Genomic DNA, 144,179 nt, shown 5'->3' with positions numbered 1-144,179 from the left:
CCAGATACTGAAGAACATGATTGTATGGCCCTTATGGCCCAGGAAACAGTGGGGTTCGCACATGTGAAAGATACCCCACTCCAAAATCCAGACCTGATACTCTTTGTGGATGGTTCACGGTATTGTGTGCAAGTTTCTTTCTTCACAGGCTATGCAGTCACCACAGAACATACCGTACTTGAAACAGCATCCTTACCGGCCTCACGCTCCGCACAAGAAGCAGAACTAAAAGCACTTGCCCAAGCCTGCCATCAGGCCACAGGTAAAACAGCAAATATCTACACTGACTCTCGGTATGCATTTGGGATTGCACACGATTATGGCCCCATATGGAGGGCAAGACAGTTTTTGACTTCAGCAGGTACCCCAGTTAAGAATGCGGATTTTGTAAAGTATTTGATGGAGTCTTTATTATTACCAACTGAGGTAGCAGTAATAAAGATAAAAGCTCACACTACGGCCAACACACCAGAAGCAAGGGGAAATGCCCTGGCAGACGAAGCGGCAAAGCAAGCAGCACAGAAGCTACCCGTGTTAGCAGCCGTATGTCAGATAAAAGATCCAGAGGAAACAAGACCAGCTGTAAGCCCGGAACTACTGCAAAAACTTCAAGGACAAGCAACAAAAGAAGAAAAAGACAAGTGGACGGCCCAAGGAGCAACGCTACGAAAAGATGGCCTCTGGCAATTGCAGAATAAACTGTGCCTGCCTAAGACAATGTTCCCAATGATAGCCCAAATAACACATTGAGCGACTCACCAATCAAAAACGGCAATGATGGACTTGGTAAACAAGGTGTGGTATGCCCCAGGGTTTAGTGTGATGGCCAGCAGTTTTACACAATGATGCATGATCTGTGCAACACATAATATTGGAAGAACTGTAAAAGTACCACAGAAGCACACACCCAGACCTATATATCCGTTCCGGAGACTGCAGATAGACTATATTCAACTACCCAAAGTTGGTACCTATGAGTATGTGCTTGTTTGTATTGATCTCTTTTCAGGATGGCCAGAAGCTTTTCCAGTCACCAAAGCTACAGCAGTAGCCACAGCCAAGAAGCTGATAAATGAAGAAGTCTGCAGATATGGAGTGCCGGAAGTAATTGAGAGCGACAGAGGAACACACTTTACGGGTGAAATCATGAACAATATTTTATCTTCATTAGGTATAAACCAAGCACTCCACACACCATACCATCCGCAAAGTAGTGGTAAGGTTGAGAGATTAAACGGGACTCTCAAATTGAAAATCCAAAAAGCTATGGTAGAAACCGGGAAACCATGGACCGAGTGTCTACCATTAGCCTTGTTCTCAGTAAGATACACGCCCACAAAAAGAACAGGTCTCAGCCCGTATGAGATCTTATTTGGGTCGGCTCCCAGACTAGGATGTTATTTTCCACAGGTGCTCCAGATGCAGTATGGTAGGTTAACTGACTATGTATCAACCCTGAACAAACAATTGACCAAGGTGCATGCACAAGTATTTTCTTCCATTCCAGAGCCAGAATCGGTTGCCGGCGCGCATAAGCTAGAACCAGGAGATTGGGTCGTTGTCAAAAGACACGTGAGGAAGAGCCTTGAGCCACGGTTTGATGGTCCTTTTCAAGTTTTGCTCGTTACAAGCACCTCAGTAAAGCTAGAAGGAAAACCCAGTTGGATACATGCCAGCCACTGTAAAAAGGTCCTGATACTATCAGAAGAATCTCAAGAAGCGTCAAAGACGAAGGACTGAGAAGTCAAGATGAAGCTTTTCTCGGTTGTTGCGATAATTACTGTTTTTATGATGTTACACAATGTATGGACAGCAACCCCTGTTTTAAAAATACAAGGGGAAGGCCAGGGAAAAATGTTCACAATGAGTTGGAACAATGCTACAAGGACACGGAAACAAGGCAATTTTACATGTCAAGAAAATACCAGGTGTTTGATTGCCAATTGGACAACCACAGCAGGAACTTTTAAGTCAGGACCAATGGGAAGGAGTGGGTACTTACACCTAGAATATGGGGAACAGCCAAATGTCACGATTACCCAGGCGTCAAGTAAATTGCTTATTTGTTGCATTAACACTGACAAACATTTTGTGCAGAAATATTTGGAAAAGAAAACGATACAACGAAGAGACTACTATAATGAAAGTGTAAAAGGATGTGATAAGGTAAATGAAACTGTATTTGTTACACGAGGTATGAATAGAATACTCTGTACCAATGCATCAGAAATAAGTAACAGAACGATTTATGTATTATCAATTGAAATTTTGCATGATGAACATAAGCCACACATAACCGAACAAAGTTTAGAAAGAATACCACATACATGTAAGAATGCTGTTACTCAAGAACAAAGGAAGAATATACATTTCAATATCTCCTTCCCTAAACACCCAGATTGTCACACTAGAATAAAGAGAGAATGGTATGACACAATGTTAGATGGGGTAGGAACGGGACTGGGAGTATTGAATGGTATACAGTTAGAAACAGTCATGAATAAACTTGGTTCCGTAGGAGATGACACAGCAACAGCCTTACGCGTAGGAGCTACATGGTTGCCTACGAGTTTTGCTAGCCAAGAGAGTGGTCTCAAAATAGATCAGCTGTTTTTAAATGTTTTTAACAAATCTATGCTAGTGCAATATAGAACCATGGAGAATATCTCAGCGTTTGTAAATTGGACTGTATGTACTCTCAAAACAATATGGCAAAGAGAACAGATGGATGATTTTAAATCAAAATTATTTAGCACACATGTAAGACTGGACAGATATTCTACCGGTAGAAAAAGTGGATAATACTTGGTTATTGTTGCAACCCGAACATACTGAATGCACTCCCACTTGGTGTGCTGGTAGACTAATAGCTTTCAAGGTAAAAAGCCCTACATTGTTATGCAAATTTATAGTTATGCCTATGGTGATGATAGACCCAGTTATGTTTGAAGGACAGGACTGGATGCCAGAGATAAAGGGAACTCACATAAGTTCACAAAACACGACTGTTGACATTGACCTATGCCAATTGACGGAACAGGGGTATGTGTGTAACCAGCAATCAGGAATATATGAACCCTGTTTGATGCAGCACCAAGATAATGTTTGTTCACTCACAGTTATCCCTGCTTCACAATTGAGAATATATATAGAAGTAGGCCCCTTGCATGTATGTCTCATAACGGATGACCTAAAGACACTTAAACAATTTAATGTCACCAGTCCATTCTCAGGGTGTTTGTATAATGTGACTCATTTGAATTGGGGTAATGATACGGTAGTCTTCTTGCCCACCCTAGGAGAAATTATGTCTACAATATGGGTTCCTGAACCACTACATTATAGCAATTTTAGTTTACCGTTAGAAGAACTAAGAAGGGTATTACAAAAATCACAAGATGTCCAGAAATTAATAAAAGAACACAATGTAACCTTAAATAAAGTAAAAGTATTGGCCACTATAGCTTCAGGAAAAATAGTGCATTTATCCTCAGCCATAAAGGATGTTAGTGCCCACCACTGGTATGATATTTTCACAGGATTTTCCCCTACAGCCACTACAATATTACACGTATTGTTTCAACCTTTAATCTGTATGATGATATTATTTGTACTACTTACATGTTTCAATTGTTATGCTTTTTGTAAGATAAGAAATGCTTTTTCTCGAAGACCTATACACTATGAGCAGAGACGGATGTTGTGAGTTTAAGAGATAAGATGGTTAAAATCACAAAAGGGGGAATTTGTGAGAGATAAATGGTTAATGCTCTTATGACTATACAGAATAATGGGTATTTTAGAAAGGTTAAGAGAATAAATAGTTTGCAGATGCTCTGCCGTCCCTTGAAATTGCAAACAGATGGAGGTCAGTCGCTTGACCAACCACCTAAGCATAAAGGAAACCTAAGGGAATACCTGGTGCTCCACCAATGAGCTTTTATGGGAAAGGAAGATGTAAGGCTTGAACATACAGATGACTCATATGTTATGGAATGTTCTTTGTTCGTCTGATGCTATAAGTATGAGCACTGTAGTTCAATAAATTGGAAGTATTACTTTGAGAACTTGGTCTCAGTGTGTCTTTACTTCTCCGAGCTCGCACCCCCCCCCCACCTGATTTGAACCTGCATAGATGATCAAGGCGTAAAGTGACCCCATTGCGATCACACACATAATATAGAAAAACTTGCTGAATTGTTTGGTAATGTAACGGCATGTATGTTTGATGCTTTAAATATATATTGTACAGTTGATCCTAGTACCCAGCCAGCATATAATAGTCCTAGACTATCTCACTGCTGCACAAGGTGGAATGTGCCAGGTAATTGTTCAGACCTGCGGCCACTATATAGACCCACACGACAACGTGCAGGTAAGAGCAGAGATCCAAATAGTAGGTGAAATGAGAAGAAAGTGGATCCAGGAACACCAAGACAAAGAGGATTCATGTCGCAGCCCAGTTGCTTATAGTCTTGTTGAAGCTATATCTCGTTTTTAATTTGGCTATGTGGACATAGTAAATTACCTTCATGTGTATCAAATGTTGTGAAAACAGTCACCCACAGACAAGGACTCACGACCTATGAGTCCGTACAAGATGGGACAAAGGGTTTCTGAATTTGATACAATACAAAGAGAGTGACACTGCACATCTGGCAGGTGCTATCCCAGGGGAAATGGAGTGAAGTTGGTAGGGGAAGTCTCCCTGCACTGGTTCGGCATCAAACCCGGCTTGTGTAAAAGTACCCCTGTCTAGCCTATGACGATTGAAGCATAAATATATAAAGAAAGAAAAGTGGGGTTTACGGGAGTAATTAATAATTGTTTGTTTTAGTATATCATTCAGTAAGAAAATCCGTAGTATAGAGAGTTAATAATTATTTGAAAACAAAAGTCAAACCTTGAAAGTCTTAGTGAATAGTTGCTTTGGGTCAGTCAATTATAGACTGGAGTTTTTATGGCCTTAAAGATAAGGTCTTCATGTTTTATTGAAACTAAGAGTCTTATCTAATTCCACTTTCTCAAAGCAACTATTCCAGGTGCGAAATGAATGAGGAAGCTCAAGAGCATTTCCTGAGTCCATATATAGATATGCTTCCGTAGTTTCTTTATGCAAGTAATATATTCGTATACTATTACGTGACCTTTTAATGTGATTGGTTAAGCTATTTTTATAACTGGGCTGGAACTAAATCATCTATGAATGCTATTGGTTAATAAACTTGTATTGGTTTTTTGTTTATAAATAACCGTCACATGGCCTAAATCCTTAGAGATAATGCAACATGCGTGATACTGATGAACTTCCATGTCTGTGTGATCTCTCCGATGCATCATTATCATGATTTGGACTATGAGGCAGGATTCTTAGGCTGGATTCACACGAACGTGTATTGCGTCCGTGCGGGCGGCGTGGTTTTCACGCGCCACGCATAGACCAATACAAGTCTATGGGGCAGTACAGACAGTCCGTGCTTTTTGCGCAGCGTTTGTCCGCTGCGCAAAAAGCGCGACACGGTCAATATCTCCGCGTATTTTGCGCATCACGCACCCATTGAAGTCAATTAATGCATGAAAACCATGCAGGTCGCACGGAAGCACTTCCGTGCGAACTGCCTGTTTCGCGCACCAGCTGTCAAAAGGATGAATGTAAACAGAAAAGCACCACGTGCTTTTCTGTTTACAAACATCCGAATGGAGTGTCATAATGATGGCGGCTGCGCGAAAAGCACGCAGCCGCGCATCATATGATGCTGCCTCACGGAGCAGGTAAGTGGCTTTTGCGCAGGCAAAAGGCTGCGTGTTTTGCGTGCGCAAAAACACCACGCACGTCTGAATCAGCCCTTAGAGTGCCTTTAGCACTCCCAAAACCCAGGCTACTCTGACAGCCTGCAGGGGCATAGCTAGGGGGGCTGGCGGGTAATATGTCCCAAGTAAAGTAGGAGGGGGACGCGCCAGAACGGCCAAATTCTCTGTGTCACTGTCAGTTCCTAAAAGTTACTTGTGCGCAGCCATGTGGCTGATTTACAAATCAATGACTTGTCAGTGTTCCAGTCGGCTGCGGCATCAGTTGATTTCTTAAAGGGAATGTGTCGCTAGAAAAATTTTTTTTTTTTTAGTTAAACAGTTATTATATACATGATTAGACATTGTTCTAATTTTTTTTATTTTTTCACAAGTCAGGAAATATTATAAATTTGATTCTAATTTATAACATTTCCCTGTGCTGGTCACTAGAGGGAGCAATTCCCAAAATTGCAGCATTGGCATGTGGTAAAGCATCCACATTGCTTTATGCTGCAAAATTTGAGAAGACACACTCGCTCTAGCTTCCTCAAACAATCCCCCCTCCTTTATCCTGGCTAGTACCGGGAGAAAGGAGGGGATTGAATGTTCAAACCTCCTACACTGTGTGCCGCCATTTTTTGAGCGAACACACAGTGTAGTAAGCTTACATACAGTAGTAATCACACACTAAAACACGTACATACACAGAAATAGCTTACCTGCTCCTGCCGCCGCCGCTGCCGCCGCTCCCTCCGCTCCTAGTCCTTGCTTCTAATCACATGTCCGGAAGCCGCGACCGGAAGTAGTCATCTTACTGTCCGGCCGCGGCTTCCGATGCACAAAAAATGGCGCCGGATGTCGCTCGGCCGAAGACCTTCCATTTGGACATGCGCCGTTCCCACACAGACGGCGTACACCATAGTGAATGGAACGGCTCCCGTTTGCATTCTCTATGGGGATGTATGTGCCGTATCCCATCACTGTATGTGTCGTTAATCGACACATACAGAGATGAAAAAAAAAATGGCAGCCCCCATAGTCAAGAAAAAGTTCGAAAAAAAAAAAAGTAAAACAAACACACAAATAAATAAAATTTCTTTTAATAAAACACTAAAAGCAAATTAATATAACATTATTTTTTTTCGCGACTGAGGTGGCAGACTGCACACGCATACATGTATTGAAACAGCCAGGTCCCGGCCAAGGTTTGCCCTTCAGAGTTTTCCTGCTCTAAGTCCCACCCCATTCGTTCTGTAGCCTCTGCAAACTTTCAGATTTAGTGACGCCATGTATGGCCTCTTGCCTGCTCGGTGCTGGGTGATGCGGCTGCCTCCTTACTCCTCTTCCTCTGGACCTCCTTCCAGCCTATTGTCCCTGACCGTGTAAGCTAGTTACAGTTATGTAAAGCACCATGTTATAATGTTTGTGTCTGTATATATATATATATATATATATATATATATATATATATATATATATATATATAAGTAGAAATCTTGCAGCACTCCAAAATGTGAAAAATAGTGGTTTATTCAGCCAACAAACAGCGACGTTTCTGTCCAACAATAGGACCTTTTATCAAGCATGGTGACATACTGAGTAATAACAGTTTATATAGAGCAAAAAAGCATTTACATAATTGATCTCATTAAAATACAAATAAAGTGCATAGTGCAAAAAATACTAAGTATTATGTGTATGTATGGTAACAAATACAATCAAAACATTGATACATAAAGTGCAAGTGCATATACAGTGAAGGAAATAAGTATTTGATCCCTTGCTGATTTTGTAAGTTTGCCCACTGTCAAAGACATGAACAGTCTAGAATTTTTAGGCTAGGTTAATTTTACCAGTGAGAGATAGATTATATGAAAAAAATAAAATTTAAATCACAAAGTCAAAATTATATATTTATTTGCATTGTACACAGAGAAATAAGTATTTGATCCCTTTGGCAAACAAGACTTAAAGAGGCTCTGTCACCAGATTTTGCAACCCCTATCTGCTATTGCAGCAGATAGGCGCTGCAATGTAGATTACAGTAACGTTTTTATTTTAAAAAAACGAGCATTTTTGGCCAAGTTATGACCATTTTTGTAGTTATGCAAATGAGGCTTGCAAAAGTCCAAGTGGGTGTGTTTAAAAGTAAAAGTCCAAGTGGGTGTGTATTATGTGCGTACATTGGGGCGTTTTTAATACTTTCACTAGCTGGGCGCTCTGATGAGAAGTAACATCCTCTTCTCTTCAGAACGCCCAGCTTGTGACAGTGCAGATCTGTGACGTCACTCACAGGTCCTGCATCGTGACGGCCACATCGGCACCAGAGGCTACAGTTGATTCTGCAGCAGCATCAGCGTTTGCAGGTAAGTCGATCTTACCTGCAAACGCTGATGCTGCTGCAGAATCAACTGTAGCCTCTGCTGCCGATGTGGCCGTCACGATGCAGGACCTGTGAGTGACGTCACAGATCTGCACTGTCACAAGCTGGGCGTTCTGAAGAGAAGAGGATGTTACTTCTCTTCACAGCGCCCAGCTAGTAAAAGTATTAAAAACGCCCCGATGTACGCACCTAATACACACCCACTTGGACTTTTACTTTTAAACACACCCACTTGGACTTTTGCAAGCCTCATTTGCATAATTACAAAAATGGTCATAACGTGGCCAAAAATGCTCGTTTTTTAAAAATAAAAACGTTACTGTAATCTACATTGCAGCGCCTATCTGCTGCAATAGCAGATAGGGGTTGCAAAATCTGGTGACAGAGCCTCTTTAATACTTGGTGGCAAAACCCTTGTTGGCAAGCACAGCAGTCAGACGTTTTTTTGTAGTTGATGATGAGGTTTCCACACATGTTAGATGGAATTTTGGCCCACTCCTCTTTGCAGATCATCTGTAAATCATTAAGATTTTGAGACTGTCGCTTGGCAGCTCAGATCTTCAGCTCCCTCCATAAGTTTTCGATGGGATTAAGGTCTGGAGACTGGCTAGGCCACTCCATGACCTTAATGTGCTTCTTTTTGAGCCACTTCTTTGTTGCCTTGGCTGTATGTTTCGGGTCATTGTCGTGCTGGAAGACTCAGCCACGAGCCATTTCTAATGTCCTGGTGGAGGGAAGGAGGTTGTCACTCAGGATTTGACGGTACATGGCTCCATCCATTCTCCCATTGATGCGGTGAAGTAGTCCTGTGCCCTTAGCAGAGAAACACCCCCAAAACATAATGTTTCCACCTCCATGCTTGACAGTGGGGACAGTGTTCTTTGGGTCATAGGCAGCATTTCTCTTCCTCCAAACACGGCGAGTTGAGTTAATGTCAAAGAGCTCAATTTTAGTCTCATCTGACCACAGCGCCTTCTCCCAATGACTCTCAGAATCATCCAGATGTTAATTTGCAAACTTCAGACGGGCCTGTACATGTGCCTTCTTGAGCAGGGGGACCTTGCGGGCACTGCAGGATTTTAATCCATTACGGCGTAATGTGTTACCAATGGTTTTCTTGGTGACTGTGGTCCCAGCTGCCTTGAGATCATTAACAAGTTCCCCCGTGTAGTTTTCGGCTGAGCTCTTACCTTCCTCAGGATCAAGGATACCCCACGAGGTGAGATTTTGCATGGAGCCCCAGATCGATGCCGAAGACATTTTGTATGTCTTCCATTTTCTTACTATTGCACCAACGGTTGTCTCCAACTCACCCAGCGTCTTACTTATGGTTTTGTAGCCCATTCCAGCCTTGTGCAGGTCTATGATCTTGTCCCTGACATCCTTAGAAAGCTCTTTGGTCTTGCCCATGTTGTAGAGGTTAGAGTCAGACTGATTAATCGAGTCTGTGGACAGGAGTCTTTTATACAGGTGACCATTTAAGACAGCTGTCTTTAATGCAGGCACCAAGTTGATTTGGAGCGTGTAACTGGTCTGGAGGAGGCTGAACTCTTAATGGTTGGTAGGGGATCAAATACTTATTTCTCTGTGCACAATGCAAATAAATATATATAATTTTGACAATGTGATTTTCTTTTTTTTTTTAATATAATCTATCTCTCACTGGTAAAATTAACCTAGCCTAAAAATTCTAGACTGTTCATGTCTTTGACAGTGGGCAAACTTACAAAATCAGCAAGGGATCAAATACTTATTTGCTTCACTGTACATATATAATAAATAACAATACCGCATAACAAATATGCAACATTACGTGATTATAACATAATCATATATACAACAGTTGTGTCAGAACTAATCATGCTAATTCCACTCACCAATCAGAGCTTCAGGACCTTCTTAATGCAAATCGCACACAGGTTATGTATATACCAGCAATCATTCCACAAAACGTATTCAAAATATGTGGGTGTGTATATGTGTTGCCGACATCCGGTTAAGAAACCGGAAGTCTTGTGTCGCTTTGCAACAGGATGCTTCAAGAGCGTAATGACGACAACGTATTCTCCGCCCCGAGTACCTCACTCGCAGAGCGTCCACCGTTGTCAGGCAACCACCAATCACTGGGCTCTGTCTCATTAAAGGGGTAAGTATTGTAACGCAATTGTTGATGGTATAGTGTATAGTCCCAACCAGGAGAAAGATCAAAACTTAATCTGAACAATGCTCGTAGGGATAATCAGTGTTGATATAGCGATATCACTAGCAATTCACATATGTTGACGGATAAAGAGCACCTAGAGGTTCACACGCGGGTATACCAGATCCCTGGCCACACTTCCGTGGTCAAAAGGGTTCCAGTCCCCAGGATCTATAGGATTCATCCAATCACATTTTCATGTATATGGGGAGTCCAGAAGATCGCGCACGTGTAACGGACCTATATTAATCGATGCAATGCCAAATCCACAAAAAGGATATTTATATTAATAAAATATTTGTGCCTGGGTAATCAACCCAATATCACCTACTGATTATCACCATTATTATTATTTGTATTTTTGCTCTATATAAACTGTTATTACTCAGTATGTCACCATGCTTGATAAAGGTCCTATTGTTGGACAGAAACGTCGCTGTTTGTTGGCTGAATAAACCACTATTTTTCACATTTTGGAGTGCTGCAAGATTTTTACTTCTATATACTGCTTTGTCCTTGGATCTGGACAACTTGCTTGGCACCTATACATTTGTTTCTAGTGAGTGCTGCTGCTTTCTGCTGTTATATATATATATATATATATATATATTCACTACCGTTCAAAAGTTTAGGGTCACTTAGAAATTTCCTTATTTTTGAAAGAAAAGCACAGTTTTTTTCAATGAAGATAACATTAAATTAATCAGAAATACACTCTATACATTGTTAATGTGCTAAATGACTATTCTAGCTGAAAACGTCCGGTTTTTAATGCAATATCTACATAGGTGTATAGAGGCCCATTTCCAGCAACCATCACTCCAGTGTTCTAATGGTACATTGTGTTTGCTAACTGTGTTAGAAGGCTAATGGATGATTAGAAAACACTTGAAAACCCTTGTGCAATTATGTTAGCACCGCTGTAAACAGTTTTGCTGTTTAGAGGAGCTATACAACTGACCTTCCTTTGAGCTAGTTGAGAATCTGGAGCATTACATTTGTGGGTTCGATTAAACTCTCAAAATGGCTAGAAAAAGAGAGCTTTCATGTGAAACTCGACAGTCTATTCTTGTTCTTAGAAATGAAGTCTATTCCATGCGAGAAATTGCCAAGAAACTGAAGATTTCCTACAACGGTGTGTACTACTCCCTTTAGAGGACAGCACAAACAGGCTCTAACCAGAGTAGAAAGAGAAGTGGGAGGCCCCGCTGCACAACTGAGCAACAAGACAAGTACATTAGAGTCTTTAGTTTGAGAAATAGACGCCTCACAGGTCCTCAACTGGCAGCTTCATTAAATAGTACCCGCAAAACGCCAGTGTCAATGTCTACAGTGAAGAGGCGACTCCGGGATGCTGGCCTTCAGGGCAGAGTGGCAAAGAAAAAGCCATATCTGAGGCTGGCTAATAAAAGGAAAAGATTAATATGGGCAAAAGCACACATACATTGGACAGAGGAAGATTGGAAAAAAGTGTTATGGACAGACGAATCGAAGTTTAAGGTGTTTGGATCACACAGAAGAACATTTGTGAGACGCAGAACAACTGAAAAGATGCTGTAAGAGTGCCTGACGCCATCTGTCAAGCATGGTGGAGGTAATGTGATGGTCTGGGGTTGCTTTGGTGCTGGTAAAGTGGGAGATTTGTACAAGGTAAAATGGATTTTGAATAAGGAAGGCTATCACTCCATTTTGCAACGCCATGCCATACTCTGTGGACAGCGCTTGATTGGAGTCAATTTCATCCTACAACAGGACAATGACCCAAAGCACACCTCCAAATTATGCAAGAACTATTTAGGGAAGAAGCAGGCAGCTGGTATACTATCTGTAATGGAGTGGCCAGCGCAGTCACCAGATCTCAACCCCATAGAGTTGTTGTGGGAGCAACTTGACCGTATGGTACGCAAGAAGTGCCTATCAAGCCAATCCAACTTGTGGGTGGGGCTTCTGGAAGCATGGGGTGAAATTTCTCCCGATTACCTCAGCAAATTAACAGCTAGAATGCCAAAGGTCTGCAATGCTGTAATTGCTATAAATGGAGCATTCTTTGACGAAAGCAAAGTTTGAAGGAGAAAATTATTATTTCAAATAAATATCATTATTTCTAACCTTGTCAATGTCTTGACTATATTTTCTAGTCATTTTGCAACTCATTTGATAAATATAAGTGTGAGTTTTCATGGAAAACACAAAATTGTCTGGGTGACCCCAAACTTTTGAACGGTAGTGTATATAGATTTATTTTTTCTTTTTTAAGAGCTATACCCACCGCAGAGAGTGATGGCAAATCTTAGGGTATTCTATTACTTTAGAAAAAACAGATAACAGATCCAGCGACGTACGGTGAGTAAAAGGAAATCCTGGTTTCCACTTTATTGAACAGTCCAATAGAAATATAACACACCGGAGGGAGAGCGCAATGTGGGTGGTCTATAAGGCAAGTAATAGAAGCCTACGCGTTTTGAATACAGAAAGTATTCTTAATCATTGCTGATAACGATGTGTGAATACGAGCCCTTCCCAGTAAATATACCGGAGAGAAGAATATGGGGCGGTGTGAAAACGTAACCAACGCCCATAGCTGAAATTAATGCAGCTGAAAGCTTTTAGCCTATGTTAACCTGAAATGACAGACAAAACTAATAAATATCTTCTCGATAAGTGTAAATAAACACTAGTGGGCTAAAAAAAACAACAAAGTATTGAATCTTGGCCATATGATTTATATAGCTGACCATAAAAACAGGAAAACGGAGGAAATGTACATCTATTGAGTTGATACATTGTCAAAATCCGGTGTTAAAAATTGAGAAGAGCCCGCAAAACACATCTGATGATTACATAAAAGAAACATTTTATTAGCAAACAAAAGGGCACAATGATGAAGCCATATAAAACATGTGACAAAAATGAATGTGAATAGTTAGTTATGTTAAAAGAAATGTTGGTGGTAACCGATAAAGAGTATCAGGCAATATCTAACATGAGAAACTGACAAAGAAAAAATGATCGACTTGAGGCACGTGAAGTACAAAAAATATATATACAATCTTTATTGAATAGAGACATGAGACAAGTAAAAAGATGGAAATAAGGATAAGTCACACAATAAAAAAGGACGTCACATCAATCATAAATCAGATGTGCTAATTTGGTCAACATGTTGGAAACAATAAGGTATTATGGCAGCGAATAAATAAATAGCAGCATACCTGGCTAAAACACATATATGCATATATTTCGTACAGTAGTGGCGATTTAAGTAAAAAAGAAAATGTATAAACAACGCCAACAGGATACAATAGTATAGAGCAGTTTAGGTGTGCAAAAGCTGGTTTTGAAGTGTAATCAAAGAGTTATAGGCAAAGTTTTGTGCAAGCTGCTGAAGATGGCAAGTATTTGTTCAACATACCAGTAGACATTGTGATGCAAAGATGGGACGTCTACACCCGACGCGCGTTTCGGCACCTGCCTTCGTCCCCGGACGAAGGCAGGTGCCGAAACGCGCGTCGGGTGTAGACGTCCCATCTTTGCATCACAATGTCTACTGGTATGTTGAACAAATACTTGCCATCTTCAGCAGCTTGCACAAAACTTTGCCTATAACTCTTTGATTACACTTCAAAACCAGCTTTTGCACACCTAAACTGCTCTATACTATTGTATCCTGTTGGCGTTGTTTATACATTTTCTTTTTTACTTAAATCGCCACTACTGTACGAAATATATGCATATATGTGTTTTAGCCAGGTATGCTGCTATTTATTTATTCGCTGCCATAATACCTTATTGTTTCCAACATGTTGACCAAATTAGCACATCTGATTTATGATTGATGTGACGTCCTTTTTTATTGTGTGACTTATCCTTATTTCCATCTTTTTACTTGTCTCATGTCTCTATTCAATAAAGATTGTATATATATTTTTTGTACTTCACGTGCCTCAAGTCGATCATTTTTTCTTTGTCAGTTTCTCATGCTAAATCTTTTGATCGACGCACCAAGTGTATCTTGGTCAATACTTAGGATATGATAACGTGCCGCTCACATAACTAGCAACAGTGCTTTACAGTGTAAATGTTGATGCTTCGAGCACTATTATCATCATCATATTCTGTCTGTTGGTATTCTTTTGGTCAATATCTAACATGGCAGTTAAAAAGACAAAAAAGAAGAAAATCTTGTCTTCGACTATAAGGGTATGTTCACACGCTAGCTGGCTTTTACGGCTGAAATGACAGACTGTTTTCAGGAGAAAACAGCTGCCTCGTTTCAGCCGTAAAAGCTCCTCCTCGTATTATGCGAGGCTTCTGTGACGCTCGTAAAACTTGAGCTGCTCTTCATTGAGTTCAATGAAGAACGGCTCAAATTACGTTGCAAAGAAGTGCCCTGCACTTCTTTGCCGAGGCAATCAATTTACGCGTCGTCGTTTGACAGTTGTCAAACGACGACGCGTAAATTACAGGTCGTCTGCACAGTACGTCGGCAAACCCATTCAAATGAATGGCCAGATGTTTGCCAACGTATTGTAGCCCTATTTTCAGGCGTAAAACGAGGCATAATACGCCTCGTTTACGCCTGAAAATAGGTTGTGTGAACCCAGCATTAAATGGCATAGATGAACTACCTATGTGTGCGTGTATATATAGAGAGCGTATATAGCTAGCTATGAAAACCTTTCAAAATATAAACTTTAACAATATGTGCATTATTTTGCAACCACAATAGAAGTTAAAGGTCTACACAGAACCGCAGCAAAAATGGCAACAAGTGTGAATAGACACATAACAGGCAGAAAAAATAAATAGAAATGGGACTATGCAACTGCTATTTCTGTGTTCATTTTCGCATGTTCTACAAGCTGGCACAAAATATAATAATTCACAACACAATCAATGTCGAGAAATTAAACATACAATATCAGGGTCTGGGAGCACGTATGTTAATGGTATGCGACTGCACATAACTGAAGAAGCACAATATATTCACTGAGAGTAATTTTTGATGGAAATATATTAGTAATGGTGACCAATTACCCAAGTGTAATAAAACAGGTATAACATTAATAATGGAACATTAGCTCCTTTTTGAGGTTCAAACCTAGAGGAAATCTAGTATTAAGATTAAAGATCCAAAAGGCTTCCCGTGTTAGCAGCCTGTGTTTTAAGTCGCCTCCCCTGTTAGGCTGGGTTCACATGACCTATTTTCAGACGTAAACGAGGCGTATTATGCCTCGTTTTACGTCTGAAAATAGGGCTACAATACGTCGACAAACATCTGCCCATTCATCTGAATGGGTTTGCCGACGTACTGTGCAGACAACCTGTCATTTACGCGTCGTCGTTTGACAGCTGTCAAACGACGACGCGTAAAAATACAGCCTTGTCAAAAGAAGTGCAGGACACTTCTTTCAGACGTAATTTGAGCCGTACTTCATTGAACTCAATGAAGCACAGCTCAAAATTTACGGCTGTCAGAGAAATGCGAGGAGGAGGTATTACGGCTGAAACGAGGCAGTTATTTTCTCCTGAAAACAGTCTGTCATTTCAGCCGTAAAAGCATCTCACCGTCTGCACATACCCTTACAATTCCTGATTTTCTCGATGGCATATGTTTGAAAAGAATTAATGTTTCTATTGTGACATGATATGAAATGTCTGCTGGCATTCAAAATATTTACTATAGCTGGATTTCTAATATAACTGAGATGTTCCAGTATCCTGATCTTGAGTTTTCTGGTAGTACATCCGACATACTTAAGATTGCAGCTAGTACATTCTATTATGTAAATAACATGGTGGCTGTCGCAGTTGATATGTGTTTTTATTGGGAAATCAATTTCCCCACTAGAGTTGGAAAATTTCTTTGTGGTTCTGGTAACCGTGCACACCTTGCAGGGATGCGACCCACATTTGTAAAAGCCTGTGTGATGAAGACAGGTTGGAGTGGTATGTAATGACAAAGACAGTTCTACTTCAAAGCCTTGTTTACTACTGCAATTCCTTTTCACCCTTGTGAGTTCGCCCACCGGTATTGACGAGATGGTATGTTTTGGATGACAACTGCTGGCATGGAGAATGGTGTTACCAGATATGGGTTTATGAAAAGTGTTAGTACAAATGATTTCCCCAACTGTACCCGACAACGTTAAATCCAAAAAATGAATGGAACTAAAATGGAAAGAATGAGTAAACTGCAAATTGAAAACATTGGAGTTAATGTAGGTCATGAAATCCGGTATGGCAGATACATCACCCTCCCAAATAAACAGGAGATCATCAATGTATCTGCCATACCAATGGATATAGTCAGCAAACTGATTGTGAGATGAAAATAAGTACACACCTCCCAGCATGCCATGACCAAGTTGGCCAGAGACGGAGAGAACTTGGCCCCCATGGAAACTCCTTTATTTTGGAGAAAAAATTTACCCTCATATTGGAAGTAATTGTGAGTCATCATGAAGTACAATACTTCTGTCACATATGACTGTAATGTGGGGTGATATGGGCTGTATTTTGCAAGATGGTATTCGAGGGCTTGGATGGCTATATGGTGGGAAATGTAGGTGTATAAAGACACCACGTCACAACTCAACCACATAAAATTATGATTCCAAGTTTTATCTTTAAAAATATAAAGAACATCTTTCGTGTCCCTGAGATGACCAGGAACCCTTTGGACAAGGGGCTGGAGAAGATGATCAAGCCATTCTGATAATCTCTCCGTTAATGACCCTATGCCTGAAACAATGGGACGCATTGGTGGAGGGAGAATCCCTTTATGTGTCTTGGGTAAAGCATATAATAACGGGATAATCGGATTTTATTTTTTTTAATTAAAATTTTTATTTTCTTCAAGTTATACAAAACCATACAACAAATAAGAGCACGCAGGCTCAAACATATTAAACAGCTTGTCTATGCGGATTCGAGGCCTCCTCCCTTTCCATAAGAAGTGACCAAAAGCCGACTGTAGTCTTGAGACATCTGTATGCTTCAAAAGAAGTAGCAGGGTTTGTAAAGGGTACAATAGCTTAGAGAAGCTCATCATCTTAAGAAGGTGATTCCTACCCAATAGAGAGAGTGGTAAACCATGCCACCTTTTCAAATCATGTAAGATCTTCGTAAATAAGGGGAGATAGTTCAAACGATAAAGGGAGTTGGCTGTGCGCCCAATATGTATACCCAGGTATTTGATGGATCGTTTGGCGACTGGAATATTGTGTAGCTGAGTGGGTAACCCCCCCCCCCCCCCCGTGGGTCTGTGGTGCCCAGAAACAGAGCCTCACATTTTGACACATTCATTTTGAATCCCGAAAAAACGCCAAAATCCGATATGACATCCAGTACTTTAGGCAGTACAGTACTTTAGGCAGCTCTGTATCCGGGTGAGCCATAAATAAGAGGATATCATCCGCAAAAAGAGCCAGTCTCAGAGTCGCCCCCCCCGATCGAAATACCCTGAAAGGTCCGGTCTGTATCCAGGGACCGGGCCAAGGGCTCTAAGGCCAGATCAAATAGTAAAGGGGACAACGGACATCCCTGTCTCGTCCCCTTTAGCAAAGGAAATGACGGGGAGATAAATCCAGGCGTATGTACACTAGCTTTAGGTTGTGTGTAGAGAACTCTCAGAAATCGTCTAAAAGCCCCCTGAAAACCCATGGCATCCAGCACCTGACCCAACCACCCCCATCTCAAATTGTCAAATGCTTTTTCTGCATCTAGGGTGATCAGAGCAGGCGGTTCTCCCCCTCGGCCATCTCCAACCTTATCCATTGCCAATAGAACTCTTCGGATGTTTGTCACGGCTGAACGGCCTTTTACGAAACCCACCTGCGATGGGCCTATCAGTGAGGGCAATATCAAAGCCAAACGGTTGGCCATGAGCTTAGCCAATATCTTGAGGTCCTGATCAATCAGCGAAATCGGCCGATAAGAGGAGGGACAATCAAGATCTCAACCGTCTTTAGGTATTAGCTTGATGTAGGCTAAGTTAGTTCGGAAAGCCCGATCCTGTCCTGACAATACGTTGTTAAACAGGCTAGTCAAGATTGGCGCCACTTGCGTCCCCAGAACCTTATAAAATTCCCCTGGGTATCCATCAGGCCCAGGAGACATGCCCGAGGGCAAGGCCATAATTACACTCCGCACCTCCTCCACGGTTATCGGCAAGTTGAGCGCGCGTAATTGTTCCTCAGAGATTTGAGGTAAAGAGAGGTTTTGCAAAAAGGTCTCGCCCTCGGGCAGTTCCCCCGGGTCGTCCCGGTACAGCGAAGCATAATAATTTCCTAGTAATGTGTTAATGGACTTTGGGTCTTCTGTAACATTGCCTCCCGGGGATCTCAGGCGTTGGATACAGTGGAAAGGTCTCTTTCCCCTAGCCAGGTTTGCTAACAATTTCCCAGGTTTATCTCCAAAACGTCTATAAATTACTTCCTGCTGGGTCCTAATAAAATCCTCCCGACGCTCAGCCCATATATCAAAGTCTCCCCTGGCTGATATCCATAAGGTTTTAGAAAGTGGGGTCTGCTTTACTAAAAAATCGGTATATGCCCGTCGCAACGCTGCACTTGTCTTCTCGTATTGTAACCGTGCCACTTTTTTAAGTTTACTAACATGCGCTATAATGCGTCCCCTCAAAACTGCTTTTGCCGTGTTCCAAAATAGCTGAGGATCGGATACATGCTGCTCATTCGTAGCCCCATATTTAAGCCACCAACCTCTCAGAAGCGTCAGAAAACGTTCATCCTTGGCTAAAAAGGATGGAAAGCGCCACAGATAAGCGTCTCCCTTGGGATGAGTATCAAGCAGGTCTATTAAGACAGGTGCGTGATCTGAAATAACTAAGTCTGTAATTGAGACCTCTTTGACCTTGGGAATTAATGCACGACTAAGTAATACATAGTCAATACGCGACCAAGAAGAGTGGGGGTGAGAAAAATGAGTATATTCCCGGTCACCAGGATGAACATGTCTCCAACCATCAATAAGAGATGCAACCGACAAAAGACCCGCCAAATAAGAGCCCGCGACAGGGGTCGTCAGATCTGTAGCTAGTCTGGACGATCTATCTTCCTGCTGCGACACTACCCCATTGAAGTCCCCTCCCACCACTATTTCCGGAGATGAATCAAGGAGTAAGGTGGCACGGAACTTATCATAAAAGGGTTTCTGTGAGCTATTCGGAACATACACATTATATAACCTCATCGTACCCTGAGGACTGTGGAGTTGGAGGTGTATCATCCTGCCCTCGTCTTCTGTAACTACGTCAGTGACCGTATGAGGAAATGCCCTACGAATCAGTACCAAAACACCTTCTTTCCGCTCCACTGCAGGGGACCCATACACCTCCCCGACCCATAATTTGAGCATACGCGGGAAATCTTCTTTAAGGAGATGGGTCTCCTGCAGTAGGGCGACATCTACCTGAAGTCTTTTCAAATGGCGCAAGACCATCATACGTTTGGCTGGGGACCTAAGCCCTTTAATATTCCAAGTTACGATTTTCATGTCACAGGTGTATTATAACTGGATAGGTCATTAATACGCGGGCGCCAATCCCTATTGAGGGGCCAAGATGGTGACAGCTAAAAGATATTTCCCGAGTGAGTAACTGCAGTCTAAAAGTGCAACAGTAGGTTCCAATGGGAACTAATGCAGTAAAAGGCACATTAAACAAAGTGCAACAGTGCATAGGAACAAGTAACAAGTATATCCAACAATATATGTCTAGGACTCCCATTATTCTGGTACTTAACGTTACACATCTACTCCCCTCCCTGTTGTACAGTTAAGAACAAGGGGAAACAACCTCAGAAGATAAACCCCAAGACACGACTTTTTGGGAGACCAGACTCATACCCTTCCCTCCCGCAGCAGTGTAACCCATATTGACAATTAGCTAGGTATACTCAAGTAAGTCCCAATGTTACGACACAAAACCATCTCGCTCAGGTACAGTCCTCAGTCTGGCAGTCGCGATCCACTTTGACGCCCTTTTCTTCGGTCAAAGAAGGAGAGCTTTGCGTCGACTGGGCCGACAAGGGTGGCCTGCGTCTAGGTGAGGAGATGGATGTCCCCGCATCCGAGATCACCGATGTAGTAGGTGAAGATTCAGAAGCTAGGAATCGGTCCGCTGCTGCCGGATCTCTGAACGTCTGGAAAGTTCCATCTGGGTGTTTAATGCGAAGAATAGCAGGATACAGGAGTTGAAATCGAATGTTCTTCCGAAACAGCAAGGAACACGTGGCACTGAAAGCTCGTCGTTGTCTTGTCACATCTGCTGAATAATCTCCGAAGAGGAGTATACGTGCCCCTTGAAAGGTAAGTGGTTCCTTTCGGGTACGGTAAGCATGAAGGATGTCTTCTTTATCCACAAAATCCAAATATCGCATTATGACTTGTCGAGGCCGCTCAGTATTGCCAGCATTATGGTCAGAGGCAGGCCTGTGAGCTCGTTCCACCCGTCTGAGCCCTGATAAGCCCAGGGCCTGTGGTAAATCACACTCACACAGCTTTCTAAGAGCCTTAACTGGTATGGACTCCGGCAAACCGACCAGTCTCAAGTTGTTCCGGTGGGACCGATTTTCAAGGTCTTCTATGCGGTCGTAAAGCTGTTTAACGGTCTGATGCAGATTACTTGTCTGGGACACCACCGCAATCAACTCGTCCTCAGCATTAGAAATCCTCTGTTCAGCTTCGTTTATGCGGCCCTCATGCTGGTTAATGCTCTCTTGTAAGCGGTTTAAGGTGGATTGCACAGTCGATACCAGAGTGCTGGACAAATCCGGAGCTATAAGGTCAGCCACTGCTTCAGCCAATAATTTGTAATCCAGAGTTTCTTGCAAGGTAGGAAGTTGCATGGGAGGAGGCTGAATCGGCAAGTCAGCGCTGTCCCGTCTCTCCTCTAACGGCGCCATCTTGGGCGGCTGTTGCTCTATAGCGTCGTCCCCCATGTTTTCCAAATCCGGTTTTCTGTTGCTTCTCAGCAAGTAACGCTCCATATAGGTAACGCCAGTCGTTTAGATGTTAGGTCTTCTCCACCCCAGTGTATCTTGAGGAGAGATTTGTAAGAGCAGACAGCTTTTTTAGGTCTGGAGGAGCGGGAGCGCTGTTACACGCGTCATCACATACCAGCGCTGGAACCGGAAGTCTGACACAGTCTCATATTTGGAATGAGAATTCTGGTTGTTTATAACTTTAAGCCTGCCCTCCAGCCACTCCCATAATCGGATTTTTAACAGAAAGATAATTATGCTGTTTTTGTGAGAGTGTGCCAATATTCATGCCCTTATCAAGCAAGTTTGAAAGGAGACCTTGATATGCAGAATTCGGATTATGATCTAATTTAATGTATGTCTCTGTATCCGATAATAATTCCCCCACTTGGCTAGTATACATGTCACAGTTCATTACCGTTACGCTCCCACCTTTGTCCGCCATACGGATCACCAAATTTTTATTATCCTTAAGTGATTTTACCGCGTTATTTTGATGAGATGTAAGATTATATTGCGTGTTATTTTTGCTACTACGATCAGCAATGGTATGTAACTCCGTCTCGATGATGGATTGGAACCTGTCCATGGAATCTGTCCTGGACTGGATAGGGTAATTTATTTTTACTTTTTTAAGAGATATACCCACCGCAGAGAGTGATGGCAAACCTTAGGGTATTCTATTACTTTCTAGACGGTGGGGGTCTACCTGCCGGGAACCTCTGCAGATCCTGATAGTGAAGGTGCCACGGCACTTCCACTTCTTTAACCCTGCATCCCCTTCACAGTTTTTCCCAGCACAGTGACACTCGTGGCCACACACTGTGCAGGGAGCAGCAGTAGCACTCCGTTCAAGTAAATGGGACTGTGCTGCACAGCAGATGGCTGGAAGTCTCGATGTGCAGGGAAAATATTATAATCCCGGCTCAAGGTGAAAATTGGGGGTGGAGGGCATCGAATGAAGTTATGTTTCAGATTGAGCGTTCCCAAACTGTATAATTGCCCGGGGAAAGGAATGCCTAGCTACGCCTCTGCGGCCTGTTTAAAAAGAATTAAAAATACATTCTTCAGGGAGGGGAGGGGGGTTGAGAACCATTGGATACCTCTTTCCTCCTCGTTTGTGTGCCACTGTGACTAAGACCTAAAGGTGGAGGCAGGCATAAGTTAAATGTTCAGCTGGCAGCTATATGCCGTTATAAACATACATGCTCGGATCGACCAAGTATGCATGTTTATTTAAAGGGAGCTTGTCACGTAGAAAATTCAGTCCATTTTGCAGGCAGCATGTTATAGAGCAGGTGTAGCTGAGCAGATTGATATATAAAAACTAAGTATAATTTATTGATCTAAAGCTCTGCTCTTTTTATGTTTAGGAGTCTAGTGGGTAGTCGTGACTGACAGCTATCTCTGTGTGCACTCATAAAGGTAAGATTGTCTATCATTGAGTAGAACCGCACACTGGAATGAGCAGAGTTTTAGATCAATAAATTACATGTTCTACTGAATCTTTTCCCACAAAACTTTAGGGTATATCAATCTGCTCAGCTCCTCTTGCTCAGTAATGTGCTGCGTACAGAGTGGACTCCATTTTCAATGTGACAGGTTCCCTTTAAATAGGAACGGGGGGGGGGGGGACGACAAATGTCTGAAACCCCTGGTGCCACTTATCTTCTAAGAAAAAAAATAATTGGGTCTGTTCAAATTCAAACTTCTTTGCTGGTTGACCATCATATTGACACAATAGATTCAGCTTTGATTTCAGAGCGAAATTCGACTTATTGTGTGAAACACTCAATCCACGACAACAGCATGGGACTATTGCATCAGACAGACCTTAAGTGCATGATGCAAAAGGAACTCATTGTGGTTTAGTGTTCCGTATTTTTTGCACAAAGCACTTTCATCTAGATATTTTTATATTCAGTAGGCTAATGTGTATTTACAAGTTTGCTTCCAAAAATGCAAAATATTGTCGAGGAAAGATTTAATGTTGTAATGTTTTGAACTTAATTCAAATGAATTAAAATACAGATATTGTGAGACACGTGGTCTTGAAGATGTATGTACCCCTACTGTTCCCTACTCCCACATATGGTTTATTGGTTTGCAGTAATTAATATTAGCAGATATATTATTTTCTGTTTTATTGGATAAAGAATTATAGTTGTTGTTTTTACATATGCATAGGAAGTGCTCTTGTGCTGTCTAAGTGTAATTTTTGAAAATGTATGAGGTTTTAAAAGTATATGGTTGCAAGGTATCTAAAAAAAACATGCTGTTTTGCCAGGAGAAAGTCACTTTTGTTTTAGGCTATTGTGTATTAAAAGGGGTCAAACTAGTGCCCTCAGATAGAGTGTCCGCCCTTATTATGTTGAGATATGTTGTATTGAACCCTGCTACATTACTTTCGCAGAGTCCAAAAAGGAGGGAGTAGCGATGAGACTGATCAGGTACAATTTCATTTTGTGTGGAGTTAATGAATTTGGTTCCAGGAGATCTACAAAATGTGTATGATAGTAACCTACATTTTGAGGTTTTTCTGTGTAGATCCTTCCAGAATGGTAAATATGGCACTGGGTATACTGTGCTGTAGTCTCCACTCCATATAAGGTATTGTGTAAGAGACCATCCCCCTCCATCAAATTTACACAGGAGGCGAGGTGACGTCACTCAGAGATGAGTCTTTACAGATTTAGTTGGGAAGGAGGTGAAATTTTATGCCAGATTTTTAGTAAAAATATTTTTATTGTGGTATTAATCAGGTATCTATAGGATCTGATGGGGGTGGGATTCTCAAGTGTTCTGGATTATCAGATGAGTGTGGAGAAGTGTATAACATTTGTTTTTATTTTTGAGAATGAAGACGCCACCCCTTTGAAATGTTCTATCTATATGTGACATGGGTTTTTAATGTAAATTTGTAATGTAGAAATACTTCAGACAGTATGTACAAGACAGGATACGAGGCACAAGGTAAATTACCCAGAAACCACTCTCACCTTTGTTGTGGCATGAATGAATATATATATATATATATATATATATATATATATATATATATATATATATATATATATATATATGCATAATGTATTCGGGACCATAAGGAGTAAAAAGTTATAAAGAAAAACATGTATTACAATATATTCTGAGAAAGGTAATGGAATAGATTTGCAGACATTCTGTAGATAGTAGAAATTGGGGCCCGTACAAGGACTTACCAGACACTAAGGAGTCTGTTTATAGGATGTTTGAGTTCTGGGCATACAGCCAAGATAGATAAGGACCAGACACCAGATTAAAAACTAGATGTAAGAGATAAGAACAATGTACATAGAGACATAAATCACGAGGGAAGAAACCACAAGAATGTAAATGATTCATGTGTGTCTGCACGTAGTTATGTGATATTTTTACTATATAAACTCTGTGTCTCTGCAAATAAAGTCAGAAGGATTTTTACTTTGAGAAACGTCTCAGTGTATCTGTTGCTTCTCCGAGCTCGCACCCCCCCCACCTGATTTGAACCTGCATGGAGATCAAGGCGTAAAGTGACCTCATTGCGATCACACCTTCTTGTTCATCTCAAGGAGCGGAGCTGGAAGTGCTCGCTGAGGCTGTAACCTGGCAGAAGGTAAGACGGCCGACATTTACACTGACTCTAGGTACGCTTTTGGTATCGCTCACGATTATGGGCCAATTGGTAGTAGGAACTTTATTGGATCATCGGGTAAGCCAATTGAGAGCGTAAGAGATGAAAGATCTGGGAAATAGAGTATGTGCAGCCAGGTGTCAGTAAATTGGCTTGTCCATGGATACAATAATGGCACCACTAGGTTTGTAGCAGCCAGCATGATGTGCGCACGGCATGACATAGGTAAAACAGCAAAGGTACCTGCGAAAAGTGCAGCCCGGCCAGATTACCCGTCCCAGCGACTGCAGAACATACAACTACCTGAGGTAGAAGTGTATGACAAGGTGCTCGTATGTGTAAACCTGTTCTCAGGGAGGCCTGAAGCCCAGCCAGTATCTTCCCCACTGCGGACGTTGTATGTAGTGACAAGGGAACAGTGCTTATTCCAAGTATTGAACTGGTGTTTGTACAGTGATAAGATGTCAGCAGCTCACTAGACGTTATTCCAAAGTTAATTTGTTTAATAACGATATTCAAGAAGTGTTGTAGGAATATTAAATACTGAGGTTAAGTTTTATGTAAAGTTCTGGACCAGCTTCAGCATTGGACTATTGGAGGCGTCAGTATTATGTTTGTGTAAATGATAACTTCTTAGTGCAAGTAGATTCCCACTTGAAAATATTTTTGTTGTGAAAGGAAAATTTATTTTAGAGCAGAGAATTCTGTGCAGTATATATATATATATATATATATATATATATATATATATAAAATTAAAAAAAAGAAGAATCAGTTTGTATGTATCAGTTTCACTTACTGCCCAGTGTGAACGTTTAACATAAATATGTAATTGTTAATGTTTTTCTTCAATTGAATTATCTGATTAAGATCAATTAATGATTATGCGATGAAAAGATTATTCTCCACAGGAAGAGTCCAACTGGGAGCGGAAGGCTTGAGAACCAGATTCTAACAGAATGTCGACGGATAAAGGAAGGTAAACCGGTAGCACCCAAGGCACTCTTGATGGCACTTGTATTGATGGTGTATGACCTCACATATGCCCCAAGACTGCAAGGATTGATTTGGTAAGATCTAATTGGTATGTCCCAGGTTTTTACAGCTGTTGCTGCTAAATTCTGTTAGAGCTGTTTGATTTGCCTACAGAACTGTCCTGGCAGACCGGTGCCAACCTTATCATACCCGCCTCCCACAAAGAGAAGAGACCTGGAGAGGCCTTCCCAGGTAGAACAAACCAGAGTAGGAAAAAATTGGTTTGAGACACTTGTCAGATAAAACGTATGGTATCTGTGAATATTTCTGTGAGTTGGAGCTGTTAAAGGTAATCAGCTGAGAATAAGGTATAAATCCTGCTGAAAAGAGTAACACCAAGTGTAAATGCAATGTACCCAGTAAATACATATTTTCTAGGTGCACTGTCCAGTGGAACAGAGAAGTTTTTCTTACATAAAGGTGTTTGTTTGATGTACTTTAAGGGCATGACATTGTTATTGTATGTACATATGTGATGTTATCACCAGATCAAGCATTTATTTTAACAATTGACAAGGGTTGGGGGTCCCCAGCAAGTGCCAGTAAACATGAACTACAAGACTTTTAATATGATGAACTCCATCACTGAGATGCGGCAGGCGCAGCCGTAGCCAATACAACACGCCTGTCCTGAACTGTCGGCATTGTCACAATTCTAAGCAGCCGCCCAGACAAGTAACTTACCAGAGGAAGAGGATAGATGCGGAGGGTTTGTTGTAGTCACAATAAAACTCCACTAATCCGTCTACGTGGGATCTCACATCAGGCTCGCAGCATGAGGTGCTATGTACAGCCCGGGTGACGTAAACTAAAAGAGACGGTGTCTGACAGATGAGAAGGACCAAACCAAGTCCTGATGACATCACAAAGATCAAAGTAAAGACCTGAGTGAATCAGTCAGCAGTAGCAGAAGACAGAAGAAGAGGACGATGATGTACAGGACTTGCAATGAACTGATCGGACCCAAAAACTGAGGATGATGGCATGAGATTGGTGATAGCATTATATTATTAGTTGAGGCCCTATTGTTTATATTGTCTGAGGTTTAACCCCTTAATGACCAGCCTATTTTAGACCTTAATGACCAAGCCATTTTTTACGTTTTTCCATCGTCGCATTCCAAGAGCTATAACTCTTTTATTTTTGCGTCGACATAGCTGTATAAGGTCTTGTTTTTTGCGGGACAAGTTGTACTTTTTAATAGCACCATTTTGGGGGACATATTTATTGATTAACTTTAAGTAACTTTTTTTTTGGGGGGGAATAGAAAAAAACCTGAAATTTCGTCACACTTTTTCGCATCTTAAATCAACGGCGTTTACCGTGTGATATAAATAACACAATAACTTTATTCAGCGGGGTTGTTACGATTGCAACGATACCAAATTTGTATAGTTTTTGTATGTTTTACTACTTTTACACAGTAAAAACGCTTTTTTTTCAAAATTATTTGTTTTTGTATCTCCATATTTGAAGAGCCGTAACGTTTTCATTTGACACTCCCTGCTCTGTTTACTTTATCCTGATGCAGCGCCGTGAAAAGGCGTATGCATCAGAATAAAGCCCATTAGTGGCCGCCGTTAAAAGGCGTATTGGCGGTCACTAACGGGTTATAATTATAATGTGTGTAAACATGCCACGGTATTGTGAATAACAACCTGAGGACTTTTATGTGGAGGTGTGAGGTGAAGGTCACTGGTTGTTGTCACTCATAAGTAAGAAGTACATGGCAGCAATGAGAGCCCGGAGGTTATGTGACCTGGGTGTATTTAGGTTTGAGAAAGATGCTGCCCACGACCTGTTTTATCTGCAGGGGTAAAAGTCCCATTAGGACAGTAAGTGACAGTGCGACAATTATGACCAATACAAGTGCCGTGGAGGAGAAGTTTGGACTATTGCCAATATTAGTAGGTTTAACAGTAAAAAATGCTCATAATATAGAGAAAGTGGCCGACAGATTGGACACTGTTACAGATTATATGTTTGATGTTTTGAATGCTGCCCAAGGAGGGATGTGCATGTGCCAAGTAGTTGATGCAGCCTGTTTCCATTATATAGACCCTACTGGCATTATGCAGGACAAGTTAGACAGAGATAAAGCTGAGAAAATAAAGGAAGAGTGCAGGAAAGTAAATTCTAAAGAATATTGGACCGTGGAGTGGCCGGATTGGTTGTCATGGCTCAATCCCTCTAACTGGATTAAGGGTATTTGGGATGGGTAAAGGGTCTGCTCCAGAGAGTCCTGCAGGTTTATTATGTATTGCATTATATTTGCTTCTGAGGCTCATATTTTGAGGCCTGACAAAACTTTGGCAATGCTTCGCAGCAAAGGCTAAAATGATTACCCCCCCCCCCATTCTGGATCTTTTGGTTAAGTGTACCCTATGAGTGAAACAATTATGGGAAGGAATTTTGTTGACATGCCCAGGGGATGAGGTGAAACGGTTAGGTAAGTCCTCAAGGGGGGATATGCCCTCCTTTAAGTACCTGGCGTGGATTCAAAATATCCTCATATAAACAAAAGGAGGGAAATGTGAAAGTGATTAGAATATGTTTAAAAGATAACATTTTGCATGGACTCCATTTTGTATGGTAGGCGTCCATTTTGGATCGTTGGAATCCATCTTTTGGCCTGAAGGAGCCATCTTGAGATTAATAAGTAAAAAGTAAATGTCAGCAGATGTCTTGAAGCAATTCTATGTTATGTGTTCTTGAATTGAATGTTTTATTACTCTTGTAAGGAGCAGATCAAATAGCCATGGCCGAATGGACAATGACATTGTTTACCAGAGGGAGGGGATTCAGCCCTGGAAGAAGCGCTCTGTTTAATTAATTTAAACTTATCTGCAGTCTCCATTCTCTAGTGAGATAAGAAGTAGAGACAAATTAACTTGTGTATCTGAAATGTGTGTCTTCCCATGGGACAAGGTTCAGGCCACCTGGGGCTTGGAGGGTGAAGAATTATTATAATGCATTGATATAATTCTTATTGGCTGAATCAGAGTCATTATCATATTGTAGATGATTGGCTGAAACCAAAGCCTACACCTTTGCTGTCATTATACTTATATACTTGTTTTGATCAATAAAGAGCAGAGAAGGATTTTGAGCATACAAGCATGGTCTCTTGTGTCATCTTTTCTCTCAGATATATATATCTATTACCTATGATTTGGAAGCTGGATAAATTACTGGAGGGCGGGTATCGGTTGACATACCCATTACAAATTTCAGTCTAATATATTTTGGCCCATTGCGTTAACACCTGCATATTAAAAACTAAAACCAAATTAAATGGGTCATTGCTACATGTGACTTTCTGCAGCTGCAAGACTTGTGCCCACTAAATCTTAGGCCTTATTCACACGAGAGTGTCTGATTTGTATCTGCAAACAAAGGGCAGTTTTTTATGCAAATGACTGTCCGTTTTGCGTCAGTGTGGTTTCCGTGTGTCATCTGTTTTTCAGTACTTCCTGGTTTAAGTTTTCTTTTTTCTCTGCATTTATTTTAGCAACTAATGCGTGAAAAACGGAACACACACGGACGTGAAATAATACGTTCCTGTGCATAAGACTTTAAGCCTCATGCACACGAAAGTGTTTTTGCGGCCGCAATTCACCCGCAAATCTGCGGGTGAATTGCGGTCTAATTCATTTCCGTTGGCCCACGCACACAGCCGTGGTTTCCATGGTCCTTGCATTGCCCGGGAGCCTGGACCGCAAAAAGATAGGACATGTCCTATATGGGGCGCATTTTGCAGTCCGGGCTCGTTAAAATGAATGTACACGGCCATGTGCACAGCCCGTGATTTGCGGGCGGCCCGTGGATGACACTTGGCAGCCGTCTGAGCCGCAAAGCACAAGCCGAGCACACCACTACGGTCGTGTGCATGAGGCCTTACTCATTTATTATTCATTTGTATAGTGTGCAGCATTGTTATACTGTATTTGCATGAAATGCTACGGCTACAAACACCATTTTTGTGGGATACTGTGATTCAGCTATTACAATACAGATTGATGCATGGAGTTAAAAGAAGTGCCACAGAACATTTTTCCACTACACACTACTACTGCAAATGTAGTTGTTTTCTAAGGCCAGAATCAAGCAGGGAGGAGTAAAGAACCTTGGAAAGGTGGCTTTCTAATTTTTGCATTATAATTTGAGGCAAATATATGTTTTAAAATGAATCCTCTGTAAGACTGTAATTGGAATTAGATTTATGTTTTTTCTTTTGAATACAGCAGCTTTGTGGTGTAAAAATATCTGAGACATATTATTTTAATTTTTTTGTTACTAAGCAAAAATCTATGCAGAAACAAACCTTTTTCTACCTGTTTTTATGATTGTCAGAAAACGTCCTATTGACTTCTGGGCATGCTTTGTGACATGTGCAAAGGTCACTGTGCAGGTAGATGGAGGAGGTGAGCCGTATTGTCCATGGTGTGATTCTGTGTTAACTGCTTCCAGCTTTATAATAAAGGTGCTACCTTTCATTGTAAGGGTATGTTCACACGCAGTGTTTTCAGACGTAATATGGGCATTTTACCCCTCGGATTACGCCTGAAAAGACGGCTCCATTACGCCTACAAACACCTGCACATTGCTTGTAATGGGATTTACGGGGGTCCTGTCCCCACGAGGCTTAATTTTATGTGTCACTGTCAAAATACGGCACGTAAAAAGACGCCCGCGAAAAAGAAGTGCATGTCACTTCTTGGGACGTTTTTGGAGGATTTTTTCATTAACTCCATTGAAAAACAGCTCCAAAAACGGCCGTAAAATACGCCACGAAAAATGTGAGTTACTACAAAAACATTTGAAAATCAGGAGCTGTTTTCACCTGAAAACAGCTCCGTATTTTCAGACGTTTTTGGTCACTGCGTGTGAACATACCCTTATTCTGTCGGTGATGATAATGAGAAGACTACTGATCCTGCCCTTGCATACACAGCACAAGTCTGAAGTGTTTGGCTTAGTAGCCAATGTGAAAACTGACATATATCATGGCTTGTTTTTTATATAGATGTTGACATCTATTTTTTTTTTTTAATATACTGTATTTTTTGGATGCTGTTTCCGTAGCTACTATTCAGTTATATGGGAGTTACGGAAACTGCATAGCTCAGCGAGTTACGCTGTTTCCGTAACTCGACCATGTTACCGGGAAGCGGCCGGACTATAAAACGCAGCTTTTAGCAAGAATAAATCTTGCTAAAAAGTCCTTGCGTCCTATAGTTGGCAGTCAAGGGACCCGGCAGCGCCGGAACCCCTGACCGCCCCTTACTTAACCCCTTCCCGACCCGTGATGTCTCGGCACATCATGGAGCAGGGAGGGGATGATGTATGGAGCGGGCTCACACGCTGAGCCCGCTCCATACACTGCAGGTGTCAGTTTCTGACACGCTGCTCTAACGGCCAGGAACAGTGACTGGTGCTGTTCCTGGCCGTTTAACTAGTTAAATGCCGCAGTCAATAGCGACCGCAGCATTTATAGAGGTTTTCCCATGAAGGACATTTATGACATATCCACAGGATATGTCATAAATGTCAGATAGATGCGGGTCCCACCTCTGCGACCCGCATCTATCTCTAGAACAGGGCCCCCTAAACCCCGTTCTATCTTACCCGGCTCCGCTGTCCTCCGGCCACTTCCTGGTTACATGGTCTAGTTACGGAAACAGCATATCTCCCTGATCTATGCAGTTTCCGTAACTCCCATAGAACTGAATAGTAGTTACGGAAACAGCGTAGCATGCTACGCTGCTTCTGTAACTGCTATTCCCTACTATGGGAGTTACGGAAACAGCGTTTTTATTTAAATATAAATGTATAGCATTTAAAAAGCACATAATTCCATATTACTACAAAAACTTTTTAACTATTTTAAGACGCAGTATACTGTGAAAGTACCCTTTAGCATAGTAATGGTAATTTTATTATCACATGATTTAACTGTACACTACCGTTCAAAAGTTTAGGGTCACTTAGAAATTTCCTTATTTTTGAAAGAAAAGCACAGTTTTTTTCAATGAAGATAACATAAAATTAACCAGAAATACACTCTATACATTGTTAATGTGGTAAATGACTATTCTAGCTGCAAACGTCTGGTTTTTAATGCAATATCTACATAGGTGTATAGAGGCCCATTTCCAGCAACTATCACTCCAGTGTTCTAATGGTACGTTGTGTTTGCTAACTGTGTTAGAAGGCTAATGGATGATTAGAAAACACTTGAAAACCCTTGTGCAATTATGTTAGCACCGCTGTAAACAGTTTTGCTGTTTAGAGGAGCTAGAAAACTGACCTTCCTTTGAGCTAGTTGAGAATCTGGAGCATTACATTTGTGGGTTCGATTAAACTCTCCAAATGGCTAAACCGAACAATGACCCCAAATATACCAATGGTCCTAGTGACTGATAAATTAAGCCAGAAAAAGAAACAAGTCACGACCAGATAATTAGAAAAATTACAAACAATCTTTATTAAAGTCAATTAGACACAAAAAAAGCAAATAGATGCAACTATACACAATAAAATAACATGAGCCCTCGTAAAAGGATGGAATCAGAACATGAAAGCAGCATGGCCCCCCAGACGGTAAACCGGTCGAAGGATCAACCAGAGAGCTAAAGTGCATGAATCAATGAAATTTTAAGCAGGTGCTAGGTATGGTACGTTTGCACAGACAGATAAATATACATGAATAAATGCAAGTGCAGTCCGATAAATGTATAACATAAAAACGGCAGTATACCTACATCTACAAAGTACAAGGATGGCCGGGAGATCAGGACCGGGGGGGGGGGACGCTGCTGGACCCGACGCGCGTTTCGCTGATGCTTCGTCGGGTCGGGCTATATATATATATATATATATATATATATATAAATATACACAGAAAAACAATTTTATAGAGTTCACTTTACTTTATGTATCGAGGGGATCTGTGTCAGGTGAGTCTTTGAATCTTGAGAATCGAACAATTTCTCTCTGTAATAAAAAATTAGAGTAAAAATATATAACTCATATTTTAACAATATTTCACAAAATATAATCATATAGAAAATATGCACATGATGTCAATTCAACTCCAACACTAACATGGAGAAAAAACCCCAGAGCCAGATCTACAGTCCCCTAGCCAATACCTTTCAATTTGAAATCTACATTTAGACCATATGGCCGTAGTGTATTCAATTTAAATATCCACTGTAACTCTCGTCTCTTTAACTGAGCTACCCTATCACCACCTCGTCTAGATCCATATATCCATATATATTTATATATATATATATATATATATATATATAAAAGCAGTAACATCGAGGAGATTATACAGCAATAATGAGCCGTGTAGCTAAGAATCCAGCACTGGGGTAAGATATAACTCTTACCAGCAGCCTGTGTCTCTTCTCTGCTATTGTTCCTCCTCCCCTCTCCATAGACTTCTATGGGCAGCATGTCTTTGTCTCTCCCCGCTCCCTCCTCCTGCTTTCCCTCCCCTTTCCATAGACTTCTATGGGCAGCATCTGTGTCTCTCTCTCTCTGCTACTTTTCCCTCCTGCTCCCCCTCTCCATCGACTTCTACGGGCAAACTATCAAGAGACACACCCCCACTTTCTGCATTCCGTCTCCTCTGCTCTGTAGAAAGAGACAGATTTCACTTGACAACAGCGAGTGGATGGCAGATTACAGGAAGGGAGATACCTAGTGGCAGTAACTTCACGCACAATTTCCATGGATAAAACAGTACACCTCATATATAATTTTAATTTATGTACTGATAAAATTTAGCTACTAGATTAGCATAAATTTTTTAAAAAAATTGTGTCCATTTAAGTAAACCCGTTAGAGAGGTTTTATGTCAATAAAGCCTAATCAACGTATAGTAAGGCTCTGTTCACATCTACATCGAAGGCTACATTAGGGACCTCTGTCACAGATTCTGGAAATGCGTGAAAAATAGAGCAGCATGCTGCATTACTTTGTCTGGCACAATTACAGACACCATGACAGAAACCAGACAGAACCCATTAAAGTTAATGGGTCTGTCGGGTGCTGTTGGTTTCCGTCATGCAACAGAGCCGGCGGCTCCAGTTTTTCATTGTTTTATTCCTATGTGGAGCAGAACAACCCTGAGTGCAGATGTGAACAGAGCCTAAAAAGTTATGCAAGTTTCTAATAAAAACACAATAATCTGATAGAGCACTTCACTGATTGACAGCTCATACAAGAATTTCCCATTGCCTGCCTGCCACTCAGGAATACAAACAATTATAATCAACTACTAAGTACTTGGAGCTATTAAATAGAATATTACTAGAAATCCCACATAACTTTTAACAGTCACAAAAGCAATGGGGTGATCGGTTTATTTCCCCACTCCATCAGGGCCGATTCTAGCTCTTCTGCTGCCTGCGGTGAAAATTGAAATGACCCCCCCCCCCAGACCTTGATTGACATCTCCCTGGCTGTTCTACATCACTAGCAGCCTCACAAAAAAAAATATCATACCACCCATTATCTTGCTGCAGATAATACAGTGACTACAGTACTGATTAGAGGCAGAATAAACATTTACATTAAGTAACTCATAGGTGGTCCAGACCTCTATGAAGACTTCTCCCGACCATGGCCCTTTTCTGCTCAGATTTCTTCAGCTTCTCACTTTTCAAACATCTCTGCACCTATAAATGAAGATTAAATTATCATGGTGCCACACACAATGCCCCTAAAGATAATAGCGCCATACACCGCACCTGTAATTCTACACCCACATACACCCACACACTAATTCATACACCCACACACTGTGTCCCTGATTATAATACCACCAAACCCTTTGTCACACACACACACATACACACACACACACACACACACACACACACACCCACACACACACAGTGCCCCCTGTAGACAGTGCCCCCTATAGAGCCCCCTTTAGACAGTGCCCCACATAGAGCCCCCTGTAGACAGTGCCCCACATAGAGCCCCCTGTAGACAGGGCCCAACATAGAGCCACCTGTAGACAGTGCCCCACATACATAGTGCACCCTATAGAGCTTCCTGTAGATACTGCCCCCATAGAGCCCCTGTAGATAGTGCCCCGTGTACATAGTGCCCTACAAAGATCCCCCCGGTAGATAGTGCCCCACATACAGCCCCCTGTAGATAGTGTTCAAACAGCAGTTTATGGCCATATTCAGGGTATTGCCAAACTCGGAAAAAATAGCTTTTCAAATGTTGGGGTGCTTTATTTTCTTTATTCCTTGGGTAAATGAAAAATGTTGAGCTAAAACTATATCTTATTGAAAAAAATTAATCATTCATATTCAGAGCCCAATTCTAATCAAATATGTGAAACACCTGTGGGATCAAAATGCTTACTGCACCTATAGATTAATTCCTTGGCCGTGAAGTTCCAAAAATTGGGTCTTTTTCAGGGTGTTTCTTATGTTTTGGCACCTCAAGGCCTCTGCAAACCTATAGTGGTACCTGTAAAACATCGTAATAAAATGGAGGAACCAAGATCCACAAGGTGCTCCTTCATTTCTGAAGCCTGTGTTTCAGTCAGGGATCACAATAGGGCCAGATGTGGGATATATTTCTAAAAAGTGCAGAATATAAGTAATAAATATTGAGTTGCATTTCTCTGTCAGGGCCTGTTCACATCAGCGCAGGGAACTAGCGCAGGGCAGAGACAACTCAAGAGATAGGAACATTTAGGCTATGTGAAGCTCTGGGTCTCTCTCTCTTTACCTGCCATCCCTGGCCAAACAGCACTTACATCAGGAACAGGCTAAGTAATATTATACGTGGGCTTAAGGTGCTTTTACACCAGCAAAGTTTGACTGGTGCAATGAGCGCCGATCAATGAGACGGCTAGTTTGCTCCTTTCACAAGGAGCCAGTATGGGGATGAGCGAGTATGAAGATGAGCGCTCGTTACTCCGATCACTTTTCCCAGTACATTTGTATCATGTCGGCAGCGCATCTCCCTATTTACACAGGGAGATGTGCTGCCAACAACAATAATAGTTTACACATTTAAAACGATACAATCAGCTAATGAACAAGCGTTTGCTCGGGAACGATAATTGGCCAGTGTAAAAGGGCCTTTACTGTGTATGTGTATAAATATAAGAGCTATAACATTATATGTGTACATATAGATACACATGTACACGTATAACAACTTGATATGTGTACATATAGATATGATAGGAATATATTCTGTGTTTGAGGATTAGTAGATGATAAATGCTATTTATGCATGAATCTCCATATGGACATGTACTAATGATCCGGTGCTGGTTGTGGCTTTGGTTAGTTCCAGGAGACCATGTAGTGTTGGGATCTGGAAATATATTATATATGCATACACATTAGCATGGTGTCCAGGGAAGGCAAGTATAGGATGCGGCTGTGTGTGGTTGTGCTCTTTATGTAATTTGTTGCACCTTGATGTAATGTATATTGCTAGTCACTTCTGTGTTATAAGTAAGTGTTTTTATATATGGCGTTAACCTTCTTAATGTTGCCAGTCCTTAGGTAGAATCTGGCTGGTTTGGGAAAGAAGTTTCTGGGAAGAAAAGATCTTTCCCTAGCAGCAACAAGTAGACACCACTAATAGGGGTAGCATGGATCGCAGGATAACCATGAGTGGCAAAGCAGGACATGTGACTATTGAAAAGTTAAGCAAATGTAGCACGTTAAACCCTGTAATACCTAACACATATAAATCTGCTGAGACTTTATGGGAATCACTGTTAGAAGAGGCTGATTTCTATGATGATGATAAGGTTTTTTTTTATACGGGTTTATATATCGAAATAACTGGCTTTAATGAAAAAGCTACATCTGATGTGACAATTGCTGATCTAAAGCGCGAGCTAGCTAAAAGGGATGAAACAGGTAGAAGTTAACCGCAAACTGCAAGATGGCCATGTGCTACAGGATAAGGCTCCTAGCCAAATATTTGTGTAGCCAATTGCACCCCAATTTCGAAAGTGGGGGAATGTAAGGTGCTTCGAATGCCTACAAATTGACCATATCAAACAATTATGTCCACAAAGGGTTCACAAGTATCATGTCAGCTTGGATAATAATGGTTTCACAATTAAATCTAATTATGTACGGTGGCATGTACTCCAAAACAGACACATGGATTGCATAAAATAGGACTTCAAAAAAATACACTGGTACAGCAGATGCCATTATTGGGAATATGGTACAATAGATTTGTTGTTGGGGATCCCTAGAGATCTGGCCTTAATATGTAACCTTTAGAGATACTGCATATAATACCCAGAATGTAATATCAATGTAAACCTACATAACCCTGTGTGTTTAGTGATAAGTCATGATCACCAAGAATCAGGGAGGGATTTGGTTTACTGTTACAGAACACCTTTGTAGCATTGTCTTCAGAATGTAAATGTACTACAGTCCTTTTGTTTGTTTAGTGAATGCGGGTTTTCTACACAACAGATGAATATTAGAATAGTTGCATAGGCTTTTATGGCTTATTTCCCTTCTTACTTTAAAGGCCATTGCCTGAGGTCATGAATCTATTCACAGGCATGCTCCTCAGGGGGTAAGGCCATGCAGCTTTCCTGGAGTTGATGATATTGCCTTACAGGTATGGTGACTCTTGATTTACCAGGTAGAATAGCATTGGCAATGTGCATATGAACTTTGTGAGTTCTATATTTGACTAACTGCACTTTATTAGCCAAGATACTATCATCTTTTTTTCTTTTACAGACAATAGGTTTAAGAAGGAACTACTAGCCTAAGTAGTTAAGGCCCATTTATTTGCGGCCATGGACTACAGTTATATCCTGAAAACACTTACTTTAGACAAGGATTTGGTGTTTTCTGTGAAAGGTGTGATCCTGAATACCAAAGTTGGGCTTGTTTAAATTTTCAAGTATTTTTTGTCTTAGTATGTTGTCTTCTGTTGGCATCTAATGGAAATAGTGATAATATGGTGGTTCTTAAACTTGTGTAGTGCACAGAATCCTAAACACTATAATTTTCTGTCGAATTGGGCAGTTTAGTTTATGCTGGCATTGCTTCATAACACCCACAGTGCATTGAAGAATTCCCTGGTAACATGTTGGACAGGTATCTAGATAGTTCCTAAAAGACTGGCTGTATGATGTCGAATACACTTCTAGCAGCAGAACTACATGTGATATAGTACAGGCTGTGTTCTTAACAGGTTCCCGACCGCTGGCTGTATTTATACGGCCAGCGGTCAGGGTCTCTGAAGTCCGCCGTATAGACTAATTACGGCGGCACTTCAGAGACTGCGCACGCGCGATCGCGTGCACACCGCTCTATGCCCTGGCTGTTGCTAACAACCATGGGCACTGGGCAGAATGTCAGGGGCCAATCTTTTGGCCCCTGAACATGTGATCACTGTGACAACCAATCACAGCGATCACATGCATTTGTACGTATAAAACAGTGTGCACGCAATCGCGTGCACACAGCCGTGTGCCCACGCTGTTACCAACAGCTCTGGGCACTGGGCAGAGTATCAGGGACCAATCTGATGGTCCCTGAACATGTGGTCGCTGTGAAAACCTATCACAGCGACCACATTTGTTTTATTTTGACTTTTCTGGCAGCAAATCTCCTGCCTCTTTTCTTCTCCTCAAACATTGTTTCAGTTTGAGGAGAAGAAGAGACTCGAGAGAATTGCTGCCAGAAGAATACAGTGAAAAAAAAATACAGTTACACTATAAAACATTCTCTGTATAGATAGATTTCTATCTATCTATACAATCTATCTATCCATCTATCTTTTTTTCTATCTACCTTTCTTTTATTCTATTAGAATAGGCAGGTAGGGAGTATATAATTATATATATATCCACATATATATAATATATATAGCAATAGCGGTTTATTTTTTTGTTAGCGGTAGTGTAGATATATATACCAGTTAGTTTGCGTGTTTTATAAAAAAAAAATGTTTAGTTAGTGTTAGTGACGTTATGGCGAGGAAGTTGTTTAGCGCCGAGGAGGCATACGCCATGCTGTGGTCTGAGTCGGAGACCGCATCAGAGATGGCGTCAGAGATGGAACCTGTTTTGGGCAGTGACGATGATAGCGTCACTTCAGGTTCATCTTCAGGGGACGTTGTCCCTGATGCAGTTGAAACTGCAGAACATGAAAGCGCAGGGCCAAGTAGCGCTGTAGCACGGGACAGCCTGGTCCCTCCAATCCAGGCTCTTGTATGGGCACCTGCCCCATCTTTTGGGCCTAGAATCCACGGATTTACTGCCACTCCTGGCATAACCGTGGACAATACAAATTTTGTCCAAATGGATTACTTCCATTTATTTATAACGGACGACATCCTAAATCTGATTGTCCACGAAACAAATTTATATGCCACTCAATATATAAGGCAGAAACCTTCATCCACCCATGCCAGAGATTGGACGTCCACCAATTTGCAGGAATTAAAAACATTTTTGGGGCTCACCCTAAATATGGGTATTGTCAAAAAGCCCTCCATTAGGTCTTACTGGTCAACAAGACCCGCCCAAGCCACCCCAGTATATTCTGCAGTAATGCCCAGGTCTCATTATGAGACAATAATGAGGTTCCTCCACTTCAACTACAACGCACAGGCCCCCCCCAAGTACCGATGCAAACCGGGATCGGTTGTTCAAAATTAGACCACTGATAAATTCCCTGAATAATTTATTTCTGCAACTCTACACCCCTGAGCAGAATGTAAGCGTGGACGAATCCCTCCTCAACTTTCATGGAAGACTTAGCTTTCGCCAATATCTACCTTCCAAAAGGGCAAGATATGGCGTTAAGCTTTACAAATTGTGTGAAAGCGGGTCAGGATATACCACCGCCTTCAGGATTTTTGAAGGGCGGGACTGCTCAATAAATGTTCCTGGATGCCCCCCTGATCTTTCCACCAGCAGTAAGATCGTGTGGGAGATAATGCAGCCTCTGCTTCATAAGGGGTACCACCTGTACTGCGACAATTTTTATTCCAGTGTGCCCCTGTTTAGGCATTTGCATGCTGCAAGGACTGGGGCATGTGGTACCATGCGCAAAAACCGAATTGCTTTTCCACAGCAATTAGTGGGGAAGCGCATGGTAAAGGGGGACTCATGTGCTTATGCATCCGAGGAATTGCTGGCGGTCAAGTTCAGGGATCGCAAAGACATGTATGTGCTAAACACGATTCATACCGCAGGAACAGTGGCAGTGAGGGAAAGAGGGGCAACATCGGACAAGCACAAACCAGTGAGTGTGTCCGAATATAACAAGTACATGGGGGGGGGGGAGTGGATTTAAGCGACCAGGTTTTACAGCCCTATTTAGTAAAGCGAAAAGCAAAAACCTGGTACAAAAAAGTGGCCATTTATTTGTTACAGGTGGCCATCCACAATTCATTTGTGCTCTACAAAAAAAACAGAGGCAAAGACACATACCTGGATTTCCAGGAGAAAATTATTGAAGGCCTCATATTTGATGTTCAGGACACCCGAGAATGCCCCCAGTCTGAGGATGTCACGCGACTAACTGAAAGACACTTCATCAGTCGGATTCCGCCAACACCAACCAGAAGCAACCCCCAGAAAAAGTGCCGCGTCTGCAGAAAAGACGGGCACCGCAAAGATTCCCGATATTTCTGTCCCTCATGTCCCTCGCAACCAGGCCTGTGCATTGAGCCATGTTTTAAAAAAATACCACACTGTTCTGCATTATTAGATTTGAGTTAATTCATTGAAAATATATTTGCCCTACATTACGTTTTTATTTTTCCCCTGATTTTACTCCAAGGGTGAGGGAGGGAATGGGTGGGGGGTGGATGTCATGTTTGATGTTTTCTAAAGTTCATCTGCTGGAGAGCTCCATTTGCATAAACCTGCAATTTCTTATTTTAGAAAAACCCAAAAAATAAATTCCTATTATACACCTAGATTAATATTTTGGGATTTCTGCTTCAAGAACAGATATTTTGGAAGTGTTATAGAAACTCTGTTGAGGTTTGTAAAACCAGCTTTGAAAAAAAGCGATTTGTGAAATAAGCCTCTTCTATCGTCCGCCCTCCTACATCTCTATGTGATAACAAGGCCCACATATTTGGTATCCCCATGCACGGGAGAAGTGGAAGAATGTGAAAGGAGATTAATTTTGTCCGTGGTCTATACTGTGTGTGAAAAATGCTGGCATAAACTGACGCATTTGCTAAAAAATTGCTAATTTTATTTTGATCCATCTTATTCAAGAAACTTTCAGAAGAAAACTGGACTGTCTAAAAATATGATAAACCCCTTGAAGAAAACCTTGTGGGGTCTACTTGCGTGAATGAAGTCATTTATGGGGTGTTTCTAATCTTTCAACAGCATTAGGCCCCCCAGAAAACCGTATGCTTCTATAAAATCAAATGCAAAATTCCTGGACCAAAAAGCCTCCTTTTATGCCAAGCCCTGGCACATGCCTGCACAGTGAATAAGGCACACATATTTGGTATCCCCATGCACAGGAGAAGTGGCAGAATGTGAAAGGAGATGAATTTTGGCCGTGGTCTATAATGTGTGTGAAAAATGCTAGCATAAACCGACGCATTTGCTAAAAAAAAAGCTGATTTTATTTTGTTCCATCTTATTCAAGAAACTTTCAGAAGAAAACTGGACTTGCTAAAAATATGATAAACCCCTAGAAGGAAACCTTGTGGGGTCTACTTGTGTGAATGAAGTCATTTATGGGGTGTTTCTAATGTTTCAGCAGCATTACGCCCCCAAGAAAACAGTATGCGGCTATAAAATCAAATGCAAAATTCCTGGACCGAAAAGGCCAAAAAGCCTCCTTTTATGCCAAGCCCTGGCACATGCCCGGACAGTGAATAAGGCACACATATTTGGTATCCCCATGCATGGGAGAAGTGGAAGAATGTGAAAGGAGATTAATTTTGTCCGTGGTCCATACTATGTGTGAAAAATGCTAGCCTAAACTGACGCAATTGCTAAATTCTTGCATTTTTTTCCAATTTTGCCCACTTTAGAGAAAAAAATAAAAATGATATATATTGACAAATGCCACTAAAACAAAGGCCAAGCTGTCCTTTAAAAAGAGTGTAAAATTCAAAGATGAACTTTATTCACCTGCAGAGTTATAGTCATCTAAAGAAGCGCATAGCAAAATTGTGACATTTGCTCTGGTCATTTAGCTGTAAAACAGCCTAGTCCTTAACCGGTTAAAGATGGTGCTGTTGGGTCCGTATATGTCTTTTCCAAGGTCTATTGCTTATTCATCTTGGCTCAGAGTGCCACTATGAGGGCCTGTCATAGCTCTTCTCCTGTGTCTCTTACTTAGGTACACCCTATATATAGGCTGTTGGTCAAGCTGACAATTGCCAACCAAGTGTGTTACCGGTCACACGAAATCTAGCGGCTAGCTACCACTAGGACCCATAGAGTTGTACAATGCGATTTGGTCACAAGCCTACAAAGTACGTGGCACAGCCAATAGTCCATGGGGCTTAGATCTCGCTATCGGGGAGTATGTAAGGGAGTGAGTAGCCCTACCGTGAACCACAGAGACACATTGAAGGAACAACGACCATCTGGCAGGACTTTGTTGCAGCTGGTCCAAGGGGGAACTACAAAGGAGTCATGATCCCAAGACTCTGTTCAGACCGTACCTACTGAGTGTGCCAAGTGTTGTAGTCTGTTATTGATACTGTACACAGGGGTAGACTCGCATATCTTCTGATAAATTCTACTCATGTAACTGACAGATAAACGGAGACAACAATGCCAGGTGAAGCAAAGCATGCACAATATGCAGCGATGAAATGTCTTAAACCTTGTGTTTGTTATTAACTAAAGTTATTGAGTTTAACTCCTCCGAGGAGCATACTGTTCTCTTAATATAATTTCAGGTAGAGAAATGCACAAATCAACAATGAATGCCCTTGACGGTAAAAGTGACCAAACATCTGCCCAGACAACCCATTTCTTATGGAATCCAAGTCCAAGATGGGAGGAAAAACCAGAACCATTCATGCCCAAGAAGATCAACCCACAGATTAGCCAAAGATACTAAATGAAAGATCTTATAATATGTATTATGTGTTTGTAAGGCTGTGTTCATATCAGCGTTCCCCTTCCGTTGAGGGGTTCCATCAGAGCTTTCCATCAGGTTAACCCCTCAACGGAAAGTCAAACGGAATCGACTTACCTGCAAACGCTGATGCTGCTGCAGAATCAACTGTAGCCTCTGGTGCCGATGTGGCCGTCACGATGCAGGACCTGTGAGTGACGTCACAGATCTGCACTGTCAGAAGCTGGGCGTTCTGAAGAGAAGAGGATGTTACTTCTCTTCAGAGCGCCCAGCTAGTGAAAGTATTAAAAACGCCCCGATGTACGCACATAATACACGCCCACTTGGACTTTTACTTTTAAACACACCCACTTGGACTTTTGCAAGCCTCATTTGCATAATTACAAAAATGGTCATAACTTGGCCAAAAATGCTCGTTTTTTAAAAATAAAAACGTTACTGTAATCTACATTGCAGCGCCTATCTGCTGCAATAGCAGATAGGGGTTGCAAAATCTGGTGACAGAGCCTCTTTAATACCTCTGGCTACCCGGATCGATATGCGGATTCAAGAGTGCACTTTGGGACTCCATTGGGAGAGGAGACCCTGTCGACTGGCACCGAAATTTCAAAGGCCGCTAATACCCTATCCTACTACATCTTCGGAGGAGCCTATGCAGGTAGATAGACTCTGATTGTCCGACCAGGAACGGCAATGCAGACGATCGACTGGATTGTGTCTGTACTGTGGCCTCAAGGGACATTTCGTGCGCCAATGCCCTCAAAAGGCGGGATATTCCAGAGTAGTATAGAGCTATATAAGTCGTCAAGCTAGTTTGACAGGTGCCCCGCCCTTTAGGGTCGGGGCTATATGTTAGCCACGCCCCCAAATTTTGAGCTTTGCTATTAGGTGGCTCGCCAGCCCACGCCCTTCCGGTCCGGCTGAAACATTGACCCGCCTCTTCCGGATCCGTCGTACACCCCCTTCCGGTTCCAGTATTCTTCCCCGCCCCTCCCGGAACCGCATCATATGACGTACACGTAGAAGGATTGTGATTGGTGCTCGCTGTAACAATGATATGATTGGTGCATACGGCATTGTGGGCGTGTTCATGCCCTTAGAATGAATGTGATTGGTGCGCGCTGAAGCCATGATGTGATTGGTGCGTACTGAGTTGTGGACGTTACACAGTCCAAAGAGCAAAACAAATACTCGTAGTGACCGTCCCGGGTGTTAAATTCAGTTTTCCATTTGTCACCCTTGCGTATACGAATAAAGTTATGGGCTTCACGTAGATCAAACGTAGCAAACACCTTAGCTCCATTAATCCTGTCGAAGAGCTCAGAGATAAGCGGCAAGGGGTACTTATTTTTTACCGTGACTTGGTTCAATCCACAGTAGTTGATGCACGGTTGGAGTGACCCATCCTTTTTCTCCACAAAGAAAACCCAGCTGCGGCTGGTGAAGTAGACTTCCTGATGAAACCCCTCACCAGGTTCTCCTTAACATACTCCGACATGGCTTGGGTTTCAGGCAAGGAAAGCGGGTAGACTCGTCCACGAGAAAGAGAGGCTCCAGGAAGTAAATCTATAGGGCAGTCAGTCATAGGGACGATGAGGAGGAAGGACCTCTGCCTCCTTCTTACTGAAGACATCTGCATAGCTTGCATATTGTGGAGAAAGAACATGACGAACTGGAGGCAGGCAGCGGTGCAGACATCGGGATCCCCACTGGAGGACCTCTCCGGAGTTCCAATCTAGGATGGTAATCCCGGTAGGATGGGGTTTATAGCTTTGGACAAGAAATACAAAGCATTCAGCTCAGAATGAAGGACTCCGATCTGTAGCCTCAGTGGTTTGGTGATAGACAGAATAGGGTCAGGCAGAGGTTATCCATCTACAGAGGCGACCCCCAAGGGTTTCTCCAGAGGAACTATGGTCAAAGGCAGGCGATCAACTATTTCCTGCTGGATAAAATTTGCAGCTGCTCCAGATTTCAAATAAGAAGGCACACAGTGCGAACCTTCATTGGTGACAATTGACACAGGAATAGGCAATTTGAGAGAGAATTTAGTGGTTGAGAGTGATTCACCTAGGTTAGTCTCTCCAATCAAATCTAGGTGCTGGAGCTATATAAGTCGTCAAACCAATTTTGACAGGTGCCCACGCCCCCAACCATTGATCTTTGCTATTAGGTGGCTCCCCAGACCACACCCTTCCGCTTCTGGCTGAAATATTAACCCGCCCCTTCCGGACCCGTCGTACACCCCCTTCCGGTTCCGGTATTCTTCCCCGCCCCTTCCGAAACCGCATCATATGAAGCACACGTAGAAGGATTGTGATTGGTGCTCACTGTAACAATGATATGATTGGTGCATATGGCATTGTGGGCGTGTTCATGCCCGTAGAATGAATGAGATTGTTGCGCACTGAAGCCATGATGGGATTGGTGCGTACTGAGTTGTGGGCGTATTCATTGAACAGAAACATGCCATGACATGCCTGGAACGCGTTCGAACATGTTTTCTGCGGTTTTCTGGAACTATAAGTATACCTGTACGCATGACAGGGTTACATTTAGAATAATGATTGTGATTGGTGCTCGCTGTAACAAAGGCATGACCGGGGTTATATTTGAACACATTATTCACAAATTATTTGAATAAAAGCTCAATTTGTTATTTTTGTATAAACACATAAAATTGCTGGGTATATTTATTGTAAAAAAAAATACAAACCTGTAAAAGTATTACTTGGGGTGGGATTCGAACCTACGCCGGCTTATACGCCGATTGAATTTTTAAAGAGGCTCTGTCACCACATTATAAGTGGCCTATCTTGTACATAATATGATCGGTGCTGTAATGTAGATTACACCAGTGTTTTTTATTTAGAAAAACTATCATTTTTGACTGAGTTATGACCTACACTACCGATCAAAAGTTTAGGGTCACTTAGAAATTTCCTTATTTTTGAAATAAAAGCACAGTTTTTTTCAATGAAGATAACATTAAATTAATCAGAAATATACTCTATACATTGCTAATGTGGTAAATGACTATTCTAGCTGCAAACGTCTGGTTTTTAATGCAATATCTACATAGGTGTATAGAGGCCCATTTCCAGCAACCATCACTCCAATGTTCTAATGGTACATTGTGTTTGCTAACTGTGTTAGAAGGCTAATGGATGATTAGAAAACACTTGAAAACCCTTATGCAATTATGTTAGCACCGCTGTAAACAGTTTTGCTGTTTAGAGGAGCTATAAAACTGACCTTCCTTTGAGCTAGTTGAGAATCTGGAGCATTACATTTGTGGGTTCGATTAAACTCTCCAAATGGCTAGAAAAAGAGAGCTTTCATGTGAAACTCGACAGTCTATTCTTGTTCTTAGAAATGAAGACTATTCCATGCCAGAATTTGCCAAGAAACTGAAGATTTCCTACAACGGTGTGTACTACTCCCTTTAGAGGACAGCACAAACAGGCTCTAACCAGAGTAGAAAGAGAAGTGGGAAGCCCCGCTGCACAACTGAGCAACAAGACAAGTACATTAGAGTCTCTAGTTTGAGAAATAGACGCCTCACAGGTCCTCAACTGGCAGCTTCATTAAATAGTACCCGCAAAACGCCAGTGTCAACGTCTACAGTGAAGAGGCGACTCCGGGATGCTGGCCTTCAGGGCAGAATGGCAAAGAAAAAGCCATATCTGAGACTGGCTAATAAAAGGAAAAGATTAATATGGGCAAAAGCACACATACATTGGACAGAGGAAGATTGGAAAAAAGTGTTATGGACAGACGAATCGAAGTTTGAGGTGTTTGGATCAAACAGAAGAACATTTGTGAGACGCAGAACAACTGAAAAGATGCTGGAAGAGTGCCTGACGCCATCTGTCAAGCATGGTGGAGGAAATGTGATGATCTGGGGTTGCTTTGGTGGTGGTAAAGTGGGAGATTTGTACAAGGTAAAAGGGATTTTCAATAAGGAAGGCTATCACTCCATTTTGCAACGCCATGCCATACCCTGTGGACAACGCTTGATTGGAGCCAATTTCATCCTACAACAGGACAATGACCCAAAGCACACCTCCAAATTATGCAAGAACTATTTAGGGAAGAAGCAGGCAGCTGGTATTCTATCTGTAATAGAGTGGCCAGCGCAGTCACCAGATCTCAACCCCATAGAGCTGTTGTGGGAGCAGCTTGACCGTATGGTACGCAAGAAGTGCCCATCAAGCCAATCCAACTTGTGGGAGGGGCTTCTGGAAGCATGGGGTGAAATTTCTCCCGATTACCTCAGCAAATTAACAGCTAGAATGCCAAAGGTCTGCAATGCTGTAATTGCTGCAAATGAAGCATTCTTTGACGAAAGCAAAGTTTGAAGGAGAAATTATTATTTGAAATAAAAATCATTATTTCTAACCTTGTCAATGTCTTGACTATATTTTCTAGTCATTTTGCAACTCATTTGATAAATATAAGTGTGAGTTTTCATGGAAAACACAAAATTGTCTGGGTGACCTCAAACTTTTGAATGGTAGTGTATATTAGCTTTATGCTAATTACTTTCTTAATGGACAACAGGGCGTGTTTTACTTTTTGACCAAATGGGCGTTGTACAGAGGAGTGTATGACGCTGACCAATCAGCGTCATACACTTCTCCCCATTCATTTACACAGCACATAGTAATCTTACTAGATGACTATGTGCAGCCACTTACTCACACATTAACGTTACTCAAGTGTCCTGACAATGAATAGGCATCACCTCCAGCCAGGACGTGATGTCTATTCAGAATCCTGACACTTCGGTAAAGTTTGTGTGAGATAACAGCAAGGCAAGCGTAATCCCGTTTTAAATCACAGTTTACGGCGTAATCTAGCGAGATTACGCTTGCCTTGCTGTAAATCTCACACAAACGTTACCGAAGTGTCAGGATTCTGAAAAGACATCACGTCCTGGCTCGAGGTGATGCCTATTCATTGTCAGGACACTTGAGTAATGTTAATGTGTGTGTATGTGGCTGCACATAGTGATCTACTAAGATTACTATGTGCTGTGTAAATGAATGGAGAGAAGTGTATGACGCTGATTGGTCTTCGTCATACTCTTTTCTCCGCAACGCCCACTTGGTCAAAAAGTAAAACACGCCCAGTTGTCCCTTAAGAAAGTCATTAGCATAAAGCTAAAATAGGTCATAACGGCGTCAAAAATTATCGTTTTTCTAAATTAAAAAAACACTGCTGTAATCTACATTACCTCACCGATCACATTATGTACAAGATAGTGCACTTATAATGTGGTGACAGAGCCTCTTTAGGTTCAACGCCTTAAACCACTCGGCCACCCTGGTATAGGGTGGGTAATATGGAAAAAGAATAATATGAAGAATTGTATTAAGGAGATGATTGAGATGGAATTTTAGTTCAGGCGTAGCTAACATTGCAAAGCAATGTACATTTGACGTAGTCAACCATTAACCCCTTCCCGCCGGATCACGTATATAAACGTCATTAAAATCGGTGTCTTACCGCATTTTGACGTTACTGTACGTCATGGAGATGAAGCTGGCTCAGGAGCTGAGCCAGCGACATCACCACCGGGTGACAGCTGTATGTTACAGCTGGCACCCTAAGGTATCGGCCAGGACCGGAGCTAGCCTCCGATCCGACCGATTAACCCCTCACATGCTGCGTTCAATAGAGATCGCAGCATGTGAGGAGTTTATAGCCACCGGCACCCCAGCAACGTGATCGCTGGGTTGCCGGTGGCTGCAAAGGCGATCGGAGGGCTAATGCTTACCTCCCGATCAGCCTGTAACGGAATCCTCCTATGCCCCGTCGTCGGCGTGGCCCAGGAGGCTTCCGGTACCATCGGCAAGATGGCGCCGGCTCAGCTTCCGGCTCAGAAGCTGAGCCGGCGTCATCAGCAGTGGGTGTCCGCTGTATGTTACAGCGGACACCCCGATCTATCGCCAGGAACCGGAGCTAGCTCCGATTCCTGGCATTAACCCCTTCGATGTAGCGATCCATTGTGATCGCTGCATCCTAGAGGTTTGTAGAAAATCGGCAGCCTTGCCATGCGATGGCAAGGCTGGCGACTGCTACCATGGCAACAGGAGCCCTAACAATGGACTCCTGTCTGCCATTACGTAAGCTGATTAGGCCCCGCCCAGAGGCGGAGCCTGATCGGCTTGCTGTCAGTGAACAACTGACAGTTCCAATACATTGCACTACATAGGTAGTGCAATGTATTAGAACATCAAACAAACAGTTGGACAGTCAAGTCCCCTAGTGGGACTAAAGAAAAGTGTAAAAAAAAGTGTAAAAAAAGTAAAAATAAAAGTTGGAAAACATACAATAAAAGTTTCAAATAATAACACAAAACACAATCGCCCTTTTTCCCTTATCAAGTCATTTATTATTGAAAAAAATAATAAAGCCATACATATTTGGTATTGCAGCGACCGTAACGACCTGAACTATAAAAATATTATATTATTTATCCAGCGCAGTGAACGCCGTAAAAAAAAAACCTCAAAAACACTGCCATAATTACTGTTTTTTTGGTCACTGTCTTCCAAAAATTGAAATAAAAAGTGATCAAAAAGTCGCATGTATCCAAAAATGGTACCGATAAAATCTATACCTCGTCTCGCAAAAAACAAGCCCTCACACAGCTCCATCGATGAAAAAATGTAAAAGTTATGGCTCTCACAACTTGGCGACAGGAAAAATACATTCTCTTTCCAAAAGTAATTTTATTGTGCAAAAAGTTATAAAAAAGTTCTATAAATTTGGTATCGCCGGAATCGTACTGATCCGCAGAATAAAGGTAACATGTAGTTTATAACGTACGGTGAACGGTGTATATAAAAAAAAAAGTGGCACAAGCTGGTCACGACATATTTGACACTGAATTGGCATATCTAGGGAAACATTTTAATTTGTACATTCCGCAGCGCAATCATTTATGGAAAAGACACGTGGGGTGAAAATGCTCACTACACCTCTTAATAAATGCCTTGAGGGGTGCAGTTTCCAAAATGGGGTCACTTCTCAGGGGTTTCTTTAATTATTTCACATCAAAGCCTCTGCAATTGTGAACCAATACTTTATAAGTCGCCAAATTAGGCCTCAATTTTACATGGTACTCTTTCACTCCTGAGCCCTGTCGAATGTCCAGGCAAAAGATTAGGGCCACATGTAGGGTGATTCTAAAACAGGGAAACACCGCATAATAATTGAGAGCTGTCTTGTTATGGTGGCACAAGCCGGGCACCACATATTGGCGTATCTAAGGAAAAATTCCCATTTTCATTCTCCCACATCGTGTGCACACGAATTTCTGCAAAACACCTGTGGGGTTAACATGCTCACTACACCCCTAGGTGAATACCTTGAGGGTGTTGTTTCCAAAATGGGGTCACTTCTGGGGGGGATCCACTGTTTTGGTCCCACAGGGACTTTGCAAATGCAACATAGCGACCAGAAACCAAATGCAGCAAAATCTGTACTCCAAAAGCAAATGGCGCTCCTTCCCTTCTGAGCCCTGCCGTGTGCCCAAACAGCATTTTACGACCACGTGTGGGGTATTGCCGTACTCCAGAGAAGTTGCTTTACAAGCGTTGGGGTTCTTTTTTTCCTTTATTTGTTGAGAAAATTAAAAATTTGGAGCTAAAGCTACGTCTTATTGAAGAAAAAGGATTTTTTTTATTTTCACTGCCCAATTCTAATAAAATCTATGAAACACCTGTGGGGGCAAAATGCTCACTACACCCCTAGATGGATTAATCAAGGGGTGTAGTTTTCTCAATGGAGTCACTTTTTTGGCGTTTTCACTGTTTTGGTACCTCAGGGGCTTTGCAAATGCGACATGGCCTGCGCAAACCATTCCTGCTAAATTTGAGCTCCAAAAGCCAAATGGCGCTCTTTCCCTTCTAAGCTCCGCCGTGTGTCCAAACAACCGTTTATAACCACATGTGGGGTATTGTTTTACTCGGGAGAAATTGCTTTACAAATGTTGTGGTGCTTTTTCTCCTTTAGTCCTCGTGGAAATTAGAAAAAATTAGCTAAACCTACATAATCTTTGAAAGAATGATGATTTTTATTTTCACGGCCTACTTCCAATAATTTCTGCAAAAAACCTGCGGGGTCAAAATGCTCACTATACCCCTAGATAATTTACTCAAGGGGTGTAGTTTCCAAAATGGGGTCACTTTTGTGGATTTCCACTGTTTTGGCACCGAAAGAGCCCTTGAAACCTGACATGGTGCCTAAAATATTTTCTAATAAAAAGGAGGCCCAAAATCCACTAGGTGCTCCTTTGCTTCGGAGGCCGGTGGTTCAGTCCATTACCGAACTAGGGCCACATGTGGGATATTTCTAAAAACTGCAGAATCTGGGCAATAAATATTGAGTTGCGTTTTTCTGGTAAAACCTTCTGTGTTACAAAAAAAATAGAATAAAAATGAATTTCTGCAAAAAAAAAAATGAAATTTGAAAATTTCACCTCTACGTTGCTTTAATTCCTGTGAAACGTTTAAAGGGTTAAGAAACTTTCTAAATGCTGTTTTGAATACTTTGAGGGGTGAAGATTTTAAAATGGGGTGACTTTTTGGCGGTTTCTAATATATAAGGCCCTAAAAGCCGCTTCACAACTGAACTGGCCCCTGTAAAAATAGCCTTTTGAAATTTTCTTGAAAATGTGAGAAATTGCTGCTAAAGTTCTAAGCCTTGTGACGTCATAGAAAAATAAAAGGACGTTCAAAAAACGATGCCAATCTAAAGTAGACATATGGGGGATGTTAATTAGCAACAATTTTGTGTGGTATAACTGCCTGTCTTACAAGCAGATACATTTACATTTAGAAAAATGCTAATTTTTGCAATTTTTCACCAAATTTTGGTGTTTTTCACTGGTAAATATTGAATTTATCGACCACATTTTTCCACGATCATAAAGTCCAATGTGTCACGAGAAAACAATCTCAGAATTGCTTTGATAGGTAAAAGCGTTCCGGAGTTATTACCACATAAAGTGAAATATGTCAGATTTGAAAAAATGGGTCTGGTCCTGAAGGCCAAAATGAGCTTGGTCCTGAAGGGGTTAAGGTAATGTCAAAACCAAATAAAAAGCAGACGTATATTTCAACAGACATTAGTTTATTTTATAAAAACAAAGGCGTACTACAGTTGAAAAGGTAGCGTTATAAATATATGTCAGGCAAATAATGACACTTTTATAAAGGAAAAACAAATTTTAAAAAGCACAGACAGCTGTTAAACAGCCTAATACAATCACACACATTCCATAACAACCATATGAGGATGTTCATACATCTGTTACAGATAACAGGCTACTTCATGCACAAGCATTATAAAAACAGGACATCAGGATATTGAAGATTAACCCCTTCAGGACTGAGCCTGTTTTGGCCTTCAGGACGAAGCCGATTTTTCAAATCTGACGTGTCACTTTATGTGGTAATAACTCTGGAATGCTTTTACATATCAAAGTGATTCTGAGCTTGTTTTCTCGTGACATATTGTACTTTATGTTAGTTAAAAAATTTGGTCAATAAATTCAATATTTATTTGTAAAAAAAAAAACAAGATTTCGAGAACATTTTTCTAGGACGTTACAAGGCTCAGAACTTTAGCAGCAATTTCTCATATTTTTTTTTTTTTTTCAAAAGGCTATGTTTTCAGGGACCAGTTCAGTTCTGAAGTGGCTTTGAGGGCCTTATATATTAGAAAGTCCCCATAAATCACCCCAGTGTGAAAACTGCACCCCTCAAAGTATTCAAAACAGCATTCAGAAAGTGTTTTAACCCTTTAGGCGTTTCATAGGAATTAAAGCAATGTAGAGGTCAAATTTACAATTTTCATTTTTTTGGGCCAAAATTCTATTATAATAAAAAAAATTCTGTAGCATAGAAGGTTTTACCCGAGAAAGGCACCTCAATATTTATTGCTCAGATTCTGCAGTTTTTAGAAATATCCCACTAGTGTACTAATAAACTGAAACACAGGCCTCAGAAGCAAAGGAGCACCTAGAGGATTTTGGGGCCTCCTTTTTTTAGAATATATTTTAGGCACCATGTCATGTTTGAAGAGGTCTTGTGGTGCCAAAACAGTAAAGACCCCAAAAAGTGCCCCTATTTTGGAAACTACACCCCCTCAATGAATTTATCTAGGGGTATAGTTAGCATTTTGAACCCACAGTTTTTTGCTAAATTTATTTGAATTAGTATGTGAAGATGAAAATCTACTTTTTTCTCAGAAAAAATGTAGAAATGTTAAATTTTTACATGGAATAAAGGAGAAAAAGCACCCCAACATATGTAAAGCAATTTCTCCCGATTATAGCAATACCCCATATGTGGTAATAAACTGCTGTATGGACCCACAGCAGGGCTCAGAAGAGAAGGATCTTCATTTGGATTTCTGATTTTGCTGGAATAGTTTTCAGTGCCGTGTCGCAGTGCAATGCACTAGAGGGACAAAAATAATGGAAACCCCCCCAAAAGTGACCCCATTTTGGAAACTACACCCCTCAAGGAATTTTTGTAGGGGTAAAGTTAGCATTTTGCCCCCATAGTTGTTTTGCTGAATTCATTGGAATTAGTTTGTAAAGGTAAAAATCTACCTTTTTTCGGAAGAACATAGCCATTTTAAATTTTTACAAAGAATAAAGGAAAAAAAGCAACAAAACCTTTGTAAAACAATTTCTCCCAATTACGGAAATATGCCATATGTGGTAATAAACTGCTGTTTGGACCCACAGCAGGGCTTAGAAGGGAAGGAGCGCTATTTGGCTTTTGGAGCTCAAATTTAGCTGAAATGGTTTTTGGGTGCCATGTCGAATTTGCAAAGCCCCTGAGAGGCCAAAACAGTGGAAACCCCCCAAAAGTGACCCCATTTAGGAAACTACACCACTTAAAGGGAACCTAACACCAGCATTTCACGTATTAAACCAGCACTACCTGGTGGAAGTGGGTGAAAAATAATTTCTATATAACCTATAATTGTCTTCTTAGTCGGCTCTGTAGCTTTAATATTCAGTTTTTTAGTGTTCCCACTCTGTATGCTAATGATCAGAAAAGAGTCATATCTTCATTTGAAAAGAGTCAAATCTTCATTTGAAAAGAGTCATATCTTCATTCATCAAGTCTTTCCGAGTTTACCCCGCCTCCTTACATTTGAGTGACAGTTTCTCGCCTTCCCCCAGGACACACAATCCCGTGCTTGTGCATTGATGTCCTATTCTGGTGTGTGCACACAAAGGGACACCGGATTAGTACGATAAAAAGTGTGAAATATTTGCAGACCGTTATTTACCGTCGGAGGAGGAGTTTAGGAGAGGGGATAATGGCAATGAACTTTTGAAAGCAGCGGCCAGTGAAGGATAATTAAAGTTCCATAGGTGAAATGCTGGTGACAGGTTCCCTTTAAGGAATCTATCTAGGGGTATAGTAAGCATTTAGACCCCACAGGTCTTTAGCAGAATTTATTAGAATTAGGCTGTGAAAATGAATATCAACATTATTTCTACTAAAATGTTGAATTTTTTAAATTTCACAAAGGATAAAGGAGGAAAAAGCCACCCAACATTTGTAAAGCAATTTCTCCCCGGCTATACCCCACATGTGGTCATAAATGTTTTTTTCGTTAGAAAGTAATTAACCCTTTCCCTACTGAAGCATTTTTTGCGAGGCTTATTTTTTGTGGGACGAGCTGTAATTTTTATTGGTACAATTTTTTGGTACATACAGTTTGAGCACTTTTTATAAAAATTTTTGGTAGAGCCAAGGTGACCAAAAAAATAGCGATTTTACAGTTTTGCATTATTTCTTTTTCACGGCTTTTAGCGAGTTAAATAATGGAATATTGTAAAAGTTCTGACTTTTACGGACGCAGTGATACAAATTTTGTGTATTTTATTACATTACTTTAGAGAAAAAAATGTGAAAAGTTTTTTGGGGACTTTAAATATTTATAAAAAAATTTTCACTACTAATGACAATTTAATTTGATGTTACACATTTTATTAGTCCCCCTAGGGAACTTGAACCAGCAATCAGTAGATCGCTGGTACAATACACTGCAATACTAATGTACTGCAGTATATTGTCATTTTTAAAGGCTCCTGTAACAGTGCGAACTCTGTTCCTGTCCGTTAGTCCTAGGTGTCAGCTCTAATACACAGCTGACACCCGCAGCGTATGGCACGGGCTCAGGGCGTGAGCCCGCTCCATACATCACCCCCCCCCCACACCACGACATGCTATGTCGTGGTGCGCGAAGGGGTTAATGCGCAGCGAATGGTGCAAAGTGAAAATTTCAATTTTCCACTGATATGCCATTTTAGTGCACAATATGTTATGCCCTGTTTGTGCCACTGAAGAAAAATACCTCATAAAATATTAACCGGGTTCTCCCGTGTATGGCGATGCCAGATCTGTGGGCGTAAACGGCTGTTTGGGCACACTGCAGGGCTCAGAAGGGAGGGAGTGGAATTTGGCCTTTGGAGCGCAGATTTAGCTTGGTAGTTGTTCTGTTTGCCGTTTTGCTGGTATTTCAGTTTATAATGTGAGTATGTAAGCTGTGCGGAGTACATCAGGGTCATAATAAGAGGGGATAATAATGGGGTAAATAAATAATAATCCGCAGATATGTGGCAAGTGTCACACTGATAAATGGTGAATAATCTTATCCGCTTTTGGAATGCTCTGCACATTTTGCATCGCCATAGTCTGGGAGCCAGAACTTCTTTATTTATTCTTCACCGAAGCTGTGTGAGGGCTTATTTGTTGCGGGTCAATCTGTAGTTTTCATTGGTACCATTTTGGGGTACGTGTGATTTTTTTTGATCAGTTTTTATTCATTTTTAGGCAAGCTAGATGACCAAGTGTAACGTCCATGGCCGCGGGCCGTCGGGTTTACTCACCCCCCGACGCCCGCGGCCATGGATCCGTGAGCGCTGGTCCCTGTCTCCTTCCTAGGAGACGCCAGCGCTCACTTCCGCTCTGTCCTACTGTGTCCCGTAGGGTGTGCGCGCGCACGGCCTTAAAGGGCCAGCGCGCGCACAAAAGGATCGTCATCATCATCAACTGCCCGGATTTCCTGGTCTATAAGAAGGCCACCTGCCGCACCAGCCTCCAGCCGTGCTGAAGCCACAGCCACCGTCCGGACTATTTCAGGTACCCAAGCGTTACTGTCTGGCATTGACTTTCGCATAGACTGTGACCTGGTCAGCTGCCTCCCCGCTACAGCGGAGCGGCCTAGTGGGTCCACATACCCTGTGTCCGTGACAGTACGCTCAGGCCATGGAACCCACTGGCCAGCCCAAGACCGCAGTCCAGAAGATACAGACAGAGATGCATGACCAACGCACACGTCAGGATCAACTCCTTGAGGCGGTGAAATCTATCCTGGGCCGCCTGGATCTACTCGCTGTTCCACCTCCGGTTCTTCCTCCTGAGGCTGTTGCTGTGACACTGTCCATTGCTCCTCCTGTTTGTTCCGGATCCACAGTTCCTCTGCCTCTTCCTCCTCGCTACGATGGTGACCCCAGAGCATGTAGAGGATTTCTCAATCAATGCACGGTGCATTTTAGGCTACGGCCTCATCTCTTCCCCTCCGAGGAGGCCAAAGTGGCGTTTATTATCTCCCTCCTCGCTGGCAAGGCCCTCGCATGGGCGAACCCAATCTTGGAGCAACAAGGACCTGTATCCGCGGACCTAGCCTTGTTCCTGCAGTCCTTTCGTGCCGTGTTCGAGGAGTCGGGTCGAACATCCTCTGCCGCAGCCACTCTGTTGACCCTCAAGCAAGAAGGCTCCACAGTAGGGGAGTATGCTATCTCCTTCCGTACCCTAGCAGCCGAGCTGGCACGGAACAATGAGGCACTGGTGGCGACCTTCTGGCAGGGACTGTCCTCTCACATCAAGGACGAATTGGCAGCCCGCGACCTTCCTTCTACCTTGGATGCCCTCATCCTGTTAGCCACCCGGGTTGATATGAGAATCCGGGAGCGCTCTCAAGAGGTTCGACAGGAGAATCGGGTCCACAGACCAGCACCATCAGTCCAGAGACCACTATTGTCCACTCCTAGTGCGCTACCTGAGGAACCCATGCAGGTAGACAGAGTCCGGTTATCCGAACAGGAGAAGCAGCGCAGGCGCTCCTCTGGACTTTGTATGTATTGTGGCCATAAGGGTCATTTTGTGCGCCAATGCCCACAGAAACCGGGAAGCTCCAGTACCTAGGGTTGATTGGAGAGGCAACTCTAGGTGGAACGTCTCCAAACGTTAAAACCTCTTCCAGATTATCGATTCCTGTGGTTATCGTCACCGGAGAGACATCACATCCTTCCTCCGCCTATCTTGACTCTGGAGCGGCTGCTAATTTCATCCAGCAGGATCTAGTGGATCATTTTCGTCTACTCACAGTCCGTCTGGAGAGACCCCTGGCTGTTGCCTCTGTGAATGGTCTACCATTGCCTTATCCGATCATGCTCATCACAGAGCCGTTGACACTACGGGTCGGAGCTCTTCACTCAGAAAGGATCACCTTCCTGGTACTACCCAAGGCTATCAATCCTATCCTGCTGTGTCTGCCATGGCTTCGTCTACACGCCCCGACCCTTGACTGGAATTCTGGAGAGGTTCTTCAATGGGGTTCCAGATGCCATAGCCATTGCCTGTCACAAGTTCGTCCTGTTGTGCCCCCTCTGCCTCAGTCACTTTCCGGTCTACCATCTCAGTATGCCAGTTTTGCGGATGTCTTTTGCAAACGAGAGGCTGAGACGTTGCCTCCACATCGGAATTATGACTGTCCCATTGAACTGGTTCCCAATGCTTCTCTTCCCCGTGGACGAGTATATCCTCTCTCCTTGCCAGAGACTTTATCGATGTCAGCCTATATCAAGGAGAACTTGGAGAGGGGTTTTATTCGAAAATATTCCTCCTCGGCCGGGGCAGGCTTCTTCTACTTTAAAAAGAGAGATGGATCTCTTCGACCCTGCTTTGACTACCGTGGTCTCAATCAGATCACGGTCAAGAACAAATACCCGTTGCCACTTATTTCCGAGCTCTTTGATCGCATACGAGGAGCCAAAAATTTTTCTAAACTAGATCTGCGGGGGGCTTATAATCTAATCCGGATTCCCCCGGGGTGATGAATGGAAGACGGCATTTAACACCCGCGATGGGCACTACAAATACCTAGTGATGCCCTTCGAACCGTGTAACGCTCCCGCAGTATTTCAGGAGTTCGTTAATGATATCTTCCGAGATCTCCTCTATATGTGCGTTGTAGTTTATCTCGATGATATTTGAATTTTCTCCCCAGATCTGATGACCCATCGGAGGCATGTTCGTCAAGTTCTTCTGCGACTAAGAGAGGATCAACCAGATCATGAAGAATTATCTCCGCCACTTCATCTCTTCACAGTACGATAACTGGGTACAACTTCTACAATGGGCCGAGTTTTCATATAACAACCACACAAGTGAGTCCATCACTTCCACTCCGTTTCACATCGTGTACAGTCAACATTCCAGAGTCCCTCTTCCTGTGTCTACTTCATCTCAGGTACCCGCTGCTGACTCTGCATATGGGGACTTCCTGCAAATCTGGCAACAGACCCGGTCCTCTATTTTGCTGGCAGTAGATCGCATGAAGCGAAAGGCAGATACTAAGAGAAGAGAGCCGCCTCAGTATCTTCCGGGGACTAAAGTCTGGCTGTCCTCTCGGAACATTCGCTTGAAGGTACCCTCATACAAGTTTGCTCCCAGGTTCCTTGGTCCTTTCGAGATTCTGCAACAGATCAACCCTGTCTCCTATAAGCTGCGGCTGCCTCCTACCCTCAGAATCCCTAACTCCTTCCATGTGTCCCTCCTGAAACCAGTGGTCCTGAATCGCTACAGCAAGACTTCTAGTTCCACAGTTGCTCCCAGCAGTCCTTCTGATGTATTAGAGGTAAAGGAGATCCTGGACCGCAAGAAGGTAGGAGGAAGGACTTTCTATTTGGTGGACTGGATAGGGTTTGGTCCTGAGGAGAGGTCCTGGGAGCCAGAAGAGAACCTCAGTGCTCCTGCTCTCATTAAAAAGTTCCTCTCTTGCTCTGGTCCCAAGAAGAGGGGGCGTAAGAGGGGGGATCCTGTAACGTCCATGGCCGCGGACCGTCGGGTTTACTCACCCCCCGACGCCCACGGCCATGGATCCGTGAGCGCTGGTCCCTGTCACCTTCCTAGGAGATGCCAGCGCTCACTTCCGCTCCGTCCTGCTGTGTCCCGTAGGGTGCCTTAAACGGCCAGCGCGCGCGCAAAATAATCGTCATCATCATCAACTGCCCGGATTTCCTGGTCTATAAGAAGGCCCCAGGCCTTCTGATCCTTGCCTGAGCGTTGTTAGTCTATCCCAGTCTGTCTCGCAAATGGTCCCTTAGTATTTCCCCGTTCCAGCTGTTACCCGTGCCCTGTTACCCGTTCCTGTATTCCGTATTGTTCCAGTTCCTGTGCCTACCACCGTTGGAGTCGTGTCTTCTGCCACATCCAGTGTCGTTTGCCACGTCCAGTGTCTTCTGCCACGTCCAGTGTCTTCTGCCACGTCCAGTGCCTTCTGCCACGTGCAGTGTCTTCTGCTTCATCGTATACTGCCCGCCACGTCTGGCACCACCTGCCGCACCAGCCTTCATCCGTGCTGAAGCCACAGCCACCGTCCGGACTATTTCAGGTACCCAAGCGTTACTGTCTGCCATTGACTTTCGCATAGACTGTGACCTGGTCAGCTGCCTCCCCGCTATGGCGGAGCGGCCTAGTGGGTCCACATACCCTGTGTCCGTGACACCAAGAACCAACAATTCTGACAATGTTTTTTATCCTTTTTTTTTTACAGCGTTCACCCTGGGCTATAAATGACCATTTTACTTTATTCTGCGGGTTGGTACGATTACGACGATACCATTTGTATATAGTTTTTTTTATGTTTTGCAGCGTTTGCGCAATAAAATCACTTATTTATAAAATAATTAATTTTTTGTGTCCCCATATTCTTAGAGCCAGAAATTTTTTATTTTTAAGTCAATAAAGCTGTCTAAGGGCTTGTTTTTTGCAGGAAGGGTTGTAGTATTTATTGGTACCATTTTGGAGTACTTGCGACTTTTTGATCACTTTTTATTGTATATTTTGGGAGGAGTGGTGACCAAAAAATAGTGATTCTAGCGTTGTTTTACTTATTTTTTTGGGTCTATCACCGTGCAGGAAAAATAATATTATAGTTTTATAGTTGGGGTTGTTACGAACGCGGTGATACTAAATATGTGTACTTTTTTTAAAGTGTTCATTTTCTTCCTATAATAAAAGACTTATTATAGGAAAAAAAAAATGTGGGTTTATGTAACTTAGAACTTTTATTTTTTAACTTTTTTTAAAACATTTTTATTATCTTTTTTTACTTTTTTTTTACTTTTCCCACTAGGGGACACTTAGACTTGCAGCTCTGATCGCTGCTAGAATACATTACACTACCTATGTAGTGGAATGTGTTCTAAGGGTATGTTCACACGGCAGCCTCGGTTACGGCTGAAATTACGAAGCTGTTTTCAGGAGAAAACAGCTCCGGAATTTCAGACGTAATGGCATGTGCAGGCGCTTTTCGCTGTGTCCATTCCGGACGTAATTGGAGCTGTTTTTCCATGGAATCAATGGAAAACGACTCCAATTACGTCTCAAGAAGTGACAGGCACTTCTTTGACGCGGGCGTCTTTTTCACGCGCCGTCATTTAACAGTGGCGCGTAAAAACAATGACCGTCGGCACAGAACATCGTAAGACCCATTCAAATGAATGGGCAGATGTTTGCTGACGCTTTGGAGCCGCATTTTCGGACGTAATTCGAGGCTAAAACGCCCGAATTACATCCGTAAATTGGGTGTGTGAACCCAGCCTAACTGTCATTGTGACGTGACAGTCACTCTGACAGGAAGCCCATGAGAACCAGCCTCCGGCTGGTCCTCATAGGCTTCTGTACTTGGCAGCCCGGAGGCCATTGTCTGGCCTCCGGTTACCGTGACAAGGATCGCCAGCCCCCGCAAATGCATGTAGGGGCTGCCGATTTGCTCTAAACCTCTTCAATCCTGCGATCGCAATCGACTGCCGCATCGAAGGGGTTAATTGCCGATTTCAGTGGCGACGGGGCGCTGATCGGCAACGGGGAGTGCAGGGCAGACACCCTGCACAGTTAACCGCCGCTGCGGTGTAGCGCCATGTGGCAGTTTACTATTAAAGCGCAGACGTAACTGCACGCTCAGGTGCGCAAAGTTACTTCTCATCTGGACGTGCATGTACGACAAGGTGCGGGAAGGGGTTAAAGGTCAGCAGCCAGCTATTACAGTTGACCGGTTACTTCAGTCACATGTATTATAAAACCAGTACATCAGGATATTGAGGTTTAAAGGTCAGCAGCCATCTGTTACAGATAGCAGGATACTTTATTTAAATTTCTAAAGCCCGCACATTATGATATTACAGGTCAATCACCAGACATCGTTTCAAATAAGCAAATCTGTGACAGCCGCTGAAGCTCAAATTAGCATGGCAAAGGTGGTCAATACGAATCACGATGAATTACTACATAAAATTTATTATGATACTAAGCATGTTGGTGGTTTTGGAGGGGTTAAAAATGTATACCAAGAGGTGAAAAAATACGGCTTAAAGAGGCTCTGTCACCAGATTTTGCAACCCCTATCTGCTATTGCAGCAGATAGGCGCTGCAATGTAGATTACAGTAACGTTTTTATTTCTTAAAAACGAGCATTTTTGGCCAAGTTATGACCATTTTTGTATTTATGCAAATGAGGCTTGCAAAAGTCCAAGTGGGCATGTTTAAAGTAAAAGTCCAAGTGGGCGTGTATTATGTGCGTACATCGGGGCGTTTTTACTACTTTTACTAGCTGGGCGTTCTGACGAGAAGTATCATCCACTTCTCTTCAGAACGCCCAGCTTCTGGCAGTGCAGACTCAGCCGTGTTCTCGAGAGATCACGCTGTGACGTCACTCACTTCCTGCCCAAGGTCCTGCATCGTGTCGGCCACATCGGCACCAGAGGCTACAGTTGATTCTGCAGCAGCATCAGCGTTTGCAGGTAAGTAGCTACATCGACTTACCTGCAAACGCCGATGCTGCTGCAGAATCAACTGTAGCCTCTGGTGCCGATATGTCCTCGCTCGTCCGACACGATGCAGGACCTGTGAGTGACGACACAGCGTGATCTCTCGAGAACACGGCTGTGTCTGCACTGCCAGAAGCTGGGCGTTCTGAAGAGAACTGGATGATACTTCTCGTCAGAACGCCCAGCTAGTAAAAGTAGTAAAAACGCCCCGATGTACGCACATAATACACGCCCACTTGGACTTTTACTTTAAACACGCCCACTTGGACTTTTGCAAGCCTCATTTGCATAAATACAAAAATGTTCATAACTTGGCCAAAAATGCTTGTTTTTAAAAAATAAAAATGTTACTGTAATCTACATTGCAGCGCCTATCTGCTGCAATAGCAGATAGGGGTTGCAAAATCTGGTGACAGAGCCTCTTTAAGATTCAAAAATGTCAAAAAATGGTTAGTGGCTCAAGATGCCTATTCACTTCATAAGGGATTAAGGCATCATGTTAAAAGAAATATGATTTGTGTACCTAGTGTAGACGCTCAGTGGCAGGCCGATCTCGATCAATGATTGATGTTGCCAAGTTCAACGAAGGCAGAAAATATATTCTCACAGTTATCGATGTATTTTCGAAATATGCCTGGGCGACCGTTTTACAGGCGAAAACAGGCACAAGTGTCGCAGGTGCCTTTCAGACCATTTTACTTGATGGACGTATGCCCCAAAAATTGCAAACCGCTAGAGGCAAAGAGTTTTTGAATACAAATGTAAAAAAAGTACTACAGATTAACAATATACACCATTTTGTAACCAACAACGACGTTAAAGCCACAGTAGTAAAGCGATTTAACTGGACATTAAAATCGAAAATGTGGCGTTATTTTACAGCGCACAACACTTTCCATTATATAGATGTTCTGCAGGATTTCATGTTCAGTTATAACCACACAGGACAATACGCTGTCGACCGGTGGATGTCACAAACGCAAATTCGCTAGACATTTGGAAGAATATTTACGGCAAAAATTTCAAAGCTAAAAAAGTGAAACCATCAGTAAACCATCAGCTTTACTGATAGCGGCTTTGACTACAATAGCTTTACCAGCCCATCTTCCCTATTTTTTGTCTACTTCTCTGTTTTACTGGAAAAAATTTCACTCTGGTAGCGAATCTTCCCAAATTTCCTTACAGCATGTAACGCCTATTGAGATATTTCACATTGCTCTTCTAGACATGAAACTGGACTCTTGGAAAGAGAGAGGCATAGTATACTTAACGGATCTATTGGATGGCGGGAAGTTAACCCCGTATTCGGAACTGACCCATAAATATGGTATTGCACATAGAGATTTTTATAAATACTAACCCACTATGGATTTGAGCGCACTTTCAGCCAATGCGGACGTATTCCAATTATGGTCAGCCCCATCAGATACCCCAGTCCACCTTAAACCCCTTTATTCTGTATTTGGCTCTAAATCCTCATTTGTTAAAACCTCCCCCCTCCTTGCTTGGGAGAGGGACCTAGGTCAGACCTTAGCTGTATCCCAATGGACATATTCCTTGAAATTCCTTGTTTCTACTTTTAAATGTGTATCTCATTATGAAGCCGCTATCAAAACAGCCCTCAGATGGTATTATACACCCGATAAATTGAGCCGTATGTACCCGGGTTTTTCTGATCTTTGCTGGAGGGGTTGTGGGCACAGAGGTACTCTCATACATATACTATGGTCTTGCCCTTGTCTTGCTCCTCTATGGTCATCGATTTTTCAACTGCTTTCCGGGTTGTGTAATAGGGTCATTCCGCTATCACCATCTTTAGCACTTCTTTTTCTCGGAATAAATGAGATACCTATAGAAAATAGGGTACTTGTGGCACATATCCTCTTGGCTACTAAATTAGGGATAACTAGGTATTGGAAGAGGGTGAACCTTCCCTCTGTTGGGGAAATATATGACTTGCTAAATACTAAATGTGCTTACGAAAAAATGATGGCATATAAAGATCACAGATACCCGCAGTATGTAGAGACCTGGAAGAATTGGCATCTTTTCCTCAAAATTGTATATCCCCTTAAAGGAAATGTGTCGCTAGAATTATTTTTTTTTTTAGTTAAACAGTTAGTGTATAAGTGATTAAACATTGTTCTAATTTTTTTAATTTTTTCACGAGTCAGGAAATATTATAAATTAGATTCTAATTTATAACATTTCCCAGTGCTGGTCACTAGATGGAGCAATTCCCAAAATTCCAGCAATGGCATGTGGTAAAGCAACCACATTGCTTTATGCTGCAAAATTTGAGAATACACACTCGCTCTAGTGAGCTCACAGAATCCCCCCTCCTTTATCCTGGCTAGTGCCAGAAGAAAGGAGGGGATTGAACGGTCAGACCTCCTACACTGTGTGTCGCCATTTTTTGAGCTAACACACAGTGTAGTAGGTTTACATACAGTAGTAATCACACACTAAAACACGAACATACACAAACATAGCTTACCTGCTCCAGCCGCCGCCGCTGCCTCCCGTCTGTCCGCTCCGTCTGCTCCCTCCGCTCCAAGTGCACAAGTCCGGAAGCCGCGTCCGGAAGTAGTAATCTTACTGTCCGGCCGCAGCTTCCGGTCCACAAGAAAATGGCGCCGGACGTCGCTCGGCCGAAGACCCTCAATTTGGACTGTATGGGAGCGGCGCATGCGCCGTTCCCACACAGACGGCGTACAGCATAGTGGATGGAACGGGCCCCGTTCGCATTCACTATGGGGCTGTATATGCCGTATTTCATGTCTGTATGTGTCGTTAATCGACACATACAGAGATGGAAAAAAAAATGGCAGCCCCCATAGACAAGAAAAAGTAAAAAAATTAAAAAAAGTAAAACACAAACACGCAAATAAATAAAACATTTTTTAATAAAACACTAAAAGCAAATTGATATAAAAATTTTTTTTGTTTGCGACACTCGTCCTTTAATGCATGTTTGAAACTGATATATTTAAACCTGAAACGCTCTTTTTTTTTGTTTTCTGTATATATGTTTTTGCCCTATTTTCAGGGCCTTTCTGTGTGTGTTGACCACATGCAACATGTTTTAATGTATTTTCTCTCTCCGCAGGGTTAGTACTTTGTATAAATGTGGGGGTGCTTAGAATGATTCTGAGTTGCCCATTTACGACACTATGCCAGTTCTATGTACTAAGTATATTATGTGCTATACTGCGTTTTTGCACAACCATGTGTTTGTGGTTATTGTGTATTATATTTGTCATTTTTAAAATTTTTCAATAAAAATATTGATGGAAAAAAAAAGTGAAACCATTGTTTAAAGACGGCGACCAGGTCAGGATTTCGAAATTTAAGAATCTATTCAGCAAAGGCTATGAACAGAAGTTCACGGATTAAATATTTACTGTGCAGGCGGTAAACACTAAAAGCTTGAAACCTCTGTACAAGTTAAAGGACGCCTCTGGGGACCCGATCGAAGGCTCTTTCTACGCTGAAGAAATACAAAAAATACTGGAAAACCACGATCGGGTGTACAGAATTGAAAAAGTTTAAGAAAAAAATGTGTCAGAGGTGAAACATTATATTTTACGTGAAGTGGCGCGGGTACCCAACATCATTCAATTGTTGGATTGAAAAATTACAGTTAACAAGTATTTAAAAATGCAGAAAGATGGAGACGGCAACGCTTCCAAGTAATGCATCATACCGTACATATCCACAAAATGAGATATCTAATTACACAATCAAACTTTCTAAACCGGTCACATTAATTGGACCCTGGGAAGTTGGTCTTACGGACATACAGTACCCAGACATTTGGAATACATTTGAAACGGATGAACGCTACATATATTTAGGTCTGCCGGGCGGTGCACTTAAGCCAGTCAACGTGAAGTCAGGATATTACAATTCTGTTAAAGAACTGGTAAAAAGCGTCAACGAGATGATTGAGAATTACAAGCACCCGTCTATTGATGTAAAATTGTCATATGACGCCATTGAAAGAATAGTGACTGTAACAGGGCTGCATCCTTTCATACTCAGCGATAGACTTTCATCATATTACTATTCAAATAAAGAGCGATCAAAACAGAAATGTGCCATTTAAGTACGGGAAGTCGATTGTTAAACTACACTTTCGCCTGCTAAGAGGCACGTACTAATTAAAAAGGCGGCATGGCAATCGTGAGAAACTATGGGGAGCTATATGGGGAGATATTTACGCCAGCTACTATAGGGCACAGGCCGGTCATAGCTTACCAGGATTTCACGGTAACGCATACATGTCTGGTCGCGGTTTAGTTGGTGTCTTTAGAAGTTTATTCAGGAAAGCAGTGCCGTTGTTTAGACGAGGTTTAGAAATAATAAAACCTCACGTGAAAACTGCTGCGAGGGGTATCGCTCAAGATGTCGAGGGTCGTGTTTGAGCAGCTATGATGAACAAAATAGCCGGAGGGCCACAGGAATGCTCATGATTAGTTTACATCACTAAGAACCTAAAAGGAAATGGAAACGCAAAGAGGTGGGACCACGGAGAGCAACCCAGCACCACAGCAACAGGGGAGGACCCAAAAGGAATAAAAAGAAAAAAAACACACGTCGTGAAGGGCATAACATATTTTGTACGTTACGGCAAGAACTCTAGCAGACATGGCTTTCATTCATACAGCGTCTGTTGAATGCGCCAAATCAGAACTGGACCTATTTGAAATACAGCCTACACAGACCAGCATTGAAAAAAGCCTGTACGTCGAGGTTCAACCGCTAGCCACCATAGCAGAAGCTGCACCGCTCAAATTCTACATAGCCAGCAGCAGTGAACACTATTTAGACTTAAACAACACGCTACTCTACTTAACGCTCCGAATTGTTAAAAACGATAATACACCGATCGCTGATGGAGCCCGTGTGAGCCTGACCAATTATCCTATAGCCACGTTGTTTAGCCAATTAGATGTTTCACTAGGCGACAGACATATCTCAATCTAACAGTCTGTACCCGTATAGAGCCTATATAGAAACTATCCTTAACTACAGCTTGGACGCTTTATCCACGCAGTTCACAAACGGCTTGTTTTACAAGGACACTGTGGTACAGCACCAGATACGTGCTATTGGTGGTGCTAACACCGGGTTCACAAAACGGGCGCTAATGACCGATCACAGTAAAGTTGTTGAAGTTCTGGGACATCATTCATAGCGATTTATTTTTCCAAGAAAAGTTGATTTTAAATTTACCCGTTGTAAGGATGAATTTTGTCTATTGTCGGCTGAAGCTGAACCTTTCAAGATACAGATTCTGAAAGCCTCGCTCTTTGTCAAAAGATTACAGATATCTCACGCAGTGCGCCTAGGTCACGCGCAAGGACTTTTAAGCAGTAATGCAAAGTACGCTATTGACTGTGTAAGCATGAAGGTCTTCAGCGTCCCTGTCGGCAGTCGTGTATGCAGCCAGGAAAATCTATTTCTGGGACAGTTACCAAGAACGGTTATTATCGAATTTGTTGATAATGACGCGTTTTCCTCTATGTTTCAAACATAATCACATGAACTTTGCGGCTCTCTATGTGGATGGTGAGCAAATACCCACAAAACCCTTCCAACCCGATTTTGAGAATGGTAACGCCGTTAGAGAATACATGTCATTGGTGCATATAACGAGGAAGCAAAATGCAGATAGTGGGCTGCTGATTGACAGAGAAGAATTTCTGAACGGCTACACACTATTGGCTCTTGATTTGTCACTCAATCAGGAAGGTGCCAGCCATTTTTCACTCATACGCAATGGAAATCTAAGAGTAGAAATACACTTTTCAAGAGCTTTGGAAAGAATCGTTAATATGATAATCTATGGAATATTTGATAACATCATAAAAATCACTCAAAGATGTGAAGTTGTTTATGATTTTCTCTAATAAACAAAAAGAATGAACACACTGGAGATTACGTGTATTTTAAACAGGAACCCCCTCACTCATGGAATATTTAGAGGTGTGCTGCCTTATGACTTGCTAACAGGTTATAATCTGGACTCGGAGCCTGCGGCCCTTATTGTAAATACCCATGACTCTAGAAGACCGGGCGAGCACTGGCTGGAACTTTACATTACTGCTGAAAAACAGGGCGTTTTTTTTTTTACTCATACGGGCTTTCCCCTGAAAATTTGTTATACCCTAAAGAAATACTGACATTTTTCAATTTAAATTCTACCAACGTTGTGTTTCAAAACACACAATTTCAGAGCGCTCTCTCGTCTGCGGACAATATTGCATATTTTTTGTCATTCAAATGTGTAAAGGGCTGTCATTTAAAAATATATGAAATTATTTCAACGAATCGTTAAAACAGAATGACAATTTAGTGGAAAGTTTTGTGCTAAAATATCGGCAACGTATAAATAATAGAATTGTATCACGGAGGATAATGCAATCGTGTGACAGTTGCTATAAAATAATGACCCATGCCTTATAAACGGCGTATGTGTAATAAACATTTTATATTTAATAATTAATCACATCAACAGACTGGTGTTTTTTCTAAGGCTCATTGTTCATTGTTGATTGTTGAAACAGGATGAATGACAGGATGTATGGTGAAGTTCCTAAATGGACAGTTTAAAGGTCATAGGATTAATGGCCAAACACATTTTGGTTTGTCTCCTTTTTTTTTTTTTTACTTGTATAAAAGACACATGGTGTTAGAATGTGTTACACAGAAATCTAGAAAGCACAATGGACAAGGTAAGATATGTGTCATGTTCTTATTTTTAAAATTAGGCCTCTACAAGCCTTTGTTAGCTGTTACAAATGTTTTTAATGGTAGCAACGTATTTTTAATAGTAAATGAGTTTAAAGTGTAGTTTTTCATTACTTTTAATTGTATAAGTTTTTTAATTTTTATAAGCTGTTACAAACTTTTTATGTCTGCATAGTATACACATGGCATTGATATTTACAGGATTTTGTGCACTGACCAATGGCTGGTATGGGCTTCATAGTCATTGTAGGACTTTTTCTTTTTGATAACTATTTATCTATTGCCCTAGTAATGTATATTCTCTGCCTCCTGGTGCTTACTGCAAACATTGGTCCCCAATATTATTTTCAATGACAAGCTTTGTAGGGGCTCTTGATTACAGTTCTATAATTTTTATACTATTTAGCCCAAAGTTATTGCTTTTACTAATAGTGACTTATTTTGTGACTTTCGCTTAAAGGTTTTAAAAGGTTTAAATGTGTTATTGCTGTATTATTCAGGTTGTACATATGCTTAGACTCACGAGCTAGATGATGGGAGTTAGTTTTCAATGTATAACCCCAACAGTGTGCGGTTTAAATGTTACAATTTTTTAACTTGTCATTTAGCAGTTTGTAGAGGCGAATATATATATTATATAACTGATAATAGCATGTAATATGCTAATAATAAGTAGTTACGGTAAAGTCGCTCATTGACATTTTTAACAACCGTTAAAGGGCTAACCTCAAAATATAACTTTTTTATTATACAGTGAAGGAAATAAGTATTTGATCCCTTGCTGATTTTGTAAGTTTGCCCACTGTCAAAGACATGAACAGTCTAGAATTTTTAGGCTAGGTTAATTTTACCAGTGAGAGATAGATCATATAAAAAAAAAAAACTGAAAATCACATTGTCAAAATTATATATATTTATTTGCATTGTGCACAGAGAAATAAGTATTTGATCCCTTTGGCAAACAAGACTTAATACTTGGTGGCAAAACCCTTGTTGGCAAGCACAGCAGTCAGACGTTTTTTGTAGTTGATGATGAGGTTTGCACACGTTAGATGGAATTTTGGCCCACTCCTCTTTGCAGATCATCTGTAAATCATTAAGATTACGAGGCTGTCGCTTGGCAACTCGAATCTTCAGCTCCCTCCATAAGTTTTCGATGGGATTAAGGTCTGGAGACTGGCTAGGCCACTCCATGACCTTAATGTGCTTCTTTTTGAGCCACTCCTTTGTTGCCTTGGCTGTATGTTTCTGGTCATTGTCATGCTGGAAGCCACGAGCCATTTTTAATGTCCTGGTGGAGGGAAGGAGGTTGTCACTCAGGATTTGATGGTACATGGCTCCATCCATTCTCCCATTGATGCGGTGAAGTAGTCCTGTGCCCTTAGCAGAGAAACACCCCCAAAACATAATGTTTCCACCTCCATGCTTGACAGTGGGGACGGTGTTCTTTGGGTCATAGGCAGCATTTCTCTTCCTCCAAACACGGCGAGTTGAGTTAATGCCAAAGAGCTCAATTTTAGTCTCATCTGACCACAGCACCTTCTCCCAATCACTCTCAGAATCATCCAGATGTTCATTTGCAAACTTCAGACGGGCCTGTACATGTGCCTTCTTGAGCAGGGGGACCTTGCGGGCACTGCAGGATTTTAATCCATTACGGCGTAATGTGTTACCAATGGTTTTCTTGGTGACTGTGATCCCAGCTGCCTTGAGATCATTAACAAGTTCCCCCCGTGTAGTTTTCGGCTGAGCTCTCACCTTCCTCAGGATCAAGTATACCTCACGAGGTGAGATTTTGCATGGAGCCCCAGATCGATGTCGATTGACAGTAATTTTGTATGTCTTACATTTTCTTACTATTGCACCAACAGTTGTCTCCTTCTCACCCAGCGTCTTACTTATGGTTTTGTAGCCCATTCCAGCCTTGTGCAGGTCTATGATCTTGTCCCTGACATCCTTAGAAAGCTCTTTGGTCTTGCCCATGTTGTAGAGGTTAGAGTCAGACTGATTAATTGAGTCTGTGGACAGGAGTCTTTTATACAGGTGACCATTTAAGGCAGCTGTCTTTAATGCAGGCACCAAGTTGATTTGGAGCGTGTAACTGGTCTGGAGGAGGCTGAACTCTTAATGGTTGGTAGGGGATCAAATACTTATTTCTCTGTGCACAATGCAAATAAATATATATAATTTTGACTATGTGATTTTCTGTTGTTTTTTTTATATAATCTATCTCTCACTGGTAAAATTAACCTAGCCTAAAAATTCTAGACTGTTCATGTCTTTGACAGTGGGCAAACGTACAAAATCAGCAAGGGATCAAATACTTATTTCCTTCACTGTATATATAAAATGCTAATAACAGACTAATAATAAGCTGTCACTGTGAAGTATCTAAACGTCATTTTTAACAGCTGCTAGAGGGCTAACCTAAAAAATGTAACGTCTTTTGGCTTATTATATATAAACGAGCCTATCTGTTTCAGACTCAAAACGGTGAGAGAGCTATTCAAGCAGGGCACAGGATTGCAGGAAACGGGAAAAAAAAGACCAGCGACAGTCTTTAATACCAGTTTCATTACTGCAAATTCTGTAAAATTACATGGCGCAGTAGCTCATAAACCAAGTAAGTTGTAATATATGTTTTTTTATTTTTTTTATTTATTTATTTATTTATTTTATTTTTTCCCTGCTATTAACTAATTTTAAATGTTTAAATTTATAATCACGCTACAGGGGCCTGGCTATCTTTAGCAGTACTATACTTGCAGTTTTCCTATTACATACTAATTTTATATGTATCGTATCTACAAATTCAAGACTGTCTTTGGCACACAACGCTAGACGTTCAGAAGGGATTGTGGACACTGAAAAAAAAGGACCGGCGACCTTCTTTAATACCAGTTTGATTACTGCAAAGTCTGAGGGTGCAGCAACTCATAAACCAAGTAATTTCTTATATACTCTTTTCCTACTATGAACTCATTTTATATGTTTAAATGTATATGCACGCTACAGGAGCATTGCATGCTTTAGCACAAACCACTCTGTTTGCAGTTTTCCTAATATGAACGAATTTTATATGTATTGGCTCTACAGACTCAAGACGGTCTTTAGCAAACAACGCTAGACATTCTGATTTCAACCGACAGTGTGATATCGAAAAGCCTTCAACCTCGGTATACGACGCCTCAAAGCCTACGGGTGAAACTTCTAGAGCAGCCGCTGGAGATCCGAAATTATGCAAAAAGCCCTATTTCGAATCTGTACAGACACGATATGGTAAATCAACGACTACAAGTCAAACAAATGCTTCAGAACTAAATATATCTCGCGAGTCAGTACCATATGAATTTATGCAATGGCGCTTTGGTGAAACAGTTTTGTGGTTCGATTTAAAAAGCGAGATCAAACAAACAATAAGGGCTGTTGAAGATTTATTGTTGCCTAGTGTCTCTAACAACGGTACTTATACTTGTAGAGTCGCAAAACTTAGAAAAAACCATAAGGGCGGATTTACACGAGCATGTAATACGTCCGTGCAACGCGCGTGCTTTTCACGCGCGTCACACAGACCTATGTTAGTCTATGGGGCCGTGCAGACAGTCCGTGATTTTCACGCAGCATGTGTCCGCTGCATGAAACGCACGATATGTCCTATATTTGTGCGTTGTTCCCGCATCACGCACCCATTGAAGTCAATGGGTGTGTGAAAATCACGCGCAACACACGGAAGCACTTCCGTGTGACGAGCGTGATTCGCGCAACAGCAGTAAAACTATGAATTAAAACAGAAAAGCACCACGTGCTTTTCTGTTTACAAACATACAAAGAGAGTGTCATCATGATGGCGGCTGCGTGAAACTCACTAAGTACCTTTTGCGCTCACAAAACGCGGCGTTTTTTGCAAGCACAAAACGCAGACGCTCGTGTAAATCCGGTCTAACACTGCCAAAAATGCATTTCAAAGTGGCATCGCTTGCCTGAGAGCTTGCGAAATTGACTTAAAGGGAAGGTGGCACAAATTTTATTTTTGTATATAATATTGCTTTTAGTATGATATTAAAATACATTTTATTTATTTGTGTTCTTGTGTTGTGCTTTTTACATTTTTCTTACTTTTACTTCTCCATACAGAAATGGAATACGGCACATACATCCCCATAGAGAATGAAACGGGAGCCGTTCCATTCACTATAGCGTACGCCGTCTGTGTGGGAACGGCGCATGCGCCGCTCCCACACAGACCAAAAGGAAGTTCTTTGGCAGAACGAAATCCGACGCCAATTTCATGTGGACCGGAAGCCGTGGCCGGACAGTAAGATGGTGACTTCCGGTCGCAGCTTCCGGCCATATGTTCAAGGCAGCGAAGACGCAAGGTATAGGAGCGGAGGCGGCAGGAGCAGGCAAGTTATGTTTGTGTATGTGATGTGTGTATTATGTTCATGTATGTTCGTGTTATACTGTCTGATTACCACTGTATCTAATCCTCCTACACTGTGCATTCGCTCAGAAAATGGCAGCACACAGTGTAGAAGGTTTGAAGATTCAACCCCCTCCTCCTTCCACTAACCAGAATAAGGGAGGGGGGATTGTGTGAGGACACTAGAGCGAGGGTGTCTACCCCATATTTGCAGCATAAAGCAATGAGATTGCTTTACCACATTGCCAATGCTGCAATTTTGGGAATTGCTCCCTCTAGTGACCAGCCCATGGAAATGTTAAAAATTAGAATCTAATTTATAATATTTCCTGACTTGTGAAAAAATTTAAAAAATGTAAACAATCTGTAATCACTTAATTTCTAGCGACACATTCCCTTTAAACGAAAGACCATAGATAGATTTATGGTGCACAGACCTCACTCAGACAGCCGCCATCTCTTCTGATGTAGAGGGTCTCGTAGATTAATATAATTTCTGGTGGGGTTTAAAGGCTATTGCTAGAGCTTTTGTCGACGCATTACACGTTCTATATGATTTTGGTGCTCTCAAACGATCTAAACGTTCTGAATTGAAATTAAAAGTCACAAGGTGTAGTGGTGATTTTCACAAAGGTTTAAAAGCACTAAAACAATTCTGACTAGATATGTCTGGGAACGACCTTAAATGGCGTAGAGAACGGATGACGACACACAGACGACCAACGAACTATAGGTATAGTATGTCTGCCAAGAGAACGGTAAAAGCAACAAACCACATGTATGGTAGGTCTGTAAAGAAAGTGGTAAAAACAATAAATCGTCTTAGATGATGAAAAGGGCCTTACAGTATACAAAATATTGCCGAAGAGGTAGGTTTCAGAGAAAATACTCCTGAGAATTTTGTGCCTTTAGCGGTAGAATGTCTAACACCTCATAAACATAATGAAATAGCACCGCATGCATCACCCGTACGCCAAGAGTATCCTGAGCCAGAGAATTTTGTTGAAGAAGTACCCGTACAAGATGAATTGAATAACCCCCTAACGGTGTTGCAGAAGAGCCTGTATTTTTGGAGCTCATCAACCAGTACTGTAGGGATTTTAACAATTTTGACGCTGTAGAGCATTATCAGCACTTCAGATTTGCGAATATAGACCGCTTACCGTCTTTTGATCTGGCCCTCCGGTGTGTGCGTAATGCTATACAGGAATTCTTAAACCGACTGAGGGCTGACGTGGGGCACAATGATTTTGTTCAGTTAAGACTAGCAGGCGACGGCCTCAATGGTTCTTTGTATTCTACCAAAAGAACCATAGACGCCTTTGATGCGGATTCATTTTTGAATGCCATGGTCAATTTACTGCAGAGTAACGCTGAACTTATCGGGAATGGGACATTAAGACTGGTTGTTAAAATTGTTAGAAAGAAAGTCGGCGGTGTTATGACCCGCAGACGGCTCAGATCGATGCCTTACAGCCGAATTAGTAAAACAAAGAGACGTTGGCTTTATGTTTTATACAACGCAGATAACAATTTATGTCTGGCTGCCAGTCTCTGGGCCCTTTTAGACACGGAAAATGTTGCGGACTCTGTATTGTTGGCGAGGGCCTCTGAAATTCATAGGACTTTGGGCATACCCGATGACCGGCTAGTCAGTTTTTGCGACATACCTGCGTATGAAAAGCATTTGAATGTGACCATTAACCCCTTAACGCTCAGCGACGTACTATTCAGTCGCGCTGACTGACCCGTTCGTGCTCAGTAGAGATGAGCGAACTTATGAAAAGTTCGGTTCGGCAAGTTCGCCGAATTTCGTGCAAAAGTTCGATTCGGACCGAACTAGTTCTGACCGAACCTGTAATACAAGAAAGCCCCTAAAAATCGTGTATAACACTGTTTTAAAGCCCTAGAAGCCCTGTATAACACTCTTAGGTCACCCATGAGTGTATCCAAGTACTTTTGAGCTGTCTTTAATGCAAAGTTGGTGTCAAAGTTACGCCAACATGTATGGCTCTAGGAAAACGGATGGGACACGGAGATAACTAACAGAAACCACTGCACTTGTGCATGTTGTATGCTTAATGCATTGTTAAAAAAGGTACAAAAATTTACCATTTTAGGCGGCTGATGCCTGCCAGGGTTCATACATATAAGGTGGTAAAAGAAGAAGCAATGGCTTTTGACAAGCCCTCCAAAAATTGACCCTTTTTATTGGCAGATGCCTGCCGGGGTTCATCCATACATGGATGTAAAAGCAACAAGCAATGGCTTTTCACAAGCCCTCCAAAAATTGACCCTTTTTATTGGCAGATGCCTGCCGAGGTTCTTCCATACATGGATGTAAAAGCAACAAGCAATGGCTTTTCACAAGCCCTCCAAAAATTGACCCTTTTTATTGGCAGATGCCTGCCGGGGTTCTTCCATACATTGATGTAAAAGCAACAAGCAATGGCTTTTGACAAGCCCTCCAAAAATTGACCCTTTTTATTGGCAGATGCCTGCCGGGGTTCTTCCATACATGGATGTAAAAGCATTAAAGCAACAAGCAATGGCTTTTCACAAGCCCTCCAAAAATTGACCCTTTTTATTGGCAGATGCCTGCCGGGGTTCTTCCATACATGGATGTAATAGCATTAAAGCAACAAGCAATGGCTTTTCACAAGCCCTCCAAAAATTGACCCTTTTTATTGGCAGATGCCTGCCGGGGTTCTTCCATACATGGATGTAAAAGCATTAAAGCAACAAGCAATGGCTTTTCACAAGCCCTCCAAAAATTGACCCTTTTTATTGGCAGATGCCTGCCGGGGTTCTTCCATACATGGATGTAAAAGCATTAAAGCAACAAGCAATGGCTTTTCACAAGCCCTCCAAAAATTGACCCTTTTTATTGGCAGATGCCTGCCGGGGTTCTTCCATACATTGATGTAAAAGCATTAAAGCAACAAGCAATGGCTTTTCACAAGCCCTCCAAAAATTGACCCTTTTTATTGGCAGATGCCTGCCGGGGTTCTTCCATACATGGATGTAAAAGCATTAAAGCAACAAGCAATGGCTTTTCACAAGCCCTCCAAAAATTGACCCTTTTTATTGGCAGATGCCTGCCGGGGTTCTTCCATACATGGATGTAAAAGCAACAAGCAATGGCTTTTCACAAGCCCTCCAAAAATTGACCCTTTTTATTGGCAAGGGTGAGTAGTAGCAGCACATTAAAAGACACTGGACGACAGTCACAGGACAAAGCCCTGTGGTGGGGCAGGCCTGCTTGTAGCAGACGGGCGGCAGTGGAGGTTTATTGGTGGTAGTAGTCGAGGTAGCCAACACAGACAGCAAGGGTGCAAGCAGTAGTAGCAGTAGTAGCAGCACATTAAAAAAAGAGACTGGACAGTCAGAGGAGGACAAAGCCCTGTGGTGGGGCAGGCCTCAGGCCTGCTTGTAGCAGACGGGCGGCAGTGGAGGTGTATTGGTGGTAGTAGTCGAGGTAGCCAACACAGACAGCAAGGGTGCAAGCAGTAGTAGCAGTAGTAGCAGCACATTAAAAAAAGAGACTGGACAGTCAGAGGAGGGCAAAGCCCTGTGGTGGGGCAGGCCTCAGGCCTGCTTGTAGCAGACGGCAGTGGAGGTGTATTGGTGGTAGTAGAGGTAGACTAGCCAACACAGACAGCAAGGGTGGTAGGACTGGTAGTAGCAGCAGCACATTAAAAAAAGAGACTGGACGACAGTCACAGGACATAGCCCTGTGGTGGGGTAGGCCTGCTTGTAGCAGACGGGCGGCAGTGTAGGTGTATTGGTGGTATTAGAGGTAGCCAACACAGACAGCAAGGGTGCAAGCAGTAGTAGCAGTAGTAGCAGCACATTAAAAAAAAGAGAGACTGGACAGTCACAGGAGGACAAAGCCCTGTGGTGGGGCAGGCCTCAGGCCTGCTTGTAGCAGACGGGCGGCAGTGGAGGTGTATTGGTGGTAGACTGGTAGTAGCCGAGGTAGCCAACACAGACAGCAAGGGTGCAAGCAGTAGTAGCAGTAGTAGCAGCACATTAAAAAAAGAGACTGGACAGTCAGAGGAGGGCAAAGCCCTGTGGTGGGGCAGGCCTCAGGCCTGCTTGTAGCAGACGGGCGGCAGTGGAGGTGTATTGGTGGTAGTAGTCGAGGTAGCCAACACAGACAGCAAGGGTGCAAGCAGTAGTAGCAGTAGTAGCAGCACATTAAAAAAAGAGACTGGACAGTCAGAGGAGGACAAAGCCCTGTGGTGGGGCAGGCCTCAGGCCTGCTTGTAGCAGACGGGCGGCAGTGGAGGTGTATTGGTGGTAGTAGTCGAGGTAGCCAACACAGACAGCAAGGGTGCAAGCAGTAGTAGCAGTAGTAGCAGCACATTAAAAAAAGAGACTGGACAGTCAGAGGAGGGCAAAGCCCTGTGGTGGGGCAGGCCTCAGGCCTGCTTGTAGCAGACGGGCGGCAGTGGAGGTGTATTGGTGGTAGTAGTCGAGGTAGCCAACACAGACAGCAAGGGTGCAAGCAGTAGTAGCAGTAGTAGCAGCACATTAAAAAAAGAGACTGGACAGTCAGAGGAGGGCAAAGCCCTGTGGTGGGGCAGGCCTCAGGCCTGCTTGTAGCAGACGGGCGGCAGTGGAGGTGTATTGGTGGTAGTAGTCGAGGTAGCCAACACAGACAGCAAGGGTGCAAGCAGTAGTAGCAGTAGTAGCAGCACATTAAAAAAAGAGACTGGACAGTCAGAGGAGGGCAAAGCCCTGTGGTGGGGCAGGCCTCAGGCCTGCTTGTAGCAGACGGGCGGCAGTGGAGGTGTATTGGTGGTAGTAGTCGAGGTAGCCAACACAGACAGCAAGGGTGCAAGCAGTAGTAGCAGTAGTAGCAGCACATTAAAAAAAGAGACTGGACAGTCAGAGGAGGACAAAGCCCTGTGGTGGGGCAGGCCTCAGGCCTGCTTGTAGCAGACGGGCGGCAGTGGAGGTGTATTGGTGGTAGTAGTCGAGGTAGCCAACACAGACAGCAAGGGTGCAAGCAGTAGTAGCAGTAGTAGCAGCACATTAAAAAAAGAGACTGGACAGTCAGAGGAGGGCAAAGCCCTGTGGTGGGGCAGGCCTCAGGCCTGCTTGTAGCAGACGGGCGGCAGTGGAGGTGTATTGGTGGTAGTAGTCGAGGTAGCCAACACAGACAGCAAGGGTGCAAGCAGTAGTAGCAGTAGTAGCAGCACATTAAAAAAAGAGACTGGACAGTCAGAGGAGGGCAAAGCCCTGTGGTGGGGCAGGCCTCAGGCCTGCTTGTAGCAGACGGCAGTGGAGGTGTATTGGTGGTAGTAGAGGTAGACTAGCCAACACAGACAGCAAGGGTGGTAGGACTGGTAGTAGCAGCAGCACATTAAAAAAAGAGACTGGACGACAGTCACAGGACATAGCCCTGTGGTGGGGTAGGCCTGCTTGTAGCAGACGGGCGGCAGTGTAGGTGTATTGGTGGTATTAGAGGTAGCCAACACAGACAGCAAGGGTGCAAGCAGTAGTAGCAGTAGTAGCAGCACATTAAAAAAAAGAGAGACTGGACAGTCACAGGAGGACAAAGCCCTGTGGTGGGGCAGGCCTCAGGCCTGCTTGTAGCAGACGGGCGGCAGTGGAGGTGTATTGGTGGTAGTAGTCGAGGTAGCCAACACAGACAGCAAGGGTGCAAGCAGTAGTAGCAGTAGTAGCAGCACATTAAAAAAAGAGACTGGACAGTCACAGGAGGACAAAGCCCTGTAGTGGGGCAGGCCTCAGGCCTGCTTGTAGCAGATGGCAGTGTAGGTGTATTGGTGGTAGTAGAGGTACTAGCCAACACAGACAGCAAGGGTGCAAGCAGTAGTAGCAGTAGTAGCAGCACATTAAAAAAAGAGACTGGAGAGTCACAGGACAAAGCCCTCTGGTGGGGCAGGCCTGCTTGTAGCAGACGGCACTGGGGTGGATTGGTGGTAGAAGTAGTAGCAGCTGCAGCACCAACAGCGGCACATTAAAAAAAGAGTGGACAGGACAGAATCCCATAGTAGCAGGCGGCAGTAGCAGGCGGCAGCAGCAGCAGCAATGTAAGATCTAATCAGTGGCATCAGGCACAGGGGTTTTAAAATCCTCACCGATCCACGCTTGATTCATTTTCAGAAACGTGAGATTTTCCAAGCTGTTGGCGGACAATCTTGTTCGCTTAGGGGTGACGAAGCCCCCTGCTGCGCTGAATACCCTCTCTGACGCTACACTGGAGGGTGGACAAGACAGTACACCCATGGCAAACTGGGCCAGTTCTTGCCAATGATCCAATCTGCTGACCCAGAAGTCCATGGGGTCTGGGATCAGCATTTCTGACGGAGAAAGGGCACAGTCCAAGTACGAGTGAACCTGGTTGTTTAGGTGCTGCACCTGGAGATGGTGAACATCCCTTTGGTGACTAGTGCTACGATGTGTGTCAGGTCGGGGTATTGGATGTAAAAATGTTGTCATCATATTTTCCAAACTGAATTGGCTGCTGCTGCTGCTGCTGCTGCCGCTGCTGCCACGGCTGCCGCCTATTGCAGAGGTAGCTCTGCCAGAGGCGGTGGAACGATGAGACAGTGGGGAGCGGAGAGTGGCCCCCCGGTCAGACATGCTTGCAGCGGGTGTCTGCCGTTTGAAAGCCATGACAAGCTGGCTGCATAGCTTCTCTCTATAATAAGCCAATTTTGCCTCCCTCTCGGAAGGCGCAAAAAACTCCCCCATTCTGGCTTTATACCGAGGGTCTAAAAGTGTGGCTATCCAGTAGTCATCTCTTTGCTTCATGCTAACAATACGACAGTCAGCGCGCAAGTAACGAAGCATACAGCTCGCCATCCTGGCCAGCGTTTCAGAGGGCCCGGTTGGTTCCATCTCCGCCCCATACTGCCATGGTTGTCCATCATCAAGGTCGTCGTCAGACTCGTCATCACCACCATCACTGTCATGTTGTGCGGCTGCCTCGTCCCCTATCCCTTCCTGTGATTCCATCTCCAAATCCAGCTCCTCTTCAGGTCCTGTTTCCTCATCCTCCTCCTCCTCCTCAACATCCATAGCCAGATGTGATCCTTCCTCCATCCTTTGCTGAATCATCGCTGTGAGCGTTTGCTCCATAATGAATATCAGCGGCATAACATCGTTCATTCCGCTAGCGTCACGGCTCACAAATCGTGTGGCCTCTTCAAAGGGCCTCAAAACGCGACATGCGTCTCTAACCAGCTGCCAGTGCCTGAGCTCGAAATTACACTGGCTCCAAACGCTGCCCGTCTGCTGCATCAGGAAATCATTCACGGCTTTCCGCTGTTCGTACAGACGGTCCAACATGTGCAGGGTGGAATTCCATCGTGTTGGAACGTCGCAAATCAGGCTGTGTTCTGGGAGATTGTTTTGACGCTGCAAGTCCAGGAGGGCGTGCTTAAATGCATACGAACGTCTAAAGCGAACGCAAACCCTCCTGGACATGGCCAGCACACCCTTCAAACCAACATATGACTTTAAGAAGCGTGTTATGACCAGATTGATCACATGTGCCATGCAAGGAGCGTGTGTCAGGTGACCTAGACGCAGTGCAGCCACAACGTTCTTGCCGTTATCAGAGACAACATTGCCCAGTGTGAGTTTCAGAGGAGACAGCCAGCGTGCGATTTCCTCCTTGATGCACAGCAGCAGCTCCTGCCCTGTGTGGCTTTTCTCGCCCAGGCTCAGCAGGTGTAAGACAGCGTTGTGGCGCTTCACCTTGCACCTATGAAAAGAGGAGGGAGGAGGAGTGGAAGATACGCTGTGTCCTGTCGGGGACGGGAAGACCTCCAAGGAGGAAGGCAAGGAGGAGGAGGAGGAGTAGGAGGAGAAGGATGGTAGGCGCCTGGTGTCCGGAGTTGAACTAGAAACATACAAGCGTGGAGGTGGTAATGCCTGGCATTGCTGCGGTGGTGCATCGGACTGCAAAATATTGACCCAGTGGGCCGTGAAAGACATGTACTGTCCCTGCCCATAGTTGCTGCTCCACGTGTCGACGGTGGCATGTACCCTGCTGCACACGGATAATTGCAAGGACTTGGACACCTTTTCCTCCACATGCTTGTGCAAGGCAGGGACAGCTGTTTTGGAGAAGTAATGTCGGCTAGGTATTCGCCACCTAGGCTGAGCGCACGCCATCAATTGCTTGAAGCCGGCGGAGTCGACCAGGTGGTATGGCAGCGACTGCACCACCAACAACTTTGCCAGGTGTGAATTAAGCCGCACGACAAGTGGATGACTGGGTATATATTGTTGCTTATTGGACAACGATTCCGTAATGGATAACTGACGGGACATAGGAGGAGCACTAGATGACAGTGATGATGATGATGACAACGACATGGTGGATAAGGCCTGGCTACTACTTAGATGACAGGGACTCGGAGCAGCAGCAGCAGCGGAAGAGGGGTCTTCATTAGATGTACATGATGGTGGGGCATGTTGATTGTCCCACATGGCCTTGTGATGCCGTTCCATGTGTTTACGTAGAGCAGTAGTTCCTACATTGCTGCCCTGCCCACGCCTTACTTTCTGCTTGCAGATACGGCACTGTGCCATGTTTTCCTCCTCTGGGAAGGTACAGAAAAATTGCCACACGGCAGAGTACCGTAAAGAGGTAGTACCACGTCCACCACCACCACCACCACCACAACCACCCGAGCTTGCCCCTTGTCTGGCAGGCTTTTTTCGGGAACCTACACCAGCATCTGTGTCGCCGTCACCGGCTCCTGAGCTGACCCTACCGCTGCAACGTTTTGCAGATTGACTTCTGCCCCTACCTCGGCTTGGCTGTTTATCACATCCAGTGCCGCCACTACTACCCTCCTCCTCTGACGCCGTCATCACCTCGTCACCTGGTTCCCACGTCCTGTCTAAAACAACATCATCATCATAGCCTTCCTCATCATCCCCGCCACTTCTGTCACTGTGTTGTGAATGTGATGTGACATCATGGCGGGCTCCATGCCCCCCCTCATTACTGCGTCTGCCACCACGGCTACCACCACCAACACCCCCACTACCGCAGCTATGCGTCTCGGTCACCGCTTCCACCTCCACCACCGCCGCAACACACTCCGTTGGCTGACTCGCGGAAAACAAATCATCATCATCACTATGTTGTTCAGTATCTTCCTTCGCACCCGAGGAGATGTCTCTTAGGACTCTCAGGAAAGATGGCTTCCCGCTAGGAAGGGGGAGCGAAGACATAGATGATGGAATGGAAACGCTAGAAATACCTATATTACTACTGTCACCGTGCCAAGGAACTGTAGAGGATCTGGAATCCAACGAAACCTGGCTTGAAGCCAGATCGTCAGAGTCTTCCTGCTGAGATGACCGCGAGCCAGCCAACCAGTCCACAATGGCCGTATTGTCTAAAGTAACCCGCCCACCGGAGGAGATGGACAAGTCTGGCTTGCTGATACTACTACTAGCAGGCACATGGCAGCTGCTACTAGTGGAACTGGGCACATGTCTTGTGCCACAAATGCTGCTACTGGGTCTGGCACCAACAGATCCAACATTTGGACTGGAAGAGGAGACGGCATGGGTGTTTCTTCCTCTACCCCGTCCTTTCACAACCTTTTTTTTCCCAGACATTTCAGAGCCCCTTTTAAAAGCGTATTCACACACGGACACTGGCTTGGCAAATGGCAATGAATGAGAATTTCAATCAGCCTCGCTGCAGTGCACTCAGGGAATGCTGGGCCTTGTAGTACTACTAGGCTGCCTGTATGGCAAGTTGGATTGTTATTCCAGGGATGAGCCCCTTTTAAAAGCGTATTCACACACGGACACTGGCTTGGCAAATGGCAATGAATGAGAATTTCAATCAGCCTCGCTGCAGTGCACTCAGGGAATGCTGGGCGTTGTAGTACTTCTAGGCTGCCTGTATGGCAAGTTGGATTGTTATCCTGTTAATAACGGCCAGGGATGAGCCCCTTTTAAAAGCGTATTCACACACGGACACTGGCTTGGCAAATGGCAATGAATGAGAATTTCAATCAGCCTCGCTGCAGTGCACTCAGGGAATGCTGGGCCTTGTAGTACTACTACTACCACTACTACAAAGGCTGCCTGTATTGCAAGTTGGATGCAATGGGGATGAGCCCCTTCTAAAAGCGTATTCACACACGGACACTGGCTTGGCAAATGGCAATGAATGAGAATTTCAATCAGCCTCGCTGCAGTGCACTCAGGGAATGCTGGGCCTTGTAGTACTACTACTACCACTACTACAAAGGCTGCCTGTATTGCAAGTTGGATGCAATGGGGATGAGCCCCTTCTAAAAGCGTATTCACACACGGACACTGGCTTGGCAAATGGCAATGAATGAGAATTTCAATCAGCCTCGCTGCAGTGCACTCAGGGAATGCTGGGCCTTGTAGTACTACTACTACCACTACTACAAAGGCTGCCTGTATTGCAAGTTGGATGCAATGGGGATGAGCCCCTTCTAAAAGCGTATTCACACACGGACACTGGCTTGGCAAATGGCAATGAATGAGAATTTCAATCAGCCTCGCTGCAGTGCACTCAGGGAATGCTGGGCCTTGTAGTACTACTACCACTACTACAAAGGCTGCCTGTATTGCAAGTTGGATGCAATGGGGATGAGCCCCTTCTAAAAGCGTATTCACACACGGACACTGGCTTGGCAAATGGCAATGAATGAGAATTTCAATCAGCCTCGCTGCAGTGCACTCAGGGAATGCTGGGCGTTGTAGTACTTCTAGGCTGCCTGTATGGCAAGTTGGATTGTTATCCTGTTAATAACGGCCAGGGATGAGCCCCTTTTAAAAGCGTATTCACACACGGACACTGGCTTGGCAAATGGCAATGAATGAGAATTTCAATCAGCCTCGCTGCAGTGCACTCAGGGAATGCTGGGCCTTGTAGTACTACTACTACCACTACTACAAAGGCTGCCTGTATTGCAAGTTGGATGCAATGGGGATGAGCCCCTTCTAAAAGCGTATTCACACACGGACACTGGCTTGGCAAATGGCAATGAATGAGAATTTCAATCAGCCTCGCTGCAGTGCACTCAGGGAATGCTGGGCCTTGTAGTACTACTAGGCTGCCTGTATGGCAAGTTGGATTGTTATTCCAGGGATGAGCCCCTTTTAAAAGCGTATTCACACACGGACACTGGCTTGGCAAATGGCAATGAATGAGAATTTCAATCAGCCTCGCTGCAGTGCACTCAGGGAATGCTGGGCCTTGTAGTACTACTAGGCTGCCTGTATGGCAAGTTGGATTGTTATTCCAGGGATGAGCCCCTTTTAAAAGCGTATTCACACACGGACACTGGCTTGGCAAATGGCAATGAATGAGAATTTCAATCAGCCTCGCTGCAGTGCACTCAGGGAATGCTGGGCCTTGTAGTACTACTAGGCTGCCTGTATGGCAAGTTGGATTGTTATTCCAGGGATGAGCCCCTTTTAAAAGCGTATTCACACACGGACACTGGCTTGGCAAATGGCAATGAATGAGAATTTCAATCAGCCTCGCTGCAGTGCACTCAGGGAATGCTGGGCGTTGTAGTACTTCTAGGCTGCCTGTATGGCAAGTTGGATTGTTATCCTGTTAATAACGGCCAGGGATGAGCCCCTTTTAAAAGCGTATTCACACACGGACACTGGCTTGGCAAATGGCAATGAATGAGAATTTCAATCAGCCTCGCTGCAGTGCACTCAGGGAATGCTGGGCCTTGTAGTACTACTACTACCACTACTACAAAGGCTGCCTGTATTGCAAGTTGGATGCAATGGGGATGAGCCCCTTCTAAAAGCGTATTCACACACGGACACTGGCTTGGCAAATGGCAATGAATGAGAATTTCAATCAGCCTCGCTGCAGTGCACTCAGGGAATGCTGGGCCTTGTAGTACTACTAGGCTGCCTGTATGGCAAGTTGGATTGTTATTCCAGGGATGAGCCCCTTTTAAAAGCGTATTCACACACGGACACTGGCTTGGCAAATGGCAATGAATGAGAATTTCAATCAGCCTCGCTGCAGTGCACTCAGGGAATGCTGGGCGTTGTAGTACTTCTAGGCTGCCTGTATGGCAAGTTGGATTGTTATCCTGTTAATAACGGCCAGGGATGAGCCCCTTTTAAAAGCGTATTCACACACGGACACTGGCTTGGCAAATGGCAATGAATGAGAATTTCAATCAGCCTCGCTGCAGTGCACTCAGGGAATGCTGGGCCTTGTAGTACTACTACTACCACTACTACAAAGGCTGCCTGTATTGCAAGTTGGATGCAATGGGGATGAGCCCCTTCTAAAAGCGTATTCACACACGGACACTGGCTTGGCAAATGGCAATGAATGAGAATTTCAATCAGCCTCGCTGCAGTGCACTCAGGGAATGCTGGGCCTTGTAGTACTACTAGGCTGCCTGTATGGCAAGTTGGATTGTTATTCCAGGGATGAGCCCCTTTTAAAAGCGTATTCACACACGGACACTGGCTTGGCAAATGGCAATGAATGAGAATTTCAATCAGCCTCGCTGCAGTGCACTCAGGGAATGCTGGGCGTTGTAGTACTTCTAGGCTGCCTGTATGGCAAGTTGGATTGTTATCCTGTTAATAACGGCCAGGGATGAGCCCCTTTTAAAAGCGTATTCACACACGGACACTGGCTTGGCAAATGGCAATGAATGAGAATTTCAATCAGCCTCGCTGCAGTGCACTCAGGGAATGCTGGGCCTTGTAGTACTACTACTACCACTACTACAAAGGCTGCCTGTATTGCAAGTTGGATGCAATGGGGATGAGCCCCTTCTAAAAGCGTATTCACACACGGACACTGGCTTGGCAAATGGCAATGAATGAGAATTTCAATCAGCCTCGCTGCAGTGCACTCAGGGAATGCTGGGCCTTGTAGTACTACTACTACCACTACTACAAAGGCTGCCTGTATTGCAAGTTGGATGCAATGGGGATGAGCCCCTTCTAAAAGCGTATTCACACACGGACACTGGCTTGGCAAATGGCAATGAATGAGAATTTCAATCAGCCTCGCTGCAGTGCACTCAGGGAATGCTGGGCCTTGTAGTACTACTACCACTACTACAAAGGCTGCCTGTATTGCAAGTTGGATGCAATGGGGATGAGCCCCTTCTAAAAGCGTATTCACACACGGACACTGGCTTGGCAAATGGCAATGAATGAGAATTTCAATCAGCCTCGCTGCAGTGCACTCAGGGAATGCTGGGCGTTGTAGTACTTCTAGGCTGCCTGTATGGCAAGTTGGATTGTTATCCTGTTAATAACGGCCAGGGATGAGCCCCTTTTAAAAGCGTATTCACACACGGACACTGGCTTGGCAAATGGCAATGAATGAGAATTTCAATCAGCCTCGCTGCAGTGCACTCAGGGAATGCTGGGCCTTGTAGTACTACTACTACCACTACTACAAAGGCTGCCTGTATTGCAAGTTGGATGCAATGGGGATGAGCCCCTTCTAAAAGCGTATTCACACACGGACACTGGCTTGGCAAATGGCAATGAATGAGAATTTCAATCAGCCTCGCTGCAGTGCACTCAGGGAATGCTGGGCGTTGTAGTACTTCTAGGCTGCCTGTATGGCAAGTTGGATTGTTATTCCAGGGATGAGCCCCTTTTAAAAGCGTATTCACACACGGACACTGGCTTGGCAAATGGCAATGAATGAGAATTTCAATCAGCCTCGCTGCAGTGCACTCAGGGAATGCTGGGCCTTATAGTACTACTAGGCTGCCTGTATTGCAAGTTGGATGCAACGGGGATGAGCCCCTTATAAAAGCGTATTCACACACTGGCTGAGTAGTGAGTAGTGGATGAGCCCCTTCGATTTCTGAATTCCTGCCTTTTAGATTCCTAAAGCTTTCCCTTACTGCACAGAGATGCTATTCCTACAGCTCCTGTCTGTAAAATGGCCGCTGAGCTCCGTGCATAGACTTTTATTGCAGGCTTGAGCCCGCCCCTATGCTGCCTCCCGATAGGCTGGGAGAGCCGTTTGCAAGGCATTATGGGGTAGCCTGATGTCAGGTGATCTTCTGTAATCCTCCATTTTAGATGTAACATGTGGCAGGCGCCAAAATGTAGCCGGGTTCGGTCAAAACGGGTTCGGCCGAACCCGGTAAAGTTCGGATTCGCTGCGAACCGAACTTTTCCTGAAGTTCGGACCGAAACCGGGTTCGGTTGTCCCGGTTCGCTCATCTCTAGTGCTCAGTGACGGAATAGTAAGTCGCGGGAGTAACGGCCATTTCTACACATATTGCACAAATACATAATGAGCAAATACAGCATCACATAGATTAAGATAGGTATATAACAGCCAAATGCCAATCCAGTATCGAACTTTCTGCAAAAAATATATATATTTCCAAATAACAAAACAGATATCCGCTCTGTCACATGACAGACACTATACATAGCAGAAATTACATAACAACAGACTTATAATAAATTTCAATGATATTGTATCATCCATCATCCACTTTATCTTCCATCGTGTAGTCATAAAATAGCATAGATTCACGATAACCGAATTCATGGCAGAGTCAGTCAAGCGAGACCTAGTCAGAGTAGCAAAAATATATCAGTTAAAAAACATAAACAATACTTACAAGAAGGATGCAAAACTTTGAGATTCGTTAAGGCCTTTTGGAGACATAGTATCCAAGATCACAATCCATTTAGTCTCTTTCCGCAAAAGGTCCCTAAAGATATCACCCCCACGATTCCCCTGATAAATCCGATCAATACCCTTGATTTTAAGCTGTCTCCAATTCCTATCATGATGGTCCCTGAAATACCTAGCCAATGGCTTGCTTCGATCACCAAAATCTTGATCGAATTCTCCATTGGTAATTCCCTTTATATCACGAATGTGCTCCATCACACGCACTTTTAACTCTCTCGTGGTCATCCCCACATAAATTTTATTACACGGGCACTGCGCGTGATAGATCACATTCCTCACGTTACAATTGACAAAGTGTACTATATTGAAAGTTCGCCCAGGATCAGACCCCACAAAGGAGTTCGTTCTCTCCATTATTGGGCAAGCACCACACGATCCACAAGGCACATTGCCCCATCTAGGTCCCTTAGATCCAAATAGGTATTTATTCAATGGAGGGACATAATGGCTCCGGACCAACATATCCCGTAAATTAGGGCTTCGCCGCGGTGTCATTGCTGGACTGTCAGTCAGTATCCTACCCAGTCTTTTGTCCGTGAGCAATATAGACCAATGTTTCTCAAAGATACCACGGATCGAATTCCAGTTTTTATTAAACCTGGAGATAAATCTCACAGTGGTATCCATCGGTTGTTTTTTTGTTTTGGGTTTCAAAAGGTCATTTCTTTTCAGGGTCCTTGCATATTCATAATCCCGTTTTACATGAGTTTTATCATAGCCTCGTCTGAGGAATCTTTCAGTCAGATCTATGGATCTATTCTCAAAACATATATCCGAGGAACAAATACGTCTTGCACGTATAAATTGTCCCCTTGGAATAGCTTTAATAACGTGTTTTGGATGTGAGGAATCGGCCTTCAGATAAGAATTTACGGAGGTATCTTTCCTGAATATATCGGTCACCACCCGACCATCAGATTCGATCTGAATTTTGAGATCTAAAAATTCCATTTCTGTTTGACCATACTTACTGACAAGTTTGACATTCATATCATTATCATTTAAATAGTCAAGAAATGATGTCAAATCCCGCTCGCAGCCCTGCCATACGAACAAAACATCATCTATGAATCTCCTCCATGAAATAACAGAGGATTCATATGGGTTATGGTCGCTCATAATCATTTGACGTTCCCAAAAACCCATAAAAAGGTTCGTGTTCGAATTTCAAGCCTTCCAAAGATAGCAAAATGTCAGTAGAATCACGAGTATAGGAAGGGAGAGTCTCAACATGGGGTCTAAGATAGAAGTCTATGAATCTACACGAGGCTTCACATAGACTTCCTATCCCGGAAATAATTGGTCGCCCCGGGGGGCATTTGACATTCTTGTGGACTTTAGGCAAAAGATATAAGGTGGGAACCTTCGGTTCCTTCACCATCAATCCATCATACACATCCTTAGTGATAATACCTTTGGTAATGGCCTTATTCAGGACTACTTCAAGTTTGTTCTTAAATAAAGACGTTGGATTGTGATCAAGGATTCTATAAGTCTGAACATCATTCAGTTGTCGTTTTGCCTCACGCTCGTACATGTCACTAGGCCATGCTACAATGTTACCCCCTTTGTCCGCAGGTTTAACCCCTTAAGGACGCAGCCTAGTTTTGGCCTTAAGGCTCAGAGCCCATTTTTCAAATCTGACATATTTCACTTTATGTGGTAATAACGTCGGAATGCTTAAACCTACCCAAGCGATTCTGAGATTGTTTTCTCGTGACACATTGGGCTTCATGTTCGTGGTAAAATTTGGTCGATATATTCAGTGTTTATTGGTGAAAAATTGCAAAATGTAGAGAAAATTTTGAAAAAATTGCATTTTTCAGAATTTAAATGCATCTGCTTGTAAAACAGACGGTTATACCACCCAAAATAGTTACTAGTTCACATATGTCTACTTTAGATTGGCATCGTTTTTTGAACATTTTTTTATTTTTCTTGGACGTTACAAGGCTTAGAACATAAACAGCAATTTCTCATATTTTTAAGAAAATTTCAAAAGCCTTTTTTTTAAGGTACCTCTTGAGTTCTGAAGTGGATTTGTGGGGCCTATGTATTAGAAACCCTGATAAAACACCCCATTTTAAAAACTAGACCCCTCAAAGTATTCAAAACAGCAGTTAGAAAGTTTTTTAACCCTTCAGGCATTTCACAGGAATTAAAGCAAAGTGGAGGTGAAATTTGCAAATTTCATTTTTCTTGCTGAATTTCAATTTTATTCATTTTTTTTTCTGTAACACAGAAGGTTTTACCAGAGAAACACTACTAAATATGTATTGTCCAGATTCTGCAGTTTTTAGAAATGTCCCACATGTGGCCCTACTGCGCTCGTGGACTAAAACACAAGCCCTAGAAGCAAAGAAGCACCTAGTGGATTTTGAGTCCTCTTTTTTATTAGAATATATTTTAGGCAGCATGCCAGGTTTGAAGAGGTGTTGAGGTGTCAAAACAGTAGGAATCCCCCAATAGTGACCCCATTTTGGAAACTACACCCCTCAAGGAATTCATTTAGGGTTGTTGTTACCATTTTGACCGCACAGTTTTTTCACAGCACGTATTTGAATTGGGCTCTGAAATGAAAAAAATGTCATTTTTTCCAATAAAATGTCATTTGTGATCAAAATTTCTTATTTTCACAAGGAACAAAATACCCCATTTTGTTGCCCAATTTGTCCTTAGTGTGGCAATACCCCATTTGTGGTGATAAACTGCCGTTTGGGCCCATGGGAGGGCTCAGAAGGAAAGGAGCGCTATATGTTTGTTGGAGTCCAGATTTTGTTGGATTGGTTTTCGGGTGCCATGTCGCATTTGCAGAGCCTCAGAGGTATCAAAGCAATGGAAACCCACCAAAAGTGACCCCATTTTGGAAACTACACCCCTCAAGGAATTCATTTATGGTTGTTGTTAGCATTTTGACCACACAGTTTTTTCACAGCACCTATTTCAATTGGGCTGTGACATTAAAAAAATGACATTTTTTCCAATAAGATGTAATTTTTTACAAAAATTTCTTATTTTCACAGGGAACAAAATACTCAATTTTGTTGCCCAATTTCTCCTGAGTGCATCAATACCCCATTTGTGGCAATAAACTGCCGTTTGGGCCCATGGGAGGCCTCAGAAGGGAAGGAGCGCTGTGTGTTCTTTGGAGTACAGATTTTGTTGGATTGGTTTTCGGGTGCCATGTCGCATTTGCAGAGCCCCAGAGGTATCAAAGCAATGGAAACCCACCAGAAGTGACCCCATTTTGGAAACTACACCCCTCAAGGAATTCATTTATGGGTAATGTGACCATTTAGACTCCATAGTTTCTTCACAGAACTAATTTGAATTGGGCTGGGAATTAAAAAAATATATATTTTTTCCAATAATATGTCATTTTAGCTCAAAAATTCTTATTTTCACAAGAAATAAAATACTCCATTCTGTTGCCCAATTTGTCCTGAGTGCGGCAATACCCCATTTGTGGTGATAAACTGCCGTTTGGGCCCATGGGAGGGCTCAGAAGGAAAGGAGCGCTGTGTGTTCTTTGGAGTCCAGATTTTGCTGGATTGGTTTTCGGGTGCCATGTCGCATTTGCAGAGCCCCAGAGGTATCAAAGCAATAGAAACCAACCACAAATGACCCCATTTTGGAAACTACACCCCTCAAGGACTTCATTTATGGGTGTTGTGACCATTTTGACCCCATAGTTTTTTCACAGAACTTATTTGAATTGGGCTGGGAATGAAAACAAAATTATTTTTTTCAAATAATATGTAGTTTTGGCTGAAAATTTCTTATTTTCACAAGAAACAAAATACCCCATTCTGTTGCGCAATTTGTTCTGAGGGCCGCAATACCCCATTTGTTGTGATAAACTGCCATTTGGGCCCATGGGAGGGCTCAGAAGGAAAGGACCACCATTTGGCCTACTGGGGATTTTCTAGTGCGAAGTCATGTATGCAGAAGCCCCTGAGGTACCAGAACAGTTGAAACCCCCAAGAAGTGACCCCGTTTTAAAAACTACACCCTTAAGGCATTCATCTACATGTGTAGTGAGCATTTTGACCGGAGACCTACACCCCATAAACTGTAATGTGGGTTCTCCCGGGTATGGCAATACCCTACATGTGGCTCTTATCAGCTGCCTGGGCACACAGCAGGGCTCAGAGGGGAAAGACGAGGGGGGATAAGCTGTGCGGAGTGCATCAGGGTAAGTAAAATTGGGGTAAATTATAAACCAAGGGATGTATGATAAATTTTAAAACACTTTCATACAGAGCTCTGGTTATTCGGGACACGTGTCACATTGATATATTGTGTCCTCCCTTACCCCCTCTTATAGCAGACTTTGCACCTCTTTTGACTTTTTCCCTTCTTGCCAGTTTGGGGAACTTCTCCTGGAAAGTGTTGCCCTGGTACGATGCGTGTGGGCTCGCTTCCAGAAGTACTGGGTGCCCCCCCTTCTTGGTCCCTAAAGATTAGGTTCTTGATAATCACCTCTTGAAATTCCAGGAAAGTTCCCGTCTGGCCTGCACATCGACGTAGCATGTACGCATTGTACAATGCCATCTGTATGATGTGCCCGGCCAGCTTCTTATACCACACCGCATGGCGCTGTAGGGCTTCAGGGCTTGATCTTACAAGTCCATCCCTCCCATGTACCTATTGTAGTCCAGGATGCAGTCTGGTTTGGGGGTGGCCTTTCTTTCATATATCCTAAACCTGTAGGTATACCCTGATGCACTCTCACAGCTTATACATCTTCACGCCATACCTTGCCCTCTTACACGGCAGGTACTGGCGGAATTGAACCCTCCCTTTAAAATGTACCAGGGACTCATCAATAGAAATACACTTCTCAGGGGTGTATGCTGGGGAAAACCGGGCACTGGAACGGTCTAATAGGGGTCTCCGTTTATACAAACGGTCAAAACTGGGGTCATCTCGGGGTGGGCACGGCTCATTATCAGTATAATGTAAGAAGCGAAGTATTGCCTCATTTATTTATTTTTTTAGGTTCCAGTTCAGTTCTGAAGTTGCTTTGAGGGGCCCATATATTAGAAACACCTATCAAACACCCCATTTTAGAAACTAGACCCCTCAAAGTATCCACAACAGCATTTAGAAAGTTTATGAACCCTTTAGGTGTTTCACGGGAATTTAGAGCAAAGTAGAGGTGAAATTTAAATTTTTTTTTTGTCAGAAAATCCTCTTTATAGCATTTATTTTATAACACAAAAGGATTTATCAGAGAAACGCAACTTAATACGTATTGCCCAGATTCTGCAGTTTTGAGAAATATCCCACATGTGGCCCTAGTGCGGTAATGGACTGAAGCGCCGGCCTCCGAAGCAAAGGAGCACTTAGTGGATTTTGAAGCATCTTTTTTATTAGGCACCATGTCCGGTTTGAAGAGGTCTTGTGGTGCCAAAACATTGGGAACCCCCCAAAAGTGACCCCAATTTGGAAACTAGACCCCTTGAGGAATCCATTGTAGTTTTCTTGGGGTGCATGCGGCTTTTTGATCAGTTTTTATTCTATTTTTAGGTGGCGTGGTGACTAAAAAACAGCAATTGTACGATTGTTTTTTTTTTCGTTTTTTTTTACAGCGTTCACCGTGCGCTATAAATGACACATTCACTTTATTCTGCGGGGCGATACGATTACGGCGATACCAGATGTTTATAGTTTTTTTTTATGTCTTATGGCGTTTGCACAATAAAATACGTTTTGAAAAAAATCATTCACTTTTTGTGTTACCTTATTCTAAGAGCCATAACGTTTTTATTTTTCAATCAATAAAGCCGTGCGAGGACTTATTTTTTGCGTAACGAACTGTAGTTTCGATCAGTACCATTTTTCGGTACATGCGACTTTTTGATCTCTTTTTATTCCATTTTTTGGGAGGTGAAGTGACCAAAGAATTGTGATTGTGGTTCGGTTTATTATTTATTTTTTTTACGGCGTTCACCGTGCGGGATAAATAATGAAATAATTTTGTAGTTCAGGCCGTTACGGACGCGGCGATACCAATTATGTATAGTTTATTTGTTTGTTTATATATTTTTATTAATAATAAAGGACTGATAAGGGAAAAAGGGGGACTTTTACTTTTAATACTTTTAAATCTTTTATTTTCTTATTTTTACACAACTTTTTTTAACTTTTTTTTTACTTTATTACTTTGTCCCACTAGGGGACATGAGGGCAGGAGGCCCTGATCGCTATTCTAATACACTGCACTACATGCGTAGTGCAGTGTATTAGAACTGTCAGCTACTCACTGACAGCAAGCATAGTGGGTCCTGACGTTGTCAGGACCCACTAGGCTTCCGTCTATGGCATCGCCGGACGCCATTGTTTGGTGTCCGGTTGCCATAGTCACCATCGCCGGCCGCTATCGCGTAGCAGGCCGGCGATGGCAGCTTAACCCCTAAAAAGCCGCGATCTCTATAGAACGCGGCTTTTAAGGGGTTAATCAGCGGGGACACAGCGATCGGTCCCCGCTGTAGGAGCTGTGACAGCTGCTGAACAAGACAGCAGCGTCACAGCTCCTGTATGTGTCGGGAGGACGGCCGAAACGGCCGTTACTCCCGAGACGTACTATTACGGCATGGAGCGCGAACGATACAGCTGCCATGACGTAATAGTACGTCAAGGAGCGGGAAGGGGTTAAATACAATATCATTCATATGTTTAAGATCATTTAGAGCCTTGCGTTCACCTGGGCTCAAATTATCATTAAAGTTGTTTTTTAGGTCCCTCAATTCCTTGGTAACCAACCGGACGAAAATATCAACCTGCGGACAAAGGGATAACGGTGGAAAAGTAGTGGATTTTTTATTTACACATAGTGGAAAGCCAGACCTAGACCTATCCTCCCCCCGATTCTCATCTAACAGTGACTCAAGTGTTTCCAATGTCTCCCTTTCCAAATCACTACTAGGAATAAATTGGTCTGGATTCAAAAAGTGAAGTTTCAATAAAAGTCTTCGAGCAAAAAGATGTACATCTTTAACTGCTTCGAAGAAATCAAAATTGGCTACGGGAGAGAATGTTAAACCCCTTCTTAAAATTGAAAGTTCGTCATTAGTAAATTGACGCTCAGAGAGATTAATTACCTCTAATTTTTCCTTGTCTTTTTCTTTATCTCTCTGGCCCCTCCATAATTCCTTTTGTTGTACTGACTCCGAGTGTGTATTTGAGATTGCTCTACAATTCCTTCCCGATCTAGTGTAGGGGTCTGTCTGTCTAAAAAACGATCCCCCATACTTCTGACAGATGACACAGAAGAGCAGTGGCGGATTAAGTGTACCATGGGCCCTGGGCTGTTGATACAACTTGGGCCCCCCTCACACAGAGTTCACAGCAGCACAGAATCTGCATGCTCCTCTCCTGAAATACTCTGTGCTGCTGTGAACTCTGCTCTTACCATTACGTGGTGACTTGCCAATCATTTGAAGGTGTTATTGAGGACAGGAGTGGAGGAGTGGTAACAGACTGAGCTACGTAATGGTAAGAGCAGAGTTTACAGCAGCACTGAATCTGCACGCTCATCTCCTGAAATACTCTGTGCTGCCTTAAACTCTGTGGACAGGTCAGGATCCTGTTTTTTTTTAAATGCTGCACTGTAGTGCAGCCTTATATAATGGATCGAGCGTGTTCCCCAGCAGCATTTAAAAGAAACAGGATCCTGACCTGTCCACAGAGTTTAAGGCAGCACAGAGTATTTCAGGAGAGGAGCCTGTGATTGGCTGCAGAGGCCGCTGCAGCCTGTGATTGGTTGCAGAGGCCGCTGCAGCCTGTGATTGGCTGCAGAGGCCGTCACGTGGGATGAAGCGTCATCCCTGGAGGCCGGCCTTCTGACATCATCCTGACGTGCGTGACCGCCACTACAGCCTGTGATTGGCTGCAGCGGCGACATGGATGACACATCACCGCTGGAGGCCGGACAGGAGGAATGTAAGTATGAACGTATTTTTTATTTTTTTTTATTACATTAAAATTCGGACCGAACCTGTATTTTCCGTGCGCCGAGCATGTACTGTCAAGGTTGTTGAAAGAGTTAGTGCAGCCCATTAACTCTATCAGCACCCTGGACAGTACCATGCACGGCGCACGGAAATTACAGGTTCGGTCCGAAACAAACTTTTTCGTGAAATTCGGCGAACTAGCCGAACCGAACTTTTCAGAAGTTCGCTCATCTCTAGTCATAATGATGGCGGCTGCGCGAAAATCTCGCAGCCGCGCATCATGCACTGATGACACATGGAGCCGTTAAGTGCCTTTTGCGCACGGAAAACGCCGCAGTTTGTTGCGTGAGCAAAACGCACACGCTCGTGTAAATGAGGCCTAAAGGGTAAGTCAATTTTTAACAAACTTCTAACATGTCATAGTGACATGTCAGAACTTTTGATGGGTGGGGGTCCGGGTGCGGAGACTAAGCGGCAGAAGCGCTCATGTGAGCAAAGAGCCACTTCATTTCTGTTTGGCTTTTTCCGGAAAGCCAAAGTAGCGGTGTACGGGCTCATTGACTTTCTATGAGCCCGTACATAAGCTGCTCAGCTTTCCGGAAACAGAAACCAAGTGGCTCAGCGCTCACACGAGTGCTTCCGACGCTTAGTTTTAGTGATCAGAGGGAGTCGGCGAGAGACACTGCTTCCGTAACCATCATTCAGTTTTATGGGACTTACGGATGGTGGATATGTCATACATTTTTCTTAAGGGAAAACTGAGGGCTGTATGGGGGGATTATATTGCAAGGGGAGGTGAGTTTGTCTGACTTCTGGGGGCTCTATAGGGAGGTCTGAGTGTCTGATTCTGACATCTCTGTGGGGGGGGGGTAGCCCCCCCCCATAGAGCCCGTCGCTCAGACCCCCCTATACAGCCCCCAGAAGTCAGACAATTTGACTTACCCTTGTAATATATTAGTAACTAGTGAGGGCTCTATGGGAAGGGGGGATTATACTGAATGAGGGAGGGGGGTTCTAACCATCAAAGTGACTCCAGAGGACTCCATGAAGGGGGGAATAACCCCCCATCCCATCCCCCATAGAGCCCTCAGTATTTCAGTATTTATTATACAGCAGGGAGATTTGAGCGTGTAACTCACTGCTGAGTGTCTATGGAGGGAAATTATTGTCCCCCCATAGAGTCCTCTGCAGTGAGTTACACGCTCAAATCTCCCTGCTGTATAATAAATACTGAAATACTGAGAGATCTATGGGGGATGGGATGGGGGGTTATTCCCCCCTTCATGGAGTCCTCTGGAGTCACTTAGATGTAAATTAAGATGGAGACGAACATGAACACTAACCTCCTCGTTGCTCGACCACTGCCCTTCTCGTCTGTTCCTCACTGGCGGTACGTGAAGCGTCAGAGGGGCGTGTTCTACCACGGCTAGCAGACGCACGTCTGCTAGTCCTATCCAGCAATTGATATCCATCCCCCTCCTCCTCATCAGCACTGCGCTGCCCTCTGCTGCAGTCCGCCCGCCCCTCCCACTCAACGGCCATTAGCGGCGCTTCTTGTGAACGGCCATTAGTGAGTCCGACCTTAAGCGATTTAAAATGCCTATATTATAATCCGCCACTGCAGAAGAAGATCGTGATGACGAGTATAATCTTCCTGATTTTTGCCATTTGTATACCGAGTTGGTCTGGTAATCCGATAAGTCTCGTTTAAATTTATTCACCTTATTGGCCTGTATTTCGCTCTCCCACTTTTTAAATTCTTGATCTAGTTCACTTTCGAACTCTTTCAGTGAATTGGCATTCAATTCACTCTTCAGTCTCTCCTGGAGAATCTCAATCTCTGTTTCTACAGACTTCAGGGTTGCCACATCCAGCCCAATTAATAACTCCAAGAAATTTCTAGAACACTGTCTACACGTTTCTTCCCATTTTTGTTTAAAAGTCAAATCCTCAATTGGGAAAGAGGGAAAAATTTGGACTCTGAGGCCCCGTGGGATTAAATCCTTGGATAAGTAACTTTCAAGTGTGGCCTTGTTCCACCATTACCGCACTGGGGCCACATGTGGAATATTTCTCAAAACTGCAGAATCTGGGCAATAAGTATTAAGTTGCGTTTCTCTGGTAAAACCTTTTGTGTTATAAAAGAAAATGGTATAAAAAGGATTTTCTGACAAAAAAAAAAAATGTAAATTTCACCTCTACTTTGCTCTAAATTCCTGTGAAACACCCAAAGGGTTCATAAACTTTCCAAATGCTGTTGTGAATACTTTGAGGGGCCTAGTTTCTAAAATGGGGTGTTTCATAGGGGTTTCTAATATATAGGCCCCTCAAACCAATTTCAGAACTGAACTGTAACCTAAAAAAACGTAATAAATTAGGCAATACTTCGCTTCTTACATTATACTGATAATGTGCCGTGCCCCCCCCCCCCCGAGATGACCCCAGTTTTGACCGTTTGTATAAATGGAGACCCCTATTAGACCATTTCAGTGCACGGGTTTCCCAAGCATACACCCCGAGAATTATATTTCTATTGATGAGTCCTTGGTACATTTTAAAGGGAGGGTTCAGTTCCGCCAGTACCTGCCGGGTAAGAGGGCAAGGTATGGCGTGAAGATGTATAAGCTGTGCGACAGTGCATCAGGGTATACCTACAAATTTAGCATATATGAAGGGATGGACACCAGTATTCAACCCCCAGCATGTCCCCCCCCCCCCCCTCTTACTGGGAGTTAATGCAAAAATTGTGTGAGATTTGGTGCACCCACTGCTGGACCAGGGTTACCATCTCTACCTGGATAATTTTTATACCAGCGTCCCACTCTTCAAGTGCCTCGCTTCCAGAAGTCCTGCGGCATGCGGCACTGCTAGAAGAAATCTGAGAGACCTCCCTAAGACTCTGCTTGGGCAAACAAGAAGGGGTGAGAGCAGGGCACATTCTAGCAGCAACATATTGTGTGTCAAGTACAAGGACAAGAGAGATGCCACACCAGTACCCATGTACCTGTACGAGGTACCAGTACAGAGACCCCTAAACCAGACTGCATCCTGGACTACAATAGGTACATGGGAGGGGTGGACTTGTCAGATCAAGTCCTGAAGCCGTACAGCGCCACGTGGTGTGGTATAAGAAGCTGGCCGTGCACATCATACAAATGGCATTGTACAATGCGTACGTGCTACATCGATGTACAGGCCAGAGGGGAACTTACCTGGAATTTCAAGAGGTGGTTATCAAGAAACTAATTTTTAGGGACCAAGAAGGGGGGGCACCCAGTACTTCTTGAAGCGGGGCCACACGCATCGTACCAGGGCAACACTTTCCAGGAGAAGCTCCCCAAACTGGCAAGAAGGGCAAAAGTCTGCTATAAGTGGGGGATAAGGGAGGACACAATATATCAATGTAACACGTGTCCTGAAAAACTAAGGATCTGTATGAAAGAGTGTTTTAAAATTTATCATACATTCCTTGATTTTTAATCTACCCCAGTTTTACTTGCCCTGATGCACTACGCACAGCTTATCCCCCCTCGTCTTTCCCTTCTGAGCCCTGCTGCGTGCCTAGGCAGCTGATAACAGCCACATTGAGGGTATTGCCGTACCCGTGAGAACCCACATTACAGTTTATGGGGTGTATGTCTCCGGTCAAAATGCTCACTACACCTCTAGATGAATGCCTCAAGGGTGTAGTTTTTAAAACGGGGTAACTTTTTGGGGGTTTCAACTGTACTGGTACCCAGTGGCGGATTAAGTAGACCATAGGCCCTGGGCTGTTATCCAAACTTGGGCCCCCCTTCTCCACCGCCGCCCTGTAACTATTGTTAACACTTCCTTTTTGTCCAGACATTAACAAATGGGTGTTACTACTCCCCTTGTCAAAAGGCTGTGTCCCCACATACTGACAGTCTCTAACCATCGCTGACAGTATCGCACCGTGTAGGGACACATTCTCCTGACAAGGGGAATAGTAACACTTATTTGTCTATCAGTCCTGGACTGCACAAAGACTTTGTGAAATACAAGGATTTACTATAATAAACATGTCAGTAGAGATGACAGATTGTCTATAAATCTAGTGACTCACAGGTGATGACGTAGTTTTTTTCCTCTTCTTCTCCGTCCAGTCCAGACTTCATAACGACTTTTCCCAGCCATGACCCATTTCTGCAGAATTTGCCACTCAGATGTCTTTGGCTCCTCACTTTTCCAACATTTCCACACATATAAACAAAGATAATATTATCATGGTGCCACACACTGTGCCCCTAAATATAATAGCACCAAACACTGCGCCCCTGAATAAAATATTACAAACTCTGTGCCCCTAAATATTATAGCACCATAGACTGCGCCCCTGAATATAATTGTGTCAAACACTGTAGATAGCACCAGAAACAGCCCCCTGTAAATAGCGCTACACAGACCTCCCCCTCTGTAAATAGCGTCACATAGCCCTCCCCCTCTTGTATATAGTGCTACACAGCAATCCCCCTTAGATATAGTGATATACAGCGCTCCCGTCTATATAGTTCTATACAACAATCCCCCCTTGTATATTGTGCTACACAGCGTCTTCCCCCTTGGACCTGCAGCTCTTGTAATTGCTCAGTATAATGTCCCCCATAGCTGCCCCCACAGTATAATGCCCTTCATAGCTGCCTCTACACAGTATAATTTTCCCCTTAGCTGACCCTACACAGTATAATACCTCCATAGCTGTGACACAGTATAATGCCCCCATAGCTGCAACACAGTATAATGCCTCCATAGCTGTGACACAGTATAATGCCCCATAGCTGTGACACAGTATAATGCCCCCATAGCTGCGACACAGTATATTTCCTCCATAGCTGTGACACAGTATAATGCCTCCATAGCTGCAACACAGTATAATGCCCCATAGATGTGACACAGTATAATGCCTCCATAGCTGCAACACAGTATAATGCCCCATAGATGTGACACAGTATAATGCCCCCATAGCTGTGACACAGTATAATGCTCCATAGATGTGACATAGTATAATGCCCCATAGATGTGACACATTATAATGCCCCCATAGATGTGACACAGTATAATGCCTCCATATGTACGTACCTAATAAATAAAAAAACATAATTACTTACCTATCCCGGTTCCCACGACGGTGGGGGATGCTTCTCCTCCTCTGCAGTCCCGTGAGTGACTCCGTGCAGACAGGCGCGATGACGTCACTACATCGCGCCTGCCTGCACCGAGCCGCTCACGGCAGAATGAATGCTGGAGCGAGGCAGATTCCCGCAGATTCAGTTGGAAGCGGGACAGCGCGGCAGCGCTGCATAGTTTTTTAAGATTGTGTGCGGTTCGGGCATACCGGGCAACCGCCCATATTATAATCCACCATTGCTGGTACCTCAGGGGCTTCTGCATGCATGACTTCGCACCCCAGTAGGCCAAATGGTGGTCCTTCCTTCTGAGACCTCCCATGGGCCCAAACGGCAGTTTATCACCACAAATATTGCCGCACTCAGGACAAATTGGGCAACAGAATGGAGTATTTTATTTCTTGTGAAAATAATAAATTTTCAGCCAAAGCTACATATTATTAGAAAAAAATTATTTTGTTTTAATTCCCAGCCCAATTCAAATAACTTCTGTGAAAAAACTATGGGGTCAAAATGGTCACAACACCCATAAATGAATTCCTTGAGGGGTGTAGTTTCCAAAATGGGGTCACTTCTGGTGGGTTTCCATTGCTTTGATACCTCAGGGGCTCTTCATATGCGACATGGCACCCGAAAACCAATCCAGCAAAATCTGGACTCCAACAAAGACATAGCGCTCCTTTCCTTCTGAGCCCTCCCATGGGCCCAAACGGCAGTTTATCATCACAAATGGGGTATTGCCGCACTCAAGACAAATTGGGCAACAAAATGGGATATTTTGTTACCTGTGAAAATAGGAAATTTTGATCACAAATTACATCTTATTGGAAAAAATTTCATTTTTTAAATTTCACAGCCCAATTAAAATAGGCGCTGTGAAAAAACTGTGTGGTCAAAATGATAACAACAACCATAAATGAATTCCTTGAGGGGTGTAGTTTCCAAAATGGGGTCACTATTGTGGGATTCCTACTGTTTTGGAACCTGAACACCTCTTCAAACCTGGCATGCTGCCTAAAATATATTCTAATAAAAAAAGAGGCCTCAAAATGCACTAGGTGCTTCTTTGCTTCTGGGGCTTCTGTTTTAGTCCACGAGCGCACTAGAGCCACATGTTGGACATTTCTAAAAACTGCAGAATCTGGACAATACATATTTAGTAGTGTTTCTCTGGTAAAACCTTCTGTGTTACAGAAAAAAAAAGAATAAAATTGAAGTTCATCAAGAAAAATGAAATTTGCTAATTTCACCTCCACTTTGCTTTAATTCCTGTGAAATGCCTGAAGGGTTAAAAAACTTTCTAAATGCTGTTTTGAATACTTTGAGGGGTCTAGTTTTTAAAATGGGGTGTTTTATGGGGGTTTCTAATACATAGGCCCGTCAAAGCCACTTCAGGACTGCACATGTACCTTAAAAAAAAGGCTTTTGAAATTTTCTTAAAAATATGAGAAATTGCTGTTTATGTTCTAAGCCTTGTAACGTCCAAGAAAAATAAAAGAATGTTCAAAAAACGATGCCAATCTAGACATATGGGAAATGTGAACTAGTAACTATTTTGGGTGGTATAACCATCTGTTTTACAAGCAGATGCATTTAAATTCTGAAAAATTCTATTTTTTTAAAATTTTCTCTAAATTTTGCAATTTTTCACCAATAAATATATCGAATATATCGGCCAAATTTTACCACGAACATAAAGACCAATGTGCCACGAGAAAACAATCTCAGAATCGCTTGGATAGGTTTAAGCATTCCGACGTTATTACCACATAAAGTGAAATATGCCAGATTTTAAAAATGGGCTCTGAGCCTTAAAGCCAAAACAAGGCTGCGTCCTTAAGGGGTTGAGATCTATTATCATCACCAGGGTGAATGGCAGTGTTTCCACAGCGAAACTCACTGAAAAGACAAAGTTCTGTTTCTATTACATGACGCAGAGCATTACTACAGTATCAAAACCGTAAAAGCGTTCTTGGCTTTAACTACTTTTGCGACTATTGCCACACGCCTTTTCATCACAAAAATAACCATTCAATGCTGTTATTTTTGTAAAGCTTGTCAAAGAAAGACATGTGTTGAGGAAAAGGGCATGTATCCTAGGTGCCCCAGCTGCCATACATTTTGCCGTTTACACGATTGTTTAAAGGTCCACACAAATCTTGTCAGCCTGAAAAAAATGGATTGTAAACTTAAAGGCATGGTGTCGCCCCAAAAACATGTTTTTTTTTTTAAATTTAAACATTTAGTGTGTGGGTGATTAAACATTGTTCAAATTTTTTTTATTTTTTTCGCGAGTCAGGAAATATTATAAATTTTTTCAAATTTATAATACTACCCATTTTTGGTCACTAGATGGAGCTGTTTGGAGCTAGTTCCGAAAATTGCAGCATTGCAACATTGGGTTAAAAGCTATCGCTCTAGTGAGCTCTCAGCATCCCCCCCTCCTTTATCCTGGCTAGTGCCGGGATAAACGAGGGGTTTGAAAGGTTTAACCTCCTACACTGTGTGTCGCCATTTTTTGAGGTAACCCACAGTGTAGTAGGTTTACATGCAGTAGTAAACACACACAAACACTAACATACATTGAAATCGCTTACCTGCTCCTGCCGCCGCGGCCCGTCCGCTCCCTTTGCTGCCGCTGTTCCATGTGCACTTGTCCGGAAGCCGCGACCGGAAGTAGTAATATTACTGTCCAGCCGCGACTTCCGGTCCACAGGAAAATGGCGCCGGACGGCGCCAATTTCGAATAGGACTGTGTGGGAGCGGCGCATGCGCAGTTCCCACACAGACGCCGTACACGGCAGTCAATGGGACGGGAGCCGTTCGCAGTCCCTATGGGACTGTGGCTGCCGTATTCCATGTCTGTGTGTGTCGTTAATCGACACACACAGAAATGGAACAAAAAATGGCAGCCCCCATAGGGAAGAAAAAGTGTGAAAATAAGAAACAGTAAAACACAAACACACAAATGTAAATAAACGTTTATATTAAGGCACTAACATCTTTAACATATAAATAAATTATTTGTGATGACACTGTTCCTTTAAGGAATACTGCGATTCGTGCAGCAAATACGTTTCTAAGATAAACCAGCACGAATGTTGTAGGTTTAAAATGTCAAATTTGCCATGCCGTGATTGACACTTTTGAAGGGCACGTTTGTTATTTGAGAAAAATTACGCCGGATGAGATAACGGAAAGATACATTTTTATTACTTTGAGTGTATGCAGGAGACCGGTATACATACACCAAATTACGCATACGCATTACCGTTAGCCGGTGAGAAGTCCTGGGAATTTCAGGGCTTAAAGTGTCTGGAGGATTTTGTTAAAAATTTATAGACACTGCTTTCCGTGGCTACACGTTTGTAGCTCATAATGCCGGCCAGTATGATGTTTACTTTGTCGTAAAACAACGTCAAAGAAAAAATTTAAATTGACTTATTGGTCAGAGGAGGTAAATTACTTTGTGTCACAGTGTCTGATTTAGGAATTAAGTTTATCGATTCTTTAAATTTTATGCCCATGAGTCTTAGTAAGCTACCACAGGCGTTGGGTTGGACAGGCTCCAAAGGCTATTTCCCGCACTTTTTTACATGGTGGCTGATTAAAATTACATTGGTACTATGCCTTCTGTAGACCAATATGGTTTTGAAACCATGATGCCTGATGAGAAAGTGAATTTCATGGCTTGGTACACTGATAACAAAAACTACGTATTCGATTTTCAGACTGAGCTTAAAGAATACTGTATTCAGGATGTTAAAATTCTAAAAGATACCTGCTTATGTTACAGAAAAAGTATAATTGAAATGACAAAAAAAACTACGACTAAATTTAACGCGGATGGTGAACTTTACACAGAAATACAAGAGATTGATCCTTTTCAAATCACTACACTGGCTTCTGTATGCATGGCTATGTACAGGTTCAAATTTTTACCTAGAGACATTATAGCCATTGTAACATCACCCCAAGGGGCAAAAAAGATTTTCAACGGCATCCATACAGTGGTTACTTTATATAGAACATAAGGAGGGTATTAACATACAACACGCTTTAAAGGGCGGTGAGCATTCCGTCGATTAGTTATTTTTTGGATAGTTATGCGATAATTAACCGCTCTAAGGTCGCCTTTGAATTCCAGGGCTGTTTTTATCATGGCTGTCCTGTGTGCTTCAATGAAAAAAACTTTTAATAATGTGACACAGACAACCAAAGGCAAATATTATCACAAAACGAATGTCAAAATACATTTTCTAGAATGTAACGGTTATGAGGTGCGTGAAATGTGGGAACATGACTGGGTTAGTATGTTAGAGACGGACAAAGACTTAAACGTTTTTCTTCTTGAAAAAAGTTTACTGCAACCTATGAATCCCCATGATGCTCTTTATGGTGGCTCCTGGTGAGCGTATACACTACTATGATTTCACCAGTTTGTACCCCTATGTCAACAAAACTAAGCAGTATCCTGTCGGTGATCCAGTTATCATTTATGATAATTTTAGGCATTTTGACATGTACTTTGACATTGCTAGAGTAAAAGTTTGCCCGCCACGAGGTTTATATTTTCTGGTACTGCCTGTTAAAATGAATAACAAACTCCTATTCCCCTTGTGCCCTACTTGCGCTACTATTGAACTGACGACCCCTTGCAAACACACGGATGATGAGCGGTCACTGACCTATACTTGGTGTACTATTAAAATTCAAATGGCCTTAAAGAAAGGTAACACACTTTGCAAAATTTTTGAAATTTGGCACTTTGAAGCATCGACAACTAAGTTGTTTGAAGCTTATATTAAAGTACATCTCAGGGATAAACAGGAGGCTTCAGGTTTTCCCTCATGGTGTACAGATGATGTAAAAAAAAGAACAATACATAAATGCATTTGAAGTAAAGGAGAGCATTAGGCTGCGTAAAGAAAAAATAGAGGTTAATCCGGCCAAAAGACAGATTTCTAAACTTGTTTCTAAACTCTTTGTGGGGAAAATTTGGTGAAGTGTCTAATTTACTAAACACAAGTAATCTGACAAATCCTGATGTGCTTTTTGCCTACACATTTTGGCAACAATACGAGGTGTCTTCATTGGATTTTTTAGATGATGAGACAGCCATAATTAGTTAGAAGAACGCAAAGGCTTGTCATAGCTTGGCGTGTGATACATCGCATTTTATCGCTTGCTTTACGACAGCTTATGCGCGCCCAGATCTGTACAATGTTTTGGACTCTCTGCAAGAGAGATGTCTACCATGACACTGACTGTTATTTTTGTCAGCAAAAAGGATGACTGGAATCCTCCATTGGGTGATTATCTAGGTGACCTGACTAGTGAAGTGCCTAACAACACCTATATTACAGAATATGTATCTGCAGGCCCCAAGACTTATGGATACAAATTAATGACTGGTAAGATGACTGGTAAGATGACTCTAAAAGTGAAAGGCATAAACCTGAATGCCGCCAATGTGGAGCTCATTAACTTTGACAGTTTAAAAGACTTAGTGTTGGACTATCCTTTACACACTGATTCACACTTGATTCTGCAGCAGCATCAGCGTTTGCAGGTAATTAGCTACATCGACTTACCTGCAAACGCCGATGCTGCTGCAGAATCATCTGTAGCCTCTGGTGCCGATGTGTCCTCGCTCGTCTGACACGATGCAGGACCTGGGGAAGTGACGTCACCGCGTGATCTGCCAGAAGCTGGGCGTTCTGAAGAGAAGTGGATGATACTTCTCGTCAGAACGCCCAGCTAGTAAAAGAAGTAAAAACGCCCCGATGTACGCACATAATACACGCCCAGTTGTACTTTTACTTTTCAACACGCCCAGTTGTACTTTTGCAAGCCTCATTTGCATAAATACAAAAATGGTCATAACTTGGCCAAAAATAATCGTTTAAAAAAAATAAAAACGTTACTGTAATCTACATTGCAGCGCCTATCTGCTGCAATAGCAGATAGGGGTTGCAAAATCCTGTGACAGAGCCTCTTTAAGCGCCTTGTGAAGCAGTCGGGCGGTTTTATTGGCTCCCTGCTGGGTTTTGCTATACCTCTGTTGACTGGACTTCTGACTAACCGATAATGGAATATGCAGAGAAAATGTGCATGGTTCCTAAACACGATTTGGAGTGTTTACAGAGAAATTATCCCAATAACGACGCCAAACATATTTCGTTTACACAAACACTCGATTCAGAAATTTCTGAGATACTTCAAAAAAACAATTTATCAGACGATGAAAAGATCAAGAGGTATACAACTGTGCTGCAGAAATACTTGTTGCATGCTAAGCAACTTAAAGAGACTCTGTTACCACATTATAAGTGCCCTATCTCCTACATAAGGAGATGGGCGCTATAATGTAGGTGACAGCAGTGCTTTTTATTTAGAAAAACTATCTATTTTTACCACATTAGGAGCGATTTTTAGCTTTATGCTAATTCATTTCTTAATGCCCAAGTGGGCGTCTTTTTACTTTAGACCAAGTGGGCGATGTACAGAGGAGTGTATGACGCTGACCAATCAGCGTCATACACTTCTCTCCATTAATTTACACTGCACTAGCGATATAGCTATATCGCTATGTGCAGCCACATAAACACACCATAACGTTATTGCAGTGTCCTGACAATGAATATACATTACCTCCAGCCAGGACGTGATGTGTATTCAGAATCCTGACACTTCTGAATCTTTTCTGTGAGATTTCCAGCAAGGCAAATGTAATCTCGTTTTAAATGACAGTTTACATCGTAATCTCGCGAGATTACGTTTGCCTTGCTGGAAATCTCACAGAAAAGATTCAGACGTGTCAGGATTCTGAATACACATGACGTCCTGGCTGGAGGTAATGTATATTCATTATCAGGACACTGCAGTAACGTTATAGTGTGTTTATGTGGCTGCACATAGCGATAAAGCTATATCGCTAGTGCAGTGTAAATGAATGAAGAGAAGTGTATGATGCTGATTGGTCAGCAACATACACTTCTCTGTACAACGCCCACTTGGTCTAAAGTAAAAACAAGCCCACTTGGGCATTATGAAACTAATTAGCATAAAGCTAAAAATCGCTCATAAAGTGGTAAAAATAGATCGTTTTTCTAAATAAAAAGCACTGCTGTCCCCTACATTATAGCGCCGATCTCCTTGTGTAGGAGATAGGGCACTTATAATATGGTGACAGAGTCTCTTTAAACAGGAAAAAACGAGCTTAACTCTTTTAATACCCCCTGATGTTTCTGACCCAACAATGCCACCGCCTTTACAATCTCACCCGTTGAAGTCTTTAGACATCGCCGAGCCTGTGATTAGTGAGATTATTAGCTCTGTAAACGACCGCTATAAGAAAAATGCTGAATTGTTACTCGGTAAAATGTCACAAGCCAAGCAGACTACAGCCTGGAATGACAAAGGTGAATTTGTTTATAAAGGCGGTGTTATACCCGGCTCTAATATACTGGACTTAATCCGCACTGTTACACAGAACCGTAACATCACGGCAAGCAAAGCCCCTGCCGGTTGGAACACTTTACTGAGTTCCATGGCTGAGTTAAATGTGCCGTCTACAATTGTTGTTAATGCTGCTATTAGACAGCGTCTGGATCATTTAAAAATGCTTAACAATATGTCTGATAATTCACCCGTGACTGAGCCCTTAACACTTCAGAAAATACATTCTACACACCTTAATGTTTCTTTAGAGCCCCAAGTTTATCTGGACTCCCAAGTCGGTCACTCTCAAGAAGACGCTTTGATATGGTATTGCCAGTTGTAAATTGGTTAACTATGTAACTGTTGTGTCTATCGGCGGCGCCTGTCATTGTTTCGCTGCAAATATTTGTTGTTCCTGTGTATTTTGATCTGTACGTGTATTTGTTCTGTAAATATTTACTAAATGCCTCTTTTTATAAAAGTGTCATTATTTGCCTGACATATTTATAACTCTACCTTTTCAACTGTTGTACGCCTTTGTTTTTATAAAATAAACTAATGTCTGTTGAAATATACGTCTGCTTTTTATTTGGTTTTAACATTACCTTAAAGAGGCTCTGTCACCAGATTTTGCAACCCCTATCTGCTATTGCAGCAGATAGGCGCTGCAATGTAGATTACAGTAACGTTTTTATTTTTAAAAAAACTAGCATTTTTGGCCAAGTTATGACCATTTTTGTATTTATGCAAATGAGGCTTGCAAAAGTACAACTGGGCGTGTTTACAGTAAAAGTCCAACTGGGCGTGTATTATGTGTGTTACATCGGGGTGTGTTTACTTCTTTTACTAGCTGGGCGTTCTGACGAGAAGTATCATCCACTTCTCTTCAGAACGCCCAGCTTCTGGCAGTGCAGACACACAGCGTGTTCTCGAGAGATCACGCTGTGACGTCACTCACTTCCTGCCCCAGGTCCTGCATCGTGTCGGCCACATCGGCACCAGAGGCTACAGTTGATTCTGCAGCAGCATCAGCGTTTGCAGGTAAGTAGCTACATCGACTTACCTGCAAACGCCGATGCTGCTGCAGAATCAACTGTAGCCTCTGGTGCCGATGTGTCCTCGCTCGTCCGACACGATGCAGGACCTGGGGCAAGAAGTGAGTGACGTCACAGCGTGATCTCTCGAGAACACGCTGTGTCTGCACTGCCAGAAGCTGGGCGTTCTGAAGAGAAGTGCATGATACTTCTCGTCAGAATGCCCAGCTAGTAAAAGAAGTAAACACGCCCCGATGTACGCACATAATACACGCCCAGTTGTACTTTTACTTTAAACACGCCCAGTTGGACTTTAGCAAGCCTCATTTGCATAAATACAAAAATGGTCATAACTTGGCCAAAAATGCTAGTTTTTTAAAAATAAAAACGTTACTCTTATCTACATTGCAGCACCGATCTGCTGCAATAGCAGATAGGGGTTGCAAAATCTGGTGACAGAGCCTCTTTAATGGTTGACTACGTCAAATGTACATTGCTTCGCAATGTTAGCTACGCCTGAACTAAAATTCCATCTCAATCATCTCCTTAATACAATTCTTCATATTATTAACCCATTAGTCACCGCCAATACACCTTTTCACGGCGGCCACTAACTAATAAGCCTTTTTATGGCGCTGCATCAGGATAAAGTAAACAGAGCAGGGAGCTGTCAAGTCTCCCTGCTCTCAGCTGCCAGAGGCAGCTGAGGGCTCGGGGGCGTCCCTGCTCTGCCGTGTGAGATTGATATTAGTATCGATCTCACCCGTTTAAGCCCTCAGATGCGGTGCACAATAGCGTGCACCGCATCTGAGTGGTTTTGGAGAGAGGGCGGAAGCTCCCTCTCTCCCCCAACGACACCCGGCGATACGATCGCCGAGTGTCTGTGTCTCCAATGGCAGCCGGGGGCCTAATAAAGGCCCCCAGGTCTGCCTGGAGCAAATGCCTGCTAGATCATGCCGGACAGGCAGTAATACACTGCAATACAAAAGTATTACAGTGTACTATAATAGCGATCGGAGAATCGCATATTAAAGTCCCTTAGTGGGACTAGTAAAAAAGTTAAAAAAAAGTTGAATAAAGTTAATTTAAAAAAAAAATGTGAAAAAAAATGAAAAACCCACCTTTTCTCCTTACAAAATGCTTTACTATTAAAAAACCAAAATAAAGTAAAAAAGTTACACATATATCGCCGCGTCCATAACGACCCCGACTATAAATCTATTACATTATTTAACCCGCACAGTGATCGCCGTAAAAAATGTAATAAAAAACTATGGAAAAATTGCTGTTTTCTGTGAATCCTGACTTAAAAAAAATGTGATAAAAAGTGATCAAAAAGTCGCACCAAAGTGGTACCAATAAAAACTACAAGTCTTCCCGCAAAAAAAAAGCCCTCATACAACTGCATTGGCGAAAAAATAAAAACGTTACGGCTCTTCAAATATGGAGACACAAAAACAAATAATTTTGAAAAAAAACGTTTTTAATGTGTAAAAGTAGTAAAACATACAAAAACTATACAAATTTGGTATTGTTGCAATCGTAACAACCTGCTGAATAAAGTTATTGTGTTATTTATATCACACAGTAAACGGCGTAGATTTAAGACGCGAAAAAGTGTGGCGAAATTTCAGGTTTTTTTCTATCCCCCTCCAAAAAAAGTTAATAAAAGTTAATTAATAAATAATATATCCCCCAAAATGGTGCTAATAAAAAATACAATACAATACAACTTGTCCCGCAAAAAACACGACCTTATACAGCTATGTCGACGCAAAAATAAAAAGGTTATAGCTCTTGGAATGCGACGATGGAAAAACTTAAAAAATGGCTTGGTCATTAAGGTTTAAAATAGGCTGGTCATTAAGGGGTTAAGGCATTGTACTTAAAAATCCAATCGGCGTATAAGCTGACGTGGGTTCAAATCCCACCCCAGGTAATCCTTTTAAACATTTCGACTTTTTTTACAATTAATATACCCAGCAATCTTATGTGTTTATACAAAAAGAACAAATTGAGCTTTTATTCAAATAATTTGTGAATAATGTGTTCAAATATAACCCCGGACATGCCTTGGTTACAGCGAGCACCAATCACAATCATTATTCAAAATGTAACCCTGTCATGCGCGCAGGTATACTTATAATTTCAGAAAACCGCAGAAAACATGTTCAGACGCGTTCCAGGCATATCACGGCATGTTTCTGTTCAATGAACACGCCCACAACTCAGTACGCACCAATCACATCATGGCTTCAGCGCGCACCAATCACATTCATTCTACGGGCATGCACACGCCCACAATGCCGTATGAACCAATCATATCATTGTTACAGCGAGCACCAATCACAATCCTTCTACGTGTGCGTCATATGATGCGGTCCCGGAAGGAGCGGGGAAGAATACCGGAACCGGAAGGGGGTGTACGACGGATCCGGAAGAGGCGGGTCAATATTTCAGCCAGAAGCGGAAGGGTGTGGTCTGGGGAGCCACCTAATAGCAAAGCTCAAAGGTTGGGGGCGTGGCTAACATATAGGAGCGGGGCATTTGTCAAAACTAGTTTGACGACTTATATAGCTCTATACTACTCTCCAGCACCTAGATTTGATTGGAGAGACTAACCTATGTGAATCACTCTCTACCACTAAATTCTCTCCCAAATTGCCTATTCCTGTGTCAATTGTCACCAGTGAATGGTCACACTGTGTGCTTTCTTATTTTATTCAGCAGGACATAGTTGATCGTCTGCCTTTGACCACAGTTCCACTGGAGAAACCCTTGGGGGTCGCCTCTGTAGATGGATAACCTCTGCCTGACCTCTATTTGTCTATCACCAAACCACTGAGGCTACAGATCGGAGTCCTTCATTCTGAGCTGCTTTCTATATCTTGTCCAAAGCTATCAATCCCATCCTACTGGGATTACCATCCTTAATTGAAACTCCAGAGAGGTCCTCCAGTGGGGACCCCGATGTCTGCACCGCTACCTGCCTCCGGTTCGTCCCGTTCTTTCTCCACTGCCTCAGTCTCTCTCTGGATTACCCCCACAATATGCAAGCTACACAGAAGGAGGCAGAGGTCCTTCCTCCTCATCGTCCCTATGACTGCCCCATAGATTTACTTCCTCTCTTTCTCGTGGACGAGTCTACCCGCTTTCCTTGCCTGAAACCCAAGCCATGTCAGAGTATGTTAAAGAGAACCTGGTGAGGGGTTTCATCAGGAAGTCTACTTCACCAGCAGCAGCTGGGTTTTCTTTGTGGAGAAAAAGGATGGGTCACTCCGACCGTGCATCAACTACTGTGGATTGAACCAAGTCAAGGTAAAAAATAAGTACCCCTTGCCGCTTATCTCTGAGCTCTTCGACAGGATTCATGGAGCTAAGTTGTTTGCTACGTTTGATCTACGTGGAGCCCATAACTTTATTCGCATACGCAAGGGTGACAAATGGAAAACCAAATTTAACACCCGGGACGGTCACTACGAGTAACGCTCCAGCGGTGTTCCAGGAGTTCGTGAACGACGTCTTCCGTGATCCTCTATATGTCTGTTTAGTGGTATATCTGAATGACATCTTGATCTACTCACCCGATCTGACGACTCATCAGAAGCACATACGCCAAATCTTTGAGGCTAAGGGGGAAGAAATTATACGCAAAACTGGAGAAGTGCGTTTTTGAAAAAAGGTCCTTGCCTTCCCTGGGCTATATCGTCTCCGATCGTAGTCTTCAAATGAACCCAGAGAAGGTGAAGACCGTCTTGGAGTGGCCATATCCTCAGGGTCTTCGAGCTATAGAAAGATTTCTGTGATTCGCTAATTTCTATCGTCAGTTCATTCCAAATTTCTTGTCCCTTGCCTTAACGTTGTTGTTGTGTTAGTCTTGCAAATGGTCCCTTAGTTGTTATCCGGCTCCCAGTGTTCCTGTATCCTACTACCTGTATCCCGTAACTGTGCTTGTTCCTGAGCTGTATCTAGTGTTGGAATCATGTTGTCATCTGTCACGTCCGGTATCATCTGCAACGACTGGTGTCATCTGCCACGTCTGGTATCATCTGCCACGTCCGGTGTCATTTGCCACATCTGGTATCATATGCCACATCTGGTATCATCTGCCATGCCAATTATCACCTGGGCCACGTGTCTGCTACTCCGAGCATCTGCCTGAACATCCTCCCAGATACTCTTACCCCAGAGACTGCTATTGACCGTAGTTTGGCCAGCTGCTACTCCACTACGGCAGAGCGGCCTACTGGATCCACATACCCCATAGGCATGACACACACACACAAAAGACCAGACTCAAAAACATAAAATATACCTGGTATCTACTGCTATTATTCAGTGATGTTCACCCATTGTTGTGTCAGTACCGTATGTTCAGAGGCCATTTGGTCATAGTTTCTTATCTACTGCCCTATTAGCATTTCAAAGGTCCTCATTACAGGAAGAAGCCATTGTAAAGTTGGGTGTTTAGGCTACTGGGATACTGGGAATAGATTTACTAAAGGCCCTTTTACATGGACCAATGATTGGATGAACGAGCGTTCAGTCCCAATTATTGCCCTGTGTAAACACGGCAAATATCAATTGATGAACGAGCAAATGCTCATTCATAGGCTAATTAGATCTTTTATACAGCACAAAATAGCATAGTTGTCGGCTGCACATCTCCCTGTGTAAACAGGGAGATGTGCTGCCGACACGATTTAAATGCATAGAGACGAGTAATCATAGTAACGATCATTCGTTCCCATACTAAACTATCACTGCTCTATTTAAAGGGAGCAACAAGCAAAGATCGATAAGATGTATTGTTGATTAGCGCTCAATTTAAAAGTATTAAACACCGGCGATATCTGCCCGTGTGAAAACACCTTTAGGCCTCATTTACACGAACGTATTATACGCGCGTGCGACGCGCGTGCTTTTCACGCGTGTCGTACGCACCTATAATAGTCTATGGGGCTGTTTAGACGATGCGTGAATTTTGCGCAGCGTGAGTGCGTTGCGTAAAACTCACGACATGTTCTATATTCTTGCGTTTTTCACGCAACACGCACCCATTGACTTCAATGGGTGCGTGAAAACAACGCATGCCACACTGACGGTCCTGCGTTGCATGCGCGAAAATCACGCAAGAGCTGTCAAAAGGATGAATGTAAACAGAAAAGCACCACGTGCTTTTCTGGTTACAAACATCCAAACGGAGTGTCAAATTAGAGATGAGCGCACCGAACTTCACCGGGTTCGGCCGAACTCGTTTTAACCGAACCCGGCAAAAAATGTTCGGGTACGCGACGTCAGGAGACAGTCACTGCCCACGGTGCTGAAAGACTTAAACTGTTTCAGCACCATGGACAGTGACTTTCGATCACAATATACATATACGTGTAAAAAAAAAAGAAGTTCTGACTTACCGATAACTCCCGGCTTCTTCCTCCAGTCCGACCTCCCGGGATGACAATTCAGGCCAAGTGACAGCTGCAGCCAATCACAGGCCAAGCACAGGCTGCAGCCAATCACAGGCTGCAGCGGTCTCATGGCCTGCCGCGTCATCCTGGGAGGTGGGGCCGGATGACAAGAGAGGGACGCGTCACCAAGGCAACGGCCGGGAGACCGGACTGGAGGAAGCAGGCAGTTCATGGTAAGTGTGAACGTCTTTTTTTATTCACAGGTTGGTGTAGATTGTGATCGGCATTCACTGTCGAGGGTGCTGAAAGAGTTACTGCCGATCAGTTAGCTCTTTCAGCACCTTGGACAGTGACGGGCGTCGACTACCTCATCTCTATGATGGCGGCTGCGCGAAAATCACGCAGCCGCGCATCATACACGGATGACACACGGAGCTGTCAATTGCCTTTTGCGCACGCAAAACGCAGCGTTTTTTTGCGTGCGCAAAACGCACACGCTCGTGTAAATGAGGCCTTATACTGTTCGGATGCACATTGGAAGGTATTTGGGTGGAGTCCATAGAGTGGGCAGAGACAACTCAGGTATAGGCATATTTAGACTATGTGGAGCTCTGGTTTTCTCTCTCCCTCTCTCTCTCTCTTTCTTTCTCTCTCTCTCTGCCACCCCTGTACGAACAGCACGTACTTTAGGAATAGGCTAAGTTATATTGTACGTGTGCTTTCTGTATATGTATACAAGTTTAAAACATTACAGTAGACTTTATATGTGTACATATAAATATTCTAGGAATTTATGCTGTGAATTCTGTTTCTGGATGGGTACATTATATATGCTATATATGTATGTTTTGTTCATCGAAGCACTTAGTTATCACTTTTGCCTTGTGACATAGTGATCCATCATGCTGGAAAAAGCATTGTTCATCACAAAATTGCTCCTGGATCGTTGGGAAATGTTGCTCTTGGAGCATGTTGAGATACCATTCTTTACCATGGAAGTGTTCTTAGTCAAAATTGTGAGTGAGCCCACTCCCTTTGATGAATAGCAACCCCACACATGAATGGTCTCAGGATGCTTCACTGTTGGCTTGACACAGGACTCATGGTAGCACTCACCTTTTCTTCTCCGGGCAATCATTCTTCCAGATGTCCCAGACAGTCTGAAGGGGGCTTCATCAGAGAAAATAATAGTCCTCTGCAGTTCAATCCCTGTACTTCCTGCAGAATGTCAGTCTATCCTTGATGTTTTACTTGGAGAAATGGCGACTTTGCTGCCCCTCTTGACACTAGGCCAGCCTCCAAAATTCTTCGCCTCACTGAGTGTGCAGATGCACTGACTACTGCCTGCTGCATGCTGAGCAAGCTCTGCACTTGTGCTGAACTGATCCTGTAGCTTAATCCTCTTTAGCAGATGGTCCTGGCACTTGCTTGGGCGCCCTCAAGCCTTGTTCACAGCAATTGAACCTCTCTCCTTGAAATTCTTGATAATCCGATAAATGATTTATTTAGGGATAATATTACAAGCAGCAATGTCCTTGCCTGTAAAGCCCTTTTGATACAAAGCAATGATGATTGCACGTGTTTCCTTGGAGGTAACCATGGTTAACAGAAGAAGACAATGATTTCAAGCACCATCCCCCTTTTAAAGCAACCAGTCTGCTCTTATAATTCAATCAGCATAACAGAGTGATATCACCTGCCTTGTCCTCATTAACACTTTCTATTGAGCGAACGAGAAGATTGCTGAAATAATGTTAGCAGGTCATTTTGTGGCAGGGCTGAAATGCAGTGGAAATGGGGTTTTTGTGATCAAGTTAATTTTCTTGGCAGGGAATGACTTTGCAATTAATTGCAATTCATCTGATCACTCTTCATAACAATCTAGAGTTAATGCAAATTGCCACTATAAAAACTGAAGCAACAAACTTTGTGAAAACCCAAATTTGTGACAGTCTCAAAACTTTTGGCCACGACTGTATAATGCATGTCTTTTCTATGTTATAAGTAAAGTATTTTTATATATAAATATCTACGAGGGTTGTATGTTGCTGCTGTGGTTCGTGAAGAACTGGAGTGTGTGTGTGTGTGTGTGTACATACAGTAGTAAATAATTAAACGTAAGTGTGCTATATGGGAACCAGAGGTTGCAAACTAGGAACGGATTAAAGGGAGAAGATAAAGATAGACACAAGTCCCCTTTATCAACAGGCATCAGACAGTGTGTGTAAGCACAAATGATAATGGGTGGTAATCAAAATATATTTAGGCGACGATATTCTGTCAAGATTTAGACCCCTATACAAAACAAAATAGTGTCTATGTAAAGAAGCCATTGCATCACGCATTCTGCTTGAGTACAGATTTTTGTACAGTATCAAAAAAGGCAAGGTAAAAAGAAGTACTAATAATAGATATTACAATATAATTAACGAACCCAATATGCAAATGCAATATTCAGCCTTTGGCATCTTATACAGCAGCGTAGGTAAAAAAACAAAAACCTTCTAACCTGCTGCCTTCGCCATATACCACAAAGATTTAAAAAGTAGTTGTTAAACTGTGGTAGGAAAAGAGTCCCAATGACAGAAAAAAAACCTAATATTTTGCAAATCCAAATGAATGTGAATGTGCAAAGTCATAAGAGGCAAATTACATATGAAGGATCAAAGCCTGGGGGCATCAAATAAGTTACAAGTTACAGAATCAAACAAGTTACAGTGTCTAGAATACCTCAAAAAGGCAAGTCCAACAGTCCAGGCAATAAAAATTGAAAATCTGATAAAGATTCAATACTGTGTGTCTTCCTTACACTTGTTTATCCATAGTTTGCAGCTGGATTCCATGACTGTGAGAAAATAGGTCCTTATATTCAGTAGAGATATGCACTAAGGGTCAAGGACTAAGATAAATAATTGTATAGAGACATCAATCATGAAATACATGGCAGAGAGACAATAACTGTACTAAAAGCATCTTAGGTAGTAGGGCTCTAAACATCATATGATCCCTGCAAAACAAAGATAATGATGGTCCATCTTGAAGAGGAACTGCTACGGCAAGTGAGACCAAGGTCCAGGCTCTCGAAAAAAAACTTGAAAATAGTGACGTTGAATAAATACACAGTAAAACTTCAATGTGAGGATGATTTGCAGGAGGACACAGAGGGGAAAAAAAAAATCTAAGGATTAAAGAAGTGTAAGAAAACTAACTATTTAAAGGGATGATACAGTCTCCAAAAATGTATGGCCTATCCTCAGTATAGGCCATCAATATCTGATCGTTTTGGGTCCGACTCTCGGGATCCCCGCCGATCAGCTGTTTTGAAGAGGTCGCATTGCTCGTAGGAGCGCTGATTTCCCTTCATTTCCTTTCCTGCTCACACTGTGAATTTCCAACACACTTGTAGCAGTAATTCACAGTATTACAACCTTCTCCCATTCACTTCAGGGTTGCAAAAGAGAAGAGCGGGACAATCTCTAGCTCCTTGGAATGCCCGGGAAATAGATGGCGTGGATACCTGCAATCTTGAAATTGTTTTGTATAGGCAGACACTTGTTCCTTGAAATGATGTCTTCTTACCAGCAAGATTTGTCCTGTAGGGATGCCCCGTTTATGTCATGGCATCAGCCATGACTAAGGACGCGTGTAGCGTCTGAAACGCGTAGGCTCCATATACTACTGATATTTTTCCTCACACTATCAGGATTGCACACTTTCAAGCATAATCCTGGTTTTTTCCTTTTTTAACTAACAAATTTTTTTCATTAAACTTGGAACTTCGTTCCATTTTATTCCACAAATCCACGCTGGATCCAAATTTTCTTTTCTCCATTGATGCCCCGTTTAATGTCTGCATGTGTAGTGGTAGCGGACCGCCGCCGCTGCAAACTCCTCGCCTCCTTCCAGCGCCTCCCTCCCCGGAGACGCCAGCTCGCGGAGCTGTCCTGGACTGTGTGTTAGTGCGCGCGCGTGCCCGGTCTTAAAGGGAGTCTGTCACCAGAATGTCCGTATTAAACTAGTAACAAGGTATTGTAGAGGAGACTAATCTGTTTCTAGTGTTTATTTTCATTTTCTGCTTACTGCCTCCTTTGTATAGAAACACGTTTTATTAACTTTATGCTAATGAGCATGGGGATGTTACCATTGCACCTAAATGCTCTTACGTGGCTCCCAAGTTCAACCTCCCTCCCTTCTTATAGTGATTGACAGGGGCCAGGCAGCATAATCGACGCATTCATGCCTGGTCCCATACTGTCTGTAACGCATGCGCGTCCATGCTCTTCACTCGGCGCATGCGCAGTATGATATTTCTGCTCGACGTTCTAATCGGCACTACTGCGCATGCACAGCATCCCTGCTCTTTATTAGACGTTCCAATAGCGTAGTCGACTACGATATTGATTCCGTCAAAACGACAGAACCCTTGCACAACTGAGACAAACGGAAACCATTGGGACCAGATCCGTCACCATTGAAATCAATGGGGATGGAAACTGAAACCTTTGGTTTTCGTTTGTGTCAGTGAGGGTCCCATTCCGACAGAAAGCTCTGACAGAACGTCGGAACAGGACCCTGGCGCATATGTGAACGAAGCCTAACACCTACCTACACTAGACAGCGAGCTGATATCTATCCTAAATCTTCCCTTCCTCTAGACAGAGATTAACTTTTCCATCAGCCATGAATAAGAGCACGGATCGTGCTCGAAACGCGTAGGCTTCTACCTATTTGCCATTCATACCACCTTGTTACTCTTCCTGTGTTCGCTATTTATTGTTCACATCTAATAAAAGTGGAAACCAAGTTTCCCCACATTTATTATACATCGCTGGATCCTCTCCTTCTTTCTTTTGCATTGCCTGCCGTGTGCCGTCGCGGAGATCCGGGCGAGAGCCGAATACAAGAACGTGGAGCTGGTGAGCTGGAGGTTTCCTCCTACCCTCTCTTTCCCCTCTACAATTCCTAACTTTTCCATACTCTGCCATATCTCTACAAGCAGTGGCGGATTAAGTAAACCATGGGCCCTGGGCTGTTCCTCAAGCTTGGGCCCCCTTCTCCACCTCCGCCCTGCCACGTCATGTCTATATTAAACACCACCTTTCTGTGTGAGCATTGACAAATGAGTGCTACGATTCCCCTTGTCAAAGGGCTGTGTCCCTACATACTGACAGTCTCCAACCATCGCTGACAGTATCACAGACACATCCTCCTGACAAGGGGAATGGTAACACGCATTTGTCTATTAGTCCTGGGTACACAAAGACTTTATGTGGAATACAAGGATTTCCGATAACAGACATGTCAGGAGAGGTGACAGATAAATGCAATGACTCACAGGAGATGTCTTCACTGATGGGTCGTTCTCTTTTCTTCTCCAACTGACACAGACCGCTATGGCGACTTCTCCTGATGACTGCAGAGTTTCCTGATGAGAAATCTTTTCCCCTTGATTCTGTAGCCATTTTCAGCGTCGATAGCAACATAAAAATTCAGAAATAAACACCATAAATTGTCTTATACCCCAAACCCCTAAGCAAATTAAGACCCAGGCCCATACATTAACTCAAACCAATAAATTCAGTCCCCAAGAGGTAACTAAACTTTTAAAAAACATTTGGCGTGTCGTAGTGAGAGTGATATGTCAGAAGTTTTGATTGATGGGGGTCCCAGCATTGAGACCACCACCGATCACTAAAACAAAGCAGCAGGAGTGCCCGGGCGAGCGCGGTTCCACTTAATTTCTGACTGTCTTTTCTCGGCGCGGTGTACGGACTCATAGACTTTCTGTTGTGCCCATAGACCGCATGCTCGGCTATCAGAGGAAAGACGATCAGAAACAAAGTGGCAAAGCACTCACCTGAGCGCTTCTGCCACTTTGTTTCAGCGATTGTTGGGGTCTCAGTGCCCGTACCCCCACCGATTAGAACATTTGACATGTCAATGGTGAAAGTAGGGAGAGAAACTTCAGCTCACCTGACACACTCCAGTGTGTCGTAGAAAGCGCCCGGATCCTCGTGTCGGTACACGGATAACAATAGGGAAGGGAGGATGGTAGGATCCAGCGCTGGGTGGCGTTTAAAATGGAAAGGATTTCCAAGTTTAATGTAATCGCTTAAAAGGAAGTCCAGTTCTGTGATGTCCCAGGTGTGTGAGAAGTGAAGGGATGGTGTCCTCTAGGCCTACGCGTTTCGGACGACTGCCGCGTCCTTAAACTTGGCTGTGGTAAATTTTCAAATGAGCGCGCCGTCAGTTTTATACAGCTGATTCTTGGCTTTAATTGCGTGTCATGATCATATGTGTGTTGGAACGCAAATGCCGGAAATAGGTGTCAGATGAATCTAGTGTGTTTGATGTTTATTGAATGTGCAATGATATGACGGATTCATTTAAGAAAGTATTCTGTGTGTCAGATAGAAAGGTTTTAACCTGATGTATTAATAGATTGTATGAAAAAATCAGTTTGTTTGTTACTTAGTTGATTTGTATTGTTGTTGCGTTCCAGACCTCACTCTGAGATACGAGGCCAGAGAAGAGGGTCGATTCAACAGAGTCTCCGGTTTTCATGTGGAATTTATTGCCGGTCCGACTCTAGTCATCTATTGCTACAGGTAAGTTATTATAAGAAACATTGATTGTTTATTAAATTACAATTGTAAATATAGCAAATTTTATAATGACTTGTAAATGTTGTCATAAATGTGTTTATCTCCATTCATTTCACCTCTGGCATTTGTTACTTGCATTTATATTGGTTTTATTTTTTGTATTATTACTTATTTATGTTTTATATTTGGTGTTTATATTTTATGACACGTATATAATAGCTGATACTGTCATTTTTAATGACGGGGCGCTTATTGAAATTCGGCGAGGATAAAGTGATGGGCGTGTGAATGGGACCACAACTGATTATTGGGGTATGGGGATTTCTAAAAGATACTAAACATGTTCTCAACCTACTGTACAACAAAAGCTGGGAAAAGAATTTTACTTGGCTAACATGTGATGTTGTATCGTTATACACATCAATTCCACACGATATAGCCTATACTGCCCTTGACTACCATCTCTCAAAATACAGTACATACGAAAAAAAAATTCAAACTTACATTTTAGAAGTACTAATGTTTTTGCTAACTAACAATTATTTCCAATTTGACAAAACATATTATCTACAACTCAAAGGTGTGTCAATGGGGGCTAAATTTTCCCCTTCGGTAGCCAACCTTGTGATGTCATGGTGGGAACAACTTCATATCTTTTCCTCCAACAATATACATAGCAATAGCATAGAATGGTACGGCAGATATATCGATGACATATTGATTATCTGGAAAGGCAATATCAATACCATCCCTGAATTTGTAGAATATCTCAATAACAACAAGTGCAACCTCAAATTCACCTACTACCATGACACCACACATATCATTTTCTTGGACTTGGAATTAGAAGGTGAAGTAGGCCACACAATATCCACCAAAACCCATCGGAAACCTACAGCCACAAATAACATACTACATGCGGAAAGTGATCATACAAGACATACCATCAAAGCCATACCTCTGGGTGAAATGCATCGTGCAAAAAGAAACTGCACATCTCAAAAACAATTCGAGATAGAGCAAAAACAAATAAACACCAGACTTCAAGAAAGAGGCTATCCAAAATGGTCACTGAGCAGAGCCCGCAACATTATGACCAAGAAACCCAGAAGTCAACTACTCGGTTTCCACAACGAAAATACTAATAAAACACATGAATCTCAATCAGCGGCTTACCAACCTACACTGATTCTACAACAAAGTAATCAATTTACGAAAATAAAAAATTTAGTCACCAACTACTTACCCATTCTCATGGAAGATGACACCTTGCGCACAATTCTAGCTGGAGGATGCAGAATAGTAGCAAGAAAAGCCCCTTGCCTAGGCAATACTCTGTCTCCATCCCAATTCACATCTAATGAGAACAAAAATACAACATGGTTGGAAATGAAAGGCTTCTATAGATGTGGCCAGCACCCTTGCAAAGTTTGCTTGCATGCCTACCCAACTAAAAAATTCAGTAATTCCACGCAAACAGAAACATTCAACATTCAGAACTACATTAACTGTAATTCTGAGTCAGTTATCTACCTAATAGAATGTACGGAATGTCACTTAAAATATGTAGGCTGCACAAATCGCAAATTTAAGACAAGAATTTTAGAACACTTAAGCTATATAAGAAATGCTAACATTCTTAACATATCCAATGCATCTAGGCATTTCATTTCCCAGCATAACAGAACCATCAATACCTTTCGGTGCTCTGCTATAGAAAAGGTTCATCCTCATAAACGAGGTGGTGACATCAGACATAAAACTCACTTGAGGGAGGCCTATTGGATTTATAGGTTAAATACAAGATACCCAGAAGGCCTTAATGTGAAAAAAGAATTAATGTATCTCTATTAACTCTACATCCAAATTAGTACCTCAATCCAATATAAGTGCCATACAACGCATAACCTATATTAGGTTAAACTTGATCTGTTCTCCAAGGTCCACAGTCCAATATTTTATTATTCACTAATTCCCATATGTACATACATAACATTTGCTATTTGTCATGTGCATAAAATCCTCACATTACCCAGCCCTTGTTTATTTACTATGTACGTTTCCCATACCCCAATAATCAGTTGTGGTCCCATTCACACGCCCATCACTTTATCCTCGCCGAATTTCAATAAGCGCCCCGTCATTAACCCCTTAATGACCGCCGATACGTCTTTTTACGGCGGTCATTAGTGGGCTTTATTCTAGAGCGCCGACAAACTACGTCGCTGCATTAGAATAAAGTAAACAGAGCAGGGAGCCGTGAAATCTCCCTGCTCTCAGCTGCCAGAAGCAGCTGAGGGCTGGGAGCGTCCCTGCTCTGCCGGGTGAGATCGATATTAGTATCGATCTCACCTGTTTAACCCTTCAGATGCGGTGCACAATAGCGAGCACCGCATCTGAATGGTTTTGGAGAGAGGGAGGGAGCTCCCTCTCATCTCACTGACACCCGGCGATAAAATCGCCGAGTGTCTGTGTCTTCTATGGCAGCCGGGGGTCTAATAAAGACCCCCAGGTCTGCCTGCAGCGAATGCCTGCTAGATCATGCCGCAGGCATGACCTAGCAGATGCCTGTCCGTTTTAAACGGACAGGCAGTAATACACTGCAATACAAAAGTATTGCAGTGTATTATAATAGCGATCGGAGGATAGGGAAGTCCCCTAGTGGGACTAGTAAAAAAGTAAAAAAAGTTTAATAAAGTTAATTAAAAAAAAAAGTGAAAAAAAAAAAATGAAAAACCCAGCTTTTCCCCTTACAAAATGCTTTACTATTAAAAAAAACTACAATAAAGCAAAAAAGTTACACATATTTGGTATCGCCGCGTCCGTAACGACCCCGACTATAAAGCTGTTACATTATTTAACCCGCACTGTGAACGCCGTAAAAAATAAAATAAAAAACAATGGAAAAATTGCTGTTTTCTGTTAATCCTGACTTAAAAAAAATGTGATAGAAAGTGATCAAAAAGTCGCATCTACTCTCAAATGGTACCAATAAAAACTGCAAGTCGTCCCGCAAAAAACAAGACCTTATACAGCTATGCCGACGCAAAAATAAAAAAGTTACAGCTCTTCGAATGTGACAATGGAAAAATCTAAAAAATGGCTTGGACATTAGGGCCCAGAATGCCAGCAGGGGGAAGGGGTTAAAAATGACAGTATCAGCTATTATATACGTGTCATAAAATATAAACACCAAATATAAAACATAAATAAGTAATAATACAAAAAATAAAACCAATATAAATACAAGTAACAAATGCCAGAGGTGAAATGAATGGAGATAAACACATTTATGACAACATTTACAAGTCATTATAACATTTGCTATATTTACAATTGTAATTTAATAAACAATCAATGTTTCTTATAATAACTTACCTGTAGCAATAGATGACTAGAGTCGGACCGGCCATAAATTCCACATGAAAACCGGAGACTCTGTTGAATCGACCCTCTTCTCTGGCCTCGTATCTCAGAGTGAGGTCTGGAACGCAACAACAATACAAATCAACTAAGTAACAAACAAACAGATTTTTTCATACAATCTATTAATACATCAGGTTAAAACCTTTCTATCTGACACACAGAATACTTTCTTAAAGAGGCTGTCACCAGATTTTGCAACCCCTATCTGCTATTGCAGCAGATAGGCGCTGCAATGTAGATTACAGTAACGTTTTTATTTTTAAAAAACGAGCATTTTTGGCCAAGTTATGACCATTTTTGTAGTTATGCAAATGAGGCTTGCAAAAGTCCAAGTGGGTGTGTTTAAAAGTACAAGTCCAAGTGGGCGTGTATTATGTGCGTACATCGGGGCGTTTTTAATACTTGTACTAGCTGGGCGCTGTGAAGAGAAGTAACATCCTCTTCTCTTCAGAACGCCCAGCTTCTGACAGTGCAGACCTGTGACGTCACTCACAGGTCCTGCATCGTGACGGCCACATCGGCACCAGAGGCTACAGCTGATTCTGCAGCAGCATCAGCGTTTGCAGGTAAGATCGACTTACCTGCAAACGCTGATGCTGCTGCAGAATCAGCTGTAGCCTCTGGTGCCGATGTGGCCGTCACGATGCAGGACCTGTGAGTGACGTCACAGATCTGCACTGTCACAAGCTGGGCGTTCTGAAGAGAAGAGGATGTTACTTCTCATCAGAGCGCCCAGCTAGTGAAAGTATTAAAAACGCCCCGATGTACGCACATAATACACACCCACTTGGACTTGTACTTTTAAACACACCCACTTGGACTTTTGCAAGCCTCATTTGCATAACTACAAAAATGGTCATAACTTGGCCAAAAATGCTCGTTTTTTTTAAATAAAAACGTTACTGTAATCTACATTGCAGCGCCTATCTGCTGCAATAGCAGATAGGGGTTGCAAAATCTGGTGACAGAGCCTCTTTAAATGAATCCGTCATATCATTGCACATTCAGTAAACATCAAACACACTAGATTCATCTGACACCTATTTCCGGCATTTGCGTTCCAACACACATATGATCATGACACGCAATTAAAGCCAAGAATCAGCTGTATAAAACTGACGGCGCGCTCATTTGAAAATTTACCACAGCCAAGTTTAAGGACGCGGCAGTCGTCCGAAACGCGTAGGCCTAGAGGACACCATCCCTTCACTTCTCACACACCTGGGACATCACAGAACTGGACTTCCTTTTAAGCGATTACATTAAACTTGGAAATCCTTTCCATTTTAAACGCCACCCAGCGCTGGATCCTACCATCCTCCCTTCCCTATTTGACATGTCACTATGACATGTAATTTTTTTTTTAAAGTTTCGTTAGTTACCCTTTAAGCAGTCAGACACCCCTCCCCAGTGCATCTGACTGACTGCTGAGTGCCCTATGGGAGGGTCTAAGTGTCTGACACTTAGGGCGGATTTACACGAGCGTGTGCATTTTGCGCACGCAAAAAATGCGGCGTTTTGTGCGCGCAAAAGGCACTTAACAGCTCCGTGTGTCATCACCATATGATGCGCGGCCGCGTGCCTTTTGCGCACCCACCATCATTATGACACTCTGTTTGTATGTTTGTAGCACCTGGTGCTTTTCTGTTTGCAATCATAGTTATACTGCTGTTGAGCAAATCACGCACGTCCCACGGAGGTGCCTCCGTGTGGCATGAATGATTTTCACGCACCCATTGACTTCAATGGGTGCGAGATGCGCAAAAAACGCAGAAATATAGGACATGTCATCAGTTTTACGCAGCGGACTCACGCTGCGCAAAAATCACTGACAGTCTGCACTGCCCCATATACTTGCATAGGTCCGTGCGACGCGGGTGAAAAGCACGCGCGTTGCACGGACGTATTACACGTTCGTGTAAATCCGCCCTTATGGCTCTTGGTGGGGAGGAGTTATTCCCCTATAGAACCCTGAACAGTCAATCAAACGCTCTGACCACCCCCCCCCCCCCTGCAGTATAATAACTACTGAGGGCTCCATGGGGGAGATTATACTGCAGGGGGGGGGGGGATCTGAGCATCTGACTTACTGCAGAGGGCTCTATGGGTGGGAAATTATTTTGCACACAAAAAATGTGATATTAAACACCCTATATACAATTCACACTAACACCACACACTATATATTCAAACCACACACACTACACGCACACACTATATAGACTTACATTATAGACACTATAAACACAGCACACACTATATACACAGCACACACTATATAGACTATATACACAGCACACACTATATAGACTATATACACAGCACACACTATATACACAGCACACACTATATAGACTTACATTATAGACACTATAAACACAGCACACACTATATACACAGCACAAACTATATAGACTTACATTATGACACACACACACACATAAACACACACACACTACATAGACTTACATTATAGACACTATATACACAGCACACACTATATAGACTTACATTAACTAACACACACACACACACACACACACACACACACTCACACACACACACACACACACACACTTACCACAGCCTCTTCCTCTGCGGTGCTTGTCTCTGGCAGCCTCCAGGACCTTAATCATGTGACTGTGACGTCACCACAGGTCCTTCACCCTCTAGTTTCAGTTTTGCCGTTATCAGGCAGCTGCTGGAGGTTTAGACAGGAGGGACAGTGCACAGCAGCACAGAGGAGCTGACTGTCAGGGAGACTCCAGCCCCTGCCAATCACAATCTCTGACAGTCTGCTCTCTACAGCTGATGTGCTGTGCCCCTGTTCCCTGGCCGCAATTGACTCCCCCTGCACATTCCCCCCGCCTCTTCATCAGCACGTGGGACCGGCAGCAGCATTTCTGGAGAGTTTTGTTTCACTTGTGTGCGGTGTGGGAAGCTATGGGCCCCCTGCAAGCCTTGGGCCCCGGGCGACCGCCCAAAACGCCCATATTGGGATCCGCCACTGTCTACAAGCCTCTGCAATCTGTTATTGCAGTTAAACCTATCCTCCCCTAGTCCCACTGTACAAGTTCACCCCTTCACTGCCATTACCAGAAAAGCATGTTAACCCCTTCACTGCTATACTGCTGCAACTACCATCTCTCTTGCCTTTTTCAGCTATCACTCCATTTTCCTACTGCCAATTATTGTATTAACCCCTTAGATACATAAACAGTTAGAGCCAGGTCAGGGAGGGTAACTTAAATAAGTGTAAGTAAATTGTGTTGCATTTATATGTGTATTTAGGTATGTGGGCGGATACTAGGATAGGATTGTACAGGTATTGTTATTATCTTGTTGAGTTATTGTCCCACGCATAGTATTAGTAAACTTAATACATACAGACAGTTATTACATGTATTGAAGTATACTGATACTATACCATGATTATTTATATTTTGTGTATATAATATGTATTATAACTAGGTGTGATTACTATTAGTCAATAAACCGTGCTTTATTCACTATATAATTGTGTTGAGAATCACAGCGCGCATGCACACTTAGTTAATAAGGCAATAGAATGCGTAGATACAAGGGAGAAATTAGGGGATCTAGGCATAACCCTAGTGACCCTATAAAAGGAGGTAGTAACAGTAGGGGACACTAGCCCAGTGCACTTCACCAAATCTATTAACCCCCTTTTACATATATCTTTTTATAAATGAATACAAGGAAGACCACAGCACGGTGACCCTTGTGCCCCTATACGACCCCCAAAAGAACATCTTGAGGAAAATTGCTGCTGATCTCCAGCCTATATTTCACAAAGACAATAAACTGAAGGAAAACCTAAGGAATCTCCTGGTCAAAAGTCTGATCAGTCTCATCACCATCAGAGACTGGGCCTTTTCCTTGCTACAGTAGAAAATGCAAGACCTGTACCAACATCTTGTCATCAAACACCATCCACATACCAAACACGCAACAGGACTATAAAATCACTGGCTTGTTCTCCTGTACATCCTCCAATGTAGCGTACATGATACTGTGTACAAGGTGCATAGATAAAGGAATCTACATTGGAGAAACAATACAAAAACTACAAACCAGGATGAATCTTCACAGACATACAATAAAAAAAGCAGCTGGATACACCCATGGGAAAATACTTCTCTGGACCTGATCACAGTTTGGCAGATTTGAAGGTCCTAATTCTGAAAGGTAATTTTAAGAAGGACAGAGAAAAAAACATTTGGGAATTCAAGCTGATGATAAAATTCCAGTCATTGACACAAGGCCTCAATCTAACACCAGTATTTATGAGCCACTACATGGACACACGTCACATCCCCCATCAGACTGACTCCAGATCCCTTATCTCCTAAGCCATCACCCCTATAACCTCAGTTTTATTGCCCCGGCTTATCTTAATGATGTATCACCTCATGTACTAATTGTCTTTGTGTAACATCTTAAATGTTGTGCTCTTTTCTTAGGCTTCGTTCACATCTGTGCCAGGGCTCTGTTCCGACGTTCCGTCAGAGCTTTCCGTCGGAACGGAGCCCTGACAGGCACGAAACGGAATCCATAGGTTTCCGTTTCCATCACCATTGATTTCAATGGTGACGGATCCAGTGCCAATTGTTTCCGTTTCTCTACGTTGGAATGGGACCCCGGCGCAGATGTGAACAAAGCCTAAGTCATTCATTTGTAAACTTGTCGGAAGAAGGAGCCTGTCTGAAAGGTTGCATATATAATTTTTCTGGTTAGCCAATAAAGGTATCATACCTACTATACTTTTGTCTTTTTTGACACAAAAGTCTTTAATATTGCATAAATTATTGCTAAAATACTCTTGAGTGATGTAAGTAGGTTGGTGGAACTCTTTGAATTACTGAATGCATTATCATAAAATAAAGTAGATGACATCTGTAGCAATTTTTGATAAATCCCTGCGGTACACTTGCTTGTTATTTACAGTTATTGAAAACTTGATGAAGTTATTTCAACTCATTCAAGCAGTTTTTTTTTTGAGTGGGATAATTGAATTCTCTCATCACCAATTTACCTATTCCTTCCAAAAACATATGCAGTATGGTGAAAATTAATAATTTTATGCAGGGTTATAACTAGAATCCTATGGACCTACATACCCTCCACACCCTGCAATCTACCCCACCACATTTATCCTTTAAGGACCGGAACAATTTTGACCTTTAGACTGCAGGAATGCATAAAGAAAGCAATTCCGCCATTGTTCATTTTCTTTTTTTTTGCAGTACGTTCACCATTAAAATTAATAGAGAGCATACCTTTATTGTATGGGTTAAGTCAATTGTGGGAATATATAATATGTACTATTATTGAATTCAGGCTTTTCATTTAGTCCAATTGTCAAAAGTCTACAAAATGAAGCACCTAGCCATGCAGTCTGCATTTACAAACATTTGTGAAAGAATCGGTCGTTCTAAAGAACCCAGGGGCGTAGCTAGGGGGGGGCCAGCGGGGCATGTGCCCCAGGCGCAGTTCAGAGAGGGGCGCCAGCGCCCCCTCCTTCCTGCACTATAATTGTACCTGTGTCGCAAGGACACAGGTACAATTAGAAGCAATGAATGACCGGGCACGTTCTGTGCCCGGCCATTCAGCGCCTTTTCACGAATGAAGCGACTGGTACCTTTTGTGCCAGTGACGCTTCCATCGATGAAAGGCGCTGACTGACTGGCAGGGAAAGTCATCCTGCCCAGCCAATCAGCGCCTTTCATAGATGCCGCGTTCAACCCCCAGGAGACCTGCGCAGAAGAGAGCAGGTCTCCATGGCTGCCGGACGGCGTGGGAGCGGGAATAAGGTGAGTTTGAATTTTATTTTATTTTTTTAAATTGTAATAGAAGTGTGTGGCTGTATCTGCGGGGGGGGGGGGACTTTGTCTACACGGGGGACTATATCTACAGGGGGGCTATATACAGGGGAACTATATCTACAGGGGGACTATATCTACAGGGGGGCTATATACAGGGGGACTATATCTGCTGGGCTATATACAGGGGGACTATATCTACAGGGGGGCTATATACAGGGGGACTATATCTACAGGGGGGGGCTATATACAGGGGGACTATATCTACAGGGCTGGGCTATATACAGGGGGACTATATCTGCTGGGCTATATACAGGGGGACTATATCTACAGGGGGGCTATATACAGGGGGACTATATCTACAGGGGGGCTATATACAGGGGGACTATATCTACAGGGGGGCTATATACAGGGGGACTATATCTGCTGGGCTATATACAGGGGGACTATATCTACAGGGGGGCTATATACAGGGGGGACTATATCTACAGGGGGGGCTATATACAGGGGGACTATATCTACAGGGCTGGGCTATATACAGGGGGACTATATCTGCTGGGCTATATACAGGGGGACTATATCTACAGGGGGGCTATATACAGGGGGACTATATCTGCTGGGCTATATACAGGGGGACTATATCTACAGGGGGGCTATATACAGGGGGACTATATCTACAGGGGGGCTATATACAGGGGGACTATATCTACAGGGCTGGGCTATATACAGGGGGACTATATCTGCTGGGCTATATACAGGGGGACTATATCTACAGGGGGGCTATATACAGGGGGACTATATCTACAGGGGGGCTATATACAGGGGGACTATATCTACAGGGGGGCTATATACAGGGGGGCTATATACAGGGGGACTATATCTGCTGGGCTATATACAGGGGGACTATATCTACAGGGGGGCTATATACAGGGGGACTATATCTACAGGGGGGGCTATATACAGGGGGACTATATCTACAGGGCTGGGCTATATACAGGGGGACTATATCTGCTGGGCTATATACAGGGGGACTATATCTACAGGGGGCTATATACAGGGGGACTATATCTACAGGGGGGCTATATACAGGGGGACTATATCTACAGGGGGGCTATATACTGGAGTGGGCAGTCTATAGAGCACCATATACAGGGGTGGGCTATATAGTATATAGCCCCTGTAGATATAGCCCACCCCTGTATATGGTGCTCCATAGATAGACCCCCTGTAGATATAGCCCCCCTGTGTATAGCCCAGCCCTGTGTATAGCCCAGCCCTGTAGATATGGTCCCCCTGTAGATATAGCCCACCCCTGTATATAGTCCCCCTGTAGATATAGCTTACCCCTGTATATAGTATCCCACAAATAGCTCCCCCTATAGTGCTCCACAGAAAGCCCACCCCTGTATATAGCCCCATTGTACATATAGTCCACCCCTGTATATAGTGCTCCACAGATATCCCACTCTTGTATATAGTATATACAGGGGTGGGCTATCTGTGGAGCACTATATACAGGGGTGGACTATCTAGTGGAGCACTATATACAGGGGTGGACTATATGTACAAGGGGGGCTATATACAGGGGTGGGCTATCTGTGAAACACTATATACAGGGGTGGACTATATGTGGAGCACTATATACAGGGGTGGGCTATATCTACAGGGGGCTACATACATGGTTGGGCTATCTGTAGAGCTCTATATACAGGGGTGGGCTATATCTACAGGGGCTATATACAGGGGTGGGCTATCTGTAGAGCACTATAGGGGGAGTTATTTGTGGGACACTATATACAGGGGTGGTCTATATGGGGGCACTATCTACAGGGGCTCTATGGCAGGCACTATCTACAGGGGCTCTATGGCAGGCACTATCTACAGGGGCTCTATGGTAGGCACTATCTACAGGGGGCTCTATGGCAGGCACTACCTACAGGGGGCACAGTGTGTGTGGGACACTATGTATGGCGCTATTATAATTAGAGGTGCAGTGTATGGTGCTATTATATTTAGGGGCATAGTGTGTGGTATAATGATAACTTTATATTTATTTATAGGTGCAGAAATGTTGGTAAAGTGAAAAGCTGAAGACATTTGAGCGGCAAACTGCAGAAATGGACCGGGAGAAGTCGTCATAGAGGTCTGGACCAAATGGAGAAAAAGAACTAGAATCTGAGACGTCACCGGTGAGTCACTTAATGTAAATGTTCACTCTGCCTCTAATCAGTACTGTAGTCACTGTATGATCTGCAGCGAGATGATGGGTGGAATGATTATGATAGGATTTATTTTTTGTGAAACGGCATCTCCCAGCATATCCTTACCATTGTTCGGGCCATGCTGGGAGCTGTAGTTTTACGCCGTACACACCTATACGGCAGGGGTTGCACTAAATTGAGCTGTATTTGTGCTGGTGCTGTATATATGTACTGAGATTTGTTCTGGTGCTGTATATATCTACTGAGCTTGGTTCTGGTGTGTATAGAACCATATTGCTTGTGAAATGGACAAATAATTTTATGCTCGCGTTACATAAAAAGAAATGACACGTCGATTGGTAGAGAAAACAAACATGGCGAGGGGGAAGGAGATGTTGGGGGGGGGGGGCGCCAAACTGAATCTTTGCACCGGGTGCTGGAGAACCTAGCTACGCCTCTGAAGAACCAACTGTATTAGAGCGTGGTACTGTAATAGGAAGTCACCGTTGCAAAAAGTCAGTTCGTAATCTTTCTACCCTTCTAGATATTCTAGGATCAACTGTGAGTGGCATTATTGCAAAGTGGAAGTATTTAGGAAACACAGCAACTCACCCACTAAGTGGAAGACCGCGTACAGTTATAGAGCAGGTTCGCCGAGTGCTGAGGCGCATAGTGCATAAAAGTCGCCAATGCTATGCTGACTCAATAAATGCATACAGGGGCGTAGCTAAAGGCTCATGGGCCCCGATGCAAAAATTCTTACTGGCCCCCCCCCCCACTTGCAAACTTCTCTTGGCCGACGGTCCGCAGTTGTCAGCTGCATCGCTGGGTCTCCTAAGTGACCCAACAATGCAGTACTAGCAGCCGGGGCATCACTAAGGCTGGGTTCACACACCCTATTTACGGACGTAATTCGGGCGTTTTAGCATTGAATTACGTCCGAAAATGCGTCTCAAAAACGCTGGCAAACATCTGCCCATTCATTTGAATGGGTCTTACGTTGTTCTGTGCCAACGGTCATTTTTTTTTACGCGCCGCTGTCAAAAGGCGGCGCGTAAAAAAGACGCCCGCGTCAAAGAAGTGCCTGTCACTTCTTCAGACGTAAATGGAGCCGTTTTCCATGGACTCCATAGAAAAACAGCTCCAATTACGTCCGTAATGGACGCAGCGAAAGACGCCTGCACTTGCCATTACGGCTGAAATTACGGTGCTGTTTTCTCCTGAAAACAGCACCGTAATTTCAGCCGTAACGGACGCTGCCGTGTGAACATACCCTCAGGGCTTAAAATGTCAGGGAAATAGCCCCAATACATATGTGTCCGCCCCCCAAAAAAGTGTGTATATGAGACAGCATAGCATATCTATAGCACTACGACCCTAGAAACTATGGATAGGATTAGATACAGTGGCTCAGCAGACAGTATCACACATCATAGGATTAGATACACGGCTCAGCAGACAGTATCACACATGATAGGATTAGATACAGTGGCTCAGAAGGCAGTATCACACATGATAGGATTAGATACAGTGGCTGAGCAGACAGTATCACACATGATAGGATTAGATACAGTGGGTCAGCAGACAGTACCACACATGATAGGATTAGATACAGTGGCTCAGAAGGCAGTATCACACATGATAGGATTAGATACAGTGGCTCAGCAGACAGTATCACACATGATCGGATTAGATATAGGGCCCAGCAGACAGTATCACACAAGATACGATTAGATACAGGGCCCAGCAGACAGTATCACTCATGATAGGATTAGATACAGTGGCTCAGCAGACAGTATCACACATGATTGGATTAGATACACAGCTCAGCAGACAGTATCACACATGATAGGATTAGATACAGGGCTCAGCTCGCTGTCATTGCGTCTCCAGCGCTGGACCCAGGATAGGTAAGAATAATAATAATTTTGCTTCTTTATGTGTTACTGAATATTTTTGTGTGTTTGTGTTTTTTTACAGGTTCGGTTGTTGGACTTCGGATTCGAGGACTTCAATGACGGCATTTTTTTTATTCTCAATAAAATGGTTAATGAGGGTTGTGTTTTTTTATTTCAATAAAATATTTTTTCTATGTGCTTGTATCTTTTTAAACTTTATTATCGCCGCCTTAGTAATGGCCGCTGGCTGATTGACAACATCCATTTCTAAGGCGGGTCTTAATGTTAGCCGGTGCAGAGGCTACACTAACCCCCATTATTACCCCGGTACCCACCGCCACCAGGAGTACTGGGAAGAGCCGGGTACGAACCAGTACCCGACCATCTGTAGTGACGGGCAGGCACCGGGGTGGCCGCAGGCTGGTAGTATTAGGCTGGGGAAGGCCAAAAACAGTGGCCCTTCCCACCCTTGTAATGCTGCCTGCTGCTGCTGTGTTGTATCTGGCTGGTTATGAAAATTGGGGGGGACCCCACATCGTTCTTTCCAATTATTTTTTTTTTTTTTTTTTTTTTAAATGACGTGGGGTCCCCACCATTTTTCATAACCAGCCAGATACAATAAAGCAGCAGCAGCCTAGCATCACCAGGGGGGAAGGGCCACTGTTTTTGGCCTTTCCCCTCCTGATAATACCAGCCTGCAGCCACCCCAGTGGCCGACCATCACTACAGATGGTCAGGTACTGGATCGTACCCGGCTCTTCCCAGCACCCCTGGTGGCAGTGGGTAATAAAGGGGGTTAGTGTAGGCTCTGCATTGGCTAACACTAAGCCCCGCCTTAGCAATGGATGCTGTCAATCAGCCGGCGGCCATTACTAAGGCGGTAGTAATATAGTTTCAAAAAAAAACACAAAGACATAAAAAAAATATTTTATTGAAATAAAAAAAAAACCCCACAGCCCTCATTAACCATTTTATTGATAATAAAAAAAAAAGCCGTCATCGAAGTAGTCCTGGAATCCGCCGTAGTCCAACGACCGAACCTGTAAGAAAACACACAAAAAATGATTAGTAACACGTGTGTTAGGCTTAGATACAGGGCCCATGTGTGATACTGTCTGTGGGACCCTGTATCTAAGCCTACCACAACGTAGGCTTAGATACAGGGTCCAGCAGACAGTAGTCTTATATAGTATAAGATTACTGTGTGCTGGGGCCCTGTATCTAAACCTACAGTGTGGTAGGCTTAGATACAGGGCCCATCAGACAGGATCACACATGGGCCATGTATCTAAGCCTACCATGTGATTGGCTTATATACAGGGCCCAGCAGACAGGATCACACATGGGCCATGTATCTAAGCCTACCATGTGATTGGCTTAGATACAGGGCCCAGCAGACAGGATCACACAATCTGTGATCCTGTCTCATGGGCCCCCTAAGCCTGCTACATCGTAGGCTTAGGGGTTGTACAGTCCCTAAACATTGATGGCCTATCCTCAGGATAGGCCATCAATAGCTGATGTGTCTCTCGGGACCCGCAAATCAGCTGTTTTGAAGGGGCCGCAGCACTCGTACGAGAGCTGCGGCCCCTTCATTTCACTACTCGCTCACACTGTGAATCGCCGACACGGATTCACAGTGTGACCGGAATGAAGTGACAGGAATGAAGGGGAGCAGCTCTCGTACGAGTGCTGCGGCCCCTTCAAAACAGCTGATTGGCGGGTCCCGGGAGTCGGACCCCGCCAGTCAGGGCTAATCTTACCTTCCTCTTCGGCCGCGGCGGGAGTTCTGTCGTCTCGATGCTGTGCGCGGCGCATAGCGCTGTGACGTCATGCGCTGCGCACAGCGCTTGACGTCAGGACCTCCGCTGCCATCCGGAACCAGGAAGGTAAGTAAAGGATGTTACTATAGTAACAGGGGCCCGCGGCCCGAGTTACTATAGTAACTTTTTATTGATGTGGTGCGGGGGGGCCGTGGGCCCCCCTGGCTTCAGGGCCCGGTCGCAATTGCGACCGCTGCGACACCTATAGCTACGCCAGTGACTGCATAGTTCCAAACCTCTTCTGGCATTAACATCCGCGCAAAAACTCTGCCCCGGGAGCTTCGTGGCATGGGTTTCCATGGCTGAGCAGCTGCATGAAAGCCTTACATCACCAAGCACAAAGCCAGGCGTCGGATGGAGTGGACTCTGGAGCAGTGGAATCGTGTTATGTGGAGTGACCAATCATACTTCTCTAACTGGCAACCTGATGTATGAGTCTGGGTTTGGCCAGGAGAATGTTACCTACCTGACTGCACTGTGTGGGGTAGAGATAATGCTATTGGGTTGTTTTTAAGTGGTTGGCCTAGGACCAGGGGAATATCTAGGATAGACTGGGCCCCATAGCAAACTTTTTACTGGGCCCCCACACAATCTACGCCCCATCCTCCACAACCCCCCCCCCCCCTGCCCCCGACAATAAACATTTTTCAGTTCTGTGAGCACTGTAAAATACAGCCAGGCTGCCAAGTGTATTCTTAATAACATTTAGTTACAGGGTTATGGAAGTTGCAACAGTTTAGTTTCATTTGACTTTTCAGTATAAGCTACCATGTGTGTGTACATCAGGAGCAGCACTATTTCTGGAAATTATATGACTTTGATTTTGCAATTTTTAGCACCTATTCCTGCAGTTCCTCCTGCTACACATCCTGACAGCACCAGTGTCGACCCCCGATGCTTCCTGCCGCTACCTCCCAGCTATGATGGAGACACATGGTCCTGCAGGGGATTTCTGAATCAAGTGGAGTGAAGACATCTGTTAGAGGGCGCAGTTCACCCCATACTGATTTACACTGACCACAAGAACCTCACCTATCTCCAGTCGGCTCAATGACTAAACCCCCGTTGAGCCAGGTGGTCGCTGTTCTTCACCCGCTTCCAATTTGTGCTCCACTACTGTCCCGCTGTGAGGACTGATACACTGTCCAGGTCGTTTGAGACGGATGACATGGTGGAGTCCCTTCAAAGTATCATAGACCCATCCTGCATTGTCACTGTCAATCCTTTGCAAGTTAGAGACATCCCTCCGGGGAGGACTTTTGTGCAGTTGGCAGACAGAAGGAGAATCCTTTGCTGGGGGCACAGCTCCAAACTGGCTGGGCACGCGGGTGCTCATAAAACCCGAGATCTGATTGCCCGTCATTTCTGGTGGCCCACGCTGCCCAAAGATATTGTGGACTTTGTCTCATCCTGCACTGTGTGTGGTGCTTCCAACAAAGTTGCTCACTCCAAGCCTGCTGGTCTGCACCAACCTCTGCCTGTGCCCAATGCTCCCTGGTAGCATATAGCAATTGACTTTGTCACTGACCTTCCTTCCTCTGGAGGATGCAATACGGTCTGGGTGGTGGTGAACAGGTATTCGAAAATGGCTCATTTTATTCCGCTGACCAGCCTACCTTCTGCTCCTCGACTGGTGAAACTCTTCATCCATTTGCATGGCTTGCCTCTTCATGTCATGCCTGATCGGGGGGTCCAGTTCACCTCAAAATTCTGGAGAGCCCTCTGTAAACTCCAAGACGTGAAGTTGGACTTTTCTTCAGCCTATCATCCCCAGTCTAATGGCCAAGTCGAGAGGATTAACCAAATGATGGAGAATTATCTTCACCACTTCATCTCCATGCAGCATTATGACTGGGTACATATTCTCCCATGGGCCGAGTTCTCGTACAACAACCACACAAGAGAGTCCACTGCTTCTACACCGTTCTTCATTGTCTACAGCCAACATCCACAAATTCCTCTTCCTGTTCCCACTACATCCCAGGTACCCGCAGCTGACTATGCATTTGGAGATTTTCGACAGGTCTGGCAGCAAACCTGATCTTCTATTCTGCAGGCAGTCGATTGCATGAAGCGAAAAGCAGATGCTAAGAGAAGAGAGCCACATCTGTATCTTCCAGGTACCAAAGTCTGGCTATCCTCAAGGAATATCCGGCTGAGGGTGCCGTCATACGAGTTTGCTCCCAGGTTCCTTGGCCTCTTTGAGATCCTACAGCAAATCAACCCTGTCTCTTACAAGCTTCGGCTGTCTCCTACCCTCAGGAGCCTTTGGTCCTCAACTGCTACACAAAAATGCCTAGCCCTACAGTTGCTCCCAGCGGTTCTTCTGATGTATTCGAGGTTAAGAAGATCCAGGACTTCACAAAAGTAGGAGGAGGAAAGTTTCATTTGGTGGATTGGAAGGGGTTTGTTCCAGAGGAGAGGTCCTGGGAGCCAGAAGAGGACCTCAATGCTACTGCCCTCATTAAAAAGTTCCTCTCTCGCTCTGATCCCAAGAAGAGAAGAGGGGGGATACTCTAACGTTCACAGCCGCGGACCTTTGGGTGGCCTCAGCTAGAGAACCTGCTTCATGAAGCACCCCTGCTCACTACGACATTCAGTTACATCACATGTCGGGAAGGGGTATATTAGATTTACATCCTGTTTAACACATCAACTTTATGTTGACATCCAAATCACAGTAAAACTTTGCAGACATACCATTAGCAGACATTTTGGGAAACCACTAACACATGTCTTCCTGCCCCTGTCGTGTTTTGATTAGCTTTACTGTTCCATAGTTAGTATGGTTGAAAAAAGACAAATGTCCATCAAGTTTAACCCCTTCCTGCCGCAGCCACTTTTCGGATTTTCACTTTTGTTTTTCCTCCCCACATTCCAAAAACCATAACTTATTTTTTTCTTCGTCGATATAGCCAAATGAGGGCTTGTTTTTTTGTGGGATGAGTTGTAGATATTCTGGGCATTATTTATTGTACCATATAATGTAGTGGGGTGGAATGTGGAAAAAAATAGCAATTCTTCTATTTTTTGGGGGATTTCGTTTTTACGGCATTCAGCGTGCGGTAAAAGCGGCATGTTAACTTTACTCTGTGGGTCAATACGATTACAGCGATACCAAATTGACATAGTTTTTTTATGCTTTGCTACTTTTACAAGGAACACCTTTTTTTTCTATTGAGCGGTATGAGGGCTTATTGTTTGCGGGGCGAGCTGTAGTTTCTATTGGTACCATTTTTGATTACTTTTTATTTCATTTTTTGTGGGAGATGAAGTGACCAAAAAGATAAGATTCTGGCGGTTAATTATTTTTACTGCGTTTACCGAGTGGGTTAAATAATGTTATATTGTAATAGTTCTGACTTTAACGGACGCGGCAACGCCAGTAAAGCAATTAATTTTTTTACATTGAGCTTGGGGGAAAACGGGAAAGGTTTTTTTTTTAACTTTTGATATATTTTTTTATATATAAAAAAATCATATGAAGCCCTGCCTCCGGTGGGACTTCATAGGAGTACAAAGATGGCAGATCTGGAGGTCTTCATTAGGCCCCCTGGCTGCGATGTCAACCATCAGCACCCCGCGATGCATCATCACAGGGAGCCGCCCCCCTGTTTCTAAAGGCAAAAGCAAAAGCAACCTGTAGGCATCTCTGGGGTTAAACAAGCAGTATCTCACTCTTTACACTGAAGTGTCGGCTGTTACATACAGCCGACACGATCGTTCTATGAGTGGGCTCAGCCGGTAAGCTCGCTCCATAATTCCCTGCCTGACCTCCGCCATATGTATACGACGGATGTCGGGAAGAGGTTAAGCAAGCTGTGTTCTGCATATGTTTTCTCCATCTTGCTCTTCGTCTTATAATCAATATTATTAACTAGATAAAAAAATTATTTTCAATAAATTAAGAAGTTGTTGTGGGCCTCCATTGTTTTTGGGGTTATATCTGTAAGCCGAAGGTGAACAGGCTGTGTGCAGGATAAATCTGATAAATTGTAGGTTTGGACCCAATACAGGCAACTATGGCAATAGTGCAACAAGAGGATTCTCTCACTCCTCCGTAGTAGCAACTGTTCACAACCCCAAAAAAAAATTTATGCAAAATATCTTTACTTTCAAATATTTTCAAAACACAGCATATACAATTCAAAGGTCAAATCAACAATATTAATCGGTAGTGCCAGAGTTCATAATCCATAGGATATCAGCTATTTATTATTTAATGGAAAAACGAATCCACGTGGAGACGCCACGTGGCTGAACCTGCCACCATCAAACTAGTAAGATCTGAGTGCTGCTTTAAAGGAACACTAAGCATAGAAAACAATGATAAAAATAAACAGTAGATATATTTTGCCTCCCCCAGGGACACAATTAGAAATTTCTGGGCCCTATATGGTCAAGGTTTCTGTGCCCCCCCCCCCCCGGTGGATGGAGGGGGTGGCAAAGGACAAAGGGAAAGTGGCGGGAGGGGGCAGAGATGAGACACCTAAATTTATACACACCCCAATCAGACCCCAAAATAAATTGTGACCCTCTAACCAGATACCTACATTAATTCATACCCCAGACCAGACCCCTAAATTGATTCAGACCACCAACCAGACCCCTAAATTAATTCAGACCGCCAACCAGACCCTTAAATAAATACAGACCCCAGACAACACCCCTAGATTAATTCAGACTCCCAACCAGACGTCGGGTCTCCTTGCCTTCATTTTTGTCTGACGACTCTTCTCCTCTGGGCACCTCTTCACTTCTGCCACCTCATAATTCTGACACTGGGGTCCTGACAGGAAAGGGAGGAGGAGGAAGGACATGGCTGGGACACCCGGAAAGTTTATATATTTCTACGTTTTAATTGTAATATGAGACAAATGGATTGAAAGAGAGGAGATAAAGGGAGGAAGTGCTGGGATATATTTACATTTGTGATATTGCCCCTTTAATCTGGTTATATACATTGGATTAATGTCAGCCCCCTTCAGACTGGCTCAGAAAACGGTCTAATTTGTGTGGTTGAGCATTTCCCCGGATGTCTGTTTTTGGGCAAAGAAAGATTGGGCATTTTCATTTTCTCCCTGGAGATCAGCATTGCCAGGTGCATAGGGAGAGTGAGATAAGACATTCCCTTTTCCTATTAAAATAAGCATGAACACATCTGAGAGAAAGACAGCTGTACGTCACATGCATATTTGTATGGTCAGATTAAAAGTCTGTATTTGACTGGGGCAACATCTGCATATATTTTAATGTATATTTTTGTTTCATATGTAAGATTATTTACTAGAAAGAATTGTGGAGGTTTACAAAAGATTTTTAAGGGCAATCTAGAATTGCATTAGTAAGAATTTTACTCATGAAAAATGCTAAAGATTAGAAAGTGTGAGAGAATTGCAGATAATTGATGTCCTTGAGTGGAAAGAGTGGGAGTCCAGTAGAAAAGAACAGAAGTATACAAATCAGAAGCCAAGAAATGTGATCACTTGGGAACTTTTTAGGAGTTTTCAGATGTTTCTGGAGTTCATATCAGCAAATGATAATACTGTAGAAAATTCCGTTTTTTTATGGGTTTTTTTAAATATATGTTTTCAATGTAAACTGTAAACTGGTTTTAAATTTACTAGTCATAGGTTTACAGCTGAAAGACTTTGTAAAACACATGCCTAATTAAAAAATGCATGCGTTTTTTTTTTAAATGTGTTTTTTGCTCTCTTAGGGCTGGTCCACACATAACGGAATTGCTGCAGAAAAGTTCTGCAGCAATTCTGCAGAAACTAGCAGACATTCCGCTGTGGAAAAACCGCACCATCTACTGCAGAAAACTGTGCAGATTTTGCTGTGTTTTGCTCAATGGTAACATCTCTGAAAAACGGAGCAAATCAGTCCACTTTACGCAGCAGGAATTGACATGCTGCGGTATGGAAAATACGCATTGCAGGTCAATTTCTGGTTAGAAAGTTTACGCAGTGTGTGGATGAGATTTGTTATATCTCAACAACTTTGCTGCTACTGTATTTTGCTGCGTATTTTTCGTCCACAATTCCAGATAGAAAATACGCAGCAATTCCGCAGCAACCCTAATAGTTGAAACACGCAACTAAAACATAACATAAATGCAACATGTAAAACCCGGCCTAAAGGAGAGAATACCTATAAATGTACAATCATATTAGAACATAACCAGGGGCATTGCTAGGGTCTTAACAATCAGGGGCACAAGCCCTGAGACATATCCCCCCCCCCCCCCCAATTATAGTTTTTTCAACATACATATCGGAGATAGCACATCTATAAGATTAAGGCTCCAATAGTTACATGGCTGGATTGAATTGGATGCATTGTCTCAGCATACAGTATCATACATGATAGGCTTAGATACGTGGCTCCAGCAGTAAGTATCCTTGTACTAACACATGTGCAACCCCCAAAAAAATGTGTGTGCGTGTGTGTAAATGTGCGCTAAGAACCTCACTATTTGTAAGTAGATACAGCAGTAATGCATATTTATTTGTCTGTAGTGCTTAGGTGGCATTAGTGTTCGCAGACTGCCGTCAACATTTTCTTGTGTGCTGTATAAATTTGCAGTCACAGGCGTTCTTGCACCTGTATACACGTTTTGTTTAATTTTGCTGTAATGTGCTGTTCAAAAATTTGAGTTGTTTATATGATTCATATATGTGGGGTTAGTGACTGCCTCCAATTTTTGATCTTGCACTCCTCCAATTCTGCCCTGGGTGATTTTAATTAGTTTAATGCTGGTTCCTACTATTCCCAGATATATGTAGGCTTAGTCCCATTTCTGGGTGTATGTGCAGCGTAGGTTCCCACCTCAGAGGTGGCCTTGTCGTTGCAGGTGGGCTCACACAATTTGATAAAAAAATGCTTCCAAAAATCACAGCAGTTCGTGGTAAAAGCGTGTATTTTTTTTGCTGTGCAGTAATTGACCAAACAGCAAAATGCTGCCATTCGGCAAGTGTGAAAGTGCCCTAAGCGTGATAGTTCATAAGCAGGGATTCAGGCAGTCTTCAATGTCTCTGAGAGTCCTCCAAGCATTCCAGGTCACAGTGTGTAACATACTATATTCAGAAGCACAGTGTGTGGCAGAATATTCATGGGCTCAGTATAGGGTGCTGTTATATTTAGGGGAGCAGTGTGTGGCACC

At 43.2% G+C, this 144,179-nt stretch overlaps 1 long non-coding RNA gene across 1 annotated transcript; it reads right to left on the bottom strand.

Moving 5' to 3' along the window:
- Nucleotides 1-32,575: 32,575 nt before the first annotated feature.
- LOC142748050 (uncharacterized) lies at nt 32,576-128,078 on the bottom strand. The gene is made up of 5 exons (XR_012882125.1): nt 127,831-128,078; nt 125,202-125,307; nt 123,070-123,180; nt 34,678-34,756; nt 32,576-33,059 (listed from the first exon to the last, which is right to left on the bottom strand). It is a non-coding gene; the product is annotated as an uncharacterized LOC142748050 (long non-coding RNA).
- Nucleotides 128,079-144,179: the final 16,101 nt, after the last annotated feature.

Source organism: Rhinoderma darwinii, chromosome 3 (genome assembly GCF_050947455.1).
Source record: "Rhinoderma darwinii isolate aRhiDar2 chromosome 3, aRhiDar2.hap1, whole genome shotgun sequence".
NCBI lineage: Eukaryota > Metazoa > Chordata > Amphibia > Anura > Rhinodermatidae > Rhinoderma > Rhinoderma darwinii.
Note: the sequence above shows the minus strand (reverse complement) of the source record. Positions and strands in the feature narration are given on the sequence as shown.